We start from the raw sequence: 105,517 nt of genomic DNA on the forward strand, positions 1-105,517 counted from the left end.
AGGCTAAGGGGGAGGGGGGCGGAGCAAGGAGAAGTAAGAACTCTCTGGTTCCCCTTCCAGGAAGGGCCAGAGTGGAGAAGAGGAACCAGCTGGAAGAGAAAGCACCAAAGTCGTCTCCCTTCTGGTTGAGTCCATCCTGTACTATAATTGGTTTCCTTGAGGTCAATTGTTTATCTATTTTGTTTTTTTTGGCCACCCCCAGTGGTGCTCAGAGCTGCCTCCTGGCTCTGCGAGCACCATGATTTTTTTTTTTTTTTTTTAGAAATAAGCCCACAGGTCTACCAACATAGGGACAGATCTGCAGTCTCCTTAGCAGGATTGAAATCAGGGTGTGTAGTGGTATGTGGGGCTGGAGCGATACGATAGCATAGCAGGTAGGGGGTGCTTGCCTTGCACGCAGCCGACCTGGGTTCGATTCCTCCGCCCCTCTCGGAGAGCCTGGCAAGCTACCGAGAATAATCTAGCCCGCACGGCAGAGCCTGGCAAGCTGCCCGTGGTGTATTCGATATGCCAAAACCAGTAACAACAAGTCTCACAATGGAGACGTTACTGGTGCCTGCTCAAGCAAATCGATGAGTAACAGGATGACAGTGACAGTGTGGTGGTGTGTCTGTCTGTCTGTGTCTGTGTGCGTTGTGTCTGTGTCTGTGTGTGTTTGTATGTATGCACGCATGTCTTGAGGGAGAATCACACTTCCTTAAATCTGTCCGTTGATCAGCCAGTCACTTGCTCCTGCAGCTTTTACCAAATAAACACGTACAGCTTCCAGCGACCCTCTGGACTCTTGTGTCCCTGTGATGTCTGACTGCTACACGCAGAGTAGGCTCAAGAGGGCTCGAAACCCCCAGGCCCTGTGAGTACTGCCTCCCCAGTTCTTTGGGCATCCCTTTCTCTATATATACCTTAGTTTACCCATGTGAATGTTTAAAACTATTTTGGGTCATCCCCAGGAGAGGCTATTCCTGGCAGACCCTATGTGGATTCAAGCTGGGGTCAGTGGGATACGTGGCAAGCACCTTAACCTCTGTACTGTTTCTCCAGCCTGCCTACTTTTATCTTCCCCTTTATCTTCTTTTTTTTTTCTTTTTGGATCACACCCGGCGATGCACAGGGGTTACTCCTGGCTCATGCACTCAGGAATTACTCCTGGCGGTGCTCTGGGGATCCTATGGGATACTGGGAATTGAACCCGGTTGGGCCGCGTGCAAAGCAAATGTCCTACCTATTGTGCTATTGCTCCAGCTCCTTTATCTTCCCCTTTAAAATAGACTTTCTGGAGGTTCCACCCATCATGAACCACTAAAGCTGTGCTCCAGGAACCACGAGGTGCCAGGGATCGAAACTGAGGCTCCCACATGCCAAGCATGTGCTCCGGCCCTTGGTGCTCTCTCCCCCGTCCCCATCTTCACCTTTTTTTATTTTTTTATGGTTCGGGATTTGTGTCACACCTGACAATGCTCAGGGGTTAGTCCTGGCTCTGCCCTCAGGAATCACCCCTGGTGGTGCTCGGGATCAGACCATATGAGATGCCAGGGATCCAGCCCAGATCGCCCACGTGCAAGGCAAATGCCCTACCTGCTGTACAATTGCTCAGTCGCCCGCTCCTCCCATTGTCACCTTCTTAGCTGTCACTGTCACTGTCATCCCGTTACTCATTGATTTGCTCAAGAGGGCACCAGTAACGTCTCCATTGTGAGACTTGTTTGTTACTGCTTTTGGCATGTTGAATACACCACAGGGAGTTTGCCAGGCTCTGCAGTGCGGGCGGGATACTCTCGGTAGCTTGCCGGGCTCTCAGAGAGGGACAGAGGAATCGAACCCGGGTCTGCCACATGCAAGGCAAACGCCCTACCGCTGTGCTATTGCTCCAGCCCTTCTTAGCTGATGAAACTCAAAAGGGACGTGTGGGCATTGGAACTTTGCAAAGGAAGCATCCCCGGGGCTTGAGGCAGGCCCATCTATCAGGGCCTCAGTCTCCCCATTCAGAGCATGACCCTGAGGATCTTTGTTTTTTGCTTTTTGGGTCACACCCGGCAATGCACAGGGGTTCCTCCTAGCTCTGCAGTCAGGAATCACTCCTGGCAGTGCTGGGGGGACCCTATGGGATGCTGGGGATCGAACCCAGGTCTGCCGCGTGCAAGGCAAACGCCCACCCCACTGTGCTATTGCTCCAGCCCCGGCCCTGAGGATCTTTGACCCTCCGTGGTAGCTACGTGTCTGGCCCTGGAGCCTGCCGCAGGTGTCTCAGCACAAAAGCACAGGACCACACATCTCCCACGTCCAAACAGGCTCCTCCTTGCAACGGCCCTTGGTCCTTTGCACCCTGCGTCCCCGAATGGCACCAGGCTGACTGCATGGCCCCCTGAGAGCTCCGGCTCTGTACCTCTGCCTCCCTGCACCCCCACAAACCTGGCCCACAGTGGCCCCAGCATAGCCCTCCCCGCCTGCTGGGAAGAGGGAATCCTCTCCAACTGGGCCGGAGCCCGGCCTCCTTGTGCCCATCAGCCCTCCAAGAGCACCGCCCTCTGGCCCGCCCTCCCCCTCCGCCCATCCACAGAGGGACTCCTTTCTGCCAGAAATGTCAGACAACTGCTCAGGGACCCTGGGGAGCCGAGGGGAGGTCTCCCAGCCTGGCCAAGGGCCAGCCCCTGTGAGCAGCGTGGAGCCTGCTTCTGGCTGGCTCTCTCGCCAGACTTTGGACCTGAGTTCCAGTTCCAGCTGGCGCCCGTGGACTGAGGACAGGGCGCCCCGAATGATTGATCGAACGGGAGTCTCCCCTCGGGGGAGAGGACCTGGGCGTTGCCAGCAGTGCCTCTTTGCTCCGGACCTTTGGCGCTCCAGGTGTCAGCTGCTTTGAGAACTCAGCAGAACTCGCTGTTCTCCCCGCGGTGATAGAAAAGGCTCCCGGTCGGTGTCCGAAGCCAAAGGCAGCGTGGACCTGGGCAAGGAGCACAGGTAAGTGGCTGCGCCTCCCTTGCCTCAGTTTTCTTCCTACGAGACCTGGGGATCATAATTCACCTCTTGCGGAATTCAGATAATTATTTTTGATGACCCGTGTTCAGTTCCTCTCGGAGGAGCCCCTCTCGGAGAGCCCAGCAAGCTACTGAGAGTATCGAACCTGCACGGCAGAGCCTGGCAAGCTCCCCGTGGTGTATTTATTGGATATGCCAAACACAGTAACAATAAGTCTCACAATGGACACATTACTGGTGCCTGCTCGAACAAATCAATGAGCAACGGGATGATAGTGACAGTGACAGTGATTTTTTAATGATGCTGGGGATCGAATCTAGAGCCTCACATAGAAAGGCAGGTGTGGGGCTGGAGAGATAGCACAGCGGGGAGGGCGTTTGCCTTGCACGCGGCTGACCCGGGTTTGATTCCCAGCATCCCCATAGGGTCCCCCGAGCACCACCAGGAGTAATTCCTGAGTGCAAAGCAAGGAGTAACCCTGAGCATTGCCGGGTGTGACCCAAAAAAAGAAAAAAAAAAGAAAAGAAAAGAAAGAAAGAAAGAAAGAAAGAAAGAAAGAAAGAAAGAAAGAAAGAAAGAAAGAAAGAAAGAAAGAAAGAAAGAAAGGTGTTCAGTGCCTGAGAGAAGGATACTGGGGAGGGCGCTTACCCTGCATGCAGCTGACCTGGGTTCAACCCCTGGTATCCCATATGGTCCCTGAGACACGGCCAGGAGTAATTCCTGAGTGCAGAGCCAGGAGTCATCCCTGAGCACTGCCGCATGTGGTCCTAAAACAAAAGCAAACAACAAACGAGCTGGAGAGAGGGTACAACGGGGAGGGCACTCGCCTTGCCTGTAACTGACCCGGGTTTGATTCCCTACATCCCATATGGTCTCTTGAGCGCCACCAGGAGTGATCCCTGAGCACAGAGCCAGGAGTAAGCCCTGAGTACCACTGTGTGTGTGTACCCCTGAGCACACAATCCCCCCCAAAGAAAAGCAAGTGTTCTGCCTCTGACAGTGCTCATACCCTGCCCCAAGGTTAATGTGCAAAGTGGTGCTGCATGTTATATAGCTTCGTCCCGGGCCTGTGCTAAATAATAAATGGTTGCTATTATTATTATTGTGGAAGGGGAAGCTGTCTGATTGTCATACATATGTAGAATCTGTTTCGTTTTCTTTCTATATTTTTCTGGATTTATTTTATTTATTTATTTTTGAGGGGGCACGGGAGCATACCTGGTAGAGTTCAGAGGTGACTCCTGGAAAAGTGCTCCAGTGTTGCTCTCGGCACTGCTCAGGGATCACACCTGGGGCTCGACAGGCAAAACACACACTCTAGCACATTGAATGGTCCCCCGCAGCCAGAATGTTCCATTTGACCTGTTTATGGATTGGGGGAGAGCAGTGCACAGGGCTCTGGCTCCTTCCGGGCTTTGGGTGCTGTTTCTGGCAGAGCGTAGGGGACTGTTCTGTGCCAGGGATCAAACTGGGGTCAGCTGCTAGGCAGGTGCCGTAACCCCTGTAGTATATTTCTCCAGCCCTCTGAATCGGTTCCAGTTTTTCCTTTCCTGATTGTGTGTCATATCAGGCTGTGCTCAGGGCTTACTCCTGACTCCAGGCTCGGGGGTCAGCCACGGGCAAGGCAAGGCACCTTACTCTCTGTATTGTTTCCTCTCGTCTCCCAGTTCCTGGATAATTTTTATTTTATTTTATTTTTATATATTTATTTATTTATTTGCTTTTTTTGGGTCACACCCAACGATGCTCAGGGGTTACTCCTGGCTTTGCACTCAGGAATTACTCCTGGCGGTGCTTGCGGGACCATATGGGATGCCGGGGATCGAACCTGGGTCGGCCGCGTGCAAGGCAAACACCCTACCCGCTGTGCTATCGCTCCGGCCCCTTTTATTTTATTTTTTTGGTTTTTGGGTCACACCTGGCGATGCACAGGGGTTATTCCTGGCTCTGCACTCAGGAATTACTCCTGGCGATGCTCAGGGAACCATATGGGATGCTGGGATTTGAACCCGGGTCGGCCGCGTGCAAGGCAAACGCCCTACCCGCTATGCTATCACTCCAGCCCCTGGATAATTTTTAAAATAAAGCCTGAAAATGTCCGCTTCATCGGCAGTAGCCTCAAGGGGCCCTGGGATGGGTGGAAGACTTCTGTTCAAATAGCTCCTTGTGACTTGCAGATTCGTGTGTGTGTGTGTTTGTGTGTCTGTGTGTCTGTGTGTGTCTGTGTGTCTGTGTGTATGAGGGGAGGTGCTATAAGCAGTGATACTCTCGGCTTACTCCTTGACTGCTCTCAGGGATCACTCCTGGCAGGCTTGGGGGACCTTATGGGGTGCCAGGGAATGAGCCCTGGTTGGCTTCCTAAGAGGCAAACACCCTCCCCGCTGTACTGCTGCTTCAGCCCCTGGCAGATTCTTTGAGCTTTTTGCACCCTTTGTCCTTAATGGCATCCACAGCCTCAGATTCCTTCTGAGGGCCAAGGAAGGGGACAGCAAACCCGCAGAAGACCGGAAGGCAAGCAGCCAGCGTTGAGTGCGTCCTGCCTGCCGCTGCTCAAAAGGTGCCACTGATGGGGCAGAAAGCTCCAGAGAAGGGGCCACACTGAGCGCCAGCCCCCAGGGGCTCTGTTACTTGAGAACAGTCCCTTCCCTTCTCTGAACCTCTGTCCCCATGCTGTTAAAGCTCCACAGAACACAGGAGAGGATGAAGGGGAGGGCAGCTTCCCATCTGTGTGTGTGTGTGTGTGTGTGTGTGTGTGTGTGTATGTGTGTGTGTGTGTGTGAAAAGGGACATACTCGAGCATACACGTGCACACATGCAGAGAAGTGCAGTGACCCCATTTTTTTTCTTTTTTGCATCTTCCCTGATGCTCTCTCCAAGTAGGTTGAAGTAATGGGTTGAAGTAACGACATTAGATAGAAACAAACTAGGGCCCAGAGCAATGGCACAGCGGGTAGGGTGTTTGCCTTGCATGTAGCTGACCTGGGTTCGATCCTCAGCACCCCATATGGTCCCCTGAGCCCCACCAGAAGTGATGGCTGAGCACAGAGCCAGCAGTAAGCCCTGAGCATTACTGATTATGCCCCCCCCCCTCAGAACCCCCATCCCCATCAATCAATAAATGAACAATGATAAAAACTACATCAACGATAAGAAAACTGCTGAAGGGAAATAACTGAGCCAGGTGCCTGCAGGTCCAGAAGTTTATTCTGGGGCTGGGGAGGGTCCAGAGGGCAGAGGGCTCGTCTTGGCTGTGCTCTCCAGTGTTCCCCAGGAGTGAACCCTGTGCACCTCCGGGTGTGGCTCCAAAACAAAGCGACAACAACGAAAAGAAGCTCATTCCCCGTGTCCTTGACTGATTTTCCTCGGGGTCTGGCCGGCCTAACCCTAAGCCTGGCTCCTGCCTCCAGGAACCTTAGACCTTTTCAGGCCACCTGCACATGGACTGGCAGGAATCGGTCTCAGACCCGAGTCGTATAATCCTTACAGATAACTGATTTTGGACACACAGGTTTGTTGGTTGGTTGGTTGGTTTTTGGTTCTTTTTGCAACTCTATTCCAACCACCAAGACCCCGAAAATTCCTGCACATGTTGTATTTGATGCTTGTATTCCCCTCAACCCCCCGCTTAATAACGCAGGACTCCAAAACCTGGGTTGTTTCTCAGTTTGACCCTGTACTTCTTGCAATCATGGGACGGATGCATCAGCAGGGTTGGTCTGTGGGTACAGGGACCTTCTGGGCTCTGCTGTCACATGCAGTGAGTGTGTCTGAGTGTGTCTGAGGCTTTGTGGCTATGGGCATCACGATGTTTCTGAGACTGTTGGAAGACAGTCACACACGTAAAGTTCTCTTTGGTTGGTGGTGATCTTTTGAAGCCATACCCAGCGGTTCTTAGGGTTTACGCCTGACTCTGAGTTCAGGGATCACTCCTGGCATTACTTAGGGTGCCATCTAACATGCCAGGGATAGAACTCAGGTCAGCTATATGCAAGTTTTTTTTTCTTTTTGGGTCACACCTGGCGATGCACAGGGGTCACTCCTGGCTCATGCACTCAGGAATCACGCCTGGCGGTGCTCAGGGGACTATATGGGATGCTGGGATTCGAACCCGGGTCGGCCGCGTGCAAGGCAAATGCCCTACCGGCTGTGCTATCTCTCCAGCCCTATATGCAAGTTTTTATCATTTTCTCCACTGTTGTATCTCTCCAGCCCATACACATAAAGTTCTTAGCTCAAGGACTGACAGCTGTCAGGAGGTTAAAAATCAAGTGGGGACGGAGAGATAACACAGAAATTACAACGCTGCGCTTGGGGTTGGTGCCATAGTACAGCAGATAAGGCACTTGCCTCGCATGCAGCAGACCCGGGTTCGATCCTCGGCAGCCCGTAGGGTTCCCCATATGAGAGAGAAAATCAAGACATCCTGGTGCTGTTTTTTTTTTTTTTCCTTTTTGGGTCACACCCAGCAATGCTCAGGGGTTACTCCTGGCTTTGCACTCAGGAATTACTCCTGGCAGTGCTTGGGGGACCATATGGGATGCCGGGGATCGAACCCGGGTCGGCCGCGTGCAAGGCAAACGCCCTACCCGCTGTGCTATCGCTCCGGCCCCCTGGTGCTGTTTTATGATCCCACCTGGTTCTGCCTTGCACAGATACTTGGACAAACCTCTCTCACCCGTGCTCAAAGGCCATTCCTGACTCTGTTCCTAGCAGTGCTCAGAGGACCTTATGGGGTGCCGGGGATCGAACCCGGGTCGGCTGCTTATAAGGCAAGTGCCTTACCTGCTGTACTACTGTACACTGGCTCCAGCAAGGCCAGTGTCTTTAACCCCTTGTGTTACCTTGCTAGCCCTCACAGACACTTTTAATTTTATTTGTTTGTTTGGGACCATATTTGACAGTGCCCAGGGGTTACTCTTGGCTCTGCACTCAGTTATTACTCCTAGTGGTGCTCAGGGACCCTATGGGATGCCAGAGATCAAACCTGCACTGGCCACGTGCAAGGCAAAGGCCCTCCCCGCTGTACTATCGCTCCAGCCCACAGACTCTTTATAATCCAGAGTTCCCAGAATCCTCTCCCCGCTCCTTCCCCATGGTGCTGGGGATGGAACCCAAGTGCTGGGGGCCTCACACAGGCAAGACAAGTGCTCTCCGACGGAGTCACATCCTCTCCTGCTCCCCCACCCCCAGGTATCTCTTATCCCTGATATGCGGCTTAAGTGGAGTGACTGGGCTTCCCAGGGCCTCAGTTTCCCCCTCTGCGTAAAGCCCTCTGGCCTCTCTTTCAGGCCTCATGCACTGGAGAGCCTGAGCCCTCAGCTCTTCCCAGGCCCTCTTGGTCAGAGGGTTCTAGAACTTGCTCCGGGTTTCTCTCTTGGCCACGTGCCACCTCCCCGAACCTAACGTCACCTGGGACACACAGACCACCCGGCCGTGGGCCTGTGCTGTGGTCCTGCTCTCATTGTCGTTGTGGTGTGAACTGCAGGTGGGTGGGAGCTCCGGGGAGCACCTTTTGGTTTGGTTTGGGGCATTCCCAGGGCTCAAACCTGGAGCCCCATGAACGACGGACAGGCGGGAGCGCTCCCTCCGAGCCATCTCCCCGGCTTCTCCTCGGTCCAGGAACGGAAGCGCTGCTTCGGGCTTCCTCCTCGCACGCCCTGTGTGGGTTATGTAATCTTGCCTTTTGCTCTTGGCCCCTTGCTGGGTTTCTGGGTGGCATGAGAAAGGAAAACATTCCAGCCCTGGGAAAGGCACGGCTGGGGGTGCTGTGTCTGCACCTCGTGTTCTGACCTTGGATAACTGACCCAGCCCCCTCCTGGCCCCGGTTCCCGCCTCAGTGCCTGGGCCCGGGAGCCCCACGCTCCTTACTTAGCTGCCTTCTAGAACCCGGGCCCGTCAGTCAGGCCCTGCTCTGGGCCCTGGGGATGGCGTGGTCCCGTGTCCCCTTCTCTTAAAGCTCCTGAGCTGGTGAGACACAGGAGTCGGGGAGTTTTATTTATTTTATTTTATTTATTTATTATTATTTTTTGCTTTTTGGGTCACACCCGGCAATGCACAGAGGTTACTCCTGGCTTTACACTCAGGAATTACTCCTGGCGGTGCTCGGGGGACCATATGGAATGCTGGGATTCGAACCCGGGTCGGCCTTGTGCAAGGCAAACGCCCTACCCACTGTGCTATCGCTCCAGCCCCTATTTTTTAACTTAATTTACTTTTATTTTATTTTGCTTTTTGGGTCACACCAGGCGATGCACAGGGGTTACTCCTGGCTCTACACTCAGGAATTACTCCTGGCGGTGCTTGGGGACCATATGGGATGCTGGGATTTGAACCCGAGTCGACCGCTTGCAAAGCAAATGACTTACCCGCCGTGCTATCGCTCTAGCCCAAGAGTCGGGGAGTTTTGTTTAAAAGTTGCCAGTTTCAGGGGCTGGAGCCATAGCACAGCAGGTAGGGCATTTGAGTTCGATCCCCAGCATCCCATATGCCCCCACCCCCATGCACCCCCAGGAGTAACTCCTGAGTGCAGAGCCAGGAGTAAACCCTGAGCATCACTGGCTGTGACCCAACTCCCCCCTCACCCATGCTGGAAAATAGAAATTTTATTTTTTATGAAAATGGAGGGCTGGAGAGATAGTACAGCAGGTCGGGCACTTGCCTTGCACGTGGCCGACCCAGGTTTGATCCCAGGCACCCCATAGAGTTCCCTGAACCCTGTCAGGAGTAATTCCTGAGCACAGAGCCAGGAATAACTCCTGAGCACTGCTGGGTGTGGCCTCTAAACAAAACCTTTCCTCCCTGTGTTCCCCTACCTCCAGCCTTGACTCCTGTGTGTGTGTGGAGGGGCCAAGGGAGACAGTCCTAAGCATATTTGTTTCCCCCCAAATGTATACATATATATATATATACAGAGATACATACATACATGGCTGAAGCGATAGCACAGCGATTGGGCGTTTGCCTTTCACGTGGCCGACCCGAGTTCGATTCCTCTGCCCCTCTCGGAGAGCCCTCGCGGCAGAGCCTGGCAAGCTACCCGTGCGTATTGGATATGCCAAAAACAGTAAAAATAAGTCTCTCAATGAGAGACGTTACTGATGCCTGCTCGAACAAATCAATGAGCAACGGAATGACAGTGACAGTGACAGTGACATACATACATACACACACGTGCATATGTGTTCAGTGTCTCAAAGTTTCTAGCAGAGAAGGACTGGAAACGTAGTTCAGCAGTAGAGCACTTGCATACATATGTGAGGCCCTGGTTTTCATCCCAGCATTGCAACTTAAAAAAAAAGTTTCTGGGGCCGATAGCACAGTGGGAAGGGAATTTGCCTTGCATGTGGCCGACCCAGGTTCGATTCCTGGCATCCCATAGGGTCCCCTGAGCACTGCCAGGAGTGAATCCTGAGTGCAGAGCCAGGAGTGACTCCTGTGCATCACCAGGTGTGACCCTTTTGGAAGAGGAACTGGAAGCTCGGTGACCTTAACCAGGGTGGCCTTGTGGGGCATGGGGCTGTGCACTTGAAGTCACATCCTGCAAACACTCTCAATGTGGGGTAAACTGGGCGGGTGGGGGTTCATTCAGCTAATTAATTTATTTGGATCATAGCTGGCAGTGCTTAGGGGACCGGGCGGTGCCGGGGCAGGAACGTGGGGCCCCCCTCATGCAGTGCCCGCTCTCAGGTCATTGAGCTTCCCTCTGACTCTCAGCCCTGGGCCACAGCCGGGGACATCCAGAGCCAGCTGTGACCCTGCTGTGTCTGACCCCACCCTAGGCTGTGATTACCCTGGTGCTGCCGCCACCATGCCACATTGTCTGGGAGAAAGTAGGAAAGCTCTCTATTCTATTTCTGCCCTTCGTGTGTGTGTGTGTGTGTGTGTGTGTGTGTGTGTGTACACGCGGGGTGGGGTGGGGGTGGGGGACACAGTCATCAGTGCTCAGGGCTTAATCCTGGCTCTGTGTTCAGGGATCACTCTTGGTGGTCCTCAGGGGACCATATGGGATGCCAGGGATCGAACCCAGGTCAGTGGTGTGCAAGGCAAACACCCTCCCGCTGTCCTATGGCTCCGGCCCCTCTGTCTCTGCCGTTTCTCCTTCTCTTTATAACTTGGGGACTCACAACAGACAGGGGTTGGGGATTACTCCCCGCCCGGCATTCAGGGCTCGTTCCTGGTGGGGTTCAGTCCTGGGGGGAGACTGGGGCTGCCTCTGGAGCCCCCTCCCCTGTCCTATTTTCCACACACTGAGTGCCGGACTCTAGGCCACGCAGGAGACCCAGGTAGGGAGAGGTGATGGCAAAGGTCACCTCGAGAGTGGCCAGCTGCCAAGCCTGACCCTCCCTTCCTCACCCCGTCCGTCTTTCCCCCTTGCTGGTTTCAAGGCGGTGGGGACCGACCCCGAGAGAGGGAGTTCGTCTGCGGTACAGAGGTGAAGACCCTCCCCCCCACCACCCCCCAGCAGCCGAGCAGGAAGGAGCCCCAGCCCCGAGGAACAGCCGCCTGCCCTCTGTTTGGGTTTTAGCTCCAACTTGGCTGCGGCCACCCCGACCGTGTCCAGTTCTTGGGGCGGGAGCTGTCTCTGCCCTCCCCCTCCAGGACGGGGCCCTATTGAGAATGTTCTGCCGCCCGGGCCTCGGGCCCCCGAGTTGCCAGGAGCCGAGGTCGACTGAGAGTTGAGAGTCAAGAGGAGGGAAACGATGAATTTGGCTCTTCCGGGCACAAAACGTCCCCTTGTTCTGCCTCAGCTGGAGCAGAATTTTCCCCTGCCGTGCAGGGCTCCCGACAGTTTCAAGGTCAAAAGCTGCTCTGCCTCTTCAGCCTGGGCCCCCTGCCAGCCCAGCGCCCCAAACAAGCAAGCCCCGAAGGGCTGCGAGGGGGAAAACTCGAACTCTGAAGTCGGACGCGCGTTGTCCTGCGGCAGATGGATGCCCAGGGTCTCGACTGTGATACCCATGTCTGTGCTGCTCTGGTTGGTTTTTTTTTTTGGGGGGGTCACACCCAGCGATGCTCAGGGGTTACTCCTGGCTTTGCACCCAGGAATTACTCCTGGCGGTGGTTGGGGGACCATATGGGATGTCGGGGATCGAACCCGGGTCGGCCGCATGCAAGGCAAACGCCCTACCTGCTGTGCTATCACTCCAGCCCCTGCTCTGGTTGTTTTGTTTAGGGGTCCTATGGTGGTGTTGAGGAGTTACTCCAGGCTCTGTGCTCAGGGATCACTCCTGGCAGTGCTTGGGGGAACCATAGGGGATGTCAGGGATTGGATTGGGGTTGGGTCTTTGCAAAGCCAAGCCCACCTACCCCCTGTCCTGTCTCTCCCGCCCCCGGGGATGGTCTTCAGAGAATCTGGCATGGAACGGGCTTTGGGTGCGTGTGGTGGGGTGCAGCCCGCTCTCCCCTCAGCAAATGGTGGCGACGGTGGGGCGTCGCAGTGATACCCCTGCCCGCCCTCCCTCCCGCAGGCTGGCACGATGCGTGTGGTGGTGATCGGCGCGGGCGTCATAGGCCTGTCCACCGCCCTGTGTATCTACGATCGCTACCACGCCGCCGTGCCGTCCCTGGAGCTGAAGGTCTACGCAGACCGCTTCACGCCGCTGACCACCACCGACCTGGCAGCGGGCCTCTGGCAGCCCTACCTCTCGGAGCCCGGTGACCCCCAGGAGCAGTGAGTAAGGGTCCCGGTGGGGAGGGGACTGGGATTGATCTGCAGAGGACATGTCGCCCGTTTCAGGATGCGTGTCACCAAGACCACCTTCCGGGTCAGTTCTGGAAGGTTCTGGCTTGGCAGGACAGGAAGAAGATCCATGAGTCAGAAGCCCCCCGTGGGATGCCCTGGAGACAGAGGCTGGGAATCTAGTTCTCCCCCACATGCTGTACCCAGGGGATGAGGAATCAGGAACTCTTCACTGCAGGCAGTGCCAGGGGTCGGACCCAGGGCCGCCCCTGTGTGGGTGCAAGTTCTCCCAACAAAACCACGTGCCTTGGAGGGATGGGTGCTGGGTCATTTTATGACTAAAACCCAATTACGAACAGTTTTGTAATGGTCTAATTCACGGATATCTAATTAAAAAAATTTAAACGTAATATGGGGGCTGGAGCGATAGCACAGCAGGTAGGGCGTTTGCCTTGCATGTGGCCGACCCGGGTTCGATTCCTCTGCCCCTCTCGGAGAGTCCGGCAAGCTACCGAGAATATCCCACCCGCACAGCTTCCCACCCGCACGGCAGAGCCTGGCAAGCTACCTGTGGCGTGTTTGATATGCCAAAAACAGTAACAACAAGTCTCACAATGGAGACGTTACTGGTGCCCACTCGAGTAAATCGACGAGCAATGGGATGACGGTGACAGTGACAGTAATATGGAGTTCGTGCCCAACTCAATCAGCTTAATCAATGGCTGAATAAATAGCAGTACTCCTACATTAAAAAAAAAAAAAGAAGAATGGACTGGAGCGATAGCACAGTGGGTAGCACGTTTGCCTTGCAAACTGCCGACCCGGGTTCAATCCCCGGCATCCCATAGGGTCCCCCGAGCACCGCCAGTTGTAATTCCTGAGTGCAGAGCCAGGAGTAACCCCGTGCATCGCTGGGTGTGACCCAAAAAGAAAAAGAAGAAGAAGAAGAAAAAAAACCACCAAAACCACATGCCTGACCCTCCCTGGAAGGACTGGCGCTCACACCCATCTAAGATGCTGCAAAGCTCATTCCAGCAGTGGAGAAGCTGTCAGCTGCTCCAGCTAAGGAAGCCCCCACCCAGCAGGGCACCAACAGGAATTCCGTGCCCGCCAATCCCCAAAGCAGCGTGACTGATGAGCAGCTGGCCACGCGGGGTCCAGGTTCCTTCCACCTCAGCCACTGCCCTTCTCCTCTGCTCTTTTGATGCAGGGCCCGCTGAGGGCAGCAAGAGGACCCTGTGGGCATGGGCGGGGACTCCTTAGGGCCCCTTGGTGGAAAGCGGTGGAAAGGCCACGCCCAGCTGCAAAGGACGCTGGGAAATGTAGTCCAGCTGTGTGCCGGGGAAAGGGCAGGAAACCTGCGCCTGTGTTTGCAATTGAGGTCAGGGGACCGGGCACCTGAGCGTAAAGACTCAGTCCCCAAGGCCAGAGTCTCTTGCTTATTTATTTTGCGGGGTCTATAAATGGAGCCCAGGTCTCATGTATCGAGGCATGTGCTTTACCACTGAGCCCTATTCTGGGGCCCCCAGACAGCCTGTTTACGAGCTCACTGTTTCATTTTTTTTTTCTTTGTTTTGTGTGTGTGTGTGTGTTTTGTGTTTTTTGTTTTGTTTTTTCTTTTTGGGTCACACCCAGCAATGCGCAGGGGCTACTCCTGGCTCATGCACTCAGGAATTACTCCTGGCGGTGCTCAGGGACCCTATGGGATGCTGGGAATCGAACCCAGGTCGGCCGCGTGCAAGGCAAACGCCTTCCCCGCTGTGCTATCGCTCCAGCCCCCTCACTGTCTTCTTGGTCCCCAGAAGAAACCGCCCTACAAATGGTGGTGATGGAGTGTCCTTTGGTCCTCTTATGAGCAGAGGTTGGAAAGCTGGCAGCGGGAAAGGCCGTGGGCGTGTGGGGGTCTACAGGATGGAACAGGGTGGGTTCCTGGGTTTGGGACCCGTTCCCACCAGTGTGACCTCAGAGCCATGCAAGTTGGTGCTTGGAACTTTCTTGCCTCTCTTGGAGTGTAAGTGGCTGAGACTTGGGGCGGGGCTGACTTGTGGATCCTTGCAGGCTCTGGAACCAGCAGACCTTCGACTATCTCCTGGGCCACATCCATTCTCCTGATGCGGCAGGCATGGGCCTCGCTCTGACCTCGGGCTATAATCTCTTCTGCAAAGTGGTTCCGGTGAGTGATGAGTCCTGACTCACGGGGGAGCCTTGAACCCTAGGCCAGGGCTGGTTCCTTGGGAATCTCAGGAGAATTTTATGCCTCCTAGGTGATCAACACCCATCTTCAAAACAGGTTTTCTTGAAACTTATTTATACGGTTACCAGAGGCTGGGATCCAGGAGTTAGTACTTTTTTTTTTCTTTTTGGGTCACACCTGACAATGCACAGGGGTTATTCCTGGATCTGCACTCAGGGAACCCTATGGGATGTTGGGAATCAAACCCAGGTCAGCTGCGTGCAAGGCAAATGCCCTACCCGCTGTGCTACCGCTCCAGCCCGAGTTATTACTTTTAAAGTTTGATTTTGTGGTGCCTGGGATAGAATCCAAGGCTACTTGCATGAAAGGCATATGCTCCACCATTCAACTACCTCCCCGGACCTCTAAATTGAATTTTTGCTTTTAAAGTGATATCTGAGGGGCCAGAAAGAGAGGACAGAAGTTGGTACTTGCTTTGCCTGAAGCGGACATAACCACACACATCCCCTGAGCATAAGTAAAATGTAAACATGATGGGCTCTTAGGTCACTGCTGTTATTTGTATCCCTCCTACTCCCGTGTCCTCTTCTCTTCTCTTCCCTGGGCAGGACCCTCCATGGAAGAACACGGTTCTGGGATTTCGGAAGATGAGCCCCCGAGAGCTGGACATGTTCCCTGACTACAGGTGAAGTGACTGTCAGGGCAAAGGTGACCTTTGCTAAGGCCCCAGAGCTCAGGTTTAACTGTAAGGCACCAAATCTGCTACTCATCAGGGTCTGGAGATGCTAATCTGGTGTCCTGGCATAGCTCTAATTCCTCTGGAGAGGGGGTAGGCACAGTTGGTCCTTGCACTAGGGGGGCTGGGGATGAAATGCCAGATTTCAAGGTCAAAGGCTCCATATCACGATTCTAGTGTTGCTTGGGAGAAACATCCAGAGGCGTTCAATGATTACTCCCAGCCCGTGCTTGGGTGGGGTTGGTACTCCTGGTAGTGCTTGGGGTACCAGACAGTGCTGGGATCAAACCCAAGCATCCTGCATGCAAAGCTTGTACTTAGCTATTTTCCCCAGGCCCTCACTATTCTATTTGTAGCTGAGTAAAAAAGGGCTTCAGAGAGGCCAAGTTATTTCCCAAAGGTCGTACGACCAAGCAACCGAAATGGTTTCCCAAATCCAGTGAGGCAAAGGCAATTACACCAATTTCCTCACGGTCTGTTGGCTCTCTGATCCCCCCTTTACCCCATTTGGTGCCTGAACCCTCTACAAATGCATGTCCGTTCTTCACACTGCAATATCAGGGCTGACTCTGCCGATAGAAATGTTGATTGCATTGAGTTGAAGGACACTATCTCCTTGAATTTCACCCAGTGATCCTGGCTTTATCTTAAAAAAAAAAAACAACTCAAAGAATGAGGGGGCTGGAGACATAGCACAGAGGGTAAGGCGCTTGCCTGGCACGTAGTCAACTAGTTCAATCCCAGCACCCCAGCAGGAATGATGCCTGAGTGCAGAGCCAGGAGTAAGCCCTGAGCACACCCGGGTGTGCCCACCCCCCAGAAGGCCCCCAGAATAAGACTGCTCCCACTTCCTGTACGTGTCCTTCTGCAAATATAGCTCTGATTCTGATCCTTGATTCCTGCTGTGACTCTCTAGCTACGGCTGGTTCAACACAGCCCTGACCCTGGAGGGCAGGAGGTATCTGCAGTGGCTGACCGACAGGTAAGACTTTCTAGCCTCACTTTGACAAAGGCGACCCCCACCCCGCTGGAGCCGGTAGCATTGTAGCTATGAGGGGTCCTGGATTAACACACCACACAAGCTAATGAAAATCCTTCGACGTGATTGGAGCTCTCCTTGGTCCTGACCACAACTTGGTGTGTGCACCAAGAGAGTTTGCCACACCTGGCTGGACTTCAGAACTACTGGGACAGATGTTTGTTTTGTTTTCTTTTCTTTTTTTTTGCTTTTTCTTGGGGCGCGGGGTCACACCCGGCGATGCACAGGGGTTACTCCTAGCTCTGCACTCAGGAATTACTCCTGGCAGTGCTTGGGAGACCATATGGGATGCTGGGAATCTAACCCAGGTCAGCCGCGTGCAAGGCAAATGCCCTACCCGCTGTGCTATCGCTCCAGCCCCTGTTTGTTTGTTTTAAACTGGGTATTTTGGGTTTGCTTTTGTTTCAGGGCCACACCAGAGGTGCCCTGGGCTTATTGCTAGCTCCGTGCTTAGGGATCACTCCTGGTGGGGCTCAGGGGACCATATTGGGTGCCAGGGATTGAACCTGGGTGAGGTTAAGCCAAAAATTACCCACTGTTATCTCTCTGACTTGAGAATTTGATTCAAGGGTGGGACTTATAAGTGCGTATTTTTATTTATTTTTATTGATTTATTTTTGCTTTTTGGGTTACATCCAACAATACTCAGGGGTTACTCCTGGATCTACACTCAGGAATTACTCCTGGTGGTGCTCAGGGAACCTTATGGGATGCTGGGGATTGAACCCAGCTTGGCTGCATGTAAGGCAAATGCCCTGCCTAATGTACTATCGCTCTGGCCCATAAATGTATATTATTTATTTATTTATTTTGCTTTTTGGGTCACATCTGGCAATGCACAGGGGTCACTCCTGTCTCTACACTCAGGAATTACTCCTGGCGGTGCTCAGGGGACCATATGGAATGCTGGGAATTGAACCTGGGTCGGCTGCATGCAAGGCAAATGCCCTACCTACTGTGCTATCACTCCAGCCCCAAATGTATATTTTAAGAAGATCCCTGGGCTAGTTTAAAGTGCAAGCTTGCTCTTCTCAGCCAGGGTTGAGTATGATGTGCTCCTAGGGTGGTTCTTTCTCCTAACTTTGGTCACGTAGGATTTCTGCTTAACTTCTTTCCCAAACAACTGCGTCTAGTTTTCCTATCTTGAGAAAACTGTGTAGAAAAAAAAATGAGGTTATGCTTCTGCTTTTTAAAGCTTACCTCTCGTCTGAGGTCCCAACTATATTCAGTCTGACCCTATATTTCTCCTTTGTGACTTTCAGAGGGAAGAGGGGCGTTCTCATGGCCCCATGCCCCACTTCCTCTTCACACCCTGCTCCCGGTGAAGAGCGTTTGGCGTCATTCCAGACCTTGCCCCCTCTGCTCTGTCTCTCGCCCCCCCTCACTGTTTCAGAGCTATGTCCTGGCAGCAGGAGTAGAAGTATTTGTGGACTCAGAGGCCTAAGTTTGATTTCCACTCTCAGCACTGATCAAGAAGACTCTCTCCTAGTTTCTTTCTTTCTTTCTTTTTTTTTGGTCATTTATTTATTTATTTGAATTTATTTTATTATTTTTATTTTATAAAGTAGTTCACAATATTTGATTACATTTAATATTCAAACACCAATCCCAGCACCATTACACCTTCCCACAATCATATTTTGGGTATTTCCATCCCAAACCCCAATCCCTGTCCCAAAGAAGAACCGAAATAATGTAATATTTCTCTCTAAGGTTGTTTGCCTTCTACTTTGAATTCCATCAAATGTGGCGTGGTGCTCTTGGGCTCTGGGTAGGGCGTGTCCTATGAAGTGTGGCGTGGCCACGAATGAGGCTGTGCAGTTCAGAAATAGGACAGGTTCACTCGTGGGTGAGGCTCGGCCCAAGCATGTGGAGAGCAGCCGTGAGACGGGTGGCGGTTGAGTTCTGGAGGTTTTCAGCTGCCAGGGTTGGGTCCCTTGGGGTGGGGTGGGGGTCTCACCTGGGTCTGGGGCACCTCGAGTATCTCTTCTAGTTTTATCCACCCAAAGCGGGATTCGAAACACCTCCGGCTTTCCAAAGGGTCTTTTCTAGAACATTTGTCCATTCAAATTCCTTTTAAAAATTTAAAATATTGAGAGGTTAGAGCAATAGCACAGCGGGTAGGGCATTTGCCTTGCACGCAGCCAACCCGGGTTTGATTCGCAGCATCCCATAGGGTCCCCTGAGCACTGCCAGGGGTGATTCCTGAGTGCATGAGCCAGGAGTAACCCCTGTGCATCACCGGGTGTGACCCAAAAAGAAAAAAAAATAAAATATTGAATCAGGGCTGGAGTGATAGCACAGCGGGTAGGGCGTTTGCCTTGTACTCGGCCGACCTGGGTTTAATTCCCAGCAACCCAGAAACTCATGGTCCCCTGAGCACTGCCAGGAGTAATTCCTGAGTGCATTGCCAGGTGTGACCCAAAAAGCAAAAAAAAAAAAAAAAAAAAAAAACCCATAAAATATTGAATCACCATGAATCACAAGTTCCATAGCTATTGATGATTGGGTTTCAGGCGTGCTGATCCCTTCACCAGTGTCCACTAGCCTCCATCAGTGTCCCCAGCGTTCCTTCTGCCCTTCCCCTGTATCACCCAAGTTCTTATGAACTGATTCGACGACCCAGACATCTGCTCATGGGGTGTCTGTGGGAACTGGAGTCCACAGAAATTTCTTGGGGAAATTACACCCTCCCTCCCCCGCCCCCCCATGCTATCTTCCTGGGGGTGGGGACTAGGACAGGAAACTGAATTCTGGGCGTTTGATGTGTCTGACATTCCAGGTTAACTGAGAGGGGAGTGCAATTCTTCCAGAGGAAGGTGGAGTCTTTTGAGGAGGTGAGTTGCGAGCTTGGAAGGGAATTGAGAAGGGAGGGAGGGAGGGAGGGAGGGAAAGGGGGGTATGCTTCCTGTTGCATGGGTGGGGGGGCTTCCCCGGAGGCCTGTCACAGAGCCTGGGCTCTGCTGTGATGCTGGTGGCAGAGGGAAGGGCAGTAGGACCAGAGTGTCAGGGCCAGATTGCAGGCTGCTCTCCAGCCCCCAGTTCCGGACACCAGGTGTTAGAGTGAGGAGTCGACCACCCCTCAAGGACAGAGAACAGAGCCGATGATGCAAATCACATAGTGAGGTTTATTGCTTCCAGCTAGCTGGGGTCCAAGTGTCCACCTGACACAGCGGGCTTCAACAAGGACCCTGAGCACCAGGTTCAGCAAGTTCTTAGGCTTTTGTTTTGGCCAGTCAGCATCACTCAGCAATCTCTGTTACCTACGGAGTCACTGTCACTGTCATCCCGTTGCTCATCGATTTGCTCGGGCGGGCACCAGTAACGTCTCTTTGGTGAGACTTGCTGCTGTTTTTGGCCTATTGAATATGCCACGGGGAGCTTGCCAGGCTCTGCCATGGGGGGCAAGAAACTCTCGGTAGCTTGCTGGGCTCTCCGAGAGGGGCGGAGGAATCGAACCTGGGGCCTCTGCGTGCAAGGCAAATGCCCTACCTGCAGTGCTATCGCTCCAGCCCACCTGCAGAATACACATCCATTTTGTTGTTATTGTTTTGGCCCGCAACATCCAGCCCACCTCCCTGACAGTTACATTCCGGAGATAGAATCTTATTCCGGGGGATCTAATCTTTGGCAAAAGCATCTGGTTTTTCTGCTTTTCTTGTTCCTGGAAGAGGCCTCAGTCACTCAGAGCCTGTCACGGTGGTTCTCCGGCTAAGTGGGTCCTAACACGGGTTGCTCTCTCCTGCCCCACCTGGATGGAGATTGCTGCCACGTCCTGGCTCTGTGCTGAGTCTCCAGAGAAACAGCCGTGATCGTGGGGGAAGCAGACGCACCTTTTTTTTTTTTTTTTGCTTTTTGGGTCACACCTGGCAATGCACAGGGGTTACTCCTGGCTCTGCACTCAGGAATCACCCCGGCAGTGCTCAGGGGACCCTATGGGATGCTGGGAATCGAACAATGGTCGGCTGCATGCAAGGCAAACACCCTCCCCACTGTGCTATTGCTCCAGCCCCCGCAGACGCACCCTTACCCCTGCCAGGAGCTCTGCCGGACGGCTTCCTCCCATCCCAGCACCCACAGCAGTGCTTGGCTGCTTGTGGGGGATCCCATAAAGCCCCCTCGTTTGGGGCCTGATGGATACTTGGGTTTTGTGGGGGCGCCACACCGGTGGTACCCATACGTGACTGTACATGCAAGGCCAGCGCCTTCACCCTCTTGATCACTTGGAGTACCAAGTTGACTCACTGAGTTGACTCCTTGGCTGACTCTGCCCCCCCTTCCCAAGGCGCCCAGAGTCCTGCAGAGCAAACCCTGGCTGGGAGGGGCTGACAGTGCACTGTCCGGAGTGCATGGCCCATGACCGACTGGCCTGTAGGGGGAGCCACTGGGGCTGACCTGGGAGCATCATGGGTGCCCATTTGCGCTTCGGAACATCCCACAGAGGCACAAAGCTCGGGGCTCTCTCCTGCAGGTGTCTTGGCTGGGCAGAAGGCAAGAGAATGGAATAAGGTGGAGTCGGAGGGAAGAAGGCGACTCATTCTGTTCCCCCTCTGACTTCTTCTGGAAGGTCCGGGAGTTGGGCCGGAAGGCCCCCCACTTCCAGTTACTATTTTTTTTCTTTTTTTTGGGGGGGGCGGGAGAGAAGAGGGTTGGGGTCATACCTGACGATGCTTAGGGGTTCCTCCTGGCTCTGCACTCAGGAATCATCATTGCTGGCGGTGCTTGGGGGACCCTATGGGATGCCGGGGATCGAACCCAGGTGGGCTGCGTGCAAGGCAAACGCCCTCCCGGCTGTACTATTGCTCCAGCCCCTCCAGTTACTGTTTTCAAGCATTTGAATATCCGGGTACATTGGGCCCCTCAGTCTGGCCCGCAAGCAGGAACCTCAGGTCCATTTAATATCCCCAGTGAGCTGAGCGGTGAGGGGAGATGGGATGTTGCCCAGCCCAGCCCCGTGCCTGGGAAGCACAGCAGGGAGGTTTGGGGACCCGGGTCCCGAATTCTTCATGGAGCCCTTTCCCCTGTGCTCACAGGAGGGCCCAGACCCCAGGGTGAGGGTCGCGGGGAGGGAGGGGGCAGGGGATGCCCAGACACTAGCCCCTCTCAACCCTGCCCTGTTCGTTGCTGCCAGGTGGCCAGCGGAGGTGCTGATGTGATCATCAACTGCACTGGGGTGTGGTCCGGGGCCCTGCAGCCCGACCCCCTCCTGCAGCCGGGCCGGGGCCAGATCATCAAGGTGAGGCGCGGGCGGGCGGGAGGGAGGCGGCGAGGCCGCGCTGGAGACGGCTGCGGGCGCGTTTTCCGTCCCCGCCGCTAGAGGGCGTATCTTGGCCCCCTGCCAATCCCCAGAGTTCAGGGGCTTTGGTTTTGTTTGGGGGCCACATACACAGTGCTCAGGGCTTACCCTTGGCTCTGTGCTCAGGGATCACTCCTGGCGGGGCTCAAGAGACCATTCGGGGGTGCTGGGGATGGAACCCAGCCTGGCTGCGTGCAAGGCGAGCACTTTACAATGACTCCAACCTCCAGACTGGCGTGTTTTTATTATTTTATTTTTTGTTTTTTTGGCTCACACCCGGCGATGCACAGGGGTTACTCCTGGCTCATGCACTCAGGAATTACTCCTGGCAGTGCTCAGGAGACCCTATGGGATGCTGGGAATCGAACCCGGGTCAGCCACATGCAAGGCAAACGTCCTACCCGCTGTGATATTGCTCCAGCCCCAAGGTGTGTTTTTAAAAAGACTAAGACAGCCCTCCCGAACATCCTGGTCTGTTTTTCATTTGGTTGTTTCTACTTAATAGCAAAGCCTGTGTATGCGTATTATACCTGGATAATAACAGGTATATAATAACAGGACTGGAGTGATAGCACAGCGGGTAGGGCATTTGCCTTGCATGTGGCCGACCTGGGTTCGATTCCTCCAGCCCTCTCGGAGAGCCGGGCAAGCTACCGAGAGTATCCCACCTGCCCGCAGGGCAGAGCCTGGCAAGCTCCCTGTGGCGTATTCGATATGCCAAAAACGGTAACAACAAGTCTCACAATGGGGCGTTACTGGTGCTCACTCAAGCAAATCGATGAGCAACAGGATGACAGTGCTACAGTGCTAATAACAGAAATAACAAACTTCTAGAGTGTCTGCCAAGGGCCAGACACTGGCCCAAGCATTTTGTTGTATTGATTAGCCTGATCTTTAGTGTATTAATTAACTTGACTAGACCACTACCCTTTATTTATTTATTTTTTTGCTTTTTGGGTCACATCCAGCAATGCACAGAGGCTCATGCACTCAGGAATTACCCCTGGCGGTGCTCAGGGGACCGTATGGGATGCTGGGATTCGAACCCAGGTCGGCCGCGTGCAAGGCAAACGCCCTGCCCGCTGTGCTATCACTCCAGCCCCTAGACCACTACCCTTTAGATGGAGATTTAACATATCTCCATTGTCATCTTTTCCTCCCCCTTTGAGCTTTTGGCTTTGGGGGTCCCAAGCCCAGGTGTTCACGGTCCATAACTGGCTCTGTGCTTGGGGCCTTATTCTTCCCAGCTCTGTGCTAAGGGGCCCACACGCGGCAGTGCTCTGGAGCCCACCTATAGTGCCAGGTTTCAAGTCAGAGCTGTGGCCACAGCCATATGCCAGAAAAGTGCCTCATCCTCAACCTTTATTGTGTCTCTCCCTTCACTGCTCTCTCCCTCTCCCTCCCTCTATTTCTCTCTCTCTCTCTCTCTCTCTCTCTCTGGGTACTGAGCATGTACTCCTGCCCTTTGAGTCATCTCCCTGGCCCCACCACTGTTGCCATCTCACAGATGGGGAAACTGAGTCCCGGAGGGGGGGAATCACCTCACATGCCCAAGTTCATGCAGCAGGGAGAGGTGGGATTTGGGTTGGAAACTAGACCATCTGGCTTCATGTGCCACCCCGTGTTGTGTCTCTCTGTGCTTGTGTGGGCCGGCCGTGTGTGTGTTTGTGTGTGTGTGTGTGTGTGTGTACATGTGTGCCTTTATGAGTGTGGCCGTGGCTGGGCATTTATACCTGTGCTGGGCGGCGTCACGCAGGAACGGATGCAACTTCAGGGAGCAGGATTGGGGATGGCGATCAGGATATCTCTTCCTGTGAGAGCGAGCGCCCAGGAATCTGCCTTATCACTCTTTTTCAGTGTGTGGTGGGGGAGGGGCGGTGTTGGGTGACACCTGGTGGTGCTCAGGGGACTCTATGTGGTGCCGGCATCAAACATGCAAGCGCCTTTCTTGCCCGATGGCCCAGCCTTGCTGCTCTCGTCATAGAGGGTGGCGGGGCCCGGAGCCCTCGGACCCAGCGCCCTGATGCATTTCTTCATCCTCGCTCAACAGGTAGAAGCCCCGTGGGTGAAGCACTTCATCATGACTCATGACCCGGAGAAGGGCATCTACCGGTGCCCGTACATCATCCCGGGGTAAACATCTCACAGGCCAGGACGGAAGAGGAGGCATCGGTCTGCCCCCGCCCCTTTGACTAGTCAGCAAGGGTTTTCTCGTGCAGTTTTTGGTTTTCCTTGTGGGGGTCCCGTCCAGCGGTGCTCAGGGCTCACTCCTGGAGGTGCTTGGGGACCCTCTGTGCTCCCAGGGGTCCAGCACAGTTCCCCGTCCACTGAACAACTTCTCCACCCTCTGCCAATTTTTTTTTTTTTTTGCTTTTTGGGTCACACCCGGCAATGCACAGGGGTCACTCCTGGCTCATGCACTCAGGAATCACCCCTGGCGATGCTCAGGGGACCATATGGGATGCTGGGATTCGAACCTGGGTCGGCCGCGTGCAAGGCAAACGCCCTACTCGCTGTGCTATCACTCCAGTCCAATTTCTTTTTTTTTTAAAAAAAGAGAAATCGAGTCATGAAGTCTCTGGGAAGGAAGGACTTGGCGTTGACTCTCTTGAACCATTAGGGTGACGCTGGAGGTGTCAGGGTGGTGGCTGTGATGGCAGTCGAGGTGTGAGCAGCACTCACGGGGGTGGGGGGTCGGGGGTGGGCACGGGGGAGGGGCTTCCAGTGAGGATGACAACATGGGTGAGGATGGGGCTAGGATGACGGTCTGAGGGGATGGCTTTAATGGAAAGAGTGTCGCTGGGATTGGGGGAGTCAGTGTTGCTGGGGGGGCCATTCGGTTAAGGGGGACAGGATGGTGACATGCCTGGGGGTGGGGGGGTAAGGAGAATGAGGAGAATGCCGCTGAGGGTGGGTGCTGGGAGAAGGGGTAGTGGTCGGGGCTGGTGGTGAGGCCACTCTCATGTTCCCCGGTGACATTACGAGGGTAGTGGAGGGGGGGGGAGTCTCAAGGGCAAGGTCAGGCGGGGCCGGAGCGACAGCACAGCAGGGAGAGCCTTTGCCTTGCATGCAGCAGACCTGGGTTCGATCCCTGGCATCCCATAGGGTCCCCCCAGCACTGCCAGGAGTGATTCCTGAGTGCGTGAGCCAAGAGCAACCCCTGAGCATTGCCGGGTGTGACCCAAAGAGAAAAAAGAAGAAAAACAAAACTCAAAAAACCTAAACCAAGGGCAAGGTCAGGGGTGTGACTGTGGACGGTCTTGATGGTGACATTGGGGAGGTGGAAGATAATCATGTCAGTGGCGATGTTAGCGTTGATGGAGGAAGAGGGACTGGGTTTGAGGTGCTGATTTATTCAGGGCAGCAGGGAGGGCAGGAGGCAAGAGTTTTCAGGCCTTCCCGAGCTCCCATTGACACGTGATACTGTGTCCACTTAAGATGTCCAATGCGATGGATGCGTCACTCTGTGCAGACACTGCGGTGACAATAAGGCTCGCTGACACGTCTCTCATCTCACACACTTACAAGTTGTGTGTTGATGATGGCAACACTCCCTGTCTATCCTCAGTGACCTTCACGTGGATAGTACCGAGTTTCACACTCCAGACACTGGACACTGACCAGTGGTCACGGCGAAGTCAGGGGGCAGAGATGGTGGTCAGTCCTGGCAGCGGTGACGGGGCCGTGGGAGAGGGGTGGGCGAGGGGATCGTGAGCGGGAACGGCACGCTGGGGAAAGCTGGGATTTGTGTAGACACGGGAGGGAGTGAGGATGCTCATGGCGAGGGTCCTGTTCTCCCGTCACCCCTCACCCTCTCCTGTCCCTAGGATCCAGACAGTGACCCTCGGGGGCATCTTCCAGCCGGGGAACTGGAGCGAGGTGAACAGTCCCCAGGACCACAGCACCATCTGGGACGGCTGCTGCAGGCTGCTGCCCTCGCTCAAGGTGACGTGCCGTAGGGGTGTCACCGCCCCGCCTCGAGGACCTCGTGGCCTGGTCCCCGGGACACTCGGGGATGGGAAAACACATCAGAATCCACGGGGGCAAGTGGGAAATGCATCCCAGCGTGACCCTGGCTGGAGTTTGGTCATGAGAGGGGAGACCTCCGAGGACAGCCTTGCCACAGCCTCGAGTTGCTCTCACCCACTCCCCCCTCCAGCCCCGACCACCACCCAAATGCAGAGAAGCAGATAGGCTTGTTGCAAAAATCTCCATCCTCGGGCCAAAGGGACGGCGGGTAGAGCACTTGCCTTGCATGTGCCGCGCCCAGGTTTGACCCCCAGCATCCTCTGTGGTCCCCTGAGTCCCGCCAAGAGTGCTCCTGAGCACAGAGCCAGGGATAAACCCTGAGAACCACCACCACCACCACCACCCCCCCCAAAAATAACAAGAGAAAGGAACTTTCCGTCACCATCTTTGCCTCCTGGCCGGGCCCCAGAGGGATGGAGATGCAAGTGGGCCGGGAGGAGTAGCTGATTCGCTGGTGAAGACGCAGAAAGGCGATGCGATGGTGACTTGAAAATGTCACGGTGACTTTGGGCGGCGGTTGGTGAGCGTGGGGTAGCTGGTAGAAACGGGGCGTGGCGGGGGGAGTAAGAATGTAGGACACAGAGGGCGAGGGGGCTGGTGATGCTCGTGACTCCCCAAAGCCAGCTTCCTCTCGCCTCCCCATGGCAGGCAGGGGTGGGGAGGGGCGGGGGCATGTCCTGAGATGAAGTAGAGACGTTTCTCTTTCCAGGATGCCAAGTTTGTTGGTGAGTGGACCGGCTTCCGGCCAGTACGTCCCCAGGTCCGGCTGGAAAGAGAAAAGCTCCGCTTCGGACCCGCACACGTAGAGGTGCGTTCCCGGGACGACAGCAGCCCTGCTCCTGCCCGCTCCTGCGTGAGCCCGTGTGTGTGCACGTGTGTATACGGAGAAAAGTTGTGTGACTCGAGAAGGGCCGTGTGTGTGGCTAGGAGAGTACTGTGCGTGTACGTGCGTGACGTGGAGACAGAGCGTGCTTGCGTGTAGAGAGGTTGCACGTGTGCGTCTGAGTACAAGGCTTGTGTGTCTCCAGGGAGAGGGTTGTGTCCGTGTACAGGAGAAGTGCTATGGATCTGTGGCATGTGCAAAAATATTTGTGTGTGCATACGTGTGCAGGGAAGGCTGTGTGCAAGTTAGAGGATTGCAGATGTGTGGACATGGCCACAGAGGAGAGTGCAGAGAGGTCAGTGTGTGTGGAGAAAGGTTGTGTGTGTGCAGAGGGATTGTGGATATAGAAGGATAGAGCGTATATGTGTATGGGGGAGGTAGACACAGGGGGCACATATGTGCATAGTGTGTAGGGAGACGGTATGTGTGGGGGAGGCTGTGTGTGAGAGGACAGTGTGTATGTGGTGTGTGACATAGAATGGTGTGCAGAGACCTTGTGCATGCACGCATGCAGAGGGGCGAGCCGTGGATGACGTGTCAGTGTCTGCAGATGGTTTTAGCTTCGAGATGGGCTCAGGGAGGGTCTCGCCTCACTCTTGGGGTGCAGCAGCCCCCCAGTTCCCAGGGAGGGCAGGAGGAGGGTCTATGGAGGGGAAGTTCTGCCCGTGGAGCAGGGAGGGAGGACGGGGGGAGATCTCAAGACTCCCACCAGGTTGATGCAGGGACGGGCGGGTGGAGCCAGCTGGGGGAATCAGAGCATGTTCCCTCCAGGTGTCCCAACCCCCCCCCCCACCGGGCCCCCACTGTCCTGGTAGAGGCACCGACTGAGGCTCTGGGGACGCCAGCCAGGCCCTTCTCCTCGGCCCCTCCTAGGTCATCCACAACTACGGCCATGGAGGCTACGGACTCACCATCCACTGGGGCTGCGCCCTGCAGGCAGCCGGGCTCCTGGGGCAGGTCCTGGAGGAGAAGAAGCTGCTCCAAAGGCCCCTGTCGCACCTCTGAAGCTGCAGGAACCCCGGCCCTGCCACAGCCTCCACGCTGCCCCGGGCCAGTGAATCCGGGCCCCCTTCCGTAGCCACCGCTCACTGTCATCCCCCTCACCCCGCTCATCCCCCCCCCCCAGGAGCACCAGGCGTGGGGAACCACACAGCCAAGTCCTCCAGGCAGATCCGGCCCCACCACGATCCACCCCCGCCCCCCACCATCCCAGATCTTTCTTCCTGCTCTCTGAACCCGCCTTACGAACTGGGGGGGGGGTGAGGGGAGGGGAAGGAGTGGAACCGCCTGGTCCAAGCGTTTGATGAAAGGAAAGCTCAGAAAAGCCAAGGGGGTGCATGGAAAAGTGAGGCTGGCGGAAGGGGAGGAGCTTGGTAAAGGCTCTGAGAAGTCCTGCAGCCCCAACACTAAGCTGATGTCCACGTACCTTTGAGGCCAGTCTGGCTCTGAGAACTGGCAGGGGGACGTGCTCGGCTCCGTCAGCAGTGGAGGGAGCACTGTACCCGAGGGGCAGGCTCAAAGAGAACGGAAGTGTGGAGGAGGTGGGGGCAGCAAAGGGCTGAATGGGCAACATCCGAGGCCCCCGCCCTGAGAGCAGGAGTTCAGTGGCCTCTGAGCCGGATGTGGCTAATGCCACACTGTTCGGGTTCCTGTAACTTTGAGGTTGGGTTGAAGACCGGGAAGTATGGCTCTCCAGCTTTATGAGTCTTTTTCCAAAATGGTGTTTTCAGTGTGGGAGGAGGCCACTACCGGCAGTGCTCAAGGCCGGCGGGGCTGCTCCTGGGGGGTCCCAGCGGGGCGGGGGTGCTGGGGCCTGAGCCCAGGGCCGCAGACACGCAAGGCACTGCTCTCCCCCTCAGCCACATCCACACTCAACTTTATTATTATTTTCCAGTGTTATTGGGACTGTTCTGGGCTCTTTGCCTTTCTGCGTGAATGTAGGGGGGCCTCCCACAGGGTCCAGAGAACCCACGGGTGGTCCTTAGCACACTGGGTCCGCAGTTCAACGCAAGGGTCCAGAACAGTGATGCTGTTTGGGCCCTAGGGCCCCCCGTCCCAGCCCCTGCAGTGTGGGGGCCTCTAGGGCTGCACCTGGAAGTGCTTGGAGAACCACATGGCTCTGGGGACTGGGCCCAGTGACCCCTGGACTCTCTCCCAGCCCCCCGAACCTTGATTCATTCGGAAATGATGTGCTGTGACACTGTGTCAATGGCTCAATGTCAAAGGATCAGAGTTCAGTGAAGTGCCAGTGTCCAACGCTGGACGGAATCATTGAATTTGAGAAGCCCCAAGGGGCCTCGAGAGGTTCTAGAGCTCCCAGGCCATCAGGCTGTGAGTTCTCCAGCACTCAGCACCTCCCCTTCTCCACCGGCCCCAGATCCTTTCGTGGTCTCTGGATGCCTGCTCCTTCCCGTACTGCCAGGGTGGGCAAGAAGAAGAAAAGTGGGCCTTGGGGCTGGAGCGATAGCACAGCGGGGCGGGTGTTTGCCTTGCACGTGGCCGACCCAGGTTCGATTCCCAGCATCCCATAGGGTCCCCTGAGCACCGATAGGGGTAATTCTTGAGTGCAGAGCCAGAAGTGACCCCTGTGCATCGCCGGGTGTGACCCAAAAAGCAAAAAAAGAAAAAGAAAAGCAGCCCTTATGCTTTCTTTGCCCTCAGTGAGTCAGTGAGGAGGAACCAGTGCACGGTGGCTGTTCTGTCATGCTGACCTCAAGCCTTGACACGATGCATGACAGGGTGAGGAGAACAGACTGGGGCAGTTTGCGTATAAGTTATCTCCTGCCTGTTGGTTCCAGCCGTTCCTGTCAGGGTCTGCGTCAGACTCCAAGGGACAGGCCAAAGGGGCCATATCTGGATCTCTCGGCCCAACCCCTCCCTGACCCAGGAGTAAGGCCTGAGCACAGCTGGGTGTGACCTCACCCTCCGCACTCACCCCTACCCCTCAAAACAAAGAGCTCTTAAAGACCAGGAGATGCCCAGCCTCACCCCTGGCATAACAGAACCAGGGGGGCTGAGTGGTGGCCGGGACGTGTGGTTCTCTCTGCCCCTCTCATCTCCTGCTTTCCCTCTACCTGCTCCTGTCACCCATTTCCCCTCCCCGACTGTCGCCTGTAGAAAATTAACTACTGATTCCTGTTGCCCAATAAAGTTGTACTTCTTGATCTGAATTAACCTACGTATAATCTTTCTTTTTTTTTGAGTCACACCCGGCAATGCTCAAGGGTTACTCCTGGCTCATGCACTCAGGAATTACTCCTGGCGGTGCTCAGGGGACCCTGTGGGATGCCGGGGATTGAACCCGGGTCGGCAGTGTGCAAGGCAAATGTTCTACCCTCCATACTATCTTTCCAGCCCCTATATATAATTTCTCCCCCTGGGGCTGGAGAGAGAGTGCCAGGGTGAAGACACTGGCTTTGCATGTGGCCAGCTCTGGCTAGGTCCCTCAGCACCTCCAGAAGGGGTCCGTAAGCACGGCCCAGGGTGGCCCAGAAACAAGCAGATTTCTCCTTATTAATGAGACATGCCTGATGAGAAGCCAGTGGCCAGACTCCTCCCAACCCTTCCCCCTCCAATGGCCATCACCTTCCCTCATTCACGCAGACAAAATCCTGTTTTGTGTTCAAGAGGCTGTGGGCATTGCTTGATCCCACTGGACATAGGTGGTTCCTTCTCCTCCATCCTTAACGAACGAGTCATCTTGGGACGGGCGTGTGATCCAGGCCTGACCAATGCAAACTAACGGCAGACCTGCCGCAGGGCATCCTTTTCCAGCACCAGAGAGGCCCTTTAGAACGAGGACCTCTTGGGACTGTTCTTCCTCTCCTTCTACTGCCTTTGAAAAGAAACACGATGGCAGCACCTCGGCAGCTGTTTTGGGACCCTGAGGTTTCACACAAAGGGTCTAGAGGCCAACACGCAGGGGATTGGTGAGGACTGGGGGTGGGGAAGGGGTAAAAGGGAAGTTGTGTTGTTTTTTTTTTATTTTGCTTTTTGGGCACACCTGGCGATGCACAGGGGTTACTCCTGGCTCTGCACTCAGGAATTACCCCTGGCGGTGCTCAGGGGACCATATGGGATGCTGGGATTCGAACCCGGGTCGGCCGCGTGCAAGGCAAACGCCCTACCCGCTGTGCTATTGCTCCAGCCTGGAAGTTGTGTTCTTGATGACATCATTATGCTGCTGCTTAACTTTTTCTGGAACGGCCTACCCTGGTCTTGTTCAACGAGCAGCCAGCACTCTAATGGGCCAGGCTACCATGGAATGGTTCTACTGCAGCTCACGGCATAAGGTTTCCTCGGAGACTTGTTAGTAACAGCCTAAGCGGGTGGGAAGCGGGGGGGAGATGTTGGTCTCACTTAGGCTGTTACTGAACATTATTCTTCACATAACGGATATTCAGTTCTAAGTCAAACCCTAATATCCTCTTTCATCTCACCGTCAATCCATCTCACTGGTGTAGTGCTAAGAATGGGCGGGAGAGAAAAAAAAGGTTTTAACTCTGATGACATTAATGTCTCTTTTCACCTTCCAAAGTCATTCCTGTGACAGAATGGACGCCATCTCATTCATGGAAACGGGAGCTTACAGAGGGTCCAGAAGGAGCCATAAGTGACTCCAGCTTCAAGACCCCTTGTATCATTTCAGAGCGTTAGATAAGCAACTCTTGCATTACGCCCTCACATGGGTCCGTTTTCAAAGGGCAGGCAATTGGGTGCTAAGGAGCTTTTCACTTTCATGTCCTTTAAAAGAAAAAGCCTGGGGCTGGAGCGATAGCACAGCGGGAGGGCATTTGCCTTGCACGTGGCCGACCCGGGTTCGATTCCCAGCATCCCATATGGTCCCCCTGAGCACCACTAGGAGTAATTCCTGAGTGCAGAGCCAGGAGTGACCCCTGTGCATCATCGGGTTTGACCCAAAAAGCAAAAAAAGAAAAAAGAAAAAGAAAAAGCCCTTAGGTGCAATTTGCCCCACCCCCACCCTCCCCCTCCCCCTCCCCCAGGGAAAACATTCCCACTGGCCAAAGCCCCCAGGTCACAGACAGGGCTGGGGAAGCCTGTGTGACCGTGTCTGGCCAGCTAGAAAGTGCAAGTCAGCGAAGGTTCCGTCACCCGGGAGAGCGAAGCAAACCGGAAATCACTTGTGCTTTGGCCACTCAGGGCTCGAGGGAATGTGGGTGTCCGGGAGAAGCAGATCTGTCACACTCCCCCGGGTACTGTGGCACCCACATCAGGGACACGGGATTGCTCGCAGCAGACCTAATAAGGCTCGAGCCGTGACAAGCTGCCCGTTGGGGCCACCCAGTGGGGCTGGGAGGTGGCTCAGAGGACAGGTGGGTTCTGAACACGGCTGGGTGTGGCACCCCCAAATAAAAGAAAAAGGTATTGTTGCTTGTTGAGAAGATGATCAAGTCATAGCACATTGGAAGGAGGGGACGGGGGGTCCTCCGGATGGACGGAGGAGGCAGCCCTGGAGCTGAACTGCCCCCAGCGTGTCTCGATGAAGTCATAAGCTTCCGCCTGGCCCACGAGTTTAATCAGAGACGCACGGACACCCTCGGCTTCCTTGCCACGTTTATTCCCGCAGACCCCGTGGAGCCGAGGGTCTGTCTTCTCTGGCCATTGCTGGGGTCCCCCGGCCTCCTTCCTTTCCTCCCTGCCTTTGTGGGCAGGACACGGCTCGGCTCGTGGAAGCAGGAATATGCGCTCACCGGCGCCAAGCCTTCTTCCCGAGGCCAGCCCCCAAACGCCACGCACCCCTCGGCTGTCTTCCTTCGAAGATGGACCCAGTCCACACCCCCCTGGGGCCTCCCATCCCCCCATCCTGGGGCAGGGGCATTGATGCAGGAGGTGGGGGCGCTGCTGGAACCCCAGGAACCGCCTCTGTGTTCCTGCTGGGAAGGCGGGCACAGAAAGCAGGGCGGAAGGACCCTCGGCCCCTGCCGGCCCGGGAGTGGGTGGTCCATGGGCACCTTGAAGGCTTCTCTGTTCACGACTCCATAACCCACACGCAAGACCCGAAGTGCTGAAACCAAGCCAACTGTTTCCCTTGCTCCGAGTCACCGATGGCTGTGACACCCGATTACTTGGTGCTTCTGGAGTGGAGGGGACACCCGGCTTTCACCTTAGTGCCCTCACCTCCCTCCGGCCTCGCTCCCCGGTGCCCGGGCGTCCAGGCTTCCTCCGTGCCCGCCCCACTGCTCCTATGGCCACACTGAGATCCCAGAACTGGCACCTGCTCGGGGCCTGCCGGGGAGGGGGGACGTGGCTCAAGTGCAAGTGCTCGTCCCTCTGCCGTGGCACAAGGGACACAAGCGTCCCTGCGGGGGAGGGCGCGTCTGAGAAAACCCTTCGGGCCCCCACGCAGGTTCCAGGGGAGAAAGGCCGAGGGGAAGCCTGCAGGGCAGCAGGTGGGGTGGGGGCCAGGGGGGGAGGTCTGGGGGCCGCCCGGGATCTCACCCAGGCTCCAGAGGTCTCCTGGTTGCTGGCCGCGTCCTTCGGGCTGCTGGCCGTTGGGCACTGACTCCTCCCGGGGCCCCGCACGCCCATGCAGATTCCCGGGTTACGTGTCAACCTCCCCTCCCGCCCACCCCCACGCAGACCGAGACCCCGCCCCGGGGCGGAGCTGGGTGACAAGGAGCAAAGTCAGGCCAGGAGACCGTGTTGGTCCAGATGACGCTCGTGCTGAGTTCTCGGTGTCGGCAGTGCTGCCCGGCGGAGCTCCGCCAGCCCCCCGGCACGCTCCGGCCTCCAAGACCAGCTCAGCCCCCCCGCTCGCCCCCAGTCACTACTCCTGCGAGCCAGAGTTCGACCTGATGACGCCCGGGCCGTGCGTCCCTCGGCCCACCATCTCCTGGCCCCACTCCCGGTGGCTGGACTCCTGAAGTCCACGGCCTTTGGTCTCGATGGGCAGGAAGCAGGAGGCCACGGCGGCCAGCAGGCAGCAGCCGCTGTAAACCGCCAGCGACAGGTACACGGAGGATTCCAGCATCACCTGGGGGGTAGGGAGGGACAGGGAGGGAGTGAATGCAGCTGGGTCACGTGGAGACGACATCCGGGTCACGCAAGTTTCTGGGAGGAACACTCTGGGGGTGGGGGGGGGGCAAAGGGGGGTGGTCCTGTTTGGGTCTTGTGACAGTTCTGAGGGGTTGGTGTCTTGGCCCCATTTTACAGAAGGAAACACTGAGGCTCAGAGAGGCTCCGGCAGGATATAAGGATGGGGCTGGGTCGGAGTCCAGCCTCTCAGAGGCTCCCGGATCCTCATAGCCACAGTCTCTCGGGAGCTTTTGAGATGGAGTGAATCTGCATCTCCTTCCTCCTTGGCCACCCGGGCCAAGGCGAGTATGAGCCGGCGATGGCAACTGTCAAATGCAATGGCACAGAAGGCGAAGGCCTGACAGTCTCCGTGCTGGAAATCTCCGTGTGGAAAATCCAGGGCAACAGAGCCTGTCATGTGAGATCCCCGGCACGTCACACTGGCCTACTTGCTTCCAGCTGAATTGCTTTGGGCCACATCACCAGCCCCCAGTGTCTTCTGCACAGGCAGGATCAAAGCTGGGTCCCCGTGTCCGCCCTGTCTGGCTGTGCGCACTGAAGTGAGTTCCTTTCAGCAGGGGTTTGCTCACCAGCAGCCTACCCAGCCTCTTCCACTGGCTGGGTTATTGGGTGAAATACGGTAACTTCCACAGGCCGGGTTATTGGGTGAAATACGGTAACTTCCACAGTCGGGGTTATTGGGTGAAATACGGTCACTTTCACAGGCCTCCCCGCCCCGCCCCCTCTCGCAGTGTGGGGTGCTCAGCCTAGAGCCCCCACTTAGCATGTGCTGGGTTTTGTCACCTCCACCTACCTGAGCGATGAAGGGGGTGATGAGGGCACCCACTCTTGCCATCCCACTGCAGGTGCCCAGGCCCAGCGCCCGTGTCGCTGTGGGGTACACCTGAAACACCAAGGCAGGTTGAGGAGGGGGGACTGGCCCCAGGCGGGCGTCAGTCTGAGACCCTGGGGTGTTCGTGCCCATCAGGGGCGGGGGAGGATGGGGTGCAGTGGGGGCAGGAAGTTTAAAGGGGAAAAGGGCAAGAGGCTGAGTGGAGCCCGGGAAGGCCACCCCCTGTCCTGGCCGGTCCCTGAAGACCCCGCCAGGAATTGGTGGACAGTCAGGACGCAGACACCCATCTCCCAGCTTCTCAGCAGGGCATGGACTTTAGCTTTGGTTTGGGGGCCACACCGGCCATGCTCAGGGGTTACTCCTGGTTCTGCACTCAGGAATCATTCAGGGGGTGCTCAGGGGACCATTTGGGATGCCGGGGATCGAACCCCGGTCGGCTGCGCGCAAACACCCTCCCCACTATACGATCGAGCTTTCACAGAGACTGGCCGGCCGGAGAGAGAGTTGGGGGGCGGGGGGGGGCAGGCACATGACTTGCATGTGACCAATTGACCGTAGCTCAACCCCTGGCGAAACACAGGGTTCCCCAAACACTGCCAGGGGTCACTCCAGAGCACAGAAATAGCCCCTGGCCCCTGCCCTCTGTCAATTTTTAATTTCCCTAAGCTCTGACCCATGCCTCTTGCCCAGCTATCGACCTTCGCACTTGCTCTCTTACCCAATTAAACGAGCTCACGGACATTTATTAGTACATACTTCAAGAAAACTCCAGAAGGATGCCCTGTGAATATAACGATTCGAAAAGGTCATCTTGGACCGGGAGAGATAGCAGAGGGCATCGAGGCACCTGCCTGGCAAATGGCCAACCCCAGTGGAGTCTCTGGCACCACAAACGCCACCCCCCCAGCACTGCCAGGGGTCACTCCTGAACACGGTAGGGTGTGGCTACTCCCCACAAGCCCTACAAAGTCCCCTTAAAGCCCACATCAAGGTCTTCTCTAGAGGGGGCGTGTGGGGAAACCATTCCTTTTTTGGGGGGAGGGCTCTTAATTTTTGGGGTCACATCCAGCGAGGCTCAGGGGTTACTCCCAGCTCTGCACTCAGGACTCACTCCTGGCAGTGCTCGGGAACCGAATGGGATGCGGGGATCGAACCCCGGTCAGCTGCGTGCAAGGCAAACGCCCTCCCCGCCGTGCTATCGCTCCAGCCCCCAACCTTTCCCTTCTGACGGGAAACTGCCCCGTGCCCCTGGCACTGACTCACTGAGCGTAAGCCCCGAGAGCAGGGAAAGGGGCTGCCAGCGAGTCAGGCAGAGGAGTGAGGACAGAGTCCGGGTGGGGCCCAGCGGCCAGAGCTGCCCCCTCCAGCCCCAGCACCCCCCAGCCCCCTCCTCCCCCGCCCCCCCCCCCCCCCCCCCCCGCCTACCTCAGGTGTGTAAACATAGGCTGCCTGGAAGCCTCCAGAAATAAACGCTCTTGCAATGAAGAGTAACAGGGTGAGCATGTTTCTGGCGGAGAGACAGGGAAGAGCATGAGCGCGTCTGTTCTCTCGGCTCGCACCAGCCCAGTCCTGTCGGTCCCGAAGAAGCTCCCGCTCCCACACGGGCCATGCCCAGCCCTGCCTGCATGGCTCCAGGCAGGGGGGAGGGCCAGGGTACCAACATGGCCAGGGCACCAGCGCCCTCTGCAGGGGGCAGACCAGGGCACAAGCACCTCTGCAGAGGCTCCCTCAGGCCTTCCTCACCCTCCAGGGCCCCTGGTGGAGAGGCATGAACGCCCAGGGAGCTCACTCAGGTGGAAGGCGAGGCTGGGCAGAAGGGACAGAAGTAACCCAAGGCTCAGAGAGGAGCTTGTGAGGGCGGGGATTTGGGGATGGGGGGCAGCTAACCGCCAGAACTCTTCACCCTGCGTTATTCTTAGTGGGGTCCAGGGGACCATGTGTAGTGTTGGGGGTTGAACCTGGGCCAGCCGTCCGCCAGGTATGTTCCCCTGCTCCCCACCCCCAGCCCTATGTCTCGGGCTCTAAAGAGGAATTCTGATGATGATATTATTTTTGTCTTTGTTTTTGGCTGGAGCGATAGCACAGCGGTTGGGCGTTCGCCTTTCATGCGGCTGACCCGGGTTCGATTCCTCTGCCCCTCTTGGAGAGCCCGGCAAGCTACCGAGAATATCGTGCCCGCATGGCAGAGCCTGGCAAGCTACCCGTGCATATTGGATATGCCAAAAACAGTAACACTAAGTCTCACAGTGAGAGACGTTACTGGTGCCCGCTCGAGCAAATCTATGAGCAACAGGATAACAGTGACAGTGACAGTTTCTACACCTGGTCATGCTCAGGCTTTCTTCTCGGCTCTGCACTCAGAAATCACTCCCGCTGGAGACCGCCTGGGGCGCTGGGGGTGGGACCCACTGGCCGGGTGCAAGGCAGATGCCCTCCCCGCTGTGTTATTGACCCGAAAGAGGGATTCTGGATTCTAAGGATGAGCCGCCTCCCAGCCTGGCTTTCCACCAATGTTCCCCAACACCAGCGTTTCCCGAGGGGCACCTCCACGCCTCCCCCCAGAGGCTCCCCAGGTTCGTGTTGGGGCTTCGTGAGGTCCAGAGAGTCTGGGGCTGCTATGGCCCGGGGAGGCTCTTGGTGGCGGGGGAAATGGAGCCACATCTAAAGCAAGGCATGGTCAGCGTGATCTCCAGCAAATACGGGAAAACCTTTCCACCCAAACCCAAATCCCAGCTCTGAGAAGGACCTGGGAGATGGTGCCATGTCGGAATCTGTTGCGGTTAAAGCAGACACTACATGGAAGGGTCCCCTGCTCTCTCCCCACCCCCACCAGGGGCCCCACTTTAAGCTCATTTGTTCAGCTTAAGAGGAAGCCAGGAGCTTTGATCCCAGGGAGGAGCTGCTGGGATGGGGGGGGGGGATGACCCGCCCACCCACCCCCCAGCCACCTGCCAGGACCTCCTGGCCAGAGAAAGCGAATTTGCCTACGCACCTTCCAACACAGATGAACAGCAGGAGGCTGCAGAGGGAGAAGACGACGAAGCACAGGGCCATGGTCTTCTTCCGGCCCAGGCGGTCAATGATCCAGAGGGTGACCAGGACACCTGCAGGGGACAGAGGGCACCTACGGGTCTCACCTGCGGGACTCACACCCTCAGAATCCCCTCTGCAGTGGTGGAGGCCCAGGGGCTCACTTCCGGTGGCAAGTTTCCCACCCTCTTGCTTCCTCTCCTTCCCTCCATCCCTCCCTCCCTCTTCTCCACTTCCTTCCCTCCCTCTGTCCTCCCTCCTTCCTTCCCTCCATCCCTCCCTCCCTCTTCTCCACTTCCTTCCCTCCCTCCGTCCTCCTTCCTTCTCTCCTTCCCTCCTTTCTTCCCCCTGCTCTCCACCATCCCTACTTCTTTCTTTTCCTTATTCCTTCATCTTTCTTTCCTTCCTTCCCTCCCCCATTTCTTCTCCCTCCCTTCTTCTGTTTTTGGGTCTACCCCTCGGGTGCTCGGGGCGACCCCTGGCTCTGTGCCTGCTCAGGAGTGGCCCCCAGCAGTGCTCAGAGACCCAGCCCTGGTGGTGGTGCTGGCTGCGTTGCAAAGCTGACGCCTTAACCTCCGCACTACCTCTGACTCCCCAAGATGAGCTTCCAAAGACGGTCACCCCAGCCTTGCTTCTCTCTATCCCTGGCCCCTCGCATGCTCAGCTGACCAAAGGAGGCCCCCCGCGAGGAACAACAGCTGGGGAGGGACCCCCCCCAACAACAACAACAACAAAATTCCCCACAAGAACCCAGGAACCAGGACTTGGCCGGAAACAGTCTTGGCCCCAGCAGTCTCAAAATGGGCCCCCCAAAGCTTTCAAATGGGGGGGAACCTCTCACGCATTCTCGGTTTGACCACCCACAGCTAAGGGTGGAGACGCTGTGCCCAGACTCCCTAGAAAAGAATTTTGCTGGGGGCCACCCGGGTGGAGACAGCGGCTGGAGAGCTCCGGGCTGGCCAGGCGTGGTGGCCTCTCACCTGGGAACTCGGACAGCGTCGTCCACAGCAGGTCCATGTAATCCTCCTCGCTCAGGTACTCGCAGGCCAGGCTGCACTTGGCCTCCACGGCCTTCTTCCGGCTGGAGACTGGCGTGTGGGGAGTGGGAAAGAGGGAAGCAAGGGGCTGGAGCGATCGCACAGCGGGGAGGGCGTTTGCCTTGCAGGCGGCCGACCCAGGTTCAGTTCCCAGCATCCCATAGGGTCCCCCGAGCTGAGTGCAGAGCCAGGAGTAATCCCTGAGCATCGCCAGGTGTGACCCAAAAAAGCAAAAAAAAAGAAGAAAAAAAAAGCAAGAACGAAGCAAGTACACCCACCTCCCTCTTGGCATGAGACCCCCTGATGGTGCTCAGGGGTACCGAGCGGTGCCAGAGGTCACACTGGCACAGCAAGTGCTCTGCCACTGAGCTACATCCAGCCTTTGTGCTTGTTACTTGGTTCTTTTGGGCGTGGCTCCCCACTCTGGCTGTTTCCTCCCCCAGGATCCTCACTGGGGGAGCTTTCCTTCCCCCTGGACCACGCCCACTTCGGTCCCGGGGGTGCAGGGAGGTCTGGGTGGCCTGTCTCTGACACCAGCCTGGCTCCTGAAGCGCTTCCCTGAGGATTCCAATTGTTCGGTGGGGTCAGCGTTAACCCTGGTTCTCACACCTGATGTCAGGGCCCCTGTCCTTGAGCCAGCCCTGCCTAGCCTGGCCATCTAGAGGGCCTGGAGATGGAACTCTGCCCTTAGCCCATTTTTAATTTTGTTTTGTTTTGTTTGTTTGGGGACCACACCTGGCAATGCTTAGGGTTCACTTTTTTTTTTTTTTTTTTTGCTTTTTGGGTCACACCTGGTGATGCACAGGGGTTACTCCTGGCTCTGAACTCAGGAATTACTCCTGGCAGTCCTCAGGGGACCAGATGGGATGCTGGGAATCGAACCCGGGTCAGCTGCATGCAAGGCAAACGCCCTACAGGCTGTGCTATCGCTCCAGCCCCAACTTAGGGTTCACTCTTGTCTCTGCACTCAGGGATCACTCCTGGCAGGGCCCAGGGGGTCTTAGCGGGGTGCCAGGGAACAAATCTGGGTTGGCCAAATGCAAGGTAAGCGCCCTGCCCTCTGAACTCTCTTTCTGGCCCCTGTGATGTCACTTCCGTCCCTGGGAGGTTATCCGGGCTTCTGCCGCTCAGAGATCTGCTTAGATCCTGCAGGTACCACCTCCCTGGAGTTTGGGGATCGGGTCACGGGCATGTGGATGAGAGCAGGCTGGACACAAGATCTGAAGTGACCGGGCGGGGGGGCGGGGGGGGACAGGGCTGGGATGGAGGTTCTGTTGGCTTCGAAGGAGGTGTGGTACTCACTGCTGCAGACGTCCCCGGCCTGGAAGAGCTCGGTGGTGAGCAGAACCAGTCCGTAGTAGGAAAAGGCATTGGAGAACCTGCGGAGAGGGAGCAAGGTCGGGCTCTTACCCGGGAGGAAGCACAAGGGTTAAGGGCCACCAGGGAGATGCAAAGTCCCTCGGGCACCAGTCGGTCGGGGGAGGCCTGGAGTCTGGTCGGAAGGACTCTGGGTCCGGGGACCACCCTGGGCCCTGGAACAGGGGCAAAGCACAGAGATGTGACAGAGGGAAGGGCCCTCCTGCCTGCTGGGAGGCCGAGAATGAACTTTCTGGAAGAGTTGGCCTCACGGAGTGCGATCCTGGCATCCGTCTCTTCTCCATCTTTCTCTCTCTTTAGTGTGTGTGTGTGTGTGTGTGTGTGTGTGTGTGTGTGTGTGTGTGTGTGTGTGTGTGTGATCCTAAACAGTGCTCAGGTAGCTCCTGGCCATGCTCGGCCCGACTGTACTGGACAGTTCAATGCGTGGTTCAAGCAGTTTCCTCTTATCTACTGATTGGGGGAACATGTGGTGGTGCTCGGGGGTTAGGCCCAGCTCTGTGCAGTGGCCCCCGGGGGACCAAATGACACGCCCAGGGGCAAAACAGGGCCCACTGGATGCAAGACAACCGCCTTACTCCCTGTACGATCTCTCTCTCAAATGGGATTTTTACTTTGGGGGGGTGAGCTTTGGGGGCCAATGGAGCTGCTGTGCCCAGCAGGGTGCCCTCTGGAGGTGCTCGGGAGACTGAGGGGAGCCAGGCTTTGAGCACGGAGCATGCCCGGCAAACACCTTACTCCTTGTATTATGTCCTCTTAAAAGGCATTTTGAGGGGGCTGGAGCAATAGCACAGCGGGTAGGGCGTTTGTCTTGCACGCGGCCGACCTGGGTTCGATTCCCAGCATCCCATATGGTCTCCTGAGCATACCAGGGGTGTGATTCCTGAGTGCAGAGCCAGGAGTAACCCCTTGCACTGCCGAGTGTGACCCAAAAAACAACAAAAAAAAAAGGCATTTTGAGGAGGGCTGGGAGCTCAGAGACGGGGAACACGCCTGGGTGTGGTGGTCTGAGACAGGGCCCGAGCGTCACATGGTCCCTGAAGCACCCCCAGATGTGGTGCTGGTGGACCCAAGCAGGGCAGGGCCAGACATTTCACAATGTCAGGCTGAAGCACTGAATGAACCAGGTGACATGCTGCTGGGAATAGCCTGCAAGTCCTGGTGCTGGGGTTCGAATTCCCTGGAACTGAGCACTTCTTAGGAGCACCCCTTGCAAAAGAGATATTTTGGAGAGAAGGAACCAACGTACATTGATGGTGGTTGTGTAAACGGGTATAGTCACTGGGGACATCAAGGGGATTGTGGTTTTTTTTATGTCACCTTCCTCTGTTTCATTATTTGCGTATAGGAAGGCCGTGGATTTTTGGGTATTGATTTTATAACCTACGACTTTACTGTACAAGTCTATTATTTCTAAGAGTTTCTTGGTAGAGGTTTTGGGTTTCTCTAGGTATAGTATCATATCATCTGCGAATAGTGAGAGCTTGATTTCTTCCTTCCCTATCTGTATGCCCTTAATGTCTTTTTCTTGCCTAATTGCTACTGCAAGAACTTCCAGTACTATGTTAAACAGAAGTGGTGAGAGTGGACATCCTTGTCTTGTCCCTGATCTTAGAGGGAAGGCCCTAAGTTTTTCTCCATTGAGGATGATGCTTGCCGTAGGTCTGTGGTAGATGGCTTTGACTATCTTGAGAAAAGTTCCTCATTGGGGACATCAGTATAGAGATCCTTCAACTAGTGAAAGATGAAAATTCCAGGGCTGGAGAGACAGTACAGCAGGTAAGGCAGCTGCTTTGCAGGTGGCTGACCCAGGTTTGATCCCTGGCATCCTTTATGGTCCCCCATGCTCGCCTGGAATGATTCCTGGATGCAGAACCAGGAATAATGCTGAGCATAGCCAGGTGTGACCCAAAAACCTAAAAAAAAAAAAAAATCCAGGCGCATATGCTGCCTGAGCCCATGTGCTGCTTGTGCCTACATGGCCGAGCACATGTGGTGCCCGAGCACATGTGTCGCCCGCATCTCCCCCCTTGAGATGTGTACTTTCATGCTTTCGTGTCCAGTGCTAGGGTATGTGTAGAGCTCTCTCCACCCTTGGAGAAGCCTGCGTTCTCTCTTGAGCGTGTTACTCCTACTATTCTCTCTCCCACTTATCCCTTCCTCCTTCCCTCAGAAACCTCTGAATAAATCTGCTACTTCAAAAAAAAAAAAATCCAGGAGGAAGTCACACTAATTGAAGTGAGTCTGAAGAAAAAAGATAAATAGCAAAATATCTTTCTTCCTTCTTTTTTGGGTCACACTCAGCTCAGGGTTACTCCTGGCTCTGCGCTCAGATGTCACTTCCTGCCAGGGCTCAGGGGACCACACAGGATGCCAGGGATCCAACCCTGGTTGGCTGCGAGCCAGGCAAGTGCCCTCCCTCCTTGCTCTCTGTCTTGTCCAGAGATCTCACTTTATAGGCGGACCATAACGAAACAAGGCAAAGGACTAGACCTTCCCCGGTGGACACAACCCTGAGATGCGAACAGTGGGACTGTGATCTGAGGGACTGGGGGGCTTGGGAAGGGGCAGGCTCCTCAGGATAACGGTGGCAGGTATGGGGTAGCAATACTAAAAATATGTACAAATATATCCATATATTTTTCAAAAACAGCAGTGGAAGGTCTTGGGCACTTTGGTGGTGGTGAAGATGTGGAAAGTTTGTCAATTAAAACCAAAATCATCAACACCAGTGGCCATTTTACCATTTTATTATTTTAAAAAAATTTTTAGTTTTGCCCTACACCTAGCGGTACTCAGGGCTTATTCCTGGCTCTACACTCAGAGGTTACTCCTGCTGGAGATCAGGGGACCACAAGGGGTGCTGGGGATTGAGGATGTTGGCCACATGTAAGGCAAGTGCCTTATCTGCTGTACTATCTCTCTAGTCCCAATAAAAATTTTTCTCTGGTTTTTAGATTACACCCGGTGATGCTCAGGGGTTACTCCTGGCTCTGCACTCAGGAATTACTCCTGATGGTACTGGGGGGACCATACAGGGTGGCAGGGATCAAACCAGGTAGGCTGCATATAAGGCACGTACGCTACACAATGTACTTTCTCTCCAGTTTCCTATTTTTCTTTAACTAAAAAAAAAAAAGAAATAGGGGCTGGAGCGATAGCACAGCGGGTAGGGCGTTTGCCTTGCACGCGGCCGACCCGGGTTCGATCCCCGGCATCCCATATGGTCCCCCAAGCACTGCCAGGAGTAATTTCTGAGTGCAAAGCCAGGAGTAACCCCTGAGCATCACTGGGTGTGACCCAAAAAGCAAAAAAAAAAAAAAGAAATAGAAAGTTCCTCTGATCCATATGATTGTCCCATGTCTGGGTACCTAGCCAAAGTCTACACAAGCAGTAGCTGAAGAGACACCTGGACCCTCACGTTCTTTGCAGCATCGGGGCAATAGCCAAACCCTAGAAATGTCCAGTGCCCAGGACAAAGGACAGGATGAAAAAGGGGGGTGGGGGCGGGAGCGGGAGGGTGGTTCCTACCTTGGGTAAAGGCCTCCAAGATCAAAATACGTTTGCATTCATCTTGTTCAGCCAGGATGGAAGGAATTGACACCTTCCCACTAAGGACACGAGCTTTGAGAGTTCTCATCGTTTCTTTGGTGAAGATTGTCTGTGCTGAGAAAGAATAGCCCACCTCTCTCTGGGAATAGCCCACCTCTCTCTCTGGGAATAGCCCACCTCTCTCTCTGGGAATAGCCCACCTCTCTCTCTGGGGCATATAAACTGGAGGTTGGGGAAGAGGCTCATGGGAAAACTCTCTCTCTCTCTCTCTCTCTCTCTCTCTCTCTCTCTCTCTCTCTCTCTCTCTCTCTCTCTCTGTGTTATTCTTCCTCCAAGCAGCCTTAAACTTCGATCTCTGTGGGAAGTGCTCTTTTCATGCATGCAGCGGTGATGTTTTGTCTTAGTGAGCTACATAATGGCATGACACCCAGCTATTAAAGAGACAGAGAGAGAGAGAGAGAGAGAGAGAGAGAGACAGAGAGAGACAGAGACAGAGAGACAGAGACAGAAACAGAGAGAGACAGAGAAAGATGGAACCTTTCATCTGCAAGAACACGAATGGATCTATAGGATCCATTATGCTTAGAGACGCGAGTCAGGCAAAGACATACTAAGGGGGTCCCAGGGGTCTCTGTGATCAGCTCTTACCATATAAACCACAGCAACAGGGTCGTCCACCGAAAATGGGGTGTGAAAAGGTCCCGCATTTTGCCTCGGTCTTCCTGTTTCAAGACAAAACAGGAAGATGCTATTTATTCTCCTCCCGTGGTGGCACCTGGGGCTGGGGGCTCAGCCTGTCCAGGGGGGCTGCGGCCACCCAGAACCCAGGACTCGACTGCACAGCACCTCGCTTGCAGCCCGGAGGCCGGCTTGGCCCCTCCAGTTCCTCGTCTTCATGACCCTCTGCAGCCCTCACCCGGCCGGGGTCCTGGAGCCGGGGACGGCTTCTCTCACACATGCCCTCCCCTTCCTGCCCTCAGGCGTGGGGGTTGCTTGGACACAGGGAGTCGACCCAGCCTGCGGGGTGACCCACCGACTCCTAATCCCCCACCCCCAAGACTCAACAACGAGGTGATGAGTCTTCAGTAACCTGTGTGCCAGAAATCGATCCACTATCAGTCAAGAATCCTTTTTTTTTTTTTTTTTGCTTTTTGGGTCACACCCGGCGATGCACAGGGTTTACTCCTGGCTCTGCACTCAGGAATCACTCCTGGCGGTGCTCAGGGGACCATATGGGATGCTGGGAATCGAACCCGGGTCGACCGCGTGCAAGGCAAACGCCGTACCCACTGTGCTATCGTTCCAGCCCCAGTCAAGAATCCTTAAAACGAGCCCCGTGGGATCCCTCCCACCCTGCCCACCCCGCACCCCCGTGTGCCGACCTGGTTTGGTAACGGTGCCAGGCGACTTTCCTGGGTGGGGGGGAGGGGATGCAAATTCCAGTTCTTTCTGCATAATATGGCAACCGCCAGAAACAGGCTTCTATGGGAAAAGATCCGATCTCTGAACCGCGGGGGTGGGGTGCTTCTGGGAGGGAGGGGACCAGCAGCCTCGCGCACGCGAGTGTCCAGTGTCCCCCGGAGCTGGGACACTGAGTCTGTGTGTTCGGTTAAGTGCTTGTTCCGCCCAGGGCCCAGGCTCCTTCAGGGATGTCGACACACCCCGGGAAGCCTGGCACCCTGGCATGTCCGAACGCGCCTGGGTTGCCCAGCCTCTGCCCCCGGCTCACACCCGCACAGTGGCGGCGTCAGGCACCGAACATTCAAGTCTTTCTCCCCACCGGCTGGAACTGTCTGAGTGAGTTAGAGAGGGGAGCAGCCCCATCTCAAGGGTCCCCACCAGCCCGCGGAGCCTGCGCCGGCCGGAGCAGAGACGTGTCCACCGGGCACGCGCACTCACACACACGCACAGACGCACACACACGCACGCACATGCACACGCACGCGCACACACGCACGCATGCACACACACGCACATGCACGCATGCACGCACACGCATGCATGCACGCACACGCACGCGCACGCACGCGCACACACGCACACGCACGCACGCATGCACACACGCACATGCACGCATGCACGCACACGCACGCATGCACGCACACGCACGCACACGCACACACGCACGCACACACAGGCGGGGGCACATGCCCGCCCTTTGGGGGCTGACCTGTCTGGAGATGATGAGCTTGCCCAGCGGCATGGGGGCGCCGTTCTCCGTCGCTATCCTCTTTAAGGTGGCGATGGCCTTCTCCTGGTTCCCGGACAGCACGTCGTACCTCGCACTCTCCGGCAGCCACTGTGAGGACAGGAGAGCGGGTGTGGGCTGGACAGGCTGGGACCGGACAGTGGCCAGGAGTAAGGCCTGAGCACTGTCAGGTGGGGTCCTAAGTGCCCCCTCCCCCCAAAACACACCACCAAGGCTTTATTATTATTATTATTAAATTTTTGGGTCACACCTGGCGATGCACAGGGGTTACGCCTGGCTCTGCACTCAGGAATTACCCCTGGCGGTGCTCAGGGGACCATATGGGATGCTGGGAATCGAACCCGGGTTGGCTGCGTGCAAGGCAAACGCTCTACCTGCTATACTATCACTCCAGCCCCTATTTTAAATTATTTTTTAAGGAATTACCGTGAGGTACAGTTACAGACTTACAAACTTTGGTGATTACGTTTCAGTCATACAATGACTGAGTACTCATCCCTCCACCAGTGCCGATTCTCCACCACCAACGATCCCAGTGTCCCTCCTGCCAATCCCCTGCATCCCCCCTCTCTCCTTTTGGGTGTTGTGGTTCGCAATACGGGCACTAAGTGGCCATCATCGTCTGCGTTCAGCCCGCATCTCCCACCCCGAGCGGACCCTCCTAGCATCACTTCCTTGGTGGTCCCTTCTCCATCCCAGCTGCCTTTCCCCCCCCGGCATGCAGGCCGGCTTCCAAGCCGTGGAGCCATCCTCCTGGCCCTTATCTCCAACCACCAAGGTTTTAAAAGATGGTTCCGGGGGTCTACCCTGCACCCCTTGCCTCCCCCCCCCAGAATACAGTGGGCGGCCGCAGAGCCCGGGCGAGAGCTCCCAGGGATACCTACGAAGCACAGGACCGCGAAGAGGAGGAGTGGGAGGGCCGAGAGGAGCAGCAGCCACCGCCAGCCCAGGCTGGGCATCACGAACACGGCCAGGACCACCTCGAACACCGTCCCGAGGGCCCAGAACACCTGGCACGGAGGAGGGGGCTGAGTGGTGGTGACGGCAGGGGCCCCGCAGGGAGGAGACGCGGCCGTGTGCGGACAGGGCTCGGGCTCAGCCGGGCCGGGTGGGGCAGGCCTCATTTCCCAGGGTCCCCTGCCATGGGGTCCACCTCCCACGGGCGTCCTCCGTGGTGGTCCCTGAAACCGTGCAAGGTGGCAGCTCGGGGGAGGGGGGATCCTGTGCCCATGGTGGAGGCCCCTGGCCGTGCACGTCTTGCTCTGAGGTCTCCCGGGTCTTTGGGGGGGCCCTGGCAGGCTCCCCTCTGGGACCCTAGTAGGGGGATGCCTTGACATCAGCGGCTGGGCCGAGAGACCCGGCCCAGAACCCAGGTGCGTGTGGGTACAAGCAGGAGTGGCCGTGCCCCGAATCTCCCCTGGAGAGGGACTGTCCCCGCCTGCTCTCGCGAGGGTGAGCAACGCTGGGGAAGGGGCCGCGAAGAGGAGCGAATCCACACTGCGGGGATGCCCTGACCAAGGCGGCCCGCTCATGCCCGTCCCTGCTGTTGGCCCTCAGCGCCCCTTTCCCTCCCCCGTGGCTCCAGCGCCCCCAGAACCTCCCCCCGCCACCGAGCGTGCGCATGCGCAGAGCCCTGGCCTGCGCCTTACCTCGATCAGCAGAATGCACTTGGCGCGGGCTTTCATGGGCAGGAACTCGGCGTACAGCGTCACCCTGGGAAGACAGGGGCGGGTGAGGGGCAGGATGGCGCGGGGAGATCTGACCTTAGCCAGGGAACGGGCCGAGACCACCAGTATGGCCCGTGGACACTCACCTGAGAACCCCCAGGCCCCCTGCAGACCTTCAGACACACACCTTGGCGGCGAGGCCTAAGGATTCTGGAGTCTGCTTTTTTTTTTGTTTGGAGGCCACACCTGGTGGTGCTCAGGACTTACTCCCGGCTCTGTGCTCAGGGTCACTCCCGAGAAGCTCGGGGGACCATATGGGGTGCAGGGGATCGAACCCAGCTTGGCTATGTGCAAGGCAAACGCCTTCCCTGCTGTACTATCACTCTGGCCCTGTCTGCCATCATTTTTTTTAAATGATTTTTTTTTTTTTGCTTTTTTGGGTCACACCCAGCGATGCTCAGGAATTACTCCTGGCAGTGCTTTGGGGACCATATGGGATGCTGGGGATCGAACCTGGGTCGGCATTGTGCAAGGCAAACACCCTACCCGCTGTGCTATCGCTCTGGCCCAATAATTTTTTTAATTTATAAAGTAACACTGTCACTGTCATCCCGTTGCTCATCAATTTGCTCGAGCGGGCACCAGTAACGTCTCTCATTGAGAGACTTATTGTTACTGTTTTTGGCATATCCAATACGCCGCAGGTAAATTGCCAGGCTCTGCCGTGCGGGCGCGATACTCTCGGTAGCTTGCCGGGCTCTCCGAGAGGGGCGGAGGAACTGAACACGGGCCGGCCGCGTGAAAGGCGAACGCCCAACCGCTGTGCTATCGCTCCAGTCCATTTTATAAAGTAGTTCACAATATCTCATTATGTTTAATCTTCAAACGCCAATCCCACCACCATTCTGCCTTCTCACCACCATATTTCAGATGTTTCCATCCCGAACCCCAATCTTGCCCCAAAGCAGAACTGAAATAATATATTTTGTATTGCTTGTTATGAAAACCCAGTGAAAATGCTACCAAAAAAGTATCCTTAGAGGAAAGAGTGTGGAGATAGTCCCTGGGTGAAATACAACAATCTGCAACAATCTGTCCTGTCTGCCATCTTTTTTTTTTATTTTTTTGCTTTTTGGGTCACACCCGGCAATGCACAGGGGTCATTCCTGGCTCATGCACTCAGGAATTACCCCTGGCGGTGCTCAGGGGACCATATAGGATGCTGGGATTCGAACCCGGGTCGACCGCGTGCAAGGCAAACGCCCTCCCCGCTGTGCTATCGCTCCAGCCCCTCTGCCATCTTTTTAACTCACCCCTTCCAAACGGTTCTCACAGAGAGCCAGGGCTACCCCCCACAGTAAAGGGAGGGAAAGTTAGGTCGGGGGGGAGAAGGGTTGGAGCTGTTCCTACACCTCTCTGGCCCCCAGGGGGCGCCTTGTCCTGGGGGCAGTGAACACGGGCTCCTTGGGATCAGATGAAGGCCAGGGGCTAACTCAAATGTAGGGCTCCTCCTCAGACCCCCCACTTCCTGCTATCTGGCCCGATGTATGTCTTCCCAGAGTCTGGTGTTGGGGGCAGGATATTCGCCTCCCTAGCCCCGGGGACACAGACCTTCGTCATCAGGGCCCTGCAGCGCCTGACAGATTTCTCCACCCCAGAGCTAGCTTCCTCCTGCTTGTGATGAATCAGTTCTTGGTGTGTGTTGGAGGGAGACCTTCAGAGGTCGTGCCAGTACCCTGTGCCCGCAGAACCCCGACCCAGCACTTCTGCACCCCGTTCATCGACTCTTTCTGCCCAGATCAAGCACCAATGCTAACGGTGGAAGGTGGGATCTTAAATCCCTGCAATTCCTTCTGAGTTCACAGTGGACAGTGTGATGGTCTAGTGGGGAGGACGCTTGCCTAGAACGTGACTGACCTGGGTTTGCTCCCGGGCACCTATACGTACTGGTCCTCCAAGCATTACCGGGAGAGTCATCCCTGAGCACAGGGCCAAGAGTAAGTTCTGAGCACTGCCACGTGTGGCCCTCAAGCAAGCAATCCTCCCCCCCACCTCCCTCCAAATAATATGGTATACAGTATTATATTGTGTAGACAACTATATTCTGGGCAGTAGGCATTCTATACAAGGAAGAAATTTCTCTTCTCCCCCATACACATCTATCTAACCACCAATCTTTCCATCCATCCATCTCCTATTGGTCATTTCTTGCATTGATCCATCCTCTCCATCCCTCCCCTTCATCCCTCCATCCCTTCTTCCCTCCATCCCTCCCTCCATCCTTCCATCCACTAAATCAGTATGACTTGTGGATCCCTAACTTTTCCACTGGGTTGTAAGTTCTTACTACCATTGTCCTTTTGATGCTCAACTATCTCAGATCGAATCCGTAAAGATCTTTAAATTTCACTTTTGCTCTTTGGGGTGTTGAGTCACATGTTATGCTGCTCGGGGCTTGCTCCTAGCAGTGCCAGGAAGACCACACAGTGCCAGGGACCAAGCCCAGCTTTGATCAATCTTGTTGGCCTGTAAGCTTATTTTTATGTCTTTTGTCTGGAGGGGAGGGAGTGAAACATGTCTGTGATAGAATATTTTCTTTGTTTGTACTTTGAACCACACCGAGGGCTTCCTCCTGGCTCTGCACTCAGGGGTCACTGCCGGCGGGACTCAGGGTACCAGATGGGGTGCCGGGGATCAAAACTGGTTCAGCCACATGCCAGGCAAGCACCCTACCTACCCTTTGTACTACCGCTCTGGTCCCTGAACTCTTATTTTCTGGCACAACAAAATATCCATGTTCATCTTATCGTTTCTGTGTCTCAGTCATGAACTCAGCCCTTTTTTTTTTCTTGAGTTTGGCAGTTTGGCAGACGAGTGGCACTTGGAAGACAAGCCCTAAGTACTGGGGGGGTGGCTCACTGCTTACACTGAGAAGTGAGTCCAGATGATGAGCCCCGTGTGTGGACACAGGATCCCAGGAGACCCAAATGGATCCAGCGCCACCTGCCTCCAAAGGGGTCATGGATCTCAGCCTCCCTCCCCCGACCTCCCATTGCGAAGCCTGAGGCCCGGGGCTGTGGCATCTGCTGGCTCAAACCCCAGATGCAGGAGGGTGACGTGGAGAAGGGGGAAGGGGGAGGGGTTTCAGCACCCCTGCTCTTCCAGCCCCCCACACGTGGGGAAATGAAAGGAGGAAGAGGGGGGAGGAGGAGGAGAGGGGACAGGAAGTCACAAGAGTGACCACGAGCAACCCCATGAGAGTGTATTGACTGCAAATGAACGAACCTGGAATGGCTGGAGAGAGAGGACGGGGGTAAAGGCACCTGCTTCGAGTGTGGTCGATCCGGGTTCGGGCCCCAGCACTGCATCTGAGCCCCACACACCCCACTGAGGCACAGAGCCAGGAGTAAGCCTGGAGCACTGCCACGTATGGTCCAGTAACCCTCCCCCACCCCTTTCCCGACCCTCCCCCCCCCCCCCCCCCCGCCAAAAAAAAGCCTAACCAAAATAAAACCCAAACTAGGTCCTGGATCTCTCCATGTTACAGCAAGAGTGACAGGCAGAAATTGGGAGGGTTGGGGCCAGAGAGACCCAACCCTTACCTTACAGCGTGCTTGCCTTGCACACAGCCCACCCAGATTCAGTTTCCGGCATCCCACAATGGTCCCTTGCGCACCGCCAGGAGTAATTCCTGAGCACAGAACCAGGAGTAACCTCTAAGCATTGCAGGTATGGTTCTCCAAAAACAAAATACGTATATAAATAATTTAAAAAAAAACAAACCTTGGGAGTGTTGGCAAAACCCAAAGATTTGGGTCTGGAGTCTAAGTGTTGCTGTGAACTCATCACTTACCTATTTATTTTGGTTCGGGGGTCCTGCGCATCAGTGCTCAGGGACTAACATCAGCTCTGTGCTTGGGGGCTACTTCCAGTCGTGCCGGGAGCAACATGCAGTGCCAGAAATCTAAGCCCTCCAATCCAGCGCTCAGCCTGTTAAGCTATGGCTCTCGTCCTGAACTCATTTTTTTTTTTTTTTGCTTTTTTGGGTCACACCCGGCGATGCACAGGGGTTGCTCCTGGCTTTACACTCAGGAATTACTCCTGGTGATGCTCAGGGGACCATATGGGATGCTGGGAATGGAACCCGGGTCAGCCGCGTGCAAGGCAAATGCCCTACCTGCTGTGCTATTGCTCCAGCCCCCCTGAACTCATTTTTATTTATTATTTTGTTGTTTTTTGCTTTTTTTTTTTTTGCTTTTTTTTTGGGGGGGTCACACTTGGCAATGCTTAGGAGTTACTCCTGGCTCTGCATTCAGGAATCACTCCTGACAATGCTTGGGGAACCCTATGGGACGCCGGGGATGAAACCCGGGCGGGCCACATGCAAGGCAAACGCCCTCCCTGCTGTACTATTGCTCTGGCCCCAGTGTTTTTTTTTTTTTTAACACTGTGATTTACAAAGTTTTTCATAAGACAGTTGTTCCCGGCAGTCGAGTTCCAACACCAATCCCACCACCAGTGTCCCTTCCCTCTACCATGTCCCCAGCTCCGCTCCACCCCCACCAGCCTGATCCCTTTGCAGGCAGAAAATAATTTGCTTCATATCGCTTGTGACAACAAAACGGCAAGTAGAATGATAAAAAAAAATAGATGAATAGAATTCAATTTGTGACAACTGTCATATCTCACAGTGGTGTCCCCTAAGTCCTTGTCTGAGAGTTTCCTGAGCTGGCTGGTGCCCGCTGGGCTGGGTTACTGTTTTCACCCGTTGAGCTTGGGGGGCTTCTACAACAACCTTCTCATCAAAATTGCTCCCACTGGGCCTTCAGAACTACGGAACTTGGAGGTGTCCCAGAGCTGGGGTAGCCTCCTGGGCTTGGGGTAGACAAACAGGGGGTAGACCCCTCTCCCTGCTGGAAGGCTCAGCAGCCCCCATCCACACCCCACATCCTCGGGCATATAAACAGCCCCTTTCCACAACTGAACCACTCAACTCCATACTTAAACGCAGACACAGATCCTCTACCTGCAACCTCGCTCCCTTCTGCCCTCTCCCCTCCCTCTCCCATGCTCGCAACATCCTCTCCCTGCTCTGCCCACAGGCACCTCCTGTGCCCACCAGCTCAACTTCCCTCTGTTCCCTGGGTGCGTTCTCTGGTCCCTAGAGCTGGCGCTGCCAACCTGGACTGGCAGACCGGGAGTGCCAGAGAAGTGCCTCTTCCCTGGAGCTGTGCCCAAGCAGGAGTGTCGCATGTCATGAGTGTGTATATGTGTGTATGTGTGAGTGTATGTGTGTGTGTTTGTATGTGTTCGTGTGTGTTTGTGTGGTATGTTATGTGTTTGTGTGCGTGTATGTGGGGGGGAGCAGTGTCCCAGATGAACCTACTTGTCCCTAAACCTCTATGTTGATGAGACAGCAAGATCGCGCCCAGTAGGGCGATTCGGAGGCCCAAGAGAGAACACGGCCGACCAGAACACAGGCTTTGCATGCTGGGGCCTGGGTGGGTCTGCCAGCACCGTAGGGTTCTCGGGTATCATGCCCAGGAGTGAACCCCCAATCCCAAACCCAAGAGAGGGTTTGGAAATCTTTCCATATCCATTCAAGAAGAGCCGCTACTGTCTTCTTCCTCCCCCGCCCCCCACCAAGCATTGCCACCCATTCCTTGGTCCTTCATTGCCTTACATTTCAATGTTTTTGTTTTTATGACCTAGGGTCACAGGAAACAGCTTTTCCTCCCATTGTTGCACCGCGCAGTCCAGCCATTATTTATAGCGTCTCGTTATGAAAACAAGCTGTTTGATCTCTCTCCAAAGTCTGGGCTGACTCGACTCGCACAGAAGGAGAAAAGCACGGGGGATGCAATCAGCCAGGCCACGCGGCAGCGGGTCCCGGCGTCAGTTCATCCCTGCTGCAAATCAATGCATGTGCAGCTCTGGGCGATCAGAGATCGGACACTTGGCTCCGACCGCCGGGGAGGAGAGAGCTGGCATCCCCACTCAGCCAGGGCTCTGGGTCTTGGGACGAAAGGTCTGTGGGTTAAAGAGCCGGCCAACCCAAGACAGGTCCCTGAGCAGCCTCATTCTCCACATCGACCCGAAGGACTTCTAAGGCACGTGCTCACATGGGACAGGTGGGGCTAGACCTTTGACCTGAGCGGGTGCCCCTTTGTGCCTGTCAGCAGCCTTGGCACCTCTACCGCCAACCAGTTACTTCTGCTGAAGCCTGCAGTGCCCTCTGCCGGACATCATCAATGACGACTCCTGAAGGCAGTTTTTGTGTTTTGTGAGCTGACAAGTTTTACTAATGGGTGACCATCATTGGGGGGAGCTTAGTCGTGTGTTTTTGTTTTTTTTTTAAATCATCTAAAACCAAACAACATGGATTCTAGTGATAAAAGTAAAAGTTATGGGGGCTGGAGTGATAGCACAGCGGGTAGGGCATTTGCCTTGCACATGGCCGACCCAGGTTCAAATCCCAGCATCCCATATGGTCCCCTGAGCACCGCCAGGGGTGATTCCTGAGTGCATGAGCCAGGAGTGACCCCTGTGCATCGCTGGGTGTGACCCAAAAAGCAAAAAAAAAAAAAAAGTTATATTGCGCTTCCTGCCACAAAATGTCTTCCACTCCCTGTTCCCCCTGGACAGACGATACTGTGGCCGGCCACGCGTGGTCCCTCCTTCCCGATCTGAGGAACGGGAAGAGGCCAGCCCAGCCCCCACCCAGAGCCGCCTCCCCGGAATCTGCGTCCATCCAGTCCCAGGGGCCCAGTGAGCACCCTTGCTTCAGAGTTCAGGGGAGACTCCTGACAGTGCTCGGGGGACCTTGCGGCATCAGGAGTGGGAGCTGGGTTCCAGCACGCAAGGCCTGCGTCCCGCTCCTTGGAGCCATTCCCCCCTGCCCCTGCACCCCTGCAGCCCTGACCTCTTAATCTGTGGGCCATGACCCCGTAACTGGCCTGCATCACTGAGCGTGGGGCTCACACCCAGTGACCAAATATTCACCTGAAGTTGGGCTGGAGAGGTCGTGCAGGGGTTAGAGTGCGTGTTCATCTTTGCACACACAGCTGGCTCGGGGGTCATCCCTGGCATCCCCTTGGATGCCCCGATCCCGCCAGGAGTGACTCCTGAGCACAGCGCCAAGGGGCAAGCCCTGCAGACACTTGCATGTGGCCCCAAACAACCAAAACCCAGACTCAAAACCAACCACGCCGTGGACGTGAGGCCTATTCTGGCAGCGCACGGCCCTGCTACCAGTCTGGGGCGGGGGGGGGGGGGGGTGAGGTGCGGGTGGCCAGAGGGAAGTTCTGCTCTCCGGGACAACAGCATCGGGCTCCCAGGGGCCCGGCTACCTCAGCCCGGGAGGCAGTGGGGGTGGGGCAGGGGGGTTCGAGAGAGGCTTTTTGACTGCAAGCTTCTTCATCCTCCTGCGCCCAGCTGAGGCCCTGGGCTCTGAGCTGAGAAACGGAGCTGACGCTTCCCCTGCCTCCCACCTCCCGGGGCTGCCCTGCACGGCCCTCCCTGTTGGGGATGGACTGAGCTATCAGGGCGAGCCCACGTAGACTGAACTACAGACAGGAACGTTTTCCCCCTTCAAGCTGCCTTCAGAAAAATAATTGCAGTATATATATATATTTTCCTTTTTGGGTCCCACCCGGCTGTGCACAGGGGTTACACCTGGCTCTGCACTCAGGAATTACTCCTGGCGGTGCTCAGGGGACCCTACGGGATGCTGGGAATCAAACCCGGGTCGGCCGTGTGCAAGGCAAACGCCCTACCCGCTGTGCTATCGCTCCAGCCCCTAATTTCAGTATATTAAAAAGAGCAGTTTTCCTTCTCTCACAGAAGCCCGGCTGGTCTCTGACCTGCAGATCTCAGGTGTTAGCCAGGCCTGACCTTTATTGTAAATTGTAGGCTCTGGCCCAGCCTAGTCTTTGGGATGTAGATTTCAGGTGTGGGAGGTGGGGGGGGGGGGCAGTTTTGTCTTTGGGATGTAAATCCAAGTGCTTTTAGCCCAAGAAACCTTTCAGTTTTGGTTTTGTATCTTCTTTCCGGAGGCCAAGATGACTGGCCTGCAGATGCAAGGAACTAATGCATATTCTACTGCCTCAATGTTCTTCCCGTAACTTCTTTGGATGCCTTTGGTGACGTCACTGTATTGGCCCTTTAGAGGTACCACGATCAATAAAAGGAGATCACGGGGCCCTCTACCTTTGCCAAGAGTCAGAGAGAGCCTTGGACCTCCAGGAAACACATTTCTTCCTTTTCTTGCGCCTCCGACCACACGAACGTTCACGCAACACCTCCCTGAGCCCTAAGTCCCCTGTGGCATGCTGCTGACTACGGGCCACTTGGGGCCTGGTGACTCCTTACAGCTGGGGGCCCTATGCCGCCCCCTCGCTCCAAGACCAGAAGCCCGGGGTGGGGTGGGGTGGGGTGGGGTTGGGTGTGAGTCCCCTTGGCTTCCCCCTCCGAGCCCGTGAGGGCCGCCTGGCTGGCCGGCCAGGGTGGGGTGTTCACTTACGACTGGGGGACCCCTCCGATGCCAAAGCCCACCAGGCCCCGGAGCACCAGGATCCAGCTGTACACGGGCGCGAACGCACTGAGGATGCCGTAGTACAGGGTCCAGAGCACGCTGATCTTCAGGCCCTGTGGAGAGAGGGCACAGGTCACGGGGGCACAGGTCACGGGCTCCCGAAAAGCCCAGAAGCCGGGCGCCCCCCTCCTACCCCACACGGGTGTGCAGCCAACCAATAGGGTCACCCCAAACGGAAATCCACAGGGCCCAGGAGGCCAAGGGTCCCCTGAACTGGGCCGGGGGTTGAGACTGGGGGGACTCTGGGGACACGCTGGGTTATCCGACATTTGGCGTTGGGCACTGAGGTGTCAGATGTCCCCAAGGCACAGGCGCCCATAAGCTCTGGTCCTGCTTCCCGAGACTGTCCACTTGTGACGTCCACTTTGACTCCACACAGTGCAGGGTCCCTGTACCCGGACGTTCACTTGGTTTGGCCTAAAAGTACGAGGGGGAGTCGGGGGGCGGGGGGAGTCTTTTTGGGTCACACCCAGCGATGCACAGGGGTTACTCCTGGCTCTGCACTCAGGAATTACTCCTGGCAGTGCTCGGGGGACCATACGGGAGGCTGGGAATCGAACCTGGGTTGGCCGCGTGCAAGGCAAACGCCCTATCCGCTGTGTTATTGCTCTAGCCCCAGGGCGGGGGCAGTGTTTGAAGGGACACTTCCAGGTCTCGGGAACTCGGCTGACTTGCCGTACATCAAAGGGACACTGTGCTTGGTAGGATAGGCCATGTGACAGCACTGCGGTCTCAGAAACTGGGGTTGTGTCAGGGGGCTCTGTGTCACGTGGCAGTGGCAGTGGCCGTGGTGGAGGGACACTTCTGTACCCCCTGGCATCCATGGAGTCCCTAGAAGTATCTGGGACTTGGTGCCAGAGAGATAGTTCAGCAGTTAGCGCGCCGGCCTTGCTCCTAGCTGACCTGGGCTCGATCCCTGGTACCCCATATGGTGCCCTCACCAGGAGAATCCCTGAACGCAGAGTAAGTGCAGCAGGGTATGAGTCAAACACCCCAAAAATTAAAATAGAGGTGTCTGCGACTCGACTGATTGGAACCTTATTTCAAAATGTCCAATATAACCCCCCAAGAAAGCCACCACAATGCTCTATAAAATCCAAACTAGTTTTAAACTTAATCCTATACCAAGTTTCTCCCCACATGGAAAATTCCTTTTCCTTTATCTTGTACTTTTTTTTTTTAATTTTTGCTTTTTGGGTCACACCTGGCGATGCACAGGGGTCACTCCTGGCTCTGCACTCAGGAATCATTCCTGGCGGTGCTCAGGGGACCATATGGGATGCTGGGAATCAAACCCGGGTTGGCCGCGTGCAAGGCAAACACCCTACCCACTGTGCTATTGTTCCAGCCCCTATCATGTACTTTTCAATAAATTTTTCTATTAACACTAAAAAAAATAAACAAACCCAAATTATTATTATTATTATTTATATATCTAATATGTAATTAGGGATGCTCAGGGCTTACTCCTGGCTCTGCACTCAGGGATCACTCCTGGCAGGCTCAGGGGACCATATGGGATGCTGGGATCGAACCCACATTAGCTGTGTGCAAGGCAAGAGCTTTATCTCTCCAGACCCCCATTATCTTGCTTTTAAAAATGTCTCCTTTAAACAGTAGAGACAGGACCAAGAATATTGCTCCATGGTTGGTAGCCTGTCTCATGAGTGGGGGAGAAGGCAGCTGGAATAGAGAAGGGATCACTAAGTCAGTGATGGTTGGAGGGATCATTCGGGATGGGAGATGTGTGCTGAAAGTAGATAAAGGACCAAATGCGATGGCCTCTCTCGGTATCTGTATTGCAAACCATAATGCCCCAAAGTAGAGAGAGAGTATGGGGGAAATTGTCTGCCATAGAGGCAGGGGGAGGGTTGGAAAAGTAGGGGGGTAATACTGGGGACACTGGTGATGGAGAATGTGCACTGGTGGAGGGATTCGATCATTGTATGACTGAAACTCAAACATGGAAGTTTTTTTTTTTTTCTTTTTGGGTCACACCCAGCAATGCTCAGGGGTTACTCCTGGCTTTGCACTCAGGAATTACTCCTGGCAGTGCTTGGGGGACCATATGGGATGCCGGGGATCAAATCCGGGTCGGCCGTGTGCAAGGCAAACGCCCTACCCGCTGTGCTATCGCTCCGGCCCCAAACATGGAAGTTTTTTTTAACTGTATCTCGGGACTGGAGCGATTGCACAGTGGGTAGGGCGTTTGCCTTGCACGCGGCCAACCTGGGTTCGATTCCCAGCATCCTATATGGTCCCCTGAGCACCGCCAGGGGTGATTCCTGAGTGCAGAACCAGGAGTGACCTCTGTGCATCGCCAGGTGTGACCCAAAAAGAAAAAAAAAAACTATCTCACGGTGATTCAATAGAAAAATTAAAATTAAAAAACTGACAACAGTAAAAAGAAAAAAAGTCTCCTTTAGGCACTTGTTGGGGTATAAGCACTGATCCCCTTTCTCAATTACGTGACTCAGTCTCTTATCTTTGCAATTATTTCTAAGGGCATTAGTCATTTTCATCATTTTTTTTTTCTAAGAGAAGCGATTGTTGGATTTGACCAGGACTCTGAAAGGGAAGATAAAGAGGATGCTTATTTATGATGTTAATTACCCTTAAAGAATTAGAAAAAATAAAGGTGAATGTTAAATTATTATCATTGTTTTTAGGGCCAGAGTGATAGTATAGCAGGTAGGGAGTTTGCCTTGCACATGGCCAACCCTGGTTTGATCCCAGGCACCCCATAGGATCTCCTGAGCCCGCCAGGAATGATCCCTGAGCTCACAGCCAGGAATAAGCCCTGCAAAATGCCAGATGTGGTACCCCTCAAGGGGAAAAAAATAAATTGTTTTCAGGGGCTGGGGGATAGCTCCAAGGGCTGGAGTGCAGGTTTTGCAAGCGGGAACCTAGATGCAATCACCAATGGAATTGCCAACAGCAGACAAACGGGGAAGCGGGGAGAAGATTCCACGGAAGGCTGGCCCTGAAGCATGAGGCTAGGCAGAACTCTCTGTCCCCCCCCCACCCCGCACCCCCCAGCCCACGGGGACACTTCATGGCCGAGCCCTGAACAGAGCAGCCGATTTTAGCCTTGAGATCTTTAACTCAGTGAGAAAGGGCCGCAGAGGGTGTGGACCTGATGATTTTGGGTCTTTGGGGGAACCGATGCTGGGGATGGGGGGAGGAGGGGGGCGTTTAAACAACCAACCGTGCATCACCTTGAATGAAAATTTGTTTGCTTTTGAGATCACAGTGATTAGACAAAAAAGCAAAAAAAAAAAAAAAAGAGAGAGAGAGAGATACCCTAGGATTATAAAAATTTCAATAATTGGGGCACAGAGCCATCCCTTCAGCGAGCTGCTCTGCTGGGTTCTGAGATTCATTTGTGGGTCTCTGGATCACAGCCAAGAATGCGCTTAAATAGCACCCTGAGGCAGTTTGTGGGTGTGACAGTCGTGGGGGGGGAGTGGGAAAGGATGGTCCAGTTTCAGTCCCCTGAGGCCTGGCGTTTTCAGTCACTGGTCCCGTATATCTAGGGTTTCAGCAGATTTTTTTTTCTTCTGCGTGGGGAGCCCCAGGTGAGCTGTGAAGGTCGGCTGTGAGGGTGTCAGTGATTGGCTCTTGGAGGTTTGGGGCTGCCGGGGTTCATCTTGTGCGGGCAGAGAGGGAGGACCCCTGCTCCCATCTGAGCCGCCCCCGAGATCAGCCCAGTGCACGGGCTGAGCCGTCCCTGCAGCGAGCGGCTCGGTTCATTCCTGAGTCGGTTTCGTGCCTTTTTAAAAACACCCACGACATCCCTGCTTAGCGGGGATGGGGCAATGACAAACAAGACTCGAATAATGTTGCTTGGATTTCCGTTATCATTATTTTTGTAGACAACTTCTTCCTAGTTGAATCAATGGTTACTCATTTCCCATTTACCTTTTCAAAAAAAAAATGTGCATTACATTAAAAAAAAACAAAGAGCATCTAAAGATAGTAAGTATGGAAGGAATTTGCAGCCTGTAGTCAGAGGATCCCAAAACTTGGAACCACCCCCTTGTTAAGTAAAAAAGAAAAAGTTGTTCAGCAAAATCCCAACTGGAAATCTATTTTTTTCCCCTTTGTTGTTTTGGGGTCACATCCAGCTGTGCTCAGGGCTTACTCCTGGCTCTGGGCTCCGGATCACTCCCCGGGGTGCTGGGAGCCATATACAGGGCCAGGGATCTAACCCAGATGGCCTCTGTGCAAGGCAATACTATCTTTCTGGGCCCCTCAAATCTATTTTCTTCTTCTTCTTCTTTTTTTTTTCTTTTTGGGTCACACCCAGTGATGCTCAGGGGTCACTCCTAGCTCTGCACTCAGGAATTACCCCTGGCCGTGCTCAGGGGACCCTATGGGATGCTGGGAATCGAATCTGGGTCGGCCGCGTGCAAGGCAAACGCCCTACCCGCTGTGCTATCTGTCACTGTCATCCTGTTGCTCATCGATTTGTTCGAGCGGGCACCAGTAACGTCTCTAATTGAGAGACTTATTGTTACTGTTTTTGGCATATCCAATATGCACGGGTAGCTTGCCAGGCTCTGCTGTGCGGGCTCCAGTAGCTTGCCGGGCTCCCCGAGAGGGGTGGAGGAATCGAACTCGGGTCAGCCGCGTGAAAGGCGAACGCCCAACCTCAGTGCTATCGCTCCAGCCCAAATCTACCTTCTTTAAGCAAACAAGCACCCCCTGTTTGCACAGGATTCTACGCCTGTTCCTCTCCGTCACCCTACACCCCTCCTCCCACCCCCAGGGAATATCACTCCCCCTGGGTAGCACCGTGCCTTGACCAAGTGCAATCACGAAGCAGCATTTCTGCACCCTAAAATCATGACTGTTAAAATTGGTGCCAGGGGCTGGAGAGATAGCACAGCGGGTAGGGCGTTTGCCTTGCACGCGGCCGACCCAGGTTCAAATCCCAGCATCCCATATGGTCCCCTGAGCATGGCCAGGGGTAATTCCTGAGCGCAGAGCCAGGAGTAACCCCTGTGAATCGCCAGGTGTGACCCAAAAAGCAAAAAAAAAAAAAAAAAAAAAAAAATTGGTGCCAGCTGTATGTACCTCGACTTAATTATAAGTGTCTTCCGGCTTTAGCTCAGTTAAGAGCTTTCCTGCCTTGGAATCCGAGACTTGACTCAGAAACAGGGCAGGCTTAGTAGCCCTGAAAGGAGAACAGAGGAGCAGAGGAGGAAGGGGAGAGAGCGTGCCCCCCCGCCTACGGGGGCCTACGAGTCCAGCCCCCTCTCCAGGGGCCGCCGGGTGGCGGGATATTCGGGGGAGGTCACGGTGACCAGGCCGCGTGCAGAGATGGGTGTGGAGGAATCTGTCCCGGTTAGACAAATTGCTACTAGCTCTGCATTGGCCAATGAGATAGGACTTTCCAGCCACCTGGAAAATGAGGTCCCGGCAGCCATTTGTCACGGCCGGTCCAAAGATGCAGGACTGCCAGCAAGTCCCACACCAGTGCCTCTCGGACACGGCAGAAATGTCTCCCGGCCCGGGGCTGCTCATTAACCACACTTGTCATCCTGCCTTGGCCCCTTCCACTTCTAGTGCCTTCCACTCCTCTATACTCAGGAATCACATGCCCCTTGTATGCCAGGCTCTAGAGAGTAATGCATGAACGCCAAGCGTTTGTTAATTTGCTCGTTCAATGATTCCTTCGATGACCAGCCAATGGCAAGTGCCGGCCCGATGCCACGGACCAGGAACCTGAGCTAGATTACTCGTTCATTCTGTCTGTCAATCACGTCCCGAGCCGTGACTGACTGTCATGCTGACATGTGCTTCCTTCCTTCGTTTCTTCACTCGGCAGGTACTGAGCACCCCGTGTGGACCTGGCAGTCTGGGACGAATGGATGTATTGTATCATTCATTCACCCATTCACTGCAGGGTATGAGATGCCTGGGACTCGTTATGCTTCATCCTGGGCTACCGCAGACAGCATGACAGCCAGACGGTCTGATTTTATGGGCCTTTCATTTATGGGTTGTTTTTTTTGTTTGTTTTGTTTTGTTTTTTGGGTCACACCGGCGATGCACAGGGGTTACTCCTGGCTCTGCACTCAGGAATCACTCCTGGCAGTGCTCAGTGGACCATACGGGATGCTGGGAACTGAACCCAGGTCGGCGGCGTGCAAGGCAAACGCCCTCCCCACTGTGCTGTTGCTCCAACTCGAGGGTTCCTTTTTTGCCACACCCCCGCCAAGACAGTCTGGTCCCATTATTTTTGATATGTGCCACTCTCACAGGTGTGAGATGATACCTCATTGTCATTTTAGTTTGGATTTCCCTAGTAGGAAGTAACTGAGTAAGGTCCCTGCTTGGTCCTGATTGAAAGACTGACCTGGCCTGAGGACTGTGGTCTGGAATATACAGCGAGAAAAGCCAGCCTGTAAGCTTAACATAACTCTTACTGTGTTCATACAAAATAGCTAGAAATATTATAAGAAGTAAACTTACTATGATTGGTCAAATGGATTATTAGCTGAGGAAAGGAGAAAGCAATACACCCTGGATGGAATCCCGCCCTTGAGCGGATCTCCTGGTAATCTGGAGTGCTGAACCCTCAGATGAGATTCTGTCCGTGAGTTAATCTCCTAGAGCTTCCCCTGAAGGAGCGGCTTTGCCTCTGTTGCTATGGCAATGTTCACCCCCACCTCTGTGTACCGCACCCTTCACGAGTTCTACATAACTAAGAAGGGACTTTGGGACTTTGAGGACTAGAGGGTCTGTGGGGACTAGGAGCAGGACCAGATGACGCCGGTGACTGGAAGTAGAGGACTACGGGACCACGACGAGACGAGGAGGGAGACAACGAAGGAGAGGACTTTGAGGTCTACGAGGAGACCAGGATGACGGAACTATGACGACCGGGACTACGACCAAAACTACGACCACGATTGCGCCGTAAGGGGAGAGATCGGACTATGCTGGGGAGGAGAGAGAAATGAACCTACTACCGGCCAGCCGGGGGCCAGGCCTAGTTTCTCTGTTCCCCCGGTCCTCCATCTGTCTGTCGCCGTGGGCAGCCCAGGGGAACGGTTCTCCGTCACCGAAGGCTCTAGTCCCTCGCGTGCCCCCCACCCCACACCTTTCTCTTGGAAAACTCACATGGGTGGGGAAACTGAGGCCTAGAGAGGTATCCAGGGGGAGCCTGCGTGATGGGGGGATCAAAGTGAGCCAGTGTTTCTCTACCCCCTCAAGGGGTGCCACCCAGTTGTTCTTGCCTTTCCTGGCCTGCCACAAGACCCCGGGATGTAGAAATTCACAGAGAAATCCAGGTGGCCCGGTGAGCACGCCCCTGACTTGAGATTGCAAAGTCATGCAGCTATGACGCTCCCAGACACTGCCCAGCTGGGCCCGGGCGGAGCAGGGGGGCAGGGGAAGGCCTGCCCTGCCAAAGCTCCAGATGCCACGGTGCCCGCTATGCCTGCAGGAGGTCTGGGCAGGCTTTATAAGTAGAGCTGTCCTGTCCTCCCTGCCACTGGGCCACCGTCCTGCCATCTGGGGGCGCTCTCTCCTCTCTCCTCTCTCCCTCTCTCCTCTCTCTCTCCTCTCTCTCACTCTCTCTCTTCTCTCCTCTCTCCCTCTCTCCTCTCTCTCTCCTCTCTCTTTCTCACTCTCTCTCCTCTCTCCTCTCTCCCTCTCTCCTCTCTCTCCTCTCTCACTCTCTCTCCTCTCTCCTCTCTCCCTCTCTCTCTCTCTCCTCTCTCTCTCCACTCTCTCTCTCTCCTCTCTCCCTCTCTCTCTCTCCTCTCTCTCTCACTCTCTCCTCTCTCCTCTCTCTCCTCTCTCCCTCTCTCTCTCTCTCTCCTCTCTCTCCACTCTCTCTCCACTCTCTCTCTCTCCTCTCTCTCTCCTCTCTACTCTCTCCCTCTCTCTCCTCTCTCTCCTCTCTCCCTCTCTCTCTCTCTCCTCTCTCTCACTCTCTCCTCTTTCTCCTCTGTCTCCTCTCTCTCTCCTCTCTCTCTCCTCTCTCTCCTCTCTCTCTCTCTCTCTCTCTCTCTCTCTCCCTCTCTCTCTCTTTAATCCTCCTAGCAAGCTGGGGTACAAGGGATCTGGGCAGGAAATTCACCAGAGTCAGTTCTGTGCCCATGCTACATAGACTAGGGTCGGAGTCATCATACAGCGGGGAGGGCATTTGCCCTGCATGCAGCTGACTCAGGTTCAAGTTCTGGCATCCCACAGGGCCCTCCGAGTACCGCCAGGAGTGATTCCTGAGAGCAGGGCCAGGAGTAACCCCTGAGCATCACAAGGGTGACACCCCTCTCCCCCCAAAACGCCATGCTACATAGACCATTTGGGGTGGGTGAAATGCTGAGCAGCTGGATTGTGGGGACAGTTCTTGGCTCTGTGGCTGACACACCTGTATTTCCACATACCCCCCGATGACAGTGGGGTGAGCCTGGCAAAGCCCTCAGGGTTGGGACTGGCACACGCAAGGTGCATCTCTGTGCCAACTGCTTCCTTTCACCCTCTGGAAGAGGCTGTATGTCTCCTCATCACAGGGAGGAAACTGAGGCACGGGAGGATGATGGCTACTCTAGTTCTGGGAGCGTTTGAGTGGAGGAGCGGGGACTGCGACCCAGGCGGGCTGGCTTCAGAGCTGCAGCCTTCATTCACAACTCAGGGGTCTCAGAGGGTCTGTGGGGACCGATGAAGCCAAGGCTGGAGCCATGCGTGGGGTTTAGATGAAGGACTCGTGGGGCTGGAGGGAGAGCACAGTGGGCAGGGCACTGGCCTTGCACGTAGCCAGCCTGGGTTTGATGCTCAGCATCCCATAGAGTCCCCCGAGCACTGCTGGGAGTGAATCCTTGAGTGCAGAGGCAGAAGTAACTCCTGACCAGGTGTGACCCAAAAACAAACAAACAAACCAAAAAATGGACTTGACTTTATGAAACCACCACTTGAGCTTGTGCAGAATTGGGGTCTTGGTGCTCTTGTCTATCTGGATGCTGGGGGATGACCACAGGTGCCCAGAGCATAACTGGGAAGCCGACTCTCTGGTCTCTACCTGCAGGAGGCCTGGAGGGTCCCTTCAGGAGGACGCAACCACAGACCTTCATTAGTTTGCTCATTCAGGGGGCCTGGAGTGATAGCACAGCAGGTAGGAAGTTTATCTTGCACGCGGCCAACCTGGGTTCGATTCCCAGCATCCCATATAGTCCCCCGAGCACCGCCAGGGGTAATTCCTGAGTGCAGAGCCAGGAGGAACCCCTGAGCATCGCCGGGTGTGACCCAAAAAGCAAAAAAATTAATTGTGATTCATCAATCCGGTCAGACTCTGAATGTGACTCACTCACTCACTCACTCAGCCTTTGTCGTGTGAATGTCAAACACCTGCAGTGTGTCCAGAGCTCAAGGAACGGGCAGGGGTGACTTCTTTCATTCACTCCATTCATCTCCAGACGTGACTAAGCAACCCCAGGGCTGGAACAGTGGCAAAATCTGCTGCTCCGGAAGGCGCTAAAAATATACCCAGGGCTCATTCACCATCGTTACGTGACATGGACCCATGAGGCAGTAAAGATCCAGGCTCACGGTTCAGGGGCTAAGGCGCCTGTGTTAACGGCAGTGGCCCCGGCTTGATGGCAAGCATTGCAGGGTCCCCTGGCACCTCCGGGGGAGACTTCCAGGCACAGAGCCAGCCAGGAGTAGCCCCAAAGAACTACCAGGTGTGACCCAAACCACGCCCCCTCCAACACACACACACACACACACACACACACACACACACACCAAAAAGTTCTATAAACCCTTCCCCAAGCTTGTAGCTCTCTGCTCGGAGGCCCATCCCACACAGAAGACATCTATCTAGATTCTCCAGGGCCGCTCCTGGGAACACGCAGGAACTGCTGCCTGAGCGGCCGAGAGGGAGTGGACACTTCCAAGGACAGTCAAGGGCACGAGGTTCACAGAGAACACACCCCAGAATAGCCCAGCGCCTGGCAAGGGTTGGGGGGATGGGGAGATGCCAGTCTCCCCTGCCCAGTTCCGGCACTCAAGAAACTAGGGAGCTTCTGCTCCCAGTGTCTGCTGGGGTCACTCAGGGACCCGGTGGGAGGCAGGACTGTGTGAACAAACATCCTCCCCGCTCCCCTGGAGTCCAGACTCCCCACCTCCCTCTGCTGCACCTGTGGCAGACATCACCAATCAATCACAGCATGGCCCCAGGGAGCCTTCTGCGTCCTCTGTCCTGGGTCTGGCCACCCCAGGGCAAGGCTGGAGGACACGCCAAGGACAAAAGTCCACTCGCCCTTTAGCTTCGAGAATCAAAAACCGGGAGCTGTGGTTCCTGGTCACCTCCTCCGATATAAACAAGGATGCAAGGCTAAGCGGGAGCGGGCCTCCCTGTTGGAGCCCAGCGACTGTGCCAGGCCTCAGATTAAGGTTTAGATTCAGTCCCTTCCTTTTTTTTTTCCCCCTCATGGTTTCATGACTTGGCAATTGAATGGCAGAATTTTGGGTTCAGTACATTTGTGCTCTGTGTGTGTGTGTGTGTGTGTTGTGTGTGTGCGTGTGCACGTGCGTGCGCATGCATAGGTGTATCTGCCTCAAGAACGGGAGGATCAACAATATATTTTTTTAAATTTCAATCCTATTTTTGGCAATTACTTTCTGTATGTTTGTTTTATTGACTCACCCTGAGTTACAGTTACAAAGTTGCAAAGCAGATGATTTGGAGTAACCGCTGGAGTTCCAACACCCATCCCTCCACCAGTGCACATTTCCCACGACCCATAGACCCAGTTTCCCTCCTGCGACCCTAACCCCAGCCTCTCTATGGCAGGCACTTTCCTTCTCTCTTTCTCTCTCTGTGTCCCTGTGTCTCTGTCTCTCTCTGTCTCTCTGTCTCTGTCTCTCTCTCTCTTCTTTCTCTCCTCTTGGGCACTATGGTTTGCAATACAGGTACTGAGAGGTTATCGTGTCTGTCCCTTTACCTGTCTTCAGTACTCAGTTCTTATCCAGAGGGATCATTCCCAACCATCTTTCAACATGATTTTTATCCAGGGGAGAAGGAAGGAGTTTCCCAGCCCCAGTCTGCTCAGGAGAGAGATTTCCTTTGGGTTTGGAAAGTTCTTGAGAGGTTCGGGAGTCAGTCTGCTCATTCCATTAACAGCTGCCGGCCCAAAGCAGTGATTCTCCCCACTTATGCCCTCTTCTCCCCTCCTTTCCTCTCTTTTCTCCTTCTGTCTTCTCTGACAACCCCAGAGCCCCTCACTCCCCACCCCTCCCCACTGCAGCCTCCTGTAGGGGTGGGGGCGGTAAGTGGGCACCGGCATTGGGGTCTCGATTCCAGGACACAGCCCTGGGCTCTTGGGAGGGGGGTGGGCTCGGAGCACCAGCTCCCCAGTGCTCTCTCCAGCCCCCGCTTCCCGCCTGCTGGGGTTCGGCTACTGGTCATCTTCGGGGCAGCTACCCAGGCACGTGGGGGTTAGGAGTGCGGGGTGGGGAGCGGGGGTCTTACTGTTTTCCGGCCGTACTGGTCTGAGATGTTCCCCCAGAGCGTGGAGCTGGACATCATGCCCACGAAGACCACCTGCGGGTGGGAAGACGCTTCCGTGAGTGGCTCGGAGCGTGGCAGAGGAAGGGCAGAGCACGTGGAGCTGGGGACAGCCACACCTGAGCCAACAGACACCCGGAGACCCAGCTCAGGGGGTTCCACTGACCTGCGAGCCCTGCCACCAGCCCCCCACCCAGGGGCACGAGGCTAACCCTCCTTCTATTTTCTGGCTTGGGGGAGGGGCAAACCCTGCCGTGCTCAGGGGTTACTCCTGGCTCTGCTCCCAGGAATTACTCCTGGTGGTGCTCGGGGGACTGTCAAGGATGCTGGGAATCGAACCCGGGACAGCCGCATGCAAGGCAAACGCCCTACCTGCTCCAGCCCCTGAGCCTGTCTCATTTTCACAGTCAGTCTGCGAGTGCTTTGCTTACGGGGGACCCACACCAGGCCCCTCCCTCAGGCTCTATGATCTGCAACAATGTACTTACACTCCCCCTTCATTATGAAATGAATCGCATCTGGTTTTGATCTATCGCCTATTACTAAAAATGACCATGATAACTCAGTGCAGAGGAAAAGCACTAACGCTTCAAACCTCGTGTTCTCGGATTGGAAAAACAATGTGATTTAAAATGTAGGTACATTGTTAGGAAAAACACCATCCGCCAACATGAAATACTTCCGGCATCGGGAAGGTAAAGATACATGGAGGTAAGGGATGTAAACAATGAAGAGGGCAGGAGTGACAGTGCAGCGGGGAGGGTGTTTTGCCAACCTGGGTTCAACCCCTGTATCCCTTATGGTCCCCTGAGCCTGCCAGGACGGATCCCGGAGAGCAGAGCCAGGTACAAACCCTGAGCATTGCCAGGTGTGGCCCCAAAACAAAAACAAAACCAGAAAAACCATATTGTGAACTCAGTCCTATCCTAAGTTCCTAGTCAGCTGGCGAATTTCTTCTCCTTTCCCTTCTACTCTGCAACACTTTAAATAAAATAAAATAAAGAGTACAATGTGTGTTGCAACTATATTGTGGAAGATGTATCCAGCCCTTGGCTACAGTAAGTGGCAGCTTTGGTGAGTGTCATCCTTATTATCTTCTACCCAGCCTGGCCATGCCCTTTCTTTTATGGGGGTTGGGGGGCACACCCAGCTGTGTTCAGGGGTTCCTCCTGACTCTGCACTCAGGGGTCACTCCTGGTGGTGCTTGGGGAACCCTGTGGTGTGCCAGGGATCAAACCCGGGTCAGCTGCATGCCAGGCAAGGGCCCTCCCCGCTGTTCTATATCTCCCCCCACCCTTTCCTTTGAGAATGTTGTTGCTGAGAAAAATGGAGGCGCAGGTTGAAGGTCACGTGGCTGACGTGTCTTTCATGTGCAGGAGCCTTGGGTTCAACCCAGGGCACCACGTGGTCTCCTGAGCACCCCTGGGAGTGACCCTGAGACAGTGCCTGAGCGATGCTGGGTATACCCTAAAACAAGAAGGGGGGGCGTGTCGCCTGGTCAGTCACTCTGCTCTGAATTCAGTTCCAGAGGCCAGCAGCTCCCCTCCCCTCCAAGTTAGTTGGTGCCAGGCACTGTACTAAGCCAGTCCTCAGTTTGCCCTTGAATGGACAGAACCGGCGTCTCCTTTGGGCCGTCAGAGAAAGTGAGTCATCCTAGGGGCCAGAGCGATAGCACAGCGGGGAGGGCATTTGCCTGGCACGCAGCTAGACCTGGGTTCGATCCTCAGCATCCCAGACGTCCCCGGAGTATACCACCAGGGGTCATTCCTGAGCTCAGAGCCGTGAGTAGCCCCTGAGCATTGCTGGGTGTTGTGCCCCCCAACACCTCCAAACAGCCCATCTTAAAAGGTTTAAGTGATAGACCCAGGAGGGTTCCCGCCCCCAGAAATGGTGCAGGGTGCTGGGGGCCTGCTGGGAGGGGCAGCACTGAACACTGGCCGCCAGCCTGCCGGGCTATAAAAGGGGGGAGGGGAGGAGAAGCAGCTGAGGTCACGGGGTGTCTAGCCGGGGTTTCATTTTCTGCTGAGCCCTGGGCACCGGCGGGAGGAGGGGGGCACCCCAGGACGCCCCGAGGACTCAGAGCTGGGTGTCCCCGGCACGAGCTCCCTGCGGCTTACCGAGGTCAGCAGGGCCACCTGCCAGCTGGGGAGCCGCCACTCGCAGTGCAGCTGGGGCGCCAGGATGCTCAGGATCATCATCTCCATGGCGTCGGCCATCTGTGGGAGGAAGCAAGGACCAGGAGTCCAGCACCGCCCCACACAGAGTCACACTTCCCCGACGGCCGGCGGCGTCCTCTACCGCCTATCAAAACATAGAGCTCAGCGGCGAACACAGGGCAGCACGGGGCAGGAACCCACCGAGAGATGTTGAACATTTCTGTGTGTGTGTGTGTGTGTGTGTGTGTGCTCCCAATTTTTTTTTTAAGTGGGCAGGGAGAGGGTTGGAGAGATATTACAGAGCAGAATAAAGGGGTAAGGCACTTGCCTTACACATGACTGACTTCGTTTGATCCCCAATATCGCAAATGGCTCCTTGAACACCAGCAGGAGTGATCCCTGAGCACAGAGCCAGAAGCAAGCTATTAAATGTGACCCACGCCCCTCCCCCAAGATTGGGACCCTCCAAATGATTGGGAAAACCACATTGTTTTGTTTTTTGTTTTTTAAATCCTAGGAAAAAAATCTTTCAGCCAAGGTAGAGAGACAACCATCCTCTTTCTTTCCGCCCCACTAGACACTCGTTTGTCTTTGTTCATGTAGACTTGTCAACGTCTGTAACAATAATGACTTTCAAAACAACGGATGGAGTCTCACTGCAGCCCAGGTAATCAAAACACAGAATCTTTACGGGACTCTGCAGACGGTAGTGAAGCAGGAAAGTGAGTCCGGAAGCAGACCTGGGTGGCTGGGGACAACGATGGGTTTTCAACTTGGTGGGGAAAGACTTAAGGGCTCGTGCTGGTGATTGTGGGGATCTGGCGCAGGACAGACCACAGGAATCTATTTAGCTTTCTTAAGACTCTTTTCACAGGAGCCCTCATTGTAGAATAACTTGTCTATCTGTCCCGGAGCAAGGAATTTGGATACAGGCACCCTGGGTCGCAAGAAGGGTGGTGGTCAGACCAGATAACCAGACCCATATCACAAGACCATATCACAGGACTCAGGACTGCCCCCAGAACCGGGACATTCCTGAATATTGGTGGAAATACTGATCTCTAAAACCATAGGCTAAGGAGTGATGTCCTTTTAAATGGACTGGTTAAGAAAGTTTGTAATATTACAAATCTATTTGCTATGAAATGCTAGGGCTCTGCTGTAACGGCCGGGGAAGGCCTATATAAGATCTCCTTTGGAGAAGCTCGGGGTCTTTTGCCCAACCTGCTGGACCTGCGTGTCCGTGTAGGCAGCTGGACCCTGGCTAGCCAGTCTTACAATAAACCCTGCTTGCTGTTTGCAGTCTCTGGAGTCTCTTTGTCGTTATAGGGAGATCTCGATCCGCGCCCTAACAGTGATGAACTGTTTGGGGAAAAAAAATTGTTTTTACAACTACATGTTCTTCCTGTTCACAAAAAATGAGTTTCAGTGGTATGCACGCTCCAAACGCAGAATTTACTACAGTAGATTAGGGGGTTATGGCCTGGACCTGCAAATCCTTTGAAACAAAGCATACATTTCTCTGTACACTTCGTTTGTTTGCTTGGTTTTGGTTTGGGGGCCACACCTGGAAATACTCAGGGATTACTCTTGGCTCTGCACTCAGGGATCTCTCCTGGCAGTGCTTGGGGGACCCTATGGGATGCCGAAGTCACACCCAGTTTGGCTATGTGCAAGGCAAGTGCCTTACTCTATGTACTATCTCCAGCTCCTGCCCTTTTTTGTTTTGTTTTTTTGCTTGTTTGTTTTTTTGTCACACCTGGAGATGCACAGGGGTTACTCCTGGCTCTGTACTCAGGAATTACTCCTGGTGGTGCTCAGGGGACCATATGGGATGCTGGGAATCAAGCCCGGGTTGGCCGCATGCAAGGCAAACGCCCTACCCGCTGTGCTATCGCTCCAGCCTTCCCTCCTTCTTTTAAGGAAGGGAAAGCCCCCACAATGACATAGCTCTGGTGGCAGCCTTGAGCCCCAAGGGTTGAGAATCTCTTACAAGCTTCAGTTCCTCCTGCAGGGTCACTGCCAACCACACCAAGCACCCCTCCCACGCACAGACCTTCATCATCATCATCATCATCAGGGTCACGCAACATAAGCTGTTGATGCGAGTACAGGCTTTATGTGGCGGGTACCATGTCTTTCCTGGTTGACCGCAGGGAGAGTCCCTGGGGACGGGATGGGAGCGGAGCCCCGGATACTTGCCCAGGCCAGGCCGGTGAGGACGGACAGCTTCCACTGGAATTTTCCAAACCCAATGGCTTCCACCGCATCTTCCACCATGAACGTATCTGGGAAGGCAAGGGGGGGGTGCAGGGAGGCGTGAGTGCACCGCTGTGTGGTCGCAAGCTGGGGAGCAGTACTGAGGTGGTGGTATTCCGCTGAGCTCATTCAAGGGAGCCCGATCCCTCTTGCAGAGGGGGGTATGAGAGAAATGCTCCAACAAGTCGGAAACCCTCTGAGGCTGCAGGGTCGGCTGCCACGTTGATTACAGGAGAGCTGGCAACATATGGCAGGTCATGCCACAGGAAGTGGATGGAATAATGATAGACTATAAATCAGCTGTTCTGTATCCTTATTATGAAACAACCCAGCCGGTTAAGAAGAACTGGCAGGAATAAGGAGAGGTATATAACACATTGTTGATCCCGTTGAAAAATAAGGAAGATTGACAACTATTTCTTTTGGTTATGGTTTTTGAAATCTGTGTTTGTGTGTAGGTATACAGAACCTGAACTTTGGGGGTGGGGAGGGCACGTGGCCGACCCGGGTTCAATCCCCGGGATCTCAGATGGTCCCCCAAGCATCACCAGAAGTGATTCTGAGTGCAGAGCCAGGAGGAACCCCTGAGCACTGCTGAACTTTGCCTAATAAAACAAAAAACAAATTTTAAAACTCTCTGAACTCTGTTTTAGCTTTTTTTTTGTTTTTGTTTTTGTTTTTTTGGTTGCCTTTGGGAGGAGATATAGTGTGAGAATTTAACTTTCCTTTTTTTTTTCTTTTTGGGTCACTCCCTGTGATGCACAGGGGTTACTCCTGGCTTTGCACTCAGGAATTAACCCTGGCAGTTCTTGGGGGACCATGTGGGATGTTGGGAATCGAACCCAGGTAGGCCGTGTGCAAGGCAAACCCCCTACCTGCTATGCTATAGCTCCAGCCCCTAACTTTCCTTTTAACATGTTTCATTTCCATTATCAGCGGAGAAAGGAATTTTATCACAAGAGCAGGATCTGAGTTTTTGTTTTCTTTGGATTCGGGGAGTGGGGGTGACTCCCGGTGATACCCAGAGCCTACTCATAACTTGGCCCCCGGAATTAAACCAGGGTTGACCACATTCAAGGCAAAGGGCCTAAAGCCCTGTACAATCTCCCCAGTCCCCCTCCCCAGTAAACACTCTTCTAAAAGCAACATTCCTTCTGCGCTGAGCTGGAAGGTGCCCACACTATTCGGAGGGAAGGCGTCTCAAAGGGACGTGTGTCCCGCCAAGGCTGACTTTGTGATAAAATTCCTGAGTAGGTGCACCAAGCTCGGGGGAAGCAAGACTGAGTGGCAACAGTGTGCTGACAGGTAACCTTCTGGAACAGCACTCTTTCTTTTGTTGGCTTTGGGGTCATACCCAGTGATGCTCAGGGATTATTATTTCTGGCTCTGTGCTCCGGAATTCTTCCTAGAGGGCTCTGGGGACACTATGGGGGGTCAGGGATCAAACCTGGATGAGCCACATGCAAGGCAGATGCCCTGCCCGGCCCTACCCAGGCCTATTCACTGTCTTACTGTTCCCAGCATCACTTTCTTATTGTGTGTATAATTTCTACAAAGGCCTGATTGCTTCCCAAATAAACACTATGCTCAGATGCGGGTGTGTGTGGGGGAAATATACAAGTTACCACTAATCGATGTCTCTGAGGGGCACTGAAAGACTTAAAATAGAATGTGGCACGCTTATTGCGTCCTGCACGCAATAAGCTGCCACGGGCACACAAGCTGGCCACGTTGAATCCAGCCTGGAGTTCTGTGGACAGACTCCGTGGTACCCGAGGCCGGATGCTGCCACTAGGGGGCGCTGTAGGAACTAGACGCAGACTCCCTGAGTTACAGCCTGTAAATCCAAGTAGATTCGAAAATTTATAACTGAATGGAAAATTACAAATATAGGGACAGAGAGATAGTATGGCGGATAGCGCACTTTCCTTGCACGCAGCCAGCCCAGGCTCAACCCCCGGCACCACATAGGATACCCAAAGCCCCTCTGATTTCAGAGCCAGGAGTGCCACTAAGTGTCACCCAAACTCCCAGCTCCCCGCTAATGAAATATGCTGCACGGGCCTCCCGAGCACTGCCTCTGATGATTTTTCTCAGCCCCCATCTTTTTGCACTTTCAATCCCGGACCTCTTATTCCCGTCATGATTCTCTCTGGAAGCGTGAGCTGGCGTTTATTACACAGCAGGGACTGGTTCCCACCAGCAAAAAAATAAAATAAAATAAAATAAAAATAAGGAAATATACAAATAAAAAATAAGGGCTTGTCCCCTCCTGTCTCAAAGCCTCGCAACATGACAGAGCCCTTGTAACGGCTCACCGTTTGCCAGGCACTGGGCTAAGAGCATGTCCAGTCATGAGGGGAACTCGCTGCTTTAGTCTCTGCTACCGGCAGGCCAGTGGAGGCCCCGTCTGGCCCCTTGGTGCAGAGAAAGGCCTGGCCTGCCTCCGGGTCACACAGCTGGGTCATCGTTGCATCGTCGATGGCAACACCGAGCCTGGGTGGGCATGAGGGGGGCCGTCTCAGCGCCCGGCACGGCCTCCTGCCTCCCCGCCATTGCCTCGAGACCTCCTGCCGCCGGGCCCCGCGGGGTCGCCAGGCTCCGAGTAGAGCTCGCCTTGCGCACGTGAGGCCTGGGATCTGGACCCCGACACCAGCAAGACACAGGAATGAAACTAAAAACTCTGCAGGCCGTGGGCTGGAGCCACCGGTTCTCCCTCATCTGGGAATCTGCGCGTTTCCACTCCTCAGCGTTTGATGGTGAGGGGAGACCAGCGCCCCCCCACCCATGCTGCCTGGGGCTTCCTGTGGGGTTTCTTTGTTTTGGGGGGGTGCACTCAGCAGTGCTCAGGGCTGCCTCCCGTCTGCACTTGTCTGTGCCCAGATCCTCTCAGATGGAGCACGAGGTCGTGCTTCAGAAAGGGGGCCCGGGGGCTGCAGCGAGGGGGCTCAAACCCCAGCACCGCTTCCCCTGAGCGCATCAGTGATCCCGCACACAGAGCCAGGAGGAAGCCCTGAGCACCGCCGGAGTGGCCCTCGCCCAGCCCCTCTCACCCCCCACAAACGGGGGGAGGAAAGAGAGTGGCTCTGAGGCCAGGCTGCATGTGGCAGCTCAGCTGGGCTAATTGCCACGACTGTGTGCCCGGCACCAGGGGCTTCCTGAGTGTGTTTCCTCTGCTAGGGGAGAGGGCACGAGTTTCAGGGGATCTGTTGTGAGGATGTAAGAGGCAGCACGAGAAATGCAGTGCCCGGCACGGAGTAAATCCTCAGCCAGCGTCAGCTGCTCACATCACTCATGTCACCAGCACCGTTGCCTTCATCCTCACCGAACTCTCGTCAGCCACACTACCCACAGCACCATTACACCATCAGTACCACCACCATCAGCACCACCACCACCACCACCATCACCATCACCATTAGCATCACCACCATCATCACCACAATCATCTGGAACATCTTCATCCCCATCCTCACCATCACCATCACCATCACCACCATTATCACCACAATCATCTGGAACATCTTCATCACCATCCTCACCATCACCATCACCATCAGCATCACCACCACTATCACCACCATCAGCATCAGCATCAGCATCACCATCATCATCACCACCATCATCATCATCTGGAACATCTTCATCACCATCCTCACCATCACCATCACCATCAGCATCACCACCACTATCACCACCATCAGCATCAGCATCAGCATCACCATCATCATCACCACCATCATCATCATCTGGAACATCTTCATCACCATCCTCACCATCACCATCACCATCATCATCAGCATCACCACCACCACCACCATTATCTCCAGGACTATCCCCACCACCAGCATCACATCGTTATCATCCTCCTCACTGCCACTGGCATCGCTCCCGTCCTCCTCGTCCACCCAGCCACCACCTTTAACATCGCCATCACCAGTACCACCACCGTGACCTTCACCACCACCACCGCCACCATGGCCGCCACCATCAGCACCATCGGCATCACAGGCATGGCTGCAGCCTCACCCCCCTCCCTGTCGCTGCTGCCCCTCAGGCCTGGACTGGGCAGTGATGCCGACGGGGATTGTGATGTAACTGTGATGGCTGGGGAGAGCCAAACAGTGCAGCCCACGCTTCCGGGGTCACCCCTGGGCCTCGGGGCCCTCCCCTGGCCCTTCCCACAGCCCTCTCTGCCGTGAGCGGGGAGACACGGCCGGCACGCAGAGCCTCTGACCACGCCCCGGGGAAGCCCCGCCCGCAGGACCCCCTTACCGTCGGTGGGGTTGGCAAACTCCTTGGGCACAGCGGCCCCATCATCGAGCTCCACAGCCTCTAGGCCCAGGCGGACCCCTTCGATCTGGACCTCATGCTCCCCCGAAGCCGTGTCGTCCTCTGACCTGGCACTCTCCCCCGTGCGTCGGAATTTCACCACCCTGGAGTAGGACAGAGCGGGTCAGACCGGGCGGGATGGCGAGGGTGCCCCTGGATGGACGTGCCGCGGGGCTCTGCTGCCCCAGACAGGTGAGAGGCCTTTTCTCCTGGTCCAGGGTCCAGCCGGTGCCCCCTCCACCCGCCGAGCACCGGGGGGGACTTCCGCAACAGTTTAAAATAGCCCGAGATGTCCTGGGCATCGTGGCAGAGGGTGCCACGAGCTGGGAGTGGGAACTGGGCCGATGTGGAAAACGGGGGAGCTTGGAATAAAATAGAGTCATCCCTTACACCGCTGTCATCCACCACGGCGCCATTCCCTGTCTCTTGCCAAGGGACGTGTGTCCAGTGCCCCATCTCAGGACCACGGGGCCCCTGGGTGCTCGGGAAATGGGGGGTGAGGAAAGGCGGCTGTAAGCCCGGCAGCCTGAGACGGCTCGGGGACGGGATTGCTGGCGAAGGGATTTGCAGGCACAAAGGGATGGCTGGGACTCACGCCGGCAGACAACGGGGTCCCACGTGCCGCTTCCTCCCGGAGCCTGACCCCAGCCAGGGTCCCTGCATTCCCACCACACCGCAGGCCCTACCCAGCTGGCACTGTCACCACCAGGTGCCGAGAGAGTATCCTGCCTGCACGAGACTTGCCCAGGGTTCCAGAGGTAGAGGCGCAGAGCCAGGGTTCAACCCTTCTCAGGGTGCCGGTGTGTCTCTGCCTCTCCGTGTGCTCATGGGACCGGGGAGACAGCTCACAGGGCTGGTGCCCAGGAGGCACGGGTTCGAGCCCCTGCACCAGGACTTGGCTCTGAGTATCACCGAGTGCAGCCGCTGGAAACTGGCAACAAAATCCATTGCTCCCAGATGCTTTTTTTTTTTTTGTTGAAAAAATGTCCTTTAGGGGCCGGAGCGATAGCACAGCAAGTAGGGCATTTGTTTGCCTTGCACGCGGCCGACCCGGGTTTGATCCCCGGCATCCCATATGGTCCCCCAAGCACTGCCAGGAGTAATTCCTGAGTGCAAAGCCAGGAGTAACCCCTGAGCATCACTGGGTGTGACCCAAAAAGCAAAACAAACAAACAAAAAACAAAACAAAACAAAACAAAAAAAGAAAAGAAAAAATATCATTTAAAAAATACGTAAGGAGGGGCTGGAGCTATAGTACAGCGGGGAGGGCATTTGCCTTACACGTGGCCGACCTGGGTTTGATTCCCAGCATCCCATAGGGTCCCCCGAGCACTGACAGGAGTAATTCCTGAGTGCATGAGCCAGGAGTAACCCCTGAGCATCGCCAGATGTAACCCCAAAAGCAAAATATATATATTACATACACACACACACACACACACACACACACACACACAAGGAGTATAAAAGAGAGATAACAATGGGAGAGACAGATATTTGCTGCTCCTACAGCCCCGCTAAAGGACCAAGCACCACTGTGAGGCTGAACCACAGGAAGTTGCCAACATTTGACCATAACAGGGTTGAGCCGCTGGCTCTCCTGCCCCCTCTCCTCTTCCTCCTCACTGCTACTCCTCTTCCTCGCTCGAGGATGTTCATCCACAACCTTGCTGGACTCTCTCTTCACAAGAAGTCTGAGGTGTGGGGGCTCGTGTCATGCTCACTGGATAAGAGATGGAATTAGTCCCTCGGAGCCCCAGGTGACCTCGTCCATAAGTTGAGACCATAACCTGGTTCCCTAGAAGCAGAGCCTAAGCCGGGAGTTCCTCTCTTCCCACTGGAGTAAAATCTATCCAAGGGACCATTTGCCATTTTTGCTGTCTTAATCTGACAGTCCTATGGCGTGACACACGTTGGCGTCGGATGCACAGTACCGTCCTCATCCGCACACAGAGACTGTACCCCTGAGCCACGAGGTCCCCGTGGTCTTCTGAAGCCACCTCCACTCTAGTCGCTGTCCCTGGGAACTGGCCTGCTTCGGGCAGCTCAGACAAGAGGAAGCATGCCCCCTTTTTTCCCCTGTCACTGGTCTCTTGCCCTGAGCATAATAATGTTCCCGAGGCTCATTTGTGGGCGGCCAATGTCAGCCTCACTTTCCTCATTAATGCCAAATATGATTCCACGGTCCAGTCACCACGCCTCTCTCTGCTCACCCACAAAGGCACTCAGCTTACTTCGCCATTTTATTTTTTTAAATTACTTTTTAATTGAATCACTGTGAGAGAGACCCTCACAAAGCTGTCCATGATTGGGTTTCAGTTATACAGTGTTCCAACACCCGTCCCTCCACCAGTGAACATCTCCCACCACCTGAGTCCCCAGCTTCCCTCCCATCACCCCCCCACGCCCAGCTTGCCTCTATGGCAGGCACTCTCTCTCTCTCTCTCTCTCTCTCTCTCTCTCTCTCTCTCTCTCTCTCTCTCTCTCTCCCCTTTTGGCATTGTGGTTTGTAATACAGATACTGAAAGGTTATCAGATAAATCCCTTTACCTACTTTTATTCTTTCTTTTTGGGTCACACCTGGTGATGCACAGGGGTTACTCCTGGCTCATGCACTCAGGAATTACTCCTGGCAGTGCTCAGGGAACCATATGGGATGCTGGGAATTGAACCCGGGTCAGCTGCATGCAAGGCAAACGCCCTACCCACTGTGCTATCGCTCCAGCCCCGTCCTTTACCTACTTTTTGTTTTTTTTTTTTTTTGCTTTTTGGGTCACACCCAGCGATGCTCAGGGGTTACTCCTGGCTTTGCACTCAGGAACTACTCCTGGCGGTGCTTGGGGGACCATATGGGATGCCGGGGATCGAACCCGGGTCGGCCGCGTGCAAGGCAAACGCCCTACCCTCTGTGCTATCGCTCCGGCCCCCCTTTACCTACTTTTAACACTCAGTTCTGGTCCAGTGCACCTCACCGTTTGGGCCCTGTGAATAAAGCTGCTCTAAAAACAGGTGCTCAGGGGCTGGAGAGGAGGGAGGGCAGGAGGCTGGCCTTGCCCGTGGCTGACCCCGGTTCGATCCCCAGCCAAGAATGTAGGATCTTGGAGTACCGCTTGGGGTCACTTCTGAGCACAGAGCCGGGAATCACCCCAGAGCACTACTGAGTGAGGCCCCACTCCTGCCAAATAAAAACGGATACACAAGGATACACAAGGAGTCCCCGCTTTCCCGTCTTCGGAATACCTGGCCCCCGGCGCGCGCAGAATGGCCAGACCGTAAGTGTTTCCTTTTTGGAGGAAGCACCCTGGCGTTTCCCACGGTGCCCGCATCATTTCCTGTCCGCACCAACAGGCACGGGAAGCCCCCTGTGTCTGCGACCCCGCCAGCACTGGTTCCCCAGTTTTGACAAAAGCCACCCCCACCTGTGAAATGGATCCCCCCGGGCTTCTGCTCGGTATCTCCCTAAAACTGAGCATCTCACCCACGGGTTTATTCACCTTCTTTGGAGAAATGGGATTTCCGACTCAAGCTCTCGTGCAGGCCCCATCAGGGAGGAGCATGGGCCTGGGGTAGGGCATGGAGACATCCCTGGGTATCTGGCTGTGGGAAAAGAAGCCCAGTACTGAGAGAGAGACAGACAGAGAGACAGAGAAACAGACAAACAAACAGACAGAGAGATAGACAGACAGACAGAAACAGACAGAGACAGAGAGACAGACAGAGACAGAGAGAGCCAGAGATAGACAGAGAAAGAGACAGAGAATCATACAGAGACAGACAGAGAGAGACAGAGAGACAGACAGAGACAGAGAGAGCCAGAGATAGACAGAGAAAGAGACAGACAGAGAATCATACAGAGACAGACAGAGAGAGAGACAGAGAGACAGACAGAGACAGAGAGAGCCAGAGATCGAGAGACAGAGAGAGATAGAGAGAATCAGACAGAGACAGAGACAGAGACAGAATCAGACAGAGACACAGACAGACAGAGACAGAGAGAGCCAGGGATAGAGAGACAGAGAAAGAGACAGACAGAGAGAGAATCATACAGAGACAGACAGAGAGAGACAGAGAGACAGACAGAGACAGAGAGAGCCAGAGATCGAGAGACAGAGAGAGATAGAGAGAATCAGACAGAGACAGAGACAGAATCAGACAGAGACACAGACAGACAGAGACAGAGAGAGCCAGGGATAGAGAGACAGAGAAAGAGACAGACAGAGAGAGAATCATACAGAGACAGACAGAGACAGACAGAGACAGAGAGAGCCAGAGATCGAGAGACAGAGAGAGATAGAGAGAATCAGACCGAGACAGAGACAGAGAGAATCAGACAGAGACAGAGAGACAGACAGAGACAGAGAGCCAGAGATAGATAGAGAAAGACAGACAGAGAGACACAGAGAGAGAGAACCAGGACGAGACCACGGGAGGTCTCTAAGGGGCTGACGTCTCCACCCCAGCCGCTGAGTTCAGGGCTCAGGGGAGGGGGAGTAAGTTCCATCTCCGGAACACGGAAATAGAAACGGCACCAGCAGGGCCCCAGGTCAGCCCCGGAGATGGAGAGCGCGAGGATTACGAGGCCCGGGCGGAGAAAGGGCACTGACTCGCGCCCCCCACTCCTTCCAGGGCTGAAGGGCAGCTCGACGGCTCGCCCCGAAGGCTGAGGCAGCAGCTCCGAGCAGACGACATGTGTCCCGGCATCTTCGCTGAACCCGCCTCTCCGTCACGTTCGCGAGCACCATGCGGGGCTGCGTGCTTCCTCCCGGACTGAGGACCACCGGCCGCTCCTGGGAAAGGTAACCCACGCCAGCTCTCCACGGCCCCGTGCTGGGCTCTGCCCACTCTTCTCGAACTCTCCCGGTGGCCGCGGGTGGGGGGGCTTGATGTGAGTCTGTGCTGGTTCACCGCACACCTTCCAGCAGGAGGGGCCTTTCCCTTGCGGGCACATCAGCATTTCACCCCGGGTTGTATTCCAGATCAGGCCCCCCCATGCCGAGAGCCTGCCCAGGTCACAGGAGGCGTCTACACTGGGTTCAGCCAAAGCCACCTCACTTCAAGAGTTTCCACGACTGGGGCTCAGCGTCATGCCTTCTTTGCAGACTTGCGGGGAGTCATACAAAAGCAGCGACACAGTCCTCAGGAATTGTAGGGAGAGGGCAGTTAAGAATGATGGGGGTGTTGGGAAAAAGCTCTTTGAAAATGTCTTTTTTTGGGGGGAGGACTTTGGGGCATCACATCCGATAGTGCACATTGGCTTCTCCTGGCTCTGCACTCAGGAATGACTCCTGGTGGTGCTCGGGGGAACATATGGGATGCTGGGGATCGAACCAGGGTCAGCCTCGTGCAAGGCAAACATCCTACCTACTGTGCTATTGCTCCAAGACCAAATGTCTTGAAGTTCATCTGAATCACATTATGCAATCCAGGTGTTTATCAAGAGATAAGCAGACAGAGAGTGGTCCAGCCATACAACTGAAAATCATCCAGTCTTGAAAAGGGAGGGGAGAGAGAGAGAAAGAGAGAGAGAGAGAGGGAGAGAGTGTGTGTGTGTGTGTGTACGTGTGTGTGTACGTGTGTGTGTGTGTGTGTGTATACACGCATTTGCCCTGCATGCGGCCAACTCAGGTTTGATCCCGGCATCCCGTATGGTCCCCTGAGTACCACCAAGAGTGATTCCTGAGTGCAGAGCCAGGAGTAACCCCTGAGCATCGCCGGGTGTGAGCAAAAAGCAAATAAATAAATAAATAAATAAATAAATAAATAAATAAATAAATAAAGGGATATAGCATTTCTATTAAAAAAAAAAAACCCTTATACCCAGAAAGCCAAACTGCACTTTGAATCAGGTTTCTCAAAGTATTGCCAACCCCCACTGAGCCCAGATTTCCCAAAGGGGGAGGCAGGGAATAATAATCAAGAAAAAGAAAAAGACGGGGCTGGAGCAATAGCACAGCGGGTAGGGCGTTTGCCTTGCACGCGGCCGACCCGGGTTCGATTCCCAGCATCCCATATGGTCCTCTGAGCACCACCAGAAGTAATTCCTGAGTCCAGAGCCAGGAGTGACCCCTGTGCATTGCCGGGTGTGACCCAAAAAGTAAAAAAAAAAAAAAAAAAGATGATCTAAGTCACCCCCCACTGTGGCTGTGAGCCCCAAGCCTCTGACCATGTCCCTCCCACCACGCGAGATCCAACAGGCGACGGGACAGGGGACAGGCGGGGAACTAGGGCAGCCCAGGCCAGCTCTTTCTGAACAGCCTGGCTTTCTGTTTTAGTTTCAGGAAGTGCTTTGCGAAGGTTTTACAAATAGTTTCCGGCTTTCAGTGCTCCAACTCGGGAGCCACCACAGTGCCAGGGTCCCACCGATGACCCGAGGTTCTCTCCCTCCTCCCGCCCACCTCCTTCGCAAACTCAACCGATGTTTTTTTTTTTTTTTTGCTTTTTGGGTCACACCCAGCAATGCACAGGGGTCACTCCTGGCTTATGCACTCAGGAACTACTCGTGGTGGTGCTCAGGGGACCATATGGGATGCTGGGAATTGAACCCGGGTCGGCCGCGTGCAAGGCAAATGCCCTAATCCGCTGTGCTATCGCTCCAGCCCCTCAACCGAAAGTTTTAAAGGATTATTTTAGTCGGGCCGTATGTTTACATTACTGTCCTGTTGGGGGTTTGGTTTTCGCAGTGGGGGGGAGCCGCAGTTGGTGGTGCTCAGGGCTTCCTCCCAGTTTTGCACTCAGGGATCACTCCTGGCAGGCTCGGGGGACCCCATGGGGTGCCGGGAATCGAACACAAGTCAGCCGCATGCAAGGCAAGAGCCCTCCCCATTGCACTATCTCTCCAGCCCCCCTCGTGGTTGCGATGCACACAGTTAGCCCACCCCCACACCCCCAACATGCCCAGTGCTCTTGGACAGTGCTCTTACTCGATCACCAGTCTGCCTCGTCTTCTCCCCCCGTCCCCGACTTCTCCTTCCAGGCCTTCTCGTTTCTGTAACCCAGGCCAAGCGTCTGCCGTCCTTCAGCACCTTCCCTGGGCTTGCTCGGACCACCAGGTTGGGGCGAACGTGCGTTATCTGTCCTTCCTCCGCCTCCAGCGGCCCTGACACCCTCCAGGTCCAGCCAGTTCGCAGCAAACTGCGAGATCTCGCCTCGGCTTATAGCTGTGTGACCGTCTGTGTTCACTGCAGTAGCGCACGTGCTAAAACAGTTGCGTGATATTCCGCAGCGCAAACATCCCACGACGCCTTTATCCAACAACCCGTCACCAGACACTGGGACAGGTTCCGTAACTGGGAGGCTGTGTGAAGTGCCGTGTCGAACAGACGTACGTGTGTGTCTTTGTGAACGAGTGTGTGTGTGTGTGTGTGTGTGTGTGTGTGTGTGTTGATTGTCTGAGAGCTCTAGTCGTAGCTGAAACCTCTGTACTTTGCCAAAGGCTTACCTCTCACTGTGTTTTTTCCTGCATCTTGAATGTTTACTGCCTCCCGGAAGGTCTCGGGGTTTGAGTGCTCTCTCCCTCCTGCCCCTGCACCGTCCCTCCGATGCTGGGGATTACCATCAAAAGCTAACTCCTTTGTCCCTTTCTGGGAAAACGACCTGTAACCAGAGTTTGCATGGAGAAGGGATTGAACGATTAGCTTCTTCCTCCCGGCAGCCCTCCATGTTTACTCTGAACAAAAAAGTAAATCGTTGTCTCTTTTAGTCATGTCGAAGGTGAAACCCAGGGCCTTGCACAGGCAGGGCCAGGGCTCTGTCACTGACTAAAGTTTTCTCTTTGCACCCATGCAGGGGTGATTGTTCTTGCCAGTAAACACTGGGCCTCTAGCCGGGAGGCAGGGAAGCCTGGTGAACTGCGCCGACGGAGGGGTGGTGTTCGGCGCCCTGCAGGAAGAAGGACCCAGCCCTGGCCCTTCCCCCATGCTACTGGAGGTAGCCCTGGAGGCCCAGACCCTGCTAGGGGTGGCACTGGTAGCCCCCCGCAGTGCAGGGTGCAAGTCTGCTGGGGCGAGGGGTGGCGACCAGGCCATGCAGTGACTGGACTCCGTGCTCTGTGCTCTGACACGTGCTCCAGCCCTTGTGCCACCCCCTGGTCCCCGATCGTGTCCAGGATTGAAGGGCGTGGTCCACTCTCTAGAGAACCAGTTCAAAGTTGTTTTGCTCTTGGATGGCAGAAAATAGACCAAAATTAATTCTGTGGTGAATGCATATCCCCCAATAACTTATAAACATGGACCTCCAATAACTGTGAACTCCCAGCTGTCCGGCTGCGAAAGGGACCTTCCAGGCATCACGTCCAACCCCCCGAGGCCTCCTCTGTCCGATTTTAGAGGGTCTAGTATGGCTGCTACACTTTTGTCACCTCTTCCTACAGCTTTTTAAAAAATTATTTATTTATTTATTTTTGGGCTGGAGCGATAGCACAGCGGGTAGGGCGTTTGCCTTGCACGCGGCCGACCCGGGTTCAAATCCCAGCATCCCATATGGTCCCCTGAGCACGGCCAGGGGTAATTCCTGAGTGCAGAGCCAGGAGTAACCCCTGTGCATCGCCAGGTGTGACCCCCCCCAAAAAAAAGCAAAAAAAAAAATTATTTATTTTTATTTATTTTTAAATTGATTTTATAAAATTTTAATGAGTCACCATGAGATACAGTTACAGACTTACAAACTTGCATGATTACGTTTTGGTCATACAATGTCCGCGTACCCATCCCTCCACTTGTGCCCATTCTCCATCACCATACTTTTTTTTTTTTTTTTTTTTACTTTTTTGGGTCTCACCTGGCGATGCTCAGGGGTTACTCCTGGCTCTGCACTCAGGAATTACCTGAGTGATTCAGGAATCACTCCTGGGGGTGTTAGGAGGACCATATGGGATACTTGGAATCGAACCCGGGTCAGCGGCATGCAAGGCAAACGCCCTCCCAGCTGTGCTGTCACCACAGCCCCCCTCCCTGTATCTTAATGAAATTCCTCCTCGGGGCTTGTGCAGCCGCTGAAAGGGCTGGAGCACTCGAGCACAGGCTCCGCCCACGGGAGGCCCAGGCTCAATCCCTGGCACTTCATGGTCCTCTGAGCACGGTGGCCAGTGACCTTCAAACACTGAAGGAGGGGCTAGAGCAGTAGCACAGCGGGTAGGGCATTTGCCTTGCATGCAGCTGACCCAGGTTCGATTCCCAGCATCCCATATCGTCCCCTGAGCACCGCCAGGAGTAATTCCTGAGTGCAGAGCCAGGAGTATCCCCTGTGCATTGCCGGGTGTGACCCCCACCCTCCCAAAAAAGAAGCAAAAAAAAAAAAAAAAAAAGAACCCAAACACTGAACAAGGAGTAGCTCCCAAGCACCGCCAGGGGCGCCCTCACTCCAAAATGAAAGATTAAAATTCAGATTCAAGGGTTCCTCTTGGTTGAACCGTGAGAGCGTGATCTGGTCTGGAGGGTGACATGGGAATGAGCCGGTTAATGAATCCCTCAGTTGCGTCTGAGGGATTCAGTTGCGTCAGAGCAGCTTTGGCTGGGGGGTCTATAGAGAGCGAGTATGGGGGGTAGGGCATTGGCCTTGCATATGGCTGACTCAGGTTCAATACCTGGTATCCCATATGGGCCTCTGAGCACCACCAGGAATGAGCACAGACCCAGGAGTCAGACCTGAGCACAGCCAGCTGTGCTTCCCATGAGAGGGGGTGGGGGGGAAGAGAGAGAGAGACAGAGACAGAGACAGAGAGAGAGTGGTTTAAGTGCTATTTGAGTCACTTAGTACCAGTACTACTTAGTACCTAGATTCACTTCTGGAGCCCCAGTTCCCTTGTCTACAAACAAGATAGCAATAGCACCCCAATCCCGGGCTAGAGAGGCAACTACAGGAGACAGTATATGTACCAGCCCCCCCGGAACACCTCCCGGAATGGGCAGACCCTTGTCCCCTCCTCCCCTGCACCCCTCCTCCGAAGCGGCTTCCCCCCTCCCCACCCCATCCCTGAACTCTGCTTCCTTCCGGTTGAAATCTGCTTCCATCGCCTTTATACCCAGGGGTTCAAGCTCTGTTCTTGGAGTCCACGTTCCATAAACACTTTCTCCCACCCCCTGCCCCGCGGGAACGCCCACTGTAGATTCAGTCCAGCCCCTGGAAAGACTCACACCGAGCTGGGACTTCCTGGGCTCGTCCTGATGGAGTCAAAGCCGACTGCGTTCTGCTGGGCGCCTGGCAGCTGCGGGCCCACGGGGCGACCCCACTGTCTGCTCCAGACTCCGAAGCAGCCCCGGTGGGAAGGAGCTGAGACACCTGGGACCAAGGTGGGTCCTCAAAGCCCTCAGAGACGCCGCCCCCAACACGTGGACCTTCATTAGATATTGATCACGGAGCCCGGGGAATAGCTCCATGTGAGAGTTCCAAGCCCCAAGTTCACACATGCTCCACACACATGTTCCACCCTGAGCACTGCCAGGAGTGACTCTGAGCACTGCCAGGGGTGACCCCTGAGCACTGCCAGGCGGGGCTCCAAAAAAAAAAAAAGAAAAGAAAAGAAAATGAAAATGAAAAGAAACCAGCCCCTTTAAAGCTCTCCTCTGCTAAATGTAGGAGTGGGGGGTTATAAAAAAAAATCAACACCCCCTCCCCACCCATTGCCAGCCTCCATGGCCTCCCGGCCTCCCGTTCAGCAGCTGCCCCCTCGGTGCCTCACTCTCTGTCTCTCTGCGTTAATGTGCCTCTTACTGTCTGTATTCCATTGTGCTGACATCTGGGGACCTGACCGACCCCAGAGGGACTCCCGGGGTTAAGTAATTCTGTGAGATGATAAATCACCCGCCTGTCCACACAGACGCATCTTTCATATGCAAATGAACACATGGTGTGTCTGGGCCTCCTCACCCCTGGAGATTATTCAAGCAGCCTGGCCAGTGTTTCTTACCCGTTTCATCCACGGAAACACCAGAGAAGCCCCACAAGCCCCACCCTCCACCTCCTTTGGAGACTCCCACCCTGAGTGCCCCGCCCCTTGGGCCTAGGAGTGGGGCCGACTTTATCTGGAAGGTCCTCTCTCAGCACTGGGTCTGGCCAAGTCTAAATAATAATCAAGCCTCGGTTTGAAGGTGAGCCTCGCAGTCTGTTCCTCCTTGGGTAGCAAACCTTGCCCAGGGCCCGAGCAACAGGACAGAGGGTACAGTGGGTAGGACGCAGCCAACCCGGGGTTCAATCCCCCACACCCCATATGGTCCCCCAAACACCGCCAGGAGTAATTTCTAAGTGCAGAGCCAGGAGTAACTCCTGACCATCTCCAGGTGTGACAAAAAAAAGCAAAACAAAACAAAAAACAGAAAGAAATCCGTACCTGGGTGATCTGTCAAAGCTCGGCTTTGACCATCATCTCCCCTTTTCCACGCCCCCCTGCCCAGGACTTGGAACCTTTCCATACCCCTCACTTGGTCATCTGTTAGGTCACCCCCACTGGTGATCTACCTCCTGGTCTACCAGCTGTCCTCACTGTTACTTCACCGCGATCCTGTATGACTCTCTCTTTCCTTTTGACCTCCGTCTGCCCAGGGATTCCTCCTCCTTCCAGTTGTTCTTTGCTTGGTTGGGGGGCACCATTGTTCCAACCTCAAGGTTGATCCATTTGCAAATGTCAGTTACGACATCTTGGTTTCCTTATATGCTGACCTTCGCCTCCACAGAGCTCTCAGTTCTTTTTTTTTGTGTGTGTGTGTGGGGGGCACCTTCCAAGCAATATTGGGGGGGTCCTGGGGGTTACTCAGCCCATTGGACCATATAGTTCAATGCTCCGGAGGCCTGGCAATGCAGTACTGGACAGGCCCAGTGGAAGTGGGGGCCACCAAGCCCACCCACGCATGCTATGGGGGGTTGATGGGGAGTGTCTGGATCCAAATCAGGGGCTACCGCTTGATGGTGCCCCATGCCACCTCGAACGAATGTCCGGTGCACTCCCCACCTGCCCTTCGTGGCACTATGACAATTCTCATAGTTATTTGTCCAATTATGTCTTCGGCATCTTCCTTCTCCCACCAGACAGGTTGCTCCTTTCTGGAAGCATCTGCAGTCATAGAGGTGTTTTAGACCAACACGGGTCAGTAACCACTTGCCATCTATAACTATGGGGCACTTGAAATATGGCAGCACAATAAAGGGCCTTTTCAAATTTCACCGATTTGATTTTTAAAGTATATTTTATCACTATTACTGTTATTATTAGAGTGGAGCAATAACACAGCAGGTACGGCATTTGCCTTGCACGTGGCCGACCCGGGTTTGATTCCTCCATCCCTTTCAGAGAGCCCAGCAAGCTACTGAGAGTATCCACCCGCATGCGGCAGAGCCTGGCAAGCTCCCCGTGGCGTATTTGATATGCCAAAAACAGTAACAACAAGTCTCACAATGGAGACATTACTGGTGCCCGCTCAAGCTAATCGATGCACAATGGGGTGACAGTGCTACAGTGCTATTATTACTATTATTCATGAATCACAAATCACTAAATCCCGTTAATCGTCTATTTCTCAAGCGGGCTTAGTAACCTCCCCATTCGTCCTTTCCCTGAGATCTTAGAAGTCTCTCTCGACTCAGTCCTCCCAAGGATGTCGCACTGGAGGTTCTTTCAGGGTCAGGGGAATGAGATCCAGCTTTTTACTGACTTTAGCATATGAATACACCATGGGAAGCTTGCAAGGCTGTCCCATGTGGGCAGGAAACTCTCAGAAGCTTGCCAGTTTCTCCCAGAGGGAGAAGTAGGCTACAAGATATCATGCGGCCGCTTTGTGGCCGCGTGCTTCTGGGAGCTTGCTTTTAAGTCTCTGGGTGCTGACCGTTGATGGAATTACACACACATGTATTACTAATCCCATTACTATTATTATTATTATTATTTTGGTTTTTCCGCCACACCAATTGGTGCTCAGGGATCACTTCTGGCAGGCTCAGGGCACCATGTGAGGTGCCAGAGATTGAACCTAGGCCAGTTGCATGCAAGGCAAGTGCCTTCCCCGCTGTACTATCTCTCCAGCCCAAAAATGTCTATCTTATATAAATTATTATATATACAAATGACATCATTTAACCATAAGTGCTAGTGGCAGCTGTCTTGGACACTAACACTCTAGATTGTGAGCTTCTTTTGGGGCGAAGAGAGGGGACTGGATTTGGGGGCCGTACCTGGCAGTACCTGGCAGTGCTCCGTGACTGTGCTCCTGGCTCTGTGCTCGGGAGTCACCCCCAGGTGCACATGTTACCTGGGATCCAACCAGAGCCAGGCTCATGCCAAGCCAGTGCCTTCCCCACTGCCCTCTCTCTTCAGTCCTAAATGATGTGCTTCATAAGGGCAGGGATCTGTGTCTGTCTTGTTCTGTCATAGAATCCTTCGTACCTGGAACAGTGCCCAGGGAAATCACTGACTGCATGAACGAATGAATCCACGTATTCTATAAAACTTGCTTTCAAGAAATCATCCTAGAAAGGGGACGCCCAGAAGGCTCTGACTCGTCCGAGTTCACGAGAGACGACAGACCTGGGTACAAACGCACAGTCCCCTGAGACTCAGCAGTCTCAGCACCGGGAAGGCCAGGGCGTTCATGGTCACACATGAGCTTGGAGATGCTGTTTCCTTCGTTCCCTTCATCCCCTTTCCCCTCCCCTGACCCTGCAAACTACTTAGTGGCTAATAATCTATTAACACTTGGCCTCCCCTGGGGCCAGGCCTGTCCCACGGTCCACTCTTGCCAATCCTCCCACTCAATTTTTTTTAAGCCATATTGCTCTCAGGAAGTCTGCTGCCTGCAATCTGTGCATTTATATGCAGGGTGTGGTTTAAAAAATATCTAAGTCGTGATTTGTAACCCACTCAGATGTACGTGGCTGTTCCTTTCCTTTGATTCTTTTTAAATTTTCTTTTATTATTATTTTTTTAATGGATCAAGGTCAAGGTATCTGGAAGCTAACTGACTTCATTCAAATGGAATTTGGGGGTGGCGGATGAAATTCGGAGGTGTCTAGCTGAGGGAGCATCTGTATGTATTTTAAATGATTTTTCAGAGGCAGTGCAAATAATGGCTAAGATGCATTCAATGGTTCATCTTAACCAGGCATTTAGCATAATGTCATTGGAGCTTCACAGTGAGTTAAGCATTATTATAATTCTCCTTTTATGTCTTCATTTTAGGGAAACTGAGTCTCAGAAAGCTTAAGTCACTTGTTCAAAGTCACAGCCAAGAAGGGGCACAAGGAGATTTTGAGCCCAAATATTTCTTACCCAAGCGCTAATGCCCTTGATCAGTACACAATTTGGCCTTTCTGGTAGATATTATACATATTAATGTGTTGAAAGTCATCAAGAAATTGAACACTGGGATTTAAAGAGACATCCACTTTTAATTCTTATGCTTTTCAAATTTTATTTGCCCTCTGTACCTATCATATAAATCCACTCTACATAAATTTTCAAATTTCAATCAGTAAAAAGCCTCTTATTATTAGAGGATGAAATGTAGCAAGAGTCATCTCCATATAGCAGTAGATTAAATATACATGAATCTTTGAATAACACGCAGAGTTCCTATACTCTTGCAGAATTGAGAATTTATCCCAATTAGACAGCAATTATCATGTGTATTGTATTCTTGTCCTAAGCACCAATTTTCATTTCAAAAATCATTTATTGTCTAGGATGGGTTTAAAAATATCCATTTCTCAATGAAAATAGTGTGTTTCCTTTGAGACATTGACTCCCACTTATTTATACTCCCGTATATTCCTCTCCTGACCTCTGGACAGGATAAATGAGCGCCTCTTTTTTTTAGCATTTGTGAAATAGTGCTGTATCACATACCATCTGCTATTGAGGGGGGGGTCCCTTAGTATCAACGTTTAAAAGTCAATATGAAATCAATGAAAATTAATTTCACGGACAGTAAACAGTAAAGTGCCCTCCCATGCTCGGTGCTTGGGGGGTGATCTCCATCACACTGTAGTCACTTGGGGGACTTTCTCAGTGGGACACAGAGGGAAACAATTTTTAATTCAAGCACACACACATATCCTAATGATAACGCATTGGTTCCGCCAAACCCAAATGGTGTCTGCTTTCACCATCCAAATGGCTAGTGATGCTAAACATGAAAACAAAACCCCCCTCAGCGAGGCTTTTGGGAAAATATCCTTTCTCGGATTCTTGAAATTTGCCTAACAAATCAGGCGTGTGCCGGGAGGGGGCTGGACGAGGCTCATCCTGGCCATTGATAGCTTGGTGGGTTTCCCTGGAGATTCTCAGAACAAATCTGGTGCCCCTTAAGAAGTGCGGTCCCCTAAGGCTGGATTCCGGAAGCGCCCCCAAGCTGGCCCTCCACGGGGGAGGCCTGACTTACTCTAGCGAGCAGGGCCAAAAACCTTTCATTCAGAAGCAGGGGGAGGATCTCAGCCAGGGCACTCCACACTTCATAAACAACGGGAAGCTTTGCCCAAGCGCCGCCCCCCTCCCCACAACCCCAGCTTTTCAGAAACCAGTTCACAGCATCCTTTACCTTCCAAAAGCCCTTGGTCAAAAGGAGGGATTTCACAGCCAGCAAGAAAGGCTGGAAAAGACGGATGTCAGAGCACCGGCTTAGCAAGCTGGTCCCCCATTTCCAATCAGCAACCAACGCTTCCTTGAAACACCCACCTCAACGTCCCTTTAGGATCCATCAGAGCAATTCCAAACGGGGAGAGGAGGGGGAGGGGGGAGGTAATGACACTTGGGGGAGCTCCCCCAAGAGGGTGCTGATCTGGGGGTGAGGGGGGCATGAACCGAGTCGAAAAGAACAGCAGCGTCAAGGCTGCTGGGGTAAGAAAATGGGCCTGTCTCCCCCAGGTCCGCACCTCTGCTCTGGATCTGCATCTTTGCACCCAGCAGGCAGGGAGGAGAGGTTCCCCCCCCTCAACCCCCCGCAGCCGCCCCCCCCCCCTCGTTTCTAAAGGGAAACTGGCCGGCTGGCCTCCGACTCCCATCCCTCTCCCCTCCGGGATACTCACGGCAGCTGCCTGAGCTGGAATAAATCCTCCTCCATGTCCGCGCTGCGCCAGGGCGCATGGCCCTTACATGGTGCTGGCGCTGGAGCGGGACGCGCGCTCGGGGGGTTTCAGCACCGGGGGCGCCGGACAGCTCCCGCGCCGCGGCCGGGCCACGGGTGGCAGCTGCCCCGGGGAGCGGCGAGCAGCCCAGGAGACAAAGCCACAGCCGCCAGGAGACCGCGGCGAGAGTGGGCGGAGAGGAGGAGGCGGCGGGCAGGAGCGCGCTGCGCGGGGAGAGGGGGCGGGGAGAAGCCTGCACGGCTGGCTGGCTGGCGGGGAGGTGGGGGAGCCCAGGGAGGCTGGTGGGGGGCTATTTCTGGCTCCAGGGCCTTTCAGAACACAGCAGCCTGCAGAATGCCTCTACAGGACCCTCTGATGGGGGATGGTCTCCCGAGATGTTTATGAGGAGGGATTCACCCGTGGTGGGTTTTTTGGTTTGGTTTTTTGTTTGTTTGTTTGTTTGTTTTTTTTTCTTGCATTCTTCTTTTGGTGCAATGCTCTTCAACCTCAGGATGCTATCACCCACGCAGGAAATGAAAAGAAGGGGACAACATTTATTGTATGCATGCACTGATGTATTGCTTGGAACACGGCTTGCGTGCCAGGTACTGGAATAGGCACAGGGCACCATGGTAGAGAACTAGTTAGACATGTCTTTGGCAACACGGAACTGAAGGGCTAGTGAAATGGATGGAGAGGAAAATGGAAGCTAGGCAAGAGGAGACCCTAGATGGCTAGTCTTTCAACAAGCCTGTCCTGGTGATTTGTTTTAAAGATAACTCTGATTCTGGGGAATCAAAGATAAATCAAGACACATTGCACAAGACACATTGCTTTAGTTCAATGGTTCCATCGCTTGGATGCCTGCCCCCCTGCTTAGAACTTAGCTCTCTTCTAGGAAAGTTTGGGGGTGTATAATCCTCTGCACCCATCAGAGCCTCGAGCAGATCCTGGCACATGGGGTGGTTCCGACCCAGAGTGACACACCTTCCCGTCCCGGGTGAACCAATAAGTGGGCAGGGAAGTTACACAACAGGTGAGAAGCGCAAACTACAGAGATGGCCCTGATGGTTGCCGGCCGGGGCGTGTGATTCACTGGGGCGCCCTCACAAGGGAAAGGAGGGCAGAGCCCTAAGAGAAGAGGGGCAGAGATGGAATGAGGAGAGAGGGAGAGGAGTAACAAGCAGGGGGCAGGGGAGGAAATGGAAGGAGGGGAGAGCAGAAGGAGGTGCCGGCAAACTCATTGGAGAGCCTTCACTCGAACGGTCTGCTTTGCGTGCTGGAGCCCCGGGTTCCATCTCTGACGTCACGTGATTCTTTGAGCACCCCCTGGGAGCAGCTCCCAAGAAGCCCCTGAGCATACCAGGCATGGTCAGAGAGAGAGAGAGAGAGAGAGAGAGAGAGAGAGAGAGAGAGAGAGAGAGAGAGAGAGAGAGAGAGAGAGAGAGAGGAAAGCAGAGGAAACCAATCTCACATCCATCACCTTTAACAGCGGGTTCATAAGTCCTTAATGCCACCCCACCTCCCAACCTCTACATCCCCCCCCCAAAAAAAAAACACCCAGGACTAGATGAAACTCCACTTGTGTCTATGTGTCAGGCAGCCAGGTACAAGCTTCACTAATGCTGTTTGCCTCCCCGATCTTTGCAATAATGCCATGAGCGGGAGTGCGATTCTTTCTTGGGGTGCCGAGAATCAACCTTACAGGGGCATCTTAACTTACTCTTTGACTCTAAGGGCGAAGAGGTGAGCGGTTTAATTCCAGCCTGTGTCTCCAGAGACCTGCACCCTTTTGTGGTTGTTTGGGGCCCAGACCAAGCTGTGCTCAGGATTTAACTCCTGGGGGATTTGGGGCAACGGCATAGGGTGCCGGGAATTGAACCCAGATTGGCAGAGTGCAAGGCATGCATCGTTCTAACCATGACCCAAGCTTGTACTCTTTTTTTTTTTTTTGCTTTTTGGGTCACACCTGGCAATGCACAGGGGTCACTCCTGGCTCTGCACTCAGGAATTACCCCTGGCGGTACTCAGGGGACCATATGGGATGCTGGGAATCGAACCCGGGTCGGCCTTGTGCAAGGCAAGCGCCCTACCCGCTGTGCTATCACTCCAGCCCAAGCTTGTACTCTTAAATGCTAGGTTTCTTTGAGAGTTTCAAAAGAAACAACCCATTTCTGAAAATAGCAAGATAAATTTGAATTATTGAAACATTGGATAATGAAACAACTGGAACGCTGGCTAACCCAATTTGCGGAATGATACTGAAATCCAATGAATTAGTCATCTGGCAAATATTGTACAACTGTGTGCCTGGGACATCAGTAGTTTGTACCAACTCACTTCTGCCTCCTTCTGACCTCTTATCAGACAGTTAAACACAGCTCTGTGTGCCTGTCACTCGACAGAGGAATCTGTCCCCTCCTCCTCCCCTGTAAGTACAGTATTTGGTTTCACAGGGACCCGAGGCCACAGCTGATTGGCTCAGGGCGTGGGCACTCAGTGAAAAGCATCCAATCCCAGTGCTTGTCAGCAACGAGGCGTTGCTAGCTGGGAAAGGGAGGTGGGTGATCTGGTTGCGGTTCAAGATAGCTACAAACATCTCTGCCAGGCCCTCATGCCCCTCCTCTCTCCCGCCCATCCTCCCAGCCTGGCCAGCTTCTCCAGACCCTGGCAAGCTCTTTCCGCTTGGTCCCCTCACCATCCCGATTCAGATTCTATTCTCGGGCCTCCCTAAGCATTTTAGACTCATAGAAGCCGTTCCTGTTCTCTAGCAGAAAATTATCCGTCTTGTGGCTGAAACGGGCATGATCGGAGACCAGAACACCCTGCCCAGCTCTGCCCCTCACTGGCTGGGTGACCATGAGTGGGTTAATCAGTAGCAGCAGCAGTACAGGGATAAAGAACCTGCCTACCTCACGGTGGGTGAAGACAAGATCGCAATGTAGGCGCGGGAGGAAGCATCTCCCGAGCTCACTGTGAAGGCGTCAGACCTAATCGCTGACACCAGGGTCCAATCTCCCCACTTCTACCTCCTGTGCTTGCTCAAAACATATTAGCTGGTCTTTGTAGGATAGAAAATGGAGGTGGTGTCCACAGCGAGTAGGGCGTTTGTTTGCCTTGCATGCGACCGGCCCGGGTTCAATTCCTCCATCCCTCCTGGAGAGTCTGGCAAGCTACTAACAGTATCCTGCCCGCACGGCAGAGCCTGGCAAGCTCCCCATGGCATATTTGATATGCCAAAAACAGTAACAACAAGTCTCACAATGGAGACGTTACTGGTGCCGCTCGAGCAAATCGATGAGCAATGGGATGACAGTGATACAGTGACAGTGATTGGGAAGAACAAGAACTTCATAGAAAGAAATCTATCTTATAGATATCTTATATCTATAAGATATAGATATCTTATAGATAGAAATCTATTAAGTATGTCCAGCATTGAGACCCCAAATTTACCAAATAGGCACTTTATTAAAAAAAATATGAGCAGTTAACCAAAAACAACAGATGAAAGACCAACAGGGTGGAAATAGTGTAGTGGTTTTTAGGGGATACAATTTTTTAGTGATGTGTTAATTTTGTTGAATTGTATCAATGGTGCTCAAAAACAAACTTTTGGGGCTGGAGTGATAGCACAGCAGGTAGGGCATTTGCCTTGCACGAGGCCGACCCGGGTTCGAATCCCAGCATCCCATATGGTCCCCTGAGCAGCGCCAGGAGTAATTCCTGAGTGTAGAACCAGGAGTAACCCCTGTGCATCACCGGGTGTGACAAAAAAAGAAACATTATATTAATCATTTTGTATGGACACAATAAGAAATGCATTAAAGCTTATAGAATTGCTCTCCTGGGGCCATCTCGATCTCAGACTACAGTGCTCAGGCTAGATCAGTCTTTCTTATCCCTAGCAGGGTCCTAGTCTCGTCATTACTTTTGGATCATGACAGCATTTGTCTATGATCAAGCTCTTAACTTATAGTTAAGAATTAGGCACTTTGGCCAGGCCCATCTCGATGCCAGGGTAGCACATAACTCACCGCTTGCCCTGGGTCCGTCCTGTCCCTCATCGGGACCCTGCTTTTGGGGTGCTAGGAACTGAGGGCAACTGAGGCTTAAGTGGAGAAAGCAGATGCCCGGGAATGAATAATATTCGAAGCCAATTAAGTCCCAAGTTACAAAAGCATAATATTGTCTTCTTGTGTTATACAAAAAGGACATGGCTCTGAATAAACTATGCAAAGGACTCAAGGAGAAGAGAAAAACAATATTTACAAGTCAACAGAACACTAAGAAAGAAGCTACAAATAAACACAGAGGAATGGGAGCACTGTAACGGGAGTAACCCAATAAACCCAAACTATCAGAGGCTATGTTATCCTACAGTGGGTAGGGCATTTGCCTTGCACGCGGCAACCCGGGTTCGATTTCTCCATCCCTCTCGGAGAGCCCGGCAAGCTACCGAGAGTATCCCACCCGCATGGCAGAGCCTGGCAAGCTCCCCGTGGTGTATTTGATATGCCAAAATCAGTAACAAGTCTCACAATGGAGACATTACTGGTGCCCGCTCGAGCAAATCGATGAACAACGGGATGACAGTGATACAGTGATACCCCTTAGGCGGCAATTTCCCATTCCTATTTGAAGTCCTCTCTGCCCTTTGCGACCTGTTGGTTTTGTTTAGCTTCATGTCTTCAGGAATATTCATGTCGTATGTAGGTCTACTAATTTTGTTTGTTTTGTTTTGGGACCAAACCCAGCGATACTCAGGGGTTACCCCTGGCTCTGCACTCAGGAATCACTTCTGGTAGTGCTTGGGGCACCATATGGGCTGCTACAGATTGAACTCAGGCCAGCCATTTGCAAAGCCAAAATCAAATGCCCTACGGCCACCGTACTATCACTCCAGCCCCGGCAGTTTAAGTCATCTTAAAGGCCAAATAATGTCCTGTTGTGTATATAGACCACATTTCAGCTATCCAGTCATCTGTTGGTAGGCATGAGGGTTATTTATATCTTTTAGGGGGAGGGGCCACACCTGGAGGTGCTCAGAGCTGACTCCTGACTTAGGGATCACTCCTGGTGGGTTCGGGGGACCAAGCGGGACGCTGGGGATCAAGCCTGGGTCAGACACGTGCAAGGCAATTTCCCTCCCCGCTATACTATACCTCCAACTGCTATTTGCAGCTGAACATTGATAGAGAAGGATCTACTGGAGGCTCCTCTTCTCTCTCTCTCTCTCTCTCTCTCTCTCTCTCTCTCTCTCAGTGTCTCAGTGGGATGTATTTCTCAGTGGAGAGGTGCGTCTCTGTGCCCAGCTTTTCCCATATGACGCCCCATTCTGAATTCCCACCAGCAACGGAAAAGAACTCTGTGTTCACATCCTCACCCACACTCCTATACGGTCTCCGCAAAATGTCTGTTCAAGTCTTCTGACCACTTTCGAATTGGGCTGCTTGTTCTTTATTGTTGTTGATTGCAGGACTGTCCCTGCCTTTTAAAATATTAATATATAATAAAAATATTGGCTTGCTGACTCAACCACATGGCATCCTTACAGCTCAGCTCAGGTACAGTAGTGACCTCCCAAAGATCTTCCCATTGCAGTGGTCCATTGTCTTTTCATAGATTGGGACAGGGGGTGGTTCCCAAGAATTGCTCAGGAGTCCCAGGTATGCAAGTTTGATGGTTCGTGCTCTCACCCAGGACTGTTGGGGGCCACTAGGGCCACACCCAGCTCTGGTCTGGGATGGAGGTGGGATGAAATACAGCCTTGGGGAACCTAACTCAGGGTGTGCGTGCAGGACACACCCTCCAGCCTTTGGGGCCCTTGCCCCTGCCTGGAAATGCCCTGGGAAGTGATTGGCTATTCTTTGATTTGGGATCTAGCTCTGGACCAATCAGCTGCAATAAAAAGGTCTAAGGCAGATTCAGAGAAACAAATAAACAAACAAACAAAAAAAAACCACAGCAGTGAGGAGGTGTGGATGGGGCAGATTCCTAGAAGGTGGAGTGGGAAGGGAAATTTTTTTTTTTGCTTTTTGAGTCACACGGCGATGCACAGGGGTTACTCCTGGCTCTGTGCTCAGGAATTACTCCTGGCGGAACTCAGGGGACCATATGGGATGCTGGGAATTGAACCCAATGAGCCACGTGCAAGGCAAACGTCCTACCCACTGTGCTATTGCTCCAGCCCCGGGAAGGGAAAATTTTGATTGGCGTTGGGGACCCTTGTTGGGAAGATGCTTAAAGCTCTCCAGCCCTCCCATCACCCTTCTCCTACCTGAACACTCTTACCCAAAAGAGCATTTGGAACCTTTTTGGGGAGGGGAGGACGGTGCTGGGAATCAACCTACAGCCTCACCCTTGGGAGCCAAGTGTTCTACAGCTGAACTACATTGTTGGCTGCATGCTGCATTCTTTTTGGGTGGATGGGAGGCTTCCCCAGCAGTGTTGGGGCCCCGCAGAGCAGCACTGGGTGGGAGTTCTGGAGACTATGCAGTGCTCAGGGTCAAACCCAGGTCCTGTGTGTGTGGAGCATGTGCTCCAGGCCTTTGAGTTATCTTCCTGGGCCTGCATGCTAAGTTCTTGGTGCTGCATTTTGCAAATAGTTATTCCTGATAAACATTGGTATATTACAGGGGACTGGAACCGTAATACAGCGGGGAGGGCGTTTGCCTTGCATGCGGCCAACGTGGGTTCAATCCCTGGCTTCCCATAGGGTCCCCTGAGCACCACCAGGGGCAATTCCTGGATGCAGAGCCAGGAGTAACCCCTGAGCATTGCCAGGCGTGACCCAAAAAGCAAAAAATAAATATATATATATATATATATATATATATATATATACATATATATATACTAGCTGGATTTTATTTTCTACTCTTATCTTTATATTATCCTTCACCTATCTTAGAAATAATAGTAAGTTTGGGAGCCCACTTTCTACTCTTCCTATACCCTAAAAAAGCTGGCCATCCAGGGAGACCCCCGCTGCCATGTGTTGAACCCCAGTTTTGGAGTCTGACAGACGTGGCTCTGCACTTCCTTCTTCTACCACAGACATATTACCACTTCAGACTCACTGATCTCCCCTGTGAAGCAGTCGAGGCCTGCCTGCAGCCTCTTTCAAGGAGTAAATTAATAAAGGGGGGGCTGTCCTCCATCCCCTCGAGAGTGTGAGAGAGGCTTCCTCAAACCCCCAACCTCCACAGAGACAATTCTTAGACCTCAACAGAACTAGTTTGACAATTCTGAGACCTCAACAGAACAATCAACTCAAGGGCTATGGAGAGAGTACAGGGCTTACAGCACTTGTCTTACATATGGCCAACCCCAGTTCAATCCCTGGTACCACATGTGGTCCCCTAAGCCCTGCCAGGAGTAAGTCCTGGGTACACCTGGGTATGTCCCCCCCCCAAAAAAAATAAAAAGGAAACCACCAAAAATCAAAACCTCGGCTTAATGCAGACACACTCTCCACCCAGAAAGAGTATCAAATTCTCCAGGCAGAGGACTCAGTCTCAAAACACCATCCCTCACCTCACGCTCTGCAAGCCCAGCTGCTCACGGGTACTTGGGACGAGCAGCTGTAAATCGGGTTCCACATCTGCCTGAGTCTATGTCATTGCCCAAATGGCTTAGAGAGCGCTGAGTACCGCTTCCTAGATCGCCAACTTACAGGGCATTAAAGGGCATGGAGGAACTCCCGGGTGGGAGAAATGCAGGCAAGGGTGTGGGATTCCCCCACTCCTGACACTCACTCCACATCCCCACGCCTGCCTTCACCTGCCAAGGTTGTTCCCCTGCCAAGCTCTTAGGATCTTCTTTCCCAAAATGCGTGATGCAGTCTCTGGACAATAGTAGAAGGATGTGTGTATGTGTGCATTTTTGTGTGCCTGTGTCTGTGTGTGTTTGTGTGTGTGTCTGTGTATGTGGAGGGGGGTGTTAGGGGAGGGAAGGAAGTAGCAGCGTCAGGTACAATTGTTTGATCACTTAAAGGTAGGTAGTACTGCGGTTCAACTGGGTGTCTGGACCCCTGTACTCTCTCTGGCCCCCAGTTTTGTCTTTTCCAGTGGGGCATAGCTAAGAAACATTTGCCTACTCCAAGCAACAACAAAAAAAATGCTTCTCTAATCTTTTCTTCTGAACGATTTGTAGTTTTAGGCTGAAAAGTAAACTTTACAAAAAGTATTCAGCTATTTCACTATGCTCATTTTTCTACTAAATTACCTTTTTCTACTAAATTACCTTTGCACCTTTCTCAAGCACCAGTTGATCATAAGTGTGTAGATCCTTCTGGATTCTGTTTTTTTTCCCCTGTGGATGTCTTTGCCTTGGTGCTATACAACCCTGCAGTATGGATAATTGTAGCTTTATGATATGTTTGAAAGTGAATCGGTGTAAATCATCCAAACATAGTCATAGAATCTAGGAATTCTAAAATTTTAATAATTAGGATCTGAAGAGATGGCTGCAGCAAGTTGCTTGGGTCCAAGATTCACTTGCGTGTCTCTGGATCATGGCTATGTGGGAGCTTAAGTAGATGGTGACCGGACATGGCGTCATCTCAGAGTCCCATCGGGGCAGGGGACAGGAAAAGAAATTAAATTCCGCATCATGCTCCAACAGGAATGAACCTTGGAAAGTTGAAACTAAGTGAATTGGTCCATGCACGCATGCCGCATCATACACAAGGTCTTGTAGAGGTGATGCCCAACCAGCAGACAAATCTCTCAAGACAGAAAGATGGACAGTTCTCCAGCGGGGACAGGTGTGCAGCAGGGAACAAACGGGCTCCTGGTGTCTGAGCCGTTTCTTGTAACAGGGACAGAAAAGTTCTCAAGTCACAAATGGCGATAATTACCCAGCCCGGTGAATGTGCTATGAACATCGACTTGTACCCTGAGCAAGGCTGAGTTGGATGTGGGTTATAGTTCCACAAGGCTGCTCGTTCAAACATGGAATTCTAAAAAGCAAGTGGATGAATAAATAAAGCACAGTTCTTCGGGAAAAATCAGTTTCCAGGGTTGGCGACTCGTACAGGGGTTATGGAGCTTCCCTTGCACGTGGATGCTGGTTTGATCCTGGGCCCTGCATACAGTCTCTGAAGCATCACCGGAGTGACCCCGGAGCACAGAGCCAGGAGTAGTCCCTGAGCACTGTGGTTGTGGCCCTCAAGCCAAACCAAAAAACCTTAAGACTTCTCAGTGCTTCTGACGTTCAGACAGACAGAGACATTTCTTTTTTTTTTTTTCTTTTTGGGTCATACCTGGCGATGCACAGGGGTTACCCCTGGCTCTGCACTCAGGAATCACTCCTGGCGGTGCTCAAAGGACCATATGGGATGCTGGGAATCGAACCCAGTTGGCCGCGTGCAAGGCAAATGCCCTCCCCGCTGTGCTATTACTCCGGCCCCTAGACAGAGACATTTCACATTTCGGATTTATCAGCTTTCTCCGAGGGTCTTCCTGCGGCAGGAGCCAGCCCAGAGCTGGCTGGCCGGCATGGCCCGTGCACAGGGCAAGCCTATCTGTATGTTCCTGCCTGCTCTCTAGGTGCTTTGGAGGTACACCCTCTAAAAACTAGGAGGACAGGGGCTGGAGCAATAGCACAGCGGGTAGGGCATTTGCTTTGCACGCGACCAACCCAGGTTCGATTCCCAGCATCCCATATGGTCCCCTGAGCACTGCCAGGAGTAATTCCTGAGTGCAGAGCCAGGAGTAACCCCTGTGCATCGCCGGGTGTGACCCAAAAAGCAAAAAAAAAAAAAAATTAAAATAAAAAAATTAAAACTGGGAGGACAATACTAGCTAAATAATTGGCATGGAGGTGGGGAAAAAAAGGATGGTTTTTTGAAAATATTTTTTGAAATATTGTTCTCTGCGTTTGGCTTGGCTTTTTTCTATTTATTTGGGGAGGGGAGAGGATCCCAGCAGTACTCAGGGTCCTGAAAGCACCCCCCAGTACTCAGTTGGGTATTGTGGGGTCTTCTGGCCTAGTGAAGAGCCCCCAGAGAGTGCTTAGGGGTCACCACACGCTTCTCAGCATTCGCGATGCTTGGGTTTCAGCCTCTGGGGCTTGCGTTTCAGCGTTTGGCGCTCTCTCCTCATTTAAGTGTTTTAATTAGTTATTTATTTTCTAGTTTAGGGGTCACACCTGGTGATCTCCAAGGGGTTATTCCTGTCTCTCCACTGTCTTATCTGTCTCGCCAGGAATTAGTCCTGGCAGTGCTCAGGGGATCGTATGGGATTCCAGGGATTGAACCCCGGTCTGGCGCATGCAAGGCAAGTGCCCTACTCGCTGTACCATCTCGCCAGCCCCTGCTTGATTGTGTTAAAGCAGTGGAAGGGGTCGTGAAGAGAGTACAGGGCCACCATCTGCCAGGGGCGATCCCTGAGCACAGAGCCAGGAGTAAGCCCTGAGCACTGCTGGGTGTGGCCCCACCCCCCGCCCCCAAGGTAGGCTTTCAGAGCAGTGGGCTTCCATCTCTGAGTGTGAGTCTGGGGCAGGGGTCCTTGTTAACACCCAGAGGAGGCCCTGTCCTGAGGTCCGGAGGAGAATGGCCACAGAGAAAGAGACCAGGACCCAGCTCGTCACCACCTTGGTGGGCAGAGCAGCCGCAGGCGGCTGGGACAGCGGGAAAGCTTCGCTCCCGGCAAGCCAGAACCATCTGTCAGCAAAAAGGGGCGCATGCCGAAAGGCAGATGGGGTTTATTTCCCCAGCCAGTAACCCATTCTGATTGCCACGCCCCCAGAGTCTTACAACAAAAGTTAATATTTTAAAATAGAGGCTGGAATAAAGACTGACAAGCTTCCCCCTCCCCCCTTAACCCCACCAGCCCGGGATGCTGAATATAAAACACTTGTACTGTGTCCAGGTGGGTCTTAACGGTATTTTTTTAAAAATAATTTCTAGGGGCTGGGGTGATAGCACAGTGGGGAGGGCGTTTGCCTTGCACGCGGCCGACCCAGGTTCGATTCCCAGCATCCCATATGATCCCCTGAGCACCACTAGGAGTAATTCCTGAGTGCAGAGCCAGGAGTGACCCCTGTGCATCGCCAGGTGTGACCCAAAAAGCAAAAAAAAAAAAATCAATCAAAGGTAACTAAAGTAGGGAAAGAGAGTATTGTGTGCAAGTTGTCTGCCACACCGGGGGGGGGTGTGAATGGGGGAGGGGGGATACTGGGGATTTTGGTGGTGGAAAATGTGCACTGGCAAAGGGATGGGTGTTTGATGATAGTATGATCGAAGCTCAAATTTTGACCCCTGTGTATTGCTGGGTGTGACCCAAAAAGCAAATAAAAAAAATTTAAAATAATTTCTATAAAGTTCAAAATAGTTCATTACAAATAATGTTCAAACACCACCACCATGCACCTTCCCACCACCATAAGAGCAAAGTGTGTGAAGATTGTTGTATTTCACAGAATTTTCTGTGTTGCTCTGTTCTGGGAGCTTTATTTCATAGTCTCTGGGTCTTGGCCATTGATGAGATAGATTCTATGGCGCCAGGGGCAGTTTGTGGGTGTGACTGCCAAGCTACTGGAAAACTGGGGAGCTGGGGGGAGGAGGCCCAGTTCCATTCCGAGCAGGCTTGGAGATCTCGGTCACGGGTCCTGCATACCTGGGTTTTTCTGCAGGTTTCCCTGTAGGTGAGGCTCATCCGAGCGTGTGGAGAGCGACCCTGAGCGTGGCTGCAGTTGGGTTCTGGAGGTTTTCAGCTGTCGGGGTTCTACTTGGGGCGGGGAGGGAAACTCAACCTGCCTCCCTCCAGGGGCCCCAGTGAAGACAACCTGGCACGGGGTCAACATGTTTTGTGGTATTTTATTATTTTTAAAAACTTGAACTGTGATTTACAAAGTGGTTGTGTTTCAGATAGGCAATGTTCCAGCACCAAACCCTTCACCGGTATCCACTTCCCGCACCGAGGCCCCCAGTTTCACCCTCACGCCCCGCCGCACCCTGCTCCAGCCTGCCTCTCTGGCAGATACTTTTCTTTTTCCTTTTATGCTCTGGGGTTTACAGTAGTGCTACAGAGAGGGCATCGTGCATCTCACTCTACCTGCTTCCAGCACCCAGTCCCCCTCCAGAGTGACCGGGACATTTCCTTCTCTCACTGTCATAGCAGTCCCTTCCCTGGCTGGTCCTTCCTCACCCCACATTGGCTAGATTCCTGCTCAGGGCCAGTTCTGCTCTGTGTTGTCATCTTTGAGTATTAGTTACCCCCCTCCTACGTTTCCTTACATCCGCATAGGAGTGCAATCATTCCTTCCCCTCCGACTCCTCTCGCTCTGCAGATCTAGCCGTGCAGCGGCAAATTGTGTGACTGCATCTTTTTGTACCCTGAGTGGTATTCCATTTGGAATGTACCATTGCTTCTTTTTTTTTTTTTTGCGGGGGATCACACCCAGCAATACACAGGGGTTACTCCTGGCTCATGCACTCGGGAATTACTCCTGGCAGTGCTCAGGGACCTTATGGGATACTGGGACTCGAACCCTGGTCGGCCACGTGCAAGACAAACGCCCTCCCTGCTGTGCTATGGCCCCAGCTCCACCATAGCTTCTTTATCCAGTCATCTGTTCTTGGACATTCAATCATGGTGTTTTTGTTTGTTTGTTTGTTTTTTGCTTTGGGGGTTACACCCAACAGTGCTCAGGGCTTACTCCTGGCTCTGCACTTAGGAATTACTCCTGGCGGTACTCAGGGGACCATATGGAATGCTGGGAATCGAACCCGGGTCGGCCGCACGCCAGGCAAACACCCTACCCACTGTACTGTGGTTCCAGCCCCTCAATCGTGTTTTAAACTCTATAACCCTATTTTCTTGCTTGCTTTTTTTTTCTTAATGTACTCCTATTTATTCAGCCATTGATTATGCTGATTAAATTGTTAAGCCCTATTTTTGTCTTTATTTTTGGACTGACCCGGGTTCAATTCTTTTTTCCTTCCCTCTCAGAGAGCCCGGTAAGCTACTGAGAGTATCCCGCCCGCATGGCAGAGCCTGGCAAGCTACCGTGGCATAT

At 54.1% G+C, this 105,517-nt stretch overlaps 2 protein-coding genes across 3 annotated transcripts; one reads left to right on the plus strand and one right to left on the minus strand.

Annotated features, from left to right (window-relative positions):
- The first annotated feature begins 2,598 nt into the window (after nt 1-2,598).
- On the plus strand, nt 2,599-29,996 carry DAO (D-amino acid oxidase). Of its 2 annotated transcripts, none has more exons than XM_055147561.1 (11): nt 2,599-2,955; nt 12,438-12,640; nt 14,708-14,822; nt 15,452-15,528; nt 16,496-16,561; nt 19,401-19,455; nt 21,750-21,854; nt 23,965-24,047; nt 25,742-25,859; nt 26,653-26,751; nt 27,700-29,996. In XM_055147561.1, the coding sequence occupies exons 2-11, from the start codon at nt 12,447-12,449 to the stop codon at nt 27,829-27,831; spliced, it is 1,044 nt and encodes a 347-aa protein (XP_055003536.1). In that variant the 5' UTR covers nt 2,599-2,955; nt 12,438-12,446; the 3' UTR covers nt 27,832-29,996. The 2 variants fall into 2 exon arrangements, with proteins under 2 accessions (XP_055003536.1, XP_055003535.1); XM_055147560.1 differs by lacking the exon at nt 2,599-2,955 and adding an exon at nt 11,836-11,944.
- Nucleotides 29,997-32,162: 2,166 nt separating this feature from the next.
- SVOP (SV2 related protein) lies at nt 32,163-92,695 on the minus strand. Its single transcript, XM_055146914.1, has 16 exons — nt 92,453-92,695; nt 76,391-76,551; nt 72,059-72,144; nt 69,818-69,916; nt 67,665-67,736; nt 56,105-56,229; nt 47,566-47,629; nt 46,801-46,926; nt 45,878-46,006; nt 44,356-44,429; nt 40,084-40,160; nt 38,725-38,832; nt 37,707-37,818; nt 36,140-36,221; nt 34,676-34,765; nt 32,163-33,820 (listed from the first exon to the last, which is right to left on the minus strand). Exons 1-16 carry the CDS (start codon nt 92,485-92,487, stop codon nt 33,614-33,616), a joined length of 1,647 nt encoding a protein of 548 aa, XP_055002889.1. The 5' UTR covers nt 92,488-92,695; the 3' UTR covers nt 32,163-33,613.
- Between the last annotated feature and the right edge of the window lie 12,822 nt (nt 92,696-105,517).

The sequence above is a fragment of the Sorex araneus genome, chromosome 9 (assembly GCF_027595985.1).
Source record: "Sorex araneus isolate mSorAra2 chromosome 9, mSorAra2.pri, whole genome shotgun sequence".
NCBI lineage: Eukaryota > Metazoa > Chordata > Mammalia > Eulipotyphla > Soricidae > Sorex > Sorex araneus.

Excerpts from the sequence above, each read along its gene's own strand:
- DAO (XM_055147560.1), top strand. The coding sequence starts at position 11,897 with ATGGATGCCCAGGGTCTCGACTGTGATACCCATGTCTGTGCTGCTCTG. Across the intron at positions 16,562-19,400 it reads CTGCAGTGGCTGACCGACAG|GTTAACTGAGAGGGGAGTGC; the intron begins GTAAGACTTTCT and ends CTGACATTCCAG. Across the intron at positions 25,860-26,652 it reads GGCTGCTGCCCTCGCTCAAG|GATGCCAAGTTTGTTGGTGA; the intron begins GTGACGTGCCGT and ends TTCTCTTTCCAG.
- SVOP (XM_055146914.1), bottom strand. The coding sequence starts at position 92,487 with ATGGAGGAGGATTTATTCCAGCTCAGGCAGCTGCC. Across the intron at positions 67,737-69,817 it reads AGGTGGCCCTGCTGACCTCG|GTGGTCTTCGTGGGCATGAT; the intron begins GTAAGCCGCAGG and ends TCCCACCCGCAG. Across the intron at positions 38,833-40,083 it reads GGCCGGGGACGTCTGCAGCA|TCTCCAGCCGGAAGAAGGCC; the intron begins GTGAGTACCACA and ends CCCACACGCCAG.